This window comes from Protobothrops mucrosquamatus, unplaced genomic scaffold (assembly GCF_001527695.2).
Source record: "Protobothrops mucrosquamatus isolate PMUCROS unplaced genomic scaffold, P.Mucros_1.0 scaffold1540, whole genome shotgun sequence".
Lineage (NCBI taxonomy): Eukaryota > Metazoa > Chordata > Lepidosauria > Squamata > Viperidae > Protobothrops > Protobothrops mucrosquamatus.
The window spans coordinates 60575-171461 of NW_015387710.1; the positions used below are offsets into that span (position 1 = coordinate 60575).

General features: G+C 46.8%; 4 protein-coding genes across 6 annotated transcripts; all 4 read left to right on the forward strand.

Annotated features, from left to right (window-relative positions):
* The first annotated feature begins 6437 nt into the window (after positions 1–6437).
* On the forward strand, positions 6438–15053 carry MEN1 (menin 1). Of its 2 annotated transcripts, none has more exons than XM_029285343.1 (9): positions 6438–6886; positions 7092–7302; positions 8350–8478; positions 8758–8798; positions 10189–10276; positions 11041–11177; positions 11861–11999; positions 12502–12672; positions 14622–15053. In XM_029285343.1, the coding sequence occupies exons 1-9, from the start codon at positions 6438–6440 to the stop codon at positions 15051–15053; spliced, it is 1797 nt and encodes a 598-aa protein (XP_029141176.1). The 2 variants fall into 2 exon arrangements, with proteins under 2 accessions (XP_029141176.1, XP_015677856.1); XM_015822370.1 differs by having other exon boundaries at positions 6438–6873; positions 7094–7302.
* A 6755-nt stretch (positions 15054–21808) lies between these two features.
* On the forward strand, positions 21809–61457 carry MAP4K2 (mitogen-activated protein kinase kinase kinase kinase 2). The gene is made up of 32 exons (XM_015822371.1): positions 21809–21904; positions 28441–28498; positions 29161–29251; positions 30916–30980; positions 34881–34936; positions 36136–36183; positions 36322–36364; positions 36993–37065; positions 37863–37994; positions 38749–38811; positions 38903–38984; positions 39782–39889; positions 41127–41205; positions 43638–43696; positions 44448–44491; positions 45514–45552; positions 46515–46551; positions 46648–46813; positions 47051–47163; positions 48476–48517; positions 49518–49602; positions 50098–50177; positions 51398–51458; positions 53234–53357; positions 54091–54149; positions 54954–55057; positions 55177–55348; positions 56674–56742; positions 57678–57764; positions 59048–59118; positions 59641–59696; positions 61370–61457. Exons 1-32 carry the CDS (start codon positions 21809–21811, stop codon positions 61455–61457), a joined length of 2550 nt encoding a protein of 849 aa, XP_015677857.1.
* Positions 61458–67372: 5915 nt separating this feature from the next.
* On the forward strand, positions 67373–82148 carry SF1 (splicing factor 1). Of its 2 annotated transcripts, none has more exons than XM_015822373.1 (13): positions 67373–67401; positions 68141–68271; positions 72724–72799; positions 75300–75452; positions 76122–76211; positions 76805–76988; positions 78089–78204; positions 78311–78418; positions 80115–80295; positions 80529–80790; positions 80992–81048; positions 81169–81336; positions 81777–82148. In XM_015822373.1, the coding sequence occupies exons 1-13, from the start codon at positions 67373–67375 to the stop codon at positions 82118–82120; spliced, it is 1899 nt and encodes a 632-aa protein (XP_015677859.1). In that variant the 3' UTR covers positions 82121–82148. The 2 variants fall into 2 exon arrangements, with proteins under 2 accessions (XP_015677859.1, XP_029141177.1); XM_029285344.1 differs by having other exon boundaries at positions 80997–81048; positions 81777–82032.
* A 5996-nt stretch (positions 82149–88144) lies between these two features.
* On the forward strand, positions 88145–110039 carry PYGM (glycogen phosphorylase, muscle associated; the record flags this gene model as incomplete). The annotated part of the gene is made up of 15 exons (XM_015822372.1): positions 88145–88418; positions 91983–92084; positions 93480–93558; positions 94963–95198; positions 98071–98182; positions 99046–99128; positions 100511–100654; positions 101210–101302; positions 102081–102227; positions 103126–103289; positions 104381–104495; positions 106253–106354; positions 107187–107334; positions 108434–108492; positions 109898–110039. Coding segments are annotated over exons 1-15 (1969 nt in total), but the record flags the coding sequence as incomplete, so codon positions are not given.
* Positions 110040–110887: the final 848 nt, after the last annotated feature.

Here is a 110887-nt window from a genome sequence, read left to right on the forward strand (position 1 = left end):
AGTGAGTTTTGCTCCATTTTACATTTTGCCACAGTTATTAAGCAAATCACCAAGTTGCTAAGTGAATTGTGCAGTTGTTAAAGGAATCTGGCTTCCCCCATTGACTTTGCTTGTCGGAGACCACTGGGAAGGTTACAGATGGAGATCACATGACCCCGGAACATTGCAACCGTCATAAGTACATGCCAGTTGCCAAGTGTCCGAATTTTGATCACGTGACCGTGGGGATGCTGCAATGATCGTTAAGTGTGAAAAACGGTCATAAAATGACATGTTTTGAATACTGTTGTAACTTCAAGTAGTCACTAAACAAATGGTTGTAAGTTGAAGGCGATCTGTCACTGGGTCATGACATAACCACATCTGATTTTACAATCTTTTTTACAAAAGTGGATGTGGTGATTGTAAAGTTAACACAGCGGTCGTTAAATGAACAAGGCAATCATTAAGCAGATCCTCTATTTGCAATGGGTTTGGGTTTTTTTGCTGGAAACCAGAAGTAAAAGCAGCCCTTGACTTATAAACACTCATTTAGTGACGGTTCGAAGTTACAACAGTGTCGGGAAAAGTGCTTTACAAATGTCCTCGAACTTACAACTGTGACAGGATTCTCACAGTCCGACGGTCAAAATTCAGGCACTTAGCAAAGCTAACAAATGCAGGGAATGAAATTCTGGGAGTTGAAGTCCAAATGTCTTAACGGTTGTCAAGATTGAGAAACAAATGCTGTAATGTAAGTATCACTGGAAGTTTTCAAAAAATAGTCTGGACAACCCTTTGATTGGAATGGTACAAGACTTTTGCCTGGAGCAGGGGGTTGGACTAGAAGACCTCTGAGGTCCCTTCCAAGTCTAGGATTCTATGTCTGTTGTCTATCTCTGGTTTAAGTGCAACATCCACATTCGTTTATAACCCTAGCATTGCTACCAGCGTAGCAGACTAGTAGTAATACTACGGTAGTAAATCAGTAAAGGTAATCCTCATTTAGCAACCACAGTTAGGACCAGACACTTGATTATTAAGCAAAACAGCCAGTAAGTGAAACATAACAAATTGATTTCAGCTTTCTTTTGCCTGACAGACTTACAAAGCTACTTTTTCATCACCGTCATAACTGCAAAAGGTCGCTAAATGAGGATTTCCTGGGCGAATATAAATTACTTGACCAGATGATTTTATTATTTATTCAGATTAGATTCACTTCTGTGAAATGGGATAGGTTCTCCTGCTTGAGCAGGGGGCTGGACTAGAACACCTCCAAGATCCCTTCCAGCTCTCTTCTATTCTAGATTGATAATAATAATAAAATTGGAAGGGACCTTGGAGGTCATCTAGTCTAACCCCCTACTCAGGCAGGAAGCCCTATACCATTTCAGACAAATGGCTGTCCAGCCTCTTCTTAAAAACTTCCAGTGTTGGCGCATTCACCGCTTCTGGAGGCAAGTAGTTCCACTGGTTAATTGTTCTAACTGTCAGGAAGTTTCTCCTTAGTTCTAGGTTGCTTCTCGATTAGTTTCCACCTTGGTTGAGGTCAGCAACCCATGCCAGTCTGGGCATCCCCAGCCTAGTGTCCTTGCAGCAGGCTTCAGGTTCTATAAATCTTGTTTACTTAACCAACCACAATCGGTTGAGTTGCCCAACATGGAACGGTGATGGTTGCTGCACCCCAATTCATGGCTACATTCCACAGCATGCCCTGCTTGGCATCATCATGGGTCCAGCTGATTGCATAAACCAGAGAAATGAATTATTAGAAGTACAAGCATGCAAGGGATGTGATTGTTAGAAGGCGGAGCCCTTTCAGTCTGATATTTTGCTTAAAAATCCTGAAGTCAAAGAGAAGGGTTTCTTTTGGGAAACCTGCACAAGATAGCCAAGATTCCCCCTCTCTCTCCTATCTCAGTTGCATCCTCCTCTGAAGAACTTGAATTAAATTTAGGATTAGAATTAGGGAAATGTATGCTTCTGGGGGAAAAAAATCTGAATTTATTTTGAAAAGCCTGGCACTAAACCTGGAAGTGAAAGAGGCGAAATGCAGAAAATAAATTTCTTCCAGCCAGCCTTTGGAATCGGATTCCAAAGCGATTCTATTCCTGTAAACTACAAGTCCCAGAGTTCCTAGCGTGACTTTAAAAAAAAAAAAGAAGTGTACTAGTTCCCAAGATTCAGTGGGATTTCCTGACTATGGCCTCTGATGAGAACCTAGAGATAAAAATGGGAGAGGAGCTCTAATGCCTGGAGATGACACTTCCGGGCTCATTTTTTAAAAAAATCCCCTGGGAATCAAAACAGATGCATTCGAATTTTTGCCTTTTAATAAAAATTTATAAAAGAATTTTTGCCTTTTTACTACAATTTTACTTTATTGGCCGCTGCAGTAAAGTTAGGATTAGCATATGATTAGCCCAGTGGAGATGTTTGCTTGGATTTTTGCAGGCAGACCGGTGCAAAAGCCTGATCAAAATATATTAACAAAATTACATGTTGCATTCCCAGGCTACTACGGGCTGCAAAGCCCTTAAAGCAAGGGTGTCTAAGCTTTTAAGACTAGTGGACTTCAACTCCCAGAATTCCCCAGCCAGGCAGCACAACACAGCTGGCTTGGGAATTCTGGGAGTTGAAGTCCACTAGTCTTGACTCCACCCACCCTACCCCCACTGGAGACTCTCCCCCCCCCCCCCAANAGTGAGTTTTGCTCCATTTTACATTTTGCCACAGTTATTAAGCAAATCACCAAGTTGCTAAGTGAATTGTGCAGTTGTTAAAGGAATCTGGCTTCCCCCATTGACTTTGCTTGTCGGAGACCACTGGGAAGGTTACAGATGGAGATCACATGACCCCGGAACATTGCAACCGTCATAAGTACATGCCAGTTGCCAAGTGCCCGAATTTTAATCACGTGACCGTGGGGATGCTGCAATGATTGTAAGTGTGAAAAACGGTCATAAAATGACATGTTTTGAATACTGTTGTAACTTCAAGTAGTCACTAAACAAATGGTTGTAAGTTGAAGGCGATCTGTCACTGGGTCATGACATAACCACATCTGATTTTACAATCTTTTTTACAAAAGTGGATGGGGTGATTGTAAAGTTAACACAGCAGTCGTTAAATGAACAAGGCAATCATTAAGCAGATCCTCTATTTGCAATGGTTTTTTGGTTTTTTTTGCTGGAAACCAGAAGTAAAAGCAGCCCTTGACTTATAAACACTGATTTAGTGACGGTTCGAAGTTACAACAGTGTCGGGGAAAAGTTCTTTACAAATGTCCTCGAACTTACAACTGTGACAGGATCCTCACAGTCCGACAGTCAAAATTCAGGCACTTAGCAAAGCTAACAAATGCAGGAATGAAATTCTGGGAGTTGAAGTCCAAATGTCTTACGGTTGTCAAGATTGAGAAACAAATGCTGTAATGTAAGTATCACTGGAAGTTTTCAAAAAATAGTCTGGACAACCCTTTGACTGGAATGGTACAAGACTTTTGCCTGGAGCAGGGGGTTGGACTAGAAGACCTCTGAGGTCCCTTCCAAGTCTAGGATTCTATGTCTGTTGTCTATCTCTGGTTTAAGTGCAACATCCACATTCGTTGATAACCCTAGCAGACGAGTAGTAATATTACGGTAGTAAATCCGTAAAGGTAATCCTCATTTAGCAACCACAGTTAGGACCAGACACTTGATTATTAAGCAAAACAGCCAGTAAGTGAAACATAACAAATTGATTTCTTTTGCCTGACAGACTTACAAAGCTACTTTTTCATCACCGTCATAACTGCAAAAGGTCGCTAAATGAGGATTTCCTGGGTGAATGTAAATTACTTGACCAGATGATTTTATTATTCAGATTAGATTCACTTCTGTGAAATGGGATAGGTTCTCCTGCTTGAACAGGGGGCTGGACTAGAACACCTCCAAGGTCCCTTCCAGCTCTCTTCTATTCTAGATTGATAATAATAATAAAGTTGGAAGGGACCTTGGAGGTCATCTAGTCCAACCCCCTGCTCAGGCAGGAAACCCTATACCATTTCAGACAAATGGCTGTCCAGCCTCTTCTTAAAAACTTCCAGTGTTGGCGCATTCACCGCTTCTGGAGGCAAGTAGTTCCACTGGTTAATTGTTCTAACTGTCAGGAAGTTTCTCCTTAGTTCTAGGTTGCTTCTCTCCTTGATTAGTTTCTACTTTGGTTGAGGTCAGCAACCCATCCCCAGTCTAGTGTCCTTGCAGCTGAGTTGGCTTCAGGTTCTATAAATCTTGTTTACTTAACCAACCACAATCGGTTGAGTTGCCCAACATGGAACGGTGATGGTTGCTGCACCCCAATTCATGGCTACATTCCACAGCATGCCCTGCTTGGCATCATCATGGGTCCAGCTGATTGCATAAACCAGAGAAATGAATTATTAGAAGTACAATAATCATGCAAGGGATGTGATTGTTAGAAGGCGGAGCCCTTTCAGTCTGATATTTTGCTTAAAAATCCTGAAGTCAAAGAGAAGGGTTTCTTTTGGGAAACCTGCACAAGATAGCCAAGATTCCCCCTCTCTCTCCTATCTCAGTTGCATCCTCCTCTGAAGAACTTGAATTAAATTTAGGATTAGAATTAGGGAAATGTATGCTTCTGGGGAAAAAAAATCTGAATTTACTTTGAAAAGCCTGGCACTAAACCTGGAAGTGAAAGAGGCGAAATGCAGAAAAAAAAAATTCTTCCAGCCAGCCTTTGGAATGGATTCCAAAGCGATTCTATTCCTGTAAACTACAAGTCCCAGAGTTCCTAGCGTGACTTTAAAAAAAAAAAAGAAGTGTACTAGTTCCCAAGATTCAGTGGGATTTCCTGACTATGGCCTCTGATGAGAACCTAGAGATAAAAAGAGGAGAGGAGCTCTAATGCCTGGAGATGACACTTCCGGGCTCATTTAAAAAAAAATCCCCTGGGAATCAAAACAAATGCATTCGAATTTTTGCCTTTTAATAAAAATTTATAAAAGAATTTTTGCCTTTTTACTACAAAATGCTGGCCGCTGCAGTAAAGTTAGGATTAGCATATGATTAGCCCAGTGGAGATGTTGGCTTGGATTTTTGCAGACAGACCGGTGCAAAAGCCTGATCAAAATACATTAACAAAATTACATGTTGCATTTCCAGGCTACTACGGGCTGCAAAGCCCTTAAAGCAAGGGTGTCTAAGCTTTTAAGACTAGTGGACTTCAACTCCCAGAATTCCCCAGCCAGCTGTGTTGGGCTGGCGGGCTGGCTGGCTGGGGAATTCTGGGAGTTGAAGTCCACTAGTCTTGACTCCACCCACCCCACCCCCACTGGAGACTCTCCCCCCCCCGCAAGCCCCTCCAAAGGTTCCAAGCCATTCCTCCCAGCCTGCTTTGCAAAAGCGGGACTTCAGCCCCCATGCTCCTTTGCGCGGCGGGGCGGGGCGGGGCGGGGCGGGAGGCGCAGGCAGGATGGCTTTGCAGCCGCGCGTTTGAATTGCCGAGCAGGAGAGGTGAGAGGCGCGCGAGGGGGGCGTTGCGAGGGGGCGCGGACCCCCCCCCCGTCCCCGTTTGCAGCAAGGGGGGAGACCCTCGGCGAAGCGGCCGGGCTGGGGACGGGGCTGCAAGGAGCGTTGCCTTCCCAGCGCCCTCCAGCCGCTTGCAAAGCCGGTGGGGAGGGTCCTTTTGTCCCTAACGGGATTTGGGGGGGGGGGGGTCCTCCGGATCCCCTGCAGCGCTGGAGAGGAGTCGCAGTTCCCGGGAGAGGATTTTGCCTCGCATGGGGCCAGCTCCGGGGACAAGCTGGGCTGGCTGGTCCTAAAGCAGGATGTTCCGACGTTGCAATTGGACTCCCATGTCCCAGAATTCCCCAGCCAGCCGTGCTTTAAGAGGGGTGGACTTCAACTCCCAGAATTCCCCAGCCAGCCGTGCTTTAAGATGGGTGGACTTCATATCTTACCTAGAATTTCTTGGTCAGCATGTTTTTGAAGATTCATGAGCTTCGGCTCCCAGAATCCCCCAGCCAGGATGCTTGAAGAGGGGTGGACTTCAACTCCCAGAATTCCCCAGCCAGCATGCTTTAAGAGAGGTGGACTTCATATCCCAGAATTCCCCAGTCAGCATCCTTTACGATTGATGAACTTCATATCCCAGAATTCCATGGCCAGCAGTCCCTCCAGCTCCCAGAATTCCCTAGCCAGCATGCTTTGAGATGGGTGGACTTGGACTCCAGCATTCCTCAGCAATCTGGGGAGAGTTGAAGTCCACCCCTCTGAAAGCATGCGAGCTGGGGAATTCTGGGGGTTGAAGTCCTCCCCTCTTAAAGTTGCCTAGAGAGCAACACTGAGCTTTCCAAGGGAGCCCATGTGTCCCTGCTGTGGACGATGGGGCCTTCTCTTGCCCTCCCTGCCTTCAGAGCCTATCTTCTCTTCTCGCCTTGCAGCCCTGCGCTGGCCATGGGTCTGAAAAGTGCCCAGAAGGCCTTGTTCCCCTTGCGCTCCGTCTCCGACGTGGTGCGCCTCTTTGCGCTGGAGCTTCACCGGGAGCATCCGGACCTGGTGCTCCTCTCGTTGGTGCTGGGCTTCGTGGAGCACTTCCTGGCCGTCAACCGGGTCCTCCCCACCAACGTGCCGGGCATCAGCTTCGAGCCGGCCCAGGGTCCCGAAAGCCTGACCTACTTCCCCGTGGCGGACTTGAGCATCGTGGGCGCCCTGCACGCCCGCTTCACCGCCCAGATCCGAGGCGCCGTAGATCTCTCGCTGTACCCCCGGCCGGAGGGTTACTCCTCCCGGGAACTGGTCAAGAAAGTCTCGGACGTCATCTGGAACAGCCTGAGCCGTTCTTACTTCAAGGACCGAGCCCACATCCAGTCGCTCTTCAGCTTCATCACAGGTGGGGGCTCCGTACTGGCACGGCGGGGGGGGGTACGGGGCAGGGGGAGACCTAAGGAGAAGGAGAAGACCTTCCACAGGTCGTCCCCGCTTTATGACTGGGAGTTGAAGTTGCCACGTTTGAAGACCCCTGGTTTATGCAGAGAGCAGTGGGGTATAAATCGAAGAAAAGGTTTGCTCGAATGTCTGTCTAATGTTGGTTTAATTTTCCTCCGGCTCAGGGACCAAGTTAGACAGCTCTGGGGTGGCCTTTGCGGTGGTCGGAGCGTGCCAGGCGCTGGGGCTCTATGACGTGCACCTGGCCCTCTCGGAGGACCACGCGTGGGTCGTGTTCGGCAAGGACGGGGAGCAGACGGCCGAGGTCACGTGGCACGGGAAAGGCAACGAGGACCGGCGTGGGCAGACGGTCAACTCGGGCGTAGCGGAACGGGTAACGAAAAAAGGGCTGCTCTTTTGGGTTGGAGCATTGCTTGCATTGCTCACTGAAAAGTCCATGCCAGGATTTCTTTCTGTCCTTATTATATTGTATATATTGGAGGTGGTTACCCTTTGAGAGCTGTATGCAGCGGAATCTCATTTTAGTGTATTAATGTACATTTAAAGTGACAGTTATTCTATTCTATTATCTGTTATTCTATTCTGTTCTCTTTCTGTTTTCTATTCTATTCTATTCCCATTATCTCCTATTCTATTCTATTCTTATTCATTTTATTCTATTCTATTATTCTATTTTATTCTATTCCCATTATCTCCTATTCTATTCCATTCCATATTTTCTATTCTATTCTTATTCATTCTATTCTATTCTAATTCTAATTCTAATTCTATTCTCCAGAATTGTATTGAAGGCATTTTAGAGACTAAGATTACTTGGCTACCTTAGTTTATTAGTTTTTTTAATCCCACCTTCATTATTTTATAAACCATTCAAGGCAGCAAGCATACCTACTAGTCCGGCCTCCTCCTAATTTCTCCACTACAACCCTGTGAGATGGGTTGGGCTGAGAGTAAGTGACTGGCTCAGAGTAACCCAGCTAGTGCTAAGGTGGGACTAGAACTCACCGTCTCCTGGTGATTGGCCCAAAGTCATCTAGCCAGCTTTCATGTCTAGGGTAGGACTAGAACTCACCATCTCCTGGTGATTGTCCCAAAGTCGCCCAGCCGGCTTTCATGCCTAAGGCAGGACTAGAACTCACCGTCTCCTGGTGATGGGCCCAAAGTCACCCAGCTGTCTTTCAGGTCTCTGGTGGAACTAGAATTCACCGTCTCCTGGTGATTGTCCCAATGTCACCCAGCAGGCTTTCATGCCTAAGGCAGGACTAGAACTCACGGTCTCCTGGTTTCTAGTCTGATGCCTTCACCACCAGACTTTGATTTGGGGAGAAAATCGGCATAGGAGACTTGGATGTGTCAATCATTCTTCTGCAAGTCAACCAAGCGCTGATTCCTGCTTCAAATCTTCCTCTTCTCTTTGCAGAGTTGGCTCTACCTGAAGGGTTCCTACCTGCGTTGCACCCGGCCGATGGAGGTTGCTTTCATGGTTTGTGCCATCAACCCCTCCATCGACCTGCACTCCGACAGCCTGGAGCTGTTGCAGCTCCAGCAGGTGAGCAAAGCACAGGTCTAGCTTGTAAAAAAAGGTGACCGACGAGTGCGCTGTCCTGTTTGCAGGAGTCTGCTGAGGTAAAAATAGAACTACTTTTTTTTTTTTAAATAAGTACTTCTACTTCTTAAAAATAGAATTAATTCGGAGTTTCCCAACGTTTCTAGGTTGGTGGCCCGGAGAGAGGAAGGGGGGGGGGAAAGAGGGGATGGTTTTGTGGGAGGGGCAAAATCCCAAGCGCCCCCCCCCGACCCTCACCTCTCATCTCTCTGTCCTTTGCAGAAACTATTATGGGTCCTCTACGACATGCAGCATTTGGAGAGGTAAGTAGTTCTCCCTTCGTGTAGGGGCCTGCCCTGATTTTGCCTGGGTGAGCGACCAAAACGGGGTTGGACTAGAAGACCTCCAGGGTCCCTTCCAACATCGTTATTCTGTTAACTAGCGTGAGACTTGATGGAAGAGAAACATTTATAGCTGGGCTCCTTGATGCTCTCTGAGCTTGGTGGTTTTCTGGCAGACGTTTTATGACCCAACTAGGTAACGTCATCAGTGCTAGAAGGGAGGGGAGTTTGAGGAGGAGGAGGAGGAGGAGGAGAAATAACTATGCGGTCCTTGGGGCTCTCTGAGCTTGGTGGTTTTCCTGCAGACGTTTCGTGACCCAGCTAGGTAACATCATCAGTGCTGGAAGGGAGGGGAGTTTGCTCTCTGTTTATATACAATAGTTTGCCTGGAGTGGTGGTTGAGGGGTTCTGCTTGATTGGGGTAAAGTTTTCTGCTTGATTGTTTGCCTGATACTAAGAGAAGAGAATTTCTGCAGCTAAGGGTGAAACTGTGGGATCCTTTGTGCTACTGTATGCCAATTAGCGTACATTTAAAGTGACAAAAAGTTATTCTATTCTATTCTATTCTTATTGTACTTCTATTCTATTCCTACTCTTACTAATTCTTATTCTATTCTAATTCTTATTCTATTCTATTCTAATTGTATTCTTATTGTAATTCTATTCTATTCTATTCTATTCCTTTGTAATTCTATTCCGTTCCATTCCTATTCTATTTCTATTCTTATTCTTATTCTATTCTATTCTATTCTATTCTATTCTATTCTATTCTATTCTTATTGTACTTCTATTCTATTCTTATTGTACTTCTATTCTATTCCTACTCTTACTAATTCTTATTCTATTCTTATTCTATTCTATTCGTATTCTTATTGTAATTCTATTCTATTCTATTCCTTTGTAATTCTATTCCGTTCCATTCCTATTCTATTTCTATTCTTATTCTTATTCTATTCTATTCTATTCCTCTCTGAACTTGGTTGTTTTCTTGCAGACATTTCATGATCCAACTAGGGTACATCATCAGTGCTAGAAGGGAAACAAACTCCACTCCATTCTGGCACTGATGATCTTATCTACTTCAGTAATTAAAGCCTGCAGGAAAACCACCAAGCTCCATGAGCACCAAGGTCCCCATAGCTTGATTCTGATAGAACACGTCACATCCCTGCAGTTGGGGTGCCTTCATCTCTGCTGGTTGGACAGGTGAACTTGATCCCCCCTCTTGTATCTCCTGGCGGTTGATTTGAGATCTGCTTGCGATGAGGGTGCCATCTTTAAAAACCAGACGGTCAGGGACGAGGCTGGCCAGGGATGGCTGAAATTGCTTTGAGGTTCGCATCTGCTCTAGGGATTCTCCTTCTCCTTGTAGGTATCCCATGGCTTTGGGGAACCTGGCTGACCTGGAGGAGCTGGAACCCACTCTGGGCCGTCCTGACCCCCTTTTCATTTACCACCAGGTAAATAACAAAAAAGCAACAAAGATGATTAGGGGACTGGAGGCTAAAACATATACGGAACGGTTGCTGGAATTGGGTAGGTCTAGTTTAACAAAGAGAAGGACGAGGGGGGACATGATAGCAGTCTTCCAGTATCTCAGGGGCTGCCCCAAAGAAGAGGGAGTCAAGCTATTCTCCAAAGCCCCTTAAGGCAGGACAAGAAGCAACGGATGGAAACTAATCAAGGAGAGAAGCAACCTAGAACTAAGGAGAAACTTCCTGACAGTGAGGACAATTAACCAGTGGAACAACCTGCCTCCAGAAGCTGTAAATGCTCCAACACTGGAAGTTTTTAAGAAGTGACTGGACAGCCACTTGTCTGAAATGGCATTGGGTTTCCTACCTGAACAGGGTTGGACTAGATGACTTCCAAGGTCCCCTCCAATTATTATTATTATTATTATTATTATTGATGATTATCGCACAGTCAGCCAGATGTTCAGACTGGATTTGGCATTTTTGTCTACCTGTCGAGTCCTTACCCAGGACCTGGGATAGGCAGATGTGGATGTTTGATGGTATTACAGATCTCGTCGCAGGATGGAAGTGGTTCCTAGTAAGGCTGCCTTTTGAAACTGACTAATGGCGAATTTTTTTTTTAATTATTATTATTATTGTTATTGTTATTGTTATTGTTATCATCATCATCATCTTTTATCAAAACAGTCGATTTAGCCACCTCTGATTTTGCCCCCCTTTTAATCCCCCCCCTTGTCTCCTGCTAGGGGATCAGCTCAGCCAAGCAGTATTATCACAACGAGCACATTTATCCCTACATCTACTTGGCCAGCTATCACTGCCGCAACAAAAATGTCAAGGACGCGCTAGAGGCGTGGGCTGACTCGGCCACTGTGATCCAGGAGTAAGTTCCTTTTAAAGTCCTTTTTTCCCACCGAGAGAAGGGAATGAAGGAAATTAATTGAGAAAATTAAGAGAAAAAAAAAAACAGCTTTACTTTTTCCAATAAAGGCAAACTCAGAACAGGCATAGCCAGAAAGAGTTCTGTTGTGGGAGGTCTATCCAAATGGGAATCATCGCAGGTCGTCCTTGACTTAACGACCACAATTGAGCCCAAAATTTATGTCGCTAAGTGAGACATTTGTTAAGTGGGCTTGGCCCCGTTTTACCATCTTTCTTGCCGCATTTGTTAAGCGAATGGTTGGCAGTTGTTAAATTAGTTAAGACGGTCGTTAAGTGAAACGGGCATTCCCCCGTTGACTTTGCTTGTCAGAAGGTCGTAAAAGGGAATCACGTGATCCAGGGGCATTGCAACCGTCATATTATTTCAAAAGATACATTCTTACTCTAGTTCACATATATATTCTACTAATCATGCTGGCTGGGGAATTCTGGGAGTTGAAGTCCACAAGTCTTAAAAGTGGCCCAAGTTTTGATCTTCTTCCAAGACATCTTCCCTGTCTTGGAAGATCAACCAGCCTCTCCTATAGTTTGGGCTAGTCCTCCTTTGTTTTTAAGGAAGACTTAACAGGACTTTTAATAGTGTTTTCTCTGTGTGTTTTTTTCCCCCCCTCTTCCTCTCTGCAGTTACAACTACTGCCGAGAAGACGAAGAGATTTATAAGGAATTCTTTGACGTGGCCAACGACATTATTCCCAATTTGCTCAAAGAGGTGGCCAGCCTGGCGGATTCCGCCGAAGAGAAGGGAGCCGGGGAGAAAGGAGAGGTCAGTGACGCAATCACAATAACGCTACATAATCAACAATTGCCATAAAGGCAGGTAGTCCTCGACCCCTGCGGAGCCCAACCTTTCCGTTGCTAAGCGAGACAGTTGACACGGGAGTTTGGCCCCTTCTTAGGACCTTCTGGCCACGGTTGTTAAGGGAATCAGTGCGGTGGTTAAGTTGGTGACATGGTTTCTTAAGTTAATCCGGCTTCCCGAGGACTTTGTCAGAGACCCCGCTGGGAAGATTGCAAATTGTGATCACGCCAGGACACTGCAACTGTCATCAATGCAGACCGGTGGCCAAGTGTCCAGATTGCAATCCTTGACCCTGGGACTGGGGCAGGGACGTACGTCGCTGTTTTCAGTGCTGTCATAACTTTGAACCATCGTTTAAACGAGGTGTCAACGCTGCTAACCTCGGATATTTTTGCTTTGACAGCAGTCTTTGCCAGTATAATCCCACCACCGAAGAGTCTGACTTCCTTTCCTGCCTTTTCTTTAGGCTTCGCCGTCTCAAACGGGCGGATCGGCGTTGCAGGACCCCGAGTGCTTTGCCCACCTTCTGCGCTTCTACGACGGCATCTGCAAATGGGAAGAGGGCAGCCCCACGCCGGTCCTCCACGTGGGGTGGGCCACCTTCCTGGTCCAGTCCTTGAGCCGCTTTGATGGGACGGTGAGATGTCGGCCTTGGCACAGAGAGGGCTGGGGATACAGAGTTGGCAGAGGTGGAAGTTTTTGGGGCGGAGGGAAATGTGGTCTAGAAAAAAGTCGTTTTAAGAAACGAGTTGTAGGTGCAAGAGGGCTTTGTGGTGGTCTCGGGGGGGGGGCACTGGGATTGGAACTGTTGTATTCTCCCAGGGTAGGATGGTTGTCCTGCATTTAGCTGAGGAAAACTGTAGAGTAGTGTTTCCACCCTTGGGAACTTTTAAGATGGGTGGACTTCAACTCCCAGAATTCCCCAGCCTCCATGCTTTAAGATGTCTGAACTACAATTCCCAGAATTCCCCAGCCAGCATGCTTTAAGGTGACTGGACTTCAACTCCCAGAATTCCCCCGCCAGCATGCTTTAAGATGTCTGAACTACAATTCCCAGAATTCCCCAGCCAGCATGCTTTAAGGTGACTGGACTTCAACTCCCAGAATTCCCCCGCCAGCATGCTTTAAGATGTCTGAACTACAATTCCCAGAATTCCCCAGCCAGCATGCTTTAAGGTGACTGGACTTCAACTCCCAGAATTCCCCAGCCAGCATGCTTTAAGACAGTGGTTCTCAACCTTTTTAATGCCGCGACCCCAACCGGTCGTAAGTCGAGGACTAAACCGGTCGTAAGTCAAGGACTAAACCGGTCGTAAGTCGAGGACTACCCAACCGGTCTTAAGTCGAGGACTTTCCCTGCCCGGGAGCGCTGCGCATGCGTGGTTCCGCCCCCTGCGCCGGCCGAGGCGTATCTGGCAAGCGGCAGAGACGAAGCAGGCCGACCACCAGCTGGCCCAGCCCAAGGGAGGTAAGGCACCCGACGGAAAAGGGGGGAAAATGGCGGACAAAAAAAATGGCGGACAAAAAAATGGCGGACAGCCTTGCTTGGCGACCCCCATGAAATGGTCGATCGACCCCAAACGGGGTCCCGACCCACAGGTTGAGAACCACTGCTTTAAGATGTCTGAACTACAACTCCCAGAATTCCCCAGCCAGCAGTGCCGTTGTAACTTTGAATGGTCACTATAAGAATGCTTGTAAGTTGAAGACTACCTGTAGTAGTTTCTCTCCGTTTCTCCGCCTCTTTCTCTCTCTATTCCCACAACTGCAGTCAGCATCCCTGGAGATTTTGAACCCCGGGGAGATGGGGTAATACTAACTATCCCAACGTCTTCCAAGCAATTGCACAACGTAAAATACAACTTGCAGAGGGTTACGCACGAGCTGAAATAACAAGGCTGATTTTGCATTTGAAAAACAGGATGCACTTACCAATGAATAAATTAATCTAGGAATTTGAAGAATGCATGGCGTGGGAGATGTTTTTGCATGGGCTGGATCAGCGTTTTGCAACCCTGGCAGCTTTAAGAGAGGTGGACTTCAGTTCCCAGAATTCCACAAGCAGCATGCTGACTGAGGAATTCTGGGAGTCCAACTCCCGGCCTCTTAAAGCAGCGGTCCCCAACCTTTCCAGCTTGGCGGCCCGGCCTGGCACAGGGAGGGAGTGAGTGGCAGGCACGCACGCACGCACGCACCGTTCCATTTGTGTAAGCGGTGGGCACGCGTGCCATCCACTCTCACGAATGGAGCCTTGCACGTGAGCAGAGGGTGCTTGCACTTTTGCGCAAAGATCCACTCGTGCAAGTGGCAGGCGCAAAGCTCGCACAAGCCGAGGCGCTCACGTGCGACACTTCCCACGCAAATGTGAGCTTCACTCGCACAAGTGGAGCTTCACGTGTGCGCGCTTGCCTATCTCCCACGGGCCAGATTCAAACAGGCTGTGGCACCATAGAGATCCACGCCCTGAGGGTCTTAAAGCATGCTGGTTGGGGAATTCTGGGAGTTGAAGTCCACACCTCTTAAAAGTGCCAACGTTGACACACACAGCTCCCCAGACCGTTGCCAGGACCTCTCTTGTTCTTCCAGGTGCGGCAGAAGGTGACCCTGGTCAGCCGGGACCTGGATGCGAACGACGACGACGACCAAGGCAGCGAGGATCCCCGGGAAGGCCGGCGTCGGGGTCCCCGGCGAGAATCCAAGCCGGAAGAGCCACCCCTGGCCAAGAAGGCCACAGAACGTCGACGCCCGAGCGCCACCCAGCGATCCGACCGGCCGCTTCCGGAGAAGGAGGAGGGTCTCAGCAGCGGCTCCAGCCCCCGCCCCGAAGGCCCCGTCCTCACCTTTCAAAGCGAGAAAATGAAAGGGATGAAGGAACTCCTGGTGGCCGCCAAGATCAACTCGAGCGCCATCAAGCTGCAGCTCACGGCCCAGTCACAGGTCCAGCTGAAAAAGCAGAAGATTTCTGCGCCCCGAACATACGCCCTGTCCTTTCTCAAACGGCCCCGGAAGTCTCTTTGATTCCGGACGAGAAACTTTCCGATTTCTTGGCAAATGTTTGCTCCGTTTCTTCTCTTCTTCCAATTTTCCCCTCGGCCAACGTTTTGAGAAGGCCCGAGGGCTGAGTCTCAAACCTTGCTTGGAAATTGAGCTTTTCAAGGTGGATTTAGCTCCTGCTAGGGAGAGCTTAATTTTAAGGGAGCCAGAGATAAAACATAACACTCTGAAGGTGGTGGAGAAGGGACAAAAAAAACCCCGAAGACTTTAAATGACATCACACGGTGTGCAAAGAGACTTCTTGGGCATTTTTTACCCGTCTTTCTCTTTTCGTCTCATATTTGCAAGCGGGAGGTGGGATAATTTCGTGTTTGCAATGACCTTTTTTTTTAACGGAACGATTGAAGATCCTAACACAGCTGAATATCAGAAAATAGCATTTTTTTAAATTTAAAAACAAACGTGTGGCATTAATGTCGTAACAGGCTAGGCTATTGGTGTAAGATCAGCTGCAGAAAAGGGATAAACAAAACGGAACTAACGGCAAGCACACAACAGCGAAAAAAATCTTTCCGAGTGATGGCTAACTATTTTAAAAAAAAAAACCCCAATCCTGGGGTGATCACCCCACAAAGGTTATCTTTTATAAATGATAAAAGAAAGATCATGTCCAAAAGATCTGAGCCGGTCTGCACTAGTATAGGGGATAAGAAATTTTTGTAGAAGTTTGCGGAGACAGAATTAATAAATTTTTAAGGTTCTCTTTTGTTATACAGAGGAAAATGTCTCTTGTGGTCCTTGATCTTCTGAATCTCTGCTGGCTTTTCTTTTTACAGTGGATCAAAGCCAGCAGAAAAACAGACCTGGATTCTGGGTCAGAAATAGGGATCCAAAGTACAGGCAGTCCTCGATTTACAACAGTTCATTTAGTGGACCGTTCAAAGTTACAACAGCACTGAAAAATGTGGCTTGTGATCGTTTTTTCACATTTATGATCCCATGACGAAAATTCAGACTGACTCATATTTACGACAGTTGCAATGTCCTGGGGTCACGTGGTCCCCTTTTATGACCTTCTGATCAGCAGTCACTGGGGAAGCCGGATTCACTTAACAGCTGTGGCAAGAAAGGCTGTAAAATGGAGCAAAACCCACTTAACAACTGTCTTGCTCAGCAAAGGAAAAAAATTGGCTCAGCTGTGGTCGTAACTCAAGGACTGCTATAACCTTGGTTCCTTTGAAGGGAGATTCAAGTTCCTACTTGTGGCTTGTCAGCAATGAAACATGTCAAAAATCCCAGGATTTCTCTTCCTGCCCCAGGCAGCCCTTGGCCCCCATTTCTTGAGTAAAGGAGTTTCTTTTTATTTCTGTCTCGGAAAATTAAATCTCTTAGCTTTGCCGTGTCCTTTTATGAAGACAAGATGTGGCAGTCTGGAGCCCCCCCAGTTACTGTGCCACCAAATTATATCCCCCCCCTCTTCCATTTCAAAAGGGGGAGCTGAACCTGAAAAACCATTTAAACATTCAAAGCTTCCCTTCTCCCACTTAAAAAGATAAACCTAATTAAAATAAGACATACAGTACGCGAGTTATACAACCTTATTCCCGTGGCTTTGTCGATGCAAAGGCCATTAAATGCATCTCTGGACGATTGAAAGATCGCTGACGCTGTCACAAACCTTTATGAAACCTCTGAAAATAGCCGAGTCCAGCACCATTTAAAATATTCATCCGTTAACTCTACGGCATTACTCCTTTTAAGAAGCAAACTAACTAGGTTTGGTTTTGAAAACGATTCCCCGTTTGACATCCAGCCTCGCGGCCTCTCCCTGTTCAGATTTTTGGGGCTGATGTCAGCAGACAGTTCTGGGGGAGGGAACAGGGGTGAGTGGACAACGTTTTTATTCCCCGTTGCACAAATCAACATCATAGTCTGGGTAGGATGAAAATAGAAATCGGGTCATTTTCCAGCCTTCGTAGCAATATTTGCAAAACCGGCTTCATTTCTGCAAAAAAATTTAAAGGAAGAATTCAGTACAGACAAGACAGAGAAAAAAAAAACATTTTAAGGTGCAAATCAATGAACAAGGGGCCTAAATTTATCATGGAGGTTACAGCCACCCGACGGGTCAATTATGAAATTATAATATGTAAATTTTCCTCACTGTTTTACTTTTCTACATGGGGGAGATTTGGGTATGCAGTACTAAATTAACCTTCAGTTTCTTTGTATTCTGTTAAGCACCGGGATAACAACAACAACAACAACAATAATAAAGTTGGAAGGGACCTTGGAGGTCATTTAGTCCAACCCTCTGCTCAGGCAGGAAATCCTGTACCATTTCGGACAAATGGCTGTCCAGTCTCTTCTTAAAACCTTCCAGGGTTGGAGCATTCACTGCTTCTGGAGGCAGGTTGTTCCACTGGTTAATTGTTCTAACGGTCAGGAAGTTTCTCCTTAGTTCTAGGTTGCTTCTCTCTTGGTTAGTTTTACATCCGTTGCTTCTTGTCCTGCCTTCAGGCGCTTTGGAGAATAGCTTGACTCCCTCTGCTTTGGGGCAGCCCCTGAGATACTGGAACACGGCTATCCTGTCCCCCCTCGTCCTTCTCTTCATTAAACTAGACATACCCAATTCCAGCAACCGTTCCTTATATGCTTTAGCCTCCAGTCCCCTGATCATCTTTGTTGCTCTTCTCTGTACTCTTTCTAGAGTCTCAGCATCTTTTTTACATCGTGACCAAAACTGGATGCAGTATTCCGAGTGTGGCCTTACCAAGGCCTTGTAAAGTGCTATTTAACACTTCAGGTGATCTTGATTCAATCCCTCTGTTAATGCAGCGTTTGAATTAGTTTACAACCATTCGTTTAGTGTCCGTCCAAAGTTACGACACTGAAAAAAAGTGACTTATGACTCTTTTCACACTTACCATGGTTTCAGCATCCCAGGATCACGTGATCAAAATTGAGACGCTTGGCAACTGATTCATATTTATGACGGTTGCAGTGTCCTACGATCGCACGATCCCCTTTTGGAAACGTCTGACAAGCAAAGTCACTGGGGAAGGCAGATTGACTTAGCAACCGTGTTCCTAACTTAACAACTGCAATGATTCCCTTAACAACTGTGGCAAGAAACTGGGACAAAATTCGCTTAGCGCCTGTCTTGCTTAGCGATTAGGAATTTTGAGTTGTAAATTGAGGATTACCTGTATTGCTATTTTTTCCCCCCACAGCCCTGTTTGTTTGAAATTATTTGTTAAACATATTTCTGTGCTAGTGCAATTAAAACAAATAGAGAAACATATGACAGGAAAGTATAATGTAAAACACGCAAGGTACCAAGAGAAAAATACTTAAGGTGAGGCAATGCAGTCATTCATTTCAACCATCATTTGAAGTTACGATGGGGCTGAAAAAGTGGTCCTCGCATTATGGCCATCCCAGCATCCATCCCTGCTGAGATCACGTGATCAAAATTCAGGCGCTTGGCAACTGACGTGTATTTATAATGATATGGTTGTTAAATTGAAGAATAGCTGTCTGCTTAATCTCAAGCTAGATTAAAGTGATAAAATAGTCTTATGATAGCCAAGGAAAGAACCAGACTGAGCATGATGTGCGGCTTCATGTAGCATGGTTAGATTAGGGATCCATTAATAGGCCAAACCCCACCCAATTATACTCTAAAGCAGGGGTCTTCAAACTTGGCCCTTTTATGACTTGTGGACTTCAACTCCCAGAATTCTTCAGCCAGCATGGGGGAACTATGGCCCCTTGACTTGTGGACCAACTCCCAGAATTCCTCAGCCAGCGTGCCTGGCTGAGGAATTGTGGGAGTTGCAATCCACAAGTCATAAAAGGGCCAAGTTTGAAGACCCCTGCTCTAAAGCAATGGTTCTCAGTCTTTTCTTAACCACGGACCCCCTTTAAATACCTCTTGTGGCCACAGACCCCCAAGACTTATTTCAAGATTTAAATCAACATTTCTTCGATCCTTCGCAGCCCTCCCCCCTCGTGACAACATCATGGCCCCTGGACCACAGATTTGAGAATCATTGCTCTAAAAATTTGCATGCGGTCAGGATCTGTGAACCCAGCAGGGGCTTAGGCCTGAATCATTTTGAGAGTGGATTTTGAGGTGTTCTGAATCCCAAACGGCTTCTGAGAGTTCAAATCCTGCTGGACCAAAAACCAGGAGTCCGCCGCATCTGGTGAAAATCACTGCAGCTCACAAAAGCCTTAAGTAAATATATATTTGTCCAAAAAACAACAACACAAAAAAAGGCTCTGGATTTTTGGCTGACATAAACTTAGCACCATTCTCCTCCTCCAGGGCTTGCTGGGAGTTGATGCTAATTTAATGGTAATAAAATAAATGGCTAGAGCCACTGCTTCTGTAATGGGGGGGGCTGCTCCTAACTAGGATCCTTGTTTTTGTTTTGGTTTTTTTTGTATTAGTCATCCTCTTTATTTCATCCTATCTGGATGGCAGGCTGAGATGCAGCAGAAAATGCTTGCAAAACAAACAGCAGCGGTGATAAATTAGCCAGCCATGCAATTCATGCATAGGCGAAAGTGAAATATTTCTGTTCCGGTTAATGCTGTTCTAAAATCTGCTCTGCAGAACAAGTTCTATTTTGATTTGCAAAACTGGGAAGTCCTTAACATGAAGCCGGCCAGATTTTTTTTTAAAAAAAATCCAGATTGACAACTAGCTTAGCAGCCTCTGCACGTGTCCAAATACAGGGTTGACGCGAAGAACAAACAGGATGTGCACGCAACAGAAACAGTTTCGGTATGAAATACGATTTTGTCACCTCAGCAGTGAACTGAATGGATTGGGGTGGTGATATTAGAGAGAAAATTCAACAAAGTCTCTCCGTTTAAGAGATGTCTCAGATCTTATCAATGCCCCCATATCCCAGTACAGGTAGCCCTTGAGTTACGACCACAATTTTCCCTATTAAGCAAAGCAGTTGTTAACGGAGTTGTGTATGGTTTTACGACCGTTAGTGCTACGGTTGTTAACCAAATCACTGCGGTTAAGTGAATTACAGCATCGTTAAGCAAATCCAGGTTTCCCCATTGATTTTGGAAGGTTGTGTTGAAAGAAACATCTTCATCAGGGTCCAGTCCAAGCTGGGAATAAACAAAATGGAGACGGCTTTAGAAAGACGGTTCTTGTTTATTGAAGAGCAGAACCACAACATGTGGCTCTCGGGCAGCCGACCACACGGAGCTGGGAGTGGTGGGTTTTTAAACCTCCTTGGGCTTTTGTGGTTGGAGTTGTTCCTGTTCCTGTGGCATGAACTTTGACCTGAGCTTTTGAGCATGTCCTTTTGGTATTCTGATGGTGGTGGGTTAATCCTATTATGTCCTAAAGGTCATATCCTGTTTCTCTGGGGCTGGGGCTGATGGCTATGTCCTGTGTTGGATTTTGCTGGTTCTAATCCTATCATTCTGCTGTTGTTAGCTAACAAATCTTGCTTCAAGGGATTTTGGAAGATCCTGTCTTGAACCAGCTTCTGCAGGGAGTATTTGCTCATGAATGGGGCCTCAGTCTTCCTGAATGGGGTTATCAAATCTGCATTTCTACAGGTAATCCTGCTGAGTTTCTGGCTGGGGAAAAAGAGAGAAGTTTTTTCCTTTTAAGCTTTTCTCCATTATTCCTTTGGGGAAATATAATATTCTGCCTTTTTAATATTCCCCAAAATATTTCTTTCTCGTGTGTGTGTGTGTGTGTGTGTGTGTGTGTGTGTGTGCTGCGTTCCTACAGTCGCAAATGGTGATCATCACGTGACCGGGACATTGTAAGTTGTGAGTATTGGTTGTAAATCACTTTTTTCACTGCCATTGCAACTTTGAAGTCGCTAAACGAATGATTGTCAATCGAGGAACGCCTGTAATTTTTATTCTCGATTGTTTTGCTGTTCCTCGGAGTCAACAACGCAGGAAACCGGAGGGGGCAGGGAAGTTCCAAATAGTCCTCAATTTATAAGAGGTTTTTTTTTTTTAGTGATTATTCAAAGCTAGACTGAAAAATGCGACTTTTGTCCGTTATAACTGTTGCAGCGTCCCTGCGGTCACATGATCAAAATTCAGACGCTTGCCAACTGGCATGTACTTATGGCGGTTGCAGTGTCCCAGGATCACACGATTCCCCTTCTGATAAGCAAAGTCAAGCCGGATTCCCTAAACAACCGGGTTACTCATTTAACAATTGCAGTGATTCTCTTAACAACTGTGGCAAGGCCATTAAAAGGTCATTAAGTGAAGCCAGATTCCCTTAACCGAGTTACTAATTTAACCATAGCGATTTGCTTAACAACTGGGGCAAGAAAGGCCGTTCAAAGGTCATGAAGCGAAGCCAGATTCACTTAACGACCAGGTGACTAACTGCAGCGATTTCACTTAACCACTGCGGCACGTCAGGTCGCAAAACGAGGCAGAATTCACTTAAACTCCTCGTTTAGCGACGGAAATGTTGGGCCCCGTTGAGGTCGTAAGTCGGGGGCTACCCTGTGTAAAGGCGTTGTGTAGCGGAGCGCTCTGCACGCGCCCAGAGGGACTCTCCGTCGCGCTGCTCGCTGTCCTTTGCCGAGGCGGAGGAAGAGCCCCGGGCGGGCTGCAGGCGGGGCTTGCGCGGCTCGGCTCCTCCCGGCTTCCTTCCTGCCGCTGCGGCTCCTCTCCGCCCCGGAGGCGGCGCCTTCCCCGCCTCGGCCGCCGCTGCTGGCCCCGGCTGCGCCGTCCGGCCCTGGCTCGGTGGCTGGGCGAGGACCATGAGCGCCTTGCGGGACGTCTCGCTGCAGGACCCGCGGCTGCGCTACGAGCTCATCCAGCGCATCGGCTCCGGCACCTACGGCGACGTTTACAAGGTGCGCAACGGCGCGCCCCGGGCGCACGGCCGGCTTGGAGAGGGTCCCCGGGCGCGCTTGGGGAGGCCATCCTGGGTGGGGTGGGGGGGGCAGGAGGGAGGGGGGTGAGCGAGAGCGGGGAGGGGGGTCTCCTAAATGGGGGTCCCGCTGACTCGCGACTCTCCTTCTCTTTCCCCTTGTTGGGCAACTTCTCCAAACCGCGATTTTGGAGACGCGCAACGGGGAGCGAGGAGCCCAAGAGGGGATCGCTGCGCTATGGTGGTGGGGATCTCCCGCGTGGGGTGTGTGGATCGGACTGGGGAAGGGGTGCGCGGGTGGGGGGGGGGCGGAGAAGCAGGAAATTGTGGCCGGGCTCCAGGGCTGCTCTCCCCGGGGCGTGTCCTGGTCGCTTGTGGCCAGTTTTTCCACGGGGAGCTTTCCAAAGGGCTGCCCGAGGCGGAGGGCGCCTTTTGGAGAAGGCGAGGCGAGTGTTGGCTGGGCTGGGCTGGCTGGCTGGCTGGTTCCCCGGCCAAGGTCGGCTCTGTGGGGCAGGCTGGCTTTGCTACAAGTGTAGGCAGGGCGGGCAGGATCCCTCCCTCTCTCTCGCTCGGCTTTTCTGGAGTGACCGAATGACCACAATGCGCTTTTTTGTCCCTGTTGCCAGAGAGTTTGGCATGCGCGGATCTTGCGGTGCTGAGGGCTGCAGAAAGAAAGAAAGAAAGAAAGAAAGAAAGAAAGAAAGAAAGAAAGAAAGAAAGAAAGAAAGAAAGAAAGAAAGAAAAGGAGGGGAGGGAGGGAGGGAGGAGAGAAAAAGTGAGAGGGAGAAAGAAAGATGGGAGAGAGGGAGGAAGGAAGGAAGGAGAGAAAGGAAAGAAAGAAAGAAAGAAAGAAAGAAAGAAAGAAAGAAAGAAAGAAAGAAAGAGAAGAGGAGAAGGAAGGATAGGAGGGAAGGAAAGACGGAAGGAAGAGATAGATAGATAGATAGATAGATAGATAGATAGATAGATAGATAGATAGATAGATAGATAGATAGATAGATAGATAGATAGATAGAGAAAGAAAGAGAAGGAGGGGAGGGAGGGAGGAAAGAAGGAAGGAGAGAAAGGAAAGAAAGAAAGGAAAAGGAAGGGTGGGAGGGAAGGAAAGAAGAAAGGAAGAGAGAGAGAGAGGGCGGCTGTTCAAGAAAGAGCCTTACAAATTAATTTTTTTGTCCTTGCCAGGGGCTTTGGAAAGGGTAGGTGAGCAGGATCCCGCAGGGAGGAAGGAATATGGGGGCTGTTTTAAGAAGAAAGAGCTTAAGAGAGGAGATTGGCTTTTGGGGATCCTAGCAATGTTTTTGGACCAATCCATCAGTTTCTTGCCCCTGTTTGGGATCCTCCTGAAGCTTTGGAGTCCTGAGAGGATCCTACCATATAAAACAGCGTTTTCCAGTCTTGCAAGCACCTATGAGACACGTGGACTTCAACTCCCAGAATTCTCCACTTATCATGGCTGGCTGAGGACTTCTGGGAGTTGAAGTCCACACATCTTAAAGGTTGAGAAAACTGCTATAAAGCAATCCTGTCCAACTGGCATCTTGCAGTTATGCCCAAAATTTGCAACCAGCATGCTCTTTATGCCGGTAGAAGAGCCTCAACTGGGAGACTGGAAAAAGGAGGCAATTTTGCCCCACGGAGCAACTCAAAATGCGTCTTTGACTGACTCATTCAAGTTTCTAGTCCTCAGTACTTTTTTTTTTCATGTTCTTGCCTCTCTGAGTGAATCTAAGTTAGGTTCAGCCTGTTGGAGCCAGAGGGAAGGAGGACAAAATATTATAAAATATTATAAAGCATGGGTGTTTTGGAACAGATTCTGTACCACTGAAGGCAGTTGAATGAACAGCTGTTGTGAAGCTGCCGTATGTTGTTTTCTTTTAATTAACTGTGCATGTGGTTGTGTTCATCCTTAGAAGCCTGTGTGGTGCCCTTAGTTAGCATCATTACTGCCAGCAGTTATAATAATATTAGATAATCCTATTTTATGATGCTTCTGCATTTCTTTTTAGTTCAGCCCTGTTGTTTTGCTGGTAAAACTGTGGGTTTTTTATTTTTCAGGCTGTGTTTTATTGTACACTGTTGACTTACAACAGAGCATTTAGTGACTGTCTGAAGTTACGACGGCGCAGAAAAAAATGACTGATGACCATTTTTCGTACAATGGTTGCAGAACTGTACCCAAAATCAAAATTCAGACGTTTGGCAACTGACTCGTATTTATGACGGTTGCAGTGTCCCGGGGCTGTGTGATTCCCATTTGCGACCTTATGACACACAACGTCAAAGGGGGAAGCCGTATTCCTTTAATCAACCTTGCTACTAATTTAACAAGTGTTTGGTGATTCACTTTACAACTGTGGCAAGAAAGGTGGGGCAAAACTCACTTAAGAAATGTCTTGTTTAGCAAGAGAAATTTTGGGCTGAGTTGTGGTCGTAAGCCGAGGATTCCCTGGGTTTTCTGTGGCTTTGATTTTGCACCTGCAGCCTTTGACCTGTGTTTGTAAAACATATTGCCAGTGGCCTTCCGGGTGCGCTTTAAGGTGTTAGTTACCACCTTTAAAGCGCTCCATGGCATAGGACCTGGCTACCTCCGAGACCGCCTTCTGCCACAGATTCCCTCCCATAGACCGGTACGCTCCCACAGAGTGGGTCTCCTCAGGGTGCCGTCGGCCAAGCAATGTCGGCTGGCGACCCCCAGGGGGAGGGCCTNGCGGGCCTGGCCTAGGGAGGATTTTTAAACTGGGTTTTTTAGAAATTTTAATTATCACAACACAAAAATTTTGGTTTTAATTTGGTTTTATTCGGTGGGGTGTGTGGGTCTTTCTTTGTTTTAATAATGTTGTGAGCCGCCCTGAGTCCTTCGGGAGAAGGGCGGGATATAAATTGAAATAATAAAATAAATAAATAAAATAAATATGTCAGTCCTCATGCTCAGCGGGATTTGCACCCTTCCAGCTTAATGAAAATCTGCCCCAGTTAGGCTTCGGTCTTACAGTATAATCTGGTGCTGATTTAATTGGAATTAAGACTATTGAGTTCAATGGGACCAGCTGCTAGGTTGGGGGGGGATGCTTGTCAGTCTCTTCAGATTGTTGATTGGCATCTCCTATTTATTGCTGGAAGAGGATGATGGGCTCTAAAATCCAGTAGGGCAGAGGTCTCCCGATCTTTTGGGCACCAGGGACCGGTTCTGTGGAGAGAGGGTTTTTTCCCGTGGACTGGAGGGTGCGTGGTTTTGTGTGCTGTCTGCATCCTGAGGATGGGGCTTTGCTTGTTTGTGTGGACCGGTTGCTGGCATGCCGTGGCCCGGTAACGGTCCACAGACCGGGGGTTGGGGACCCCTGCAGTAGGGTCTACATTTCCCTTATAGCACTGATGATAAATAAATAAATAAATAAAAATAAATAAATGATGTTGCCTGGTTGGGTCATGAAACATCTGCACGAAAACAATCTAGCTCAGAGGAATCAAGAACACCACAGTTCTCCTCCTTCTCCTCCTCCTCCTCCTCCTCTCCACAAACCCCACTCCCTTGTAGCACTGATGATGTTACCTAGTTGGGTCATGATACGTCTGCACGAAAAAAACCCAACTCAGAGAGCACCCAAAAACCCCTCATTTCAACCCTGAGCTACAGATATTTTCCTTTATTCGCACTTTAACAACTGCAGTGATTTGCTTAACAACCATGCCAAAAAAAGATGTCTGAGATGGTATAGATTCTCCTGCTAGAGCGGGGGGGCTGGACTAGAAGACCTCCAATGTCCCTTCCAGCTCTATTCTATTCTATTCTATTCTATTCTATTCTATTCTATTCTATTCTATTCTATTCTATTCTATTCTATTCTATTCTATTCTATTCTTATTTTTCTATTCTATTCTAAACATTGCCACAATTCACTTAACCACCTCCTAGCTTAGCAACAGGAATTCTGGAGGAATACCTGTATTTGGGACTCTAACCAGGATAAAACAGGATGCCAAGGGTTTCCCCATGCCCCCAAGCCATCATGCAGTTGACTTGGCTGTGTCATCAAAAGGTGTTTGAATCCAGCTGAGATGCTGTGAGAAGCAGTGTTGTGGTGGGATGGGCTGAGGTCGCAACTGAGGTCGCTCTTCTGCCTAGCTAACCTGGGAAGCCTCTTCTGGATCCAGGATAGCAATTGTTGAGCCTGGATGTGAAAGAGCCACGTTTTTTCTTTCACACCTCGTGGTCTCTGATCATGGCTTCTTTTTGATACTAATAGGGAGGGACAGATCCGGCCTTTTTTATATAAAAAGAGAATAAAACAGCCGTTTCCTGGACATTTTCCCTCTCTTTCCCCCCCCCTCTCCCCCTGGACAACAAACTGGATTAGGAGTGGCCTTGCCTCTGTTTGGATCCTGGCTAATGCCCGCTGCGCAAACATTGTTCAGAAACCAGCGTGGCATTTCCTGAAATTCTTAATTCAGGAATAGCTTAGGGCTGGTCAGCTGGCAGCCAGGACGGCTATTTTCAGCTCAGAAATGGATCGACTGGGTTGGGTCCGAGAGACAGGTCTTTCTCCCGTGGCAGGAGGAATAACACTGGATAAGAGGGAAGGGCAGGTAGTTCTCGACTTTCAACCGTTCATATAGCGACCGTTTGAAGTTGCAACAGCGCTGAAAAAGTGACATGACTCTATTTTTCACCTTTGTAACCGGTCACATGATCACTGGACGTTTTTAAGAAGAGACAGGACAGTCACCTGTCTGGAATGGTACTATAGGATCTCCTGCTTGAGCAGGGGGCTGGACTAGAAGACCCCCAAGGTCCCTTTCAGCTCTGTCCTGATTCAGACATTCAGACGGATTTCTCCTTAGTTCCAGCTTGGTTCTCTCTTTGATTGGTTTCCACCCATTGCTTCTTGTCCTGCCTTCAGGTGCTTTGGAGAATAGGTGGACCCCCCCTCTTCTACGTGGCAACCCCTCAAATATTGGAACATTGCTATTATGTCACCCCTGTTCCTTTTCTTTGTTAGTCTAGGGCAACGGGTAGGCAACCTTGGCTCTTTTATGACTTGTGGACTTCAACTCCCAGAATTCCTGAGCCAGCCATGCTGAGGGGAAAGGGAGAGGTTTCCAAGCTGAGCCATGCTGGCTCAGGAATTCTGGGAGTTGAAGTCCACGAGTCATAAAAGAGCCAAGGTTGCCTACCCCTGGTCTAGGGCAACGGGTAGGCAACCTTGGCTCTTTTATGACTCGTGGACTTCAACTCCCAGAATTCCTGAGCCAGCTTGGCTGAGGGGAAAGGGAGGTTTCCAAGCTGAGCCATGCTGACTCAGGAATTCTGGGAGTTGAAGTCCACGAGTCATAAAAGGGCCCAGTTTGAAAACCCCTGCCCTAGACCATTCCGGACAAATGGCTGTCCGGTCTTGTCTTAAAAGCCTCTGGCGATGGAGCACCCACACCTTCTGAAGGGAAGCCATTCCACTGGCTTTGGTCTCCTTCCTCTTCGGTTGCATCACACAGATGCTTTGTGGCCTTGCGCCTCACACCCTTTGTGGTGGTTGAGCTGGCTCAGCCAGGAAGTTGCCTGATTGCTAAACAGAATGGGATCCATACGAACAGGAGTGTGTTTGTGTGTTGTGGTGGCTGGCTGGATGTGAGCAAAGGAAGCCTCTGTGCTTCCCTATTTTAGTGCGGTCTTAAATTAACCGGGCCTGGAAACCTAGAGTGTCTGCAACCGTTCAAAGGTACAAACGGTGCTGAAAAAAAGTGACTTGTGACCATTTTTCACGCTTACGACCGTTGCAGATTCCCCATGCTTGGCGTTTGACTCATATTATGACGGTCACAGTGTCCCGGGATAAAGAAGGGAGGAAAGGAGGAAGGAAGGAAGGAAGGAGAGAAATAAGGGAGGGAGGGATGGAGGAAGGAAGGAGAGAAATAAAGAAGGGAGGAAAGGAGGAAGGAAGGAAGGAGAGAAAGAGGGAAGGAAGGAAGGAAGGAGAGAAAGAGGGAGGGAAGGAAGGAAGGAGAGAAATAAGGGAGGGAGGGATGGAGGAAGGAAGGAGAGAAATAAAGAAGGGAGGAAAGGAGGAAGGAAGGAAGGAGAGAAAGAGGGAAGGAAGGAAAGGAAGGAAGGAAGGAAGGAAGGAAGGAAGGAAGGAAGGAAGGAAGGAAGGAAGGAAGGAAGGAAGGACCGATCTGCCAAGAGGTTCACAGTCTGGCCTCATCCTTCACAGGAAGCAAATTCTTTGGGAATGAGTCTCCTTGTTACCCAGGGTGGAACCGTGACAGCAGAGCATATGGTAAGGTAAAGTAAAGCTGTCCATGCTGGTTTTAACCCCACTACTTGTGACCGACATTAGGGTGCACCTCCGTTTCTGAAGCCTCAGAGCGTATGGCAGGAGCGTGAAAAAGTTGGAGCAGGAAAGGTGAGGGGCAAGCGAGGAACCCCCGCCAAGAATCCCACTAAATCTCTTTTCCCAAAGGACAGCAATGCGGAAACCTTTTCCTGGAGGACCCATTTCTCTCATTATCATCTGGTTCTCTCCGCAGGGCCGAGATACAGAAACTGGAGAGCTGGCAGCCATTAAAATTGTGAAAATCGACCCAGGTAAGGGGCGATCCTGATTTCGTTGTTCCCCAAAGTCGGTGACTTCTTAGTACCACTCCCATTTTAGCCGTTCAAGATAGGCCAGATCAGGAAATAAACTCCCATGAGGATCTCAGGGTTTCTACTCTATGGTAGAATCAGAATAAAGCTGGAAGGGACCTTGGAGGTCATCTAGTCCAACCCCCTGCTCAAGCAGGAAACCCTATGCCATTTCAGACAAATTGCTGTCCAGTCTTTTCTTAAAAACCTTCAGTAATGGAGCGCCCACAACTTCTAGAGCAGTGGTCTTCAAACTTGGCCCTTTTATGACTTGTGGACTTCAACTCCCAGAATTCCTCAGCCAGGCACAGAGCAATCTATCAGTGAGATGAGTTGTCTCCAGAAGTTGTGGGTGCTCCATCCCTGGAGGTTTTTAAGAAGAGATTGTGCAGGCATTTGTCTGAAATAGTATAAGGTCTCCTGCTTGAGCAGGGGGTTGGACTAGAAGACCTCCAAGGTCCCTACTATACTATGTTCTAACTGGGGTATGTCTGGCCTAGTGAAGAGAAGGACTGGGGGTGACACAATAGCAGTCTTCCAATATTTGAGGGGCTGTCACACGACCATTGTTGAAAGAAGACCCCCTGAGAGACTGACATATTTACTCCATTGGGTCTTCTTAGGAGATGACATCGGATCCATTCAGCAAGAAATCACCACCCTCAGGGATTGTCGGCATCACAACGTTGTGACGTATTTTGGAAGCTACCTCAGGTAGAAAACTCCTCCTTCTGGAATAACACAACGGGAGCTTGGAAACTTAACTTGAGCATCCGTTCTCAGCTTTGTCAAAACTAGCGGGTAGCAAGTTGGGCACAGTAATCGTCGCCTAATTTCTACAGTAAAAGTTAGGAAGGCCATAATCCAACTCTTCATTTTCTAACCCAAAAAAGGCCTCTTGTTCCCTTCCCGAATCTTCGATGCGGTGAAATGTAGCTCCTTTCCCCACATGCTCAGAGGCACCCTTTCTTCTCGGGACCGTCCTGTTTCCAAATCTCTGGAACAGCCAATGGGTCATAGAAAGTGCGACACAATCCGTGCAGTGGGTGCGCCCATGCCAAGCTTTGCCCTGCCAAAGTGCAAGGGGTAGGGATGGGGGATGTTGTGGGCGCTTTCCCAAAATGGATGCCACTTGCAAAGCCTCCATTCACCGGGGCTAATGGATGAGGTTGAGCTGAGGTCACCTCTTAGTGACCCACTCTCTGATTCCGTCTTTTTAATACCGTGTTTCCCCGAAAACAAGAACCAACCGGAAAATAAGCCCTAACTTGAATTTTTTCAGGATGCTCGTCATATAAGCCTCACTTGAAAAATAAGCCCCCGTTAAGATCGTCAGCCAGACGGACGCATTTAGTACCCTATTTCCCTGAAAATAAGACCTAATTGGAAAATAAGCCCTAATGCGTCTTTTGGAGCAAAAATTAATAATAAGACCCGGTCTTATTTTGGGGGAAAGAGGGGTATTTGCTTCTGATCCCGTTGCTACAGAAGTCCACACCCTCATTTTATTTTCTGACGACAGCTGCAAGGTTTGTGAAGATCTTTATTGGAAATAAAATGGACACCAGAAATTGGTGCTTTCCATCAAAGTCAGACATTATCCCACTAGGCATTTTTGTTTTGAGTTAAAACATTTTGGACCGGGAGCAAGGAAAATTAAACGGGCATGGCTGCTTTAAAAGACCACCAATTATTGTGGCATGCAGAAAATATGGCTTATGGCTTCCCGCAATCTGTAAATCTGTAAATCTGGGGCACTGTTTGTCAGTCTCAGCAAGCTTAAGAGTTCTGTTGAAAACTTCAGTTCCCAGAATTCCCCAGCTGGCATGCTTTAAGATGGGTGGACTTCAACTCCCAGAATTCCCCAGCCAGCATGCTTTGGGTGGCTTTCAACTCCCAGAATTCCCCCGTCAACTTGCTTTAAGATGAGTGCACTCCATGGGGTTTGTGTGCATTCAGGCATGTGTGTGTGGGAAGCTGGGAGAAGCTGAACCGATTGGTTTAGAACAGCGGTCTCCTAATTTGGCAACTTTTAGACTTGTCAACTTCAGCTCCCAGAATTCCCCAGCCAGCATGCTTTGAGAGGGGTGGCCTTCAACTCCCAGAATTCCTCCGTCAACATGCTTTAAGATGAGTGGACTCCAACCCCCAGAATTCCTCTGCCCGCATGCTTTAAGATTAGTTGACTTCCAGAATACCCCCGTCAGCATGGGAATTCTGGGAGTTGAAGTCCACACATCTTCAATGCTGCTGAGATTGAGAAGCACTGATTTGGGGATTGCATCTCACTCAACCCGCAAAGCTATTGCTTTGCCCAAATTATGATGTGTATACATCCTGTGCTCCATTACATATTTCCTGTTGTTTCTGGATTTTAGGAATGATCGGCTGTGGATCTGCATGGAATACTGTGGAGGGGGGTCCCTGCAGGAGATCTACCACAGTGAGTTTCTGCCTGTTGGAGGAGGGAAGGGAAGGGTGCTACTTAGTGTTCTTTTGGGATCCACTCCTCAATGGATTATAATTTAAAAAATGTAATAGAAATGGTGGAGAAGCCGTTAGTAGCTTACATTTCTGGAATCGGCCTAGATTCCAGCATAATCTGCAGAAGGGAACCTGTTACGTTAATGCCAAGGTGGCTGGCTTTTTCTGAAATTGTAACACAGGTAGTCCTCGACTTACGACCACAATTGACCCCAACATTCCTGTCGCTAAGTGAAATATTTGTTAAGTGAATTTTGCCCCATTTTTTTTGACCTTTCTTTGCCACAGTTGTTAAGGAAATCACTCCAGTTGTTTGTTTAGCAACACGGATGTTAAGTGAATCCGGGTTCCCCCATTGACTTTGCTTGTCAGAAGATTGCCAAAGGGGATCACGTGACCTCGGGACACGGCGACCGTCATAAATAGGAGTCAGTTGCTGAGCGGCTGAATTTTGATTTGAAAAACAGTCCTAGGTCGCTTTTTTCAATGCCGTGGTAACTTTGAACAGCCACTAAATGAACTGCTACAAGTTGAGCTACCTGCATTAAGTTTACGCTCAGCCCGTCTCCCCGCTGGTATCCAGAAAAGCTGGAGGCTGTGGATGATGGGTAGCCCCACCTCTTCAGAGAACAGCTGGTTAAGGAAAGGAATAGAGTGACATGAAGCCCAAACGGTTCCCCGGTCAACAAATGCTTGCCCTAAATTACAGAACATCAGTGACACTAAGCAAGATTCTAGTCCTCGTGGCTCTGAATCTGTTGTATGAGGGACGCCGAGGTGCTTTCAGCTGCTTTGACAGTCGATCCGTGTCTGGGTTCAAGAATGATTTTCCCCCTTGGAGTCAAATCTAGAGACTTTTTTTTTATCACAAAATAGATATATTCAGATACTATTCCAGGATGGTTTTGCTGTAAAAGCAGAGGACACCTCTCCTCGTCTCCAGTTTGAAATCTTACTTTTTAATTATTATTTTTTTAGGAGAAGAATTCTAGCTTGTGGGTAGAGCAGCGTTTGCATACAGGTGTTCCTAAGTTTATTCCGGGTAAATCCCCAGCTTGCCTTGGGCGAGATCATTTTTCCTTAGCCAGCTGTTCTCCGGAAAGGCAGGACTGAGGCTCCCATCATCCACAGCCTCCAGGCGGGCTGGAGCTCAACATGTCTGAAGTTCAGTGTGGTAGGGAGGATCGTGCCAATAACGAAGTTGCATCCAGAACTCCCCTTTAATGGAAGGCCAAGAATTCATTGCGGGAAAACTGTGTGTTTATTTTAGCGTATGAAGAGAACATGACGAAGAGTAGTAAACATATACACACACAACCCACGTAATTATATACAAAGTTCTGCAGAGGTAGGGCAAGAGCCTCACAACTGGATGCCCAGTTCAGCTACTCAGGGGACGGCCTCTTGGGCTGGATGGTGCAGAATTTTTAAAAACTAGAGCGATGGCAATTAAAAGTTGAACAAGAGATAGATGCTTGTAAGTCATGGAGATTCTCAGTCTCATCTTTGTTTTCCCCTGAAGATGTGTCACTTCTCATCCAAGAAACTTCTTCAGCTCCGACTGGATGGTGGGGAATGGAAAGGATTTATACTCCTTGCAGACAGCTGGTCATTTGCATTCTTTTAGAGAGTCGTTGAGGCCACTTGGAGGTTTACCTGTATCTTCAGGGTCATTTGAGTGGTGCAAAAATGGGAGTGGAACACAGTTCTTTCAGCAATTCCAAGAAGGCTCCCCATCCATTTGCACCACTCAGGTGATCCTGAGGACACAGATAAACCTCCAAGTGGCCTCAACGGCTCTCTAAAAGAAGGCAAATGACCAGTTGTTTGTTTTTCTTTGAAGATGTTTCGCTTCTCCTCCAAGAAGCTTCTTCAGCTCTGACTGGATGGTGGGGAATGGAAGGATTTATACTCCTTGCAGACAGCTGGTCATTTGCATCCTTTTAGAGAGTCGTTGAGGCCACTTGGAGGCTTATCTGTATCCTCAGGGTCATTTGAGTGGTGCAAATGTGTGTGGGACCTTTTTGCAAGTGCTGAAAGGACCGTGTTGTAAACACAATGAACACACCGAAACTCCTTTCAGCAGTTCCAAGAAGGCTCCACACCCATTTGCACTATTCAGGTGACCCTGAGGGCACAGATAAACCTCCAAGTGGCCTCAATGACTCTCAGAGGGAGTACTAACGACTGGATGATTGCAAGGAAGATAAATCCTTCCATCCTTCACCGGTCAGTCGGAACTGAAGAAGCTTCTGGGATGAAAAGCAAAATGTCTTCAAGGAAAACCATAGTCCACTTGCCTTTTGAAAAAACACCTTTGGGACCCTGGGAAGGAAAGCCAGCTGAGTGCCTTTGGGCCAGTCACTCTCTCTCAGCCCCAGGAAGGAGGCAATGGCAACCCACTTCTGAAAAAAGCTTGCCAAGAAACTTTAGGGAGAATTGGACCCAACTGGAAGAAAAGAAAAATGCAGCTGGGAGATTAAAGCATTTGGCTTTGCCATCTATTTCCCTTCCCCCTCAGCTCACAGAAACAAACTTTTCAAGGATCTAGCCTTGCCTAGATGTCTTTTGGAAAATATTACTTCCCTTTTTTTGCTCTCGGTGCCTTGTGTGCCCGGAGGGGGTGCAAATTTGCAATGGTGGAAAAGTTACAAAAGGAAGTGATGGTTGCATGACGGAGAGAAGAAAAAATAAAATAAAAAATAGTGCGTCTTTGCCCCGTGCAGAATTTAAACAAAAGTGGAAATGTGGTTGCTCTGAATGAAAGGGATTAAAGTGGATTACAGTTTATTAACACGAGGCCTCCCTCCGTGAATTAATGGCCCCTTTGTTTCTAGGGGGGCAAGTCTGGGGAAGCGCTCCAGAAAAGCGCAGGATTCTGTCATGTGAAATTTAATCCCAAAATAATGGAAAGGCGCAAGTTTGCTTTTGGTGGCTTCCACTTGGCAGGATTTGGGGTGGTGAGTAGCCAGGAGACACCGAAGCACAAGATTAATAGTTATTAGCAGAGGGATAGAATCAAGATCACGTGACGTTCTAGTGCCGCTTTACAAAGCCTTAGTAAGACCACACTTGGAATAACTGCATCATTTTGATCACCACAATCTAAAAAAGTTGTTGAGACTCTAGAAAGAGTACAGAGAAGAGCAACGGGCCTGGAGGCTAAAACATATGAAGAACGGTTGCAGGAATTGAGTGTGTCTAGTTTAATGAAAAGAAGGACCAGGGGTGGCATGATAGCAGAGTTCCAATATCTCAGGGGCTGCCCCAAAGAAGAGGGAGTCAAGCTATTCTCCAAAGCGCCTGAAGGCAGGACAAGAAGCGATAGATGGAAACTAACCAAGGAATAGAAGCAGCCTAGAACTAAGGCAAAATTTCCTAAGGGTGAGGGCAATTAAATAGAATAACTTGCCTCCAGAAGTTCTTGATCACTGGATGCTTTCAAACAGAGACTGGACAGCCGTTTGTCTGAAATGGAACAGGCTCTCCTGCTTGAGCAGGGGGTTGGACTAGAAGATCTCCAAGGTCCCTTCCAACTCTGTTATTCTATATTTTCCAAGACGCCTGGAGGCAGGACAAGAAGCAACGGGTGGAAACAAAGCAAGGAGAGAAGCAACCTAGAACTAAGGAGAAACTTCCTGACAGTTAGAACAATTAACAACCTGCCTCCAGAAGTGGTGAATGTTCCAACACTGGAGGCTTTTAAGAAGAAACTGGACAGCCATTTGTCCAAAATGGTATAGGGTTTCCTGCCTGAGCAGGGGGTTGGACTAGATGACCTCCAAGGTCCCTTCCAACTTTACTACTACTATTATTATTATTATTATATCCTAGGATAATTCAGTTTTCTCTTTTTCAGGTACTGGGCCTTTGTCCGAAAAACAGATTGCCTACGTCTGCAGGGAAACCCTCCAGGTGAGTGTATAGATGTGGTCATTCTCACTGCCGGGAAAAGCAAACAACATGGAATTCCAGGACTGATAAACAGTACTGATAGTCCTTGATTTACGGCCATTTGTTTAGTGATTGAAGTTAGAACGGCACTGTAAAAAAATAACTTGTGATTGTTTTTCACACTGACGACTGTTGCAGCCTCCCCATGGACACGTGATCAAGCTGATTCATATTTATGTCCCGGAGTCACGTGATCCCCTTTTGCGACCTTCTGACAAGCACAGCCATTGAGGAAGCCGTATCTGATTAGCGACCGTGTTACTAATTTAACAAGCGCAGTGATTCACTTAACAACTGTGGCAAGGCAGGTCGTAAAGCGGGCAAGGCTCACTTAGCCATTGTCTTGCTTAGCAATGTTCTGCTCCATTGTGGTTATAAGGCGAGGATTATCTGTAATTATAACTCGCTTGGCCACCGTTGGGAAATGTTTTTCCACACCTTCTTCCCAGGGTGTTTTCCTGGTCTGACAGTTGAGGCTGCAATTTCCTGGTGGTCTCCCATCCTCTTTCTACCCAGTCCAACTTTGGTCGGCTTCTTGAGGTCAGATGTGTTAAGTTGAGTTTTAATAGGAGATTTTCACGGCTCGACTCAAAGGAGCGACAGACGTTGAGCTTCTATACTAGCAATTGGATCTCAGCGGTACACACCTTTGAGAGGAAACGGTGTTGTTCAATTGTGCATCCTGTTCCCTTCCTGCCTTCCTGTAGCAGAGATAGCTACAAGGCCAGGGCTAGAGTGTGGGTTGTTGGCTGTGTGGGGTTTGTGTGCATCCAGGCATGTGTGTGTGTGGGAAGCTGGGAGAAGCTGAACTGATTGGTTTAGAACAGCGGTCTCCTAATTTGGCAACTTTTAGACTTGTCAACTTCAGCTCCCAGAATTCCCCAACCAGCATGCTTTGAGAGGGGTGGACTTCAACTCCCAGAATTCCCAGCCAGCATGCTTTAAGATGAGTTGACTTCAAGTCCCATGCTGGCTGGGGAATTCTGGGAATTGAAGTCCACCCCCTCTTAAAGTGGGAAAGGTTGAGAAACAGTGCCCTTAACCAATCAGGGTTTCTTCAACAAACCACGGGTTAATCCATCATGCAAACCTGGTTGAGTCTCAGTGCCTCTCTGACAAGCTGTCCCAATTGTCGACTTTTATCCCTGTTTCCCTTTTAGGGACTTCACCACTTGCACACCACAGGGAAAATGCACCGAGACATTAAGGTGAGACAGATTCGGTTTTGTCACTTTTACATCGCTTTTTAAAGCTGTTTGGGGGCTCCGAGCGGGAGAAGGCCAGAGCGTCCCCCCCAAAACGGCCGTCCCACCTTCGGCCTCTGAACCCTTTTCTCTCTCTTTCAGGGGGCCAACATCCTGCTGACGACCAACGGCGAGGTCAAATTGGGTCAGTTCATTTCCGGGTTTCCCTTCCTGTTCAGCCTCTCGGTTCAACCTGTTGGTTTTTTTCTGCAGGGCAGGTCAAAAAAGTCAAGATGGTGGCTGTGGTCAGGCAGCTGAAGCCCCACCTTCTTTGAATAGACAAGGCATGCTAAAAGGGGGCGTGGCTTCAGCTGCAGGACCACAGCCGCCATCTTGAATTTTTCCACACTTAACCCTCTCCCCCCCCCAATGTAGACTTCTGAGTTTGAGGTATTCTGGCTGGGATTGTCCTCTACTTACAAGTTTGTTTAGTGACCGTTCAAAGTTATAATGACTGGACAGCCATTTGTCCGAAATGGTATAGGGTTACCTGCCTGAGCAGGGGGTTGGACTAGATGACCTCCAAGGTCCCTTCCAACATTATTATTATTATTGTTGTTGTTTTGTTGTTGTTGTTGTTGTTGTTGTTGTTGTTGTTATTATTATTATTATTATTATTATTATTATTATTATTATTATTATTATTATTACAACGCATGTGCTTTTCCAAACAAGCATGGAATATCACACTTGGTTTTGTAGTCGTTTTTGGAAACCCGGGATTTGTTTCTCCAGGTCTTCTGAAATTATTCCTCCTTCTCTCTCCTCCACAGCGGATTTTGGTGTCTCGGCAGAACTGACAGCTTCGGTGGCCAAGCGAAAATCGTTCATCGGAACGCCCTATTGGTAAAACACCTGTGTTGCTCTGCTACAGGAATTGGGAATGGCCAGTCTAGAGAAAAGAAGGACGGGGGGGGCATGATAGCAACTGTTCCAGTATTTGAGGGGCTGCCCCAAAGAAGAGGGGGGTCAATTTATTTACCACTGCAGGTAGGACAAGAAACAATGGATGTAAACTAATCCAGAAGAGAATCAACCTAGAATTAAAATTGGCTACCGGTTCTGCCGAAGTGGTGCGAACCGGCTGAATCCCACCACTGCTAGTAACCCAATCAAAGAGACGGGGGCTGAAAGATTGCAGCCCTTTTCCACTCACCCCCCTTCTCTCAAAGGGTCCTTATCCTCTCTTCTGACTTCCAATCAACCTTCCCAGATAGTCCAGTCAGGAAACGCAATCCCGTGAGCTAATTCTAGTTTATTTTAAAGTTACATTAACAGAATCTTGCAGGTCTGGACGTACAAATCTCCCACTCTCCTCTTTTACAGTCTGATTAAGTTAAGGAGACTCTTCTCTGTGTTTCTTTCCCCCACCCTTTAGGCAGCTGAGGGCCATCCCCGCTCTTATCTAAATGTACCACCTTGTCTGAGATGGTATAGGTTCTCCTACTTGAGCAGTGGGCTGGACTAGAAGACCTCCAAGGTCCCTTCCAGTCCTATTCTATTCTATTCTATTCTATTCTATTCTATTCTATTCTATTCTATTCTATTCTATTCTATTCTATTTTCTATTCTATTCTAAAGAGGAACGTGAGTGTGGTTGTGAGTGTGGCCTTCCTCATCTTGCACTCTGTCTGATTCTCCAGGATGGCACCCGAGGTGGCCGCGGTGGAGAAGAAAGGCGGCTACAACCAGCTGTGCGACATCTGGGCCCTGGGCATCACTGCCATTGAACTGGCCGAGCTGCAGCCCCCACTTTTTGACCTCCACCCCATGAGGTAAGGGAGAGGCTGGCAGAGAGCGAGAGAGTCAATGGGGAGACCAGATTCCTTTAACAACCGTGTTACTAACTTAACAACTGCCGTGATTCTCTTAACAACTGTGGCAAGAAAGGTCGTAAAACAGGGCAAAACCTGAGGGTCTCACTTAAGTGGAGGACTAAATGCAATAGAAGGTTTGAACAAGACAAAATAAAACAAAGCAACTGAGCATTTGTGTGAATTGTCCTTTCATTTTGGTGGAATCTTTGAGCATTCCGTGATATCACCACAAATCACCCAATGCGAGAGAAGAAATGTTGTAGACAAGGGATCAGGGTTCCCTTTTCTTTAAAACAGGGGTCTCCAAACTTGGCAACTGGTTTAAGACTTGTGGATTTCAACTCCCAGAATTCCTCAGCCAGTCAAACTTGGAACTTTAAGACTTATGGACTTCAACTCCCAGAATTCCTCAGCCAGTCAAACTTGAAACTTTTAAGAGTTGTGGATTTCAACTCTCAGAATTCCTCAGCCAGCCAAACTTGGCAACTTTAAGACTTATGGACTTCAACTCCCAGAATTCCTCAGCCAGCCAAACTTGGGACTTTAAGACTTGTGGATTTCAACTCTCAGTATTCCTCAGCCAGCCATGCTGGCTGAGGAATTCTGGGAGTTGAAGTCCAGAAGTCTTAAAGTTGCCAAGTTCGGAGACCCCTGCTTTAAAAGAAAGGAGAAAAAGAAAATGGTCCTAACTCTGTTTTGTCTTCTCACTCAGGGCTCTGATGTTGATGGCGAAGAGCAACTTCCAGCCTCCAAAGCTAAAAGACAAGGCGTGTTGGTGAGTATGTGCCTGTGTAAGAGACACAATTCTTCTCCCGTGGTACTAGGAATTTTTCTGTTCATCTGCACTTCCTGTTTTCTCCCGCCAGGTCTCCCGATTTTCACCAGTTCCTCAAACTCTCTTTGACCAAAAATCCTAGGAAACGGCCGGTGGCAGAAAAACTCCTGCAGGTAATGCCAGGCTGGGAGATGGGTAAAAATTAACCCACCAAAACCCCCCATTCCAAAATCAAAATTGTCTAGGAAACAACTCAGGAACGGAGAAGAACACCCCACCGTCTCCACTGGGACGGTGGAGCGATCCGTCAGCTGTCATTTTATTTTCCCAGAATACAGGTAGTCCTTGACTTACGACCACAATTAAGCCCAAAATTTCTGTCACTGTGCGAGATGTTTATTAAGTGAGTTTTGCCACATTTTACGACCTTTCTGGACATGGTGGTTAAGGGAATCACTGGAGTTGTTAAATTAGTGACACGGTTGTGAAGTGAATCCGGCTTCCCCATTGACTTTGCTTGTCAGGAGGTCACAAAAGGGGATCACATGACCCCAGGACACTGCGACCGTCATAAATAGGAACTGGTTGCCAAGGGTTTGAATTCCGGTCCCATGACCATGAGATGTACTGCAGTGGCCATAAGTGTAAATCACTTTTTTTCAGTGCCATTGTAACTTGGAACGGTCACTAAATGAATTGTCGTAAGTTAAGGACTATCTGTATTCTGAGGTAGTGTCACTTCAGGGGATTATGGGATATTTAACTGGACTTCCTGTTTCCCCATTCAATGGGGCCGTCCGTCTTGGCTAGGTTCATGCCTAAGGCAACTTCAAGGTATTATGGGAGGTTTTGGGACTGGGGTGCTCGCAGGTGGAGCAAATCTTAGAGTTCCCTTTGGGGAAACGAGCTCCCGATGAAAGTCGGGAGCGTTTTTGATCCCGTCGGCTGATGGGTGTCTCTTCTCTCCCAGCACCCTTTCGTCTGCCAGCCCTTAGCCCGCGTTTTAGTCATTGAATTACTGGATAAAGCCACAAACCCTGAACTGACCGCTTCCGCCTTGGACGACGGGGATTTTGAGGTACAGTTGTCCAGTTGTGTTGGGTGCTTTGGGACGGAGGGGGGGGGGCAAGGATGGGGATTAATCGCTTTCACTTCAAACCTGGGAAAGTCCATTCCTTGCTACAGAAAAGATGTTGAGACTCTGGAAAGAGTGCAGAGAAGAGCGACAAAGATGATCAGGGGACTGGAGGCTAAGACATACAGGGAACGGTTGCTGGAATTGGGGATGTCTAGTTTAATGAAGAAAAGGACGAGGGGGGACATGATAGCAGCCTTCCAATATCTTAGGGGCTGCCCCAAAGAAGAGGGAGTCAAGTTGTTCTCCAAAGCGCCTGAAGGCAGGACAAGAACCAACAGATGGAAACTAATCAAGGAGAGAAGCAGCCTAGAACTAAGGAGAAACTTCCTGACAGTTAGAACAATTAACAACCTGCCTCCAGAAGCGGTGAATGCTCTAACACTGGAAGTTTTTAAGAAGAGACTGGACAGCCATTTGTCCGAAATGGTATAGTGTTTCCTGCCTTAGCAGGGGGTTGGACTAGATGACCTCCAAGGTCCCTTCCAGTTTTATTATTATTATTGTTATTACTTTGGAAAGAGTGTAGAGAAGAGCAACAAAGATGATTAGGGCCCTGGAATCTAAAACACACGAAGAGCGGTTTCAGGAATCGGGTATGTCTAATTCAGGGGTCTCCAACCTTGGCAACTTTAAGACTTCTGGACTTCAACTCCCAGAATTCCACAATGGTTGGGAACTGATCAAGGAGAGAAGCAACCTGGAATTAAGGAGAAACTTCCTAACAGTGAGGACAATCAACCAGTGGAACAGCTTGCCATCAGAAATCGTGGGTGCTCCATCACTGGAGATTTTTAAGACGAGACTAGACAATCACCTGTCTGAGACGGTATAGGTTCTCCTGCTTGAGCAGGGGGCTGGACTAGAAGACCTCCAAGATCCCTTCCTATTCTATTCTGTTCTATTTTCTATTTTCTGTTCTATTCTATTCTATTCTATTCTATTCTATTCTATTCTATTCTATTCTATTCTATTCTGTAGTTAAGGTTGAGAAGCAACTATTCTATGCTATTCTATGTCAATATTGCCTCTGATGATTGAATGAATGTAAGTTGGGGTGTTTTTATTTAGGGGCAAAACAGACTGCCCCCTCGAAGGACGCCGTTCTGCTTTGAACAGGATATTTTTGTTATATTGGAAACAAAACAAACAAAAAAAATGTCTTTCCCTCCCAATTCAGGCTTATGACGTTTTTCCCGATAAAATCTGCTCCAGTAAGCCACGTGGGCCGGCAGAAGGCACCCTGTCGGAAATCCAGCGTAAGTCATTCAGTTTAACCCATATGTCAGAATTCCCTTCCGGTGCATATAGCACGTTTGCATGCAAGGCCTGGCTGTGCTGACCCATTTTTCTAAGACGTGGGAGGCCTGCTAGAGAGAGAAGATTATGTGGGGAAGAAATGACACCCTGGAGAAGGATGGAATTAAGGTCCTGCACTTGGTCACATGTGGTGGACTTGTAAGGTTATTAAAGCCTTCTGGATAAAATTATGGTGGAATTTACAACAAGTTTTTAAAAGAAGAATTTTTTTTTTGCCTCAGTTGTTTCTCCTAGGTATTACACATAATTTGGATGTAAAAGAAACGAATTTGATGTTGTATTGTTTAACTGCTGCCCGTTTGCTGATAGCTCAAAATTGGNGAGAGTGAAGGTTTCGCATCTTGCTGAAATGGCAAAGATTTCGGCTTATTTGAAGGATCATTCAAATGAACAATTTTTATCAATATGGAGAAGATGGATTGTTTATATTCAAAATAAGCATAGAATGGTGGAATATAGGTTAGGTTTTTAGATAAAAAAATTTTCTTCTTTTTATATATATACATATATTTCACCTACTCATGTAGAATTATATTTTGTGGAGCTAGGGATATTAGTATAAGGTTACTTTTAGATGAATAGTATCCTGGGATTAGGTTTGGGAAGTCCGGGTGGGGGGTGGGGGGGGGTTTTCAATTGTGATGTACTTGTGATTGCTCTTTTTCCTATATTGAAAATAATAAAAAAAAATGTGAAAAAAAAAAAAAAAAAAGGTCCTGCACTTGGGCAAGGAAAACCAGATGGACAGGTACAGGCGAGGCGGTACCTGGCTCAACAGCAGTGGCCGTGGGAGGGATCTAGGTGGTCCTAGTGGACAACGTCTTTTGTTTTTTCTACTTGGAAATGTCTTCTGGTTTCAGAATTTTTATTTAGTTTATCAAGATACGAAACGCAGAAATACAACGAAAAGTGGCAATAAGGGTAAAAGAAGGGAGGAGAAAGGGAAGAGTCAAAAGTGTAGGGGAGAGGGGAGAAAAGGGGGGGGGAAGCATTGACTTACGATAACATGAAACCGCAACGTTTTAGTTTTATATAATAACACGTACTAGCCATTTCTATAACCACAAACCTAAGTCATCGGCAAAACCCAAAATTAAGAGTTTGGGGTTTTTTGGGGACACCTCAAGCACAAAGCCCAGAAACGGTTTCCAAATGGAAACCAAGTTAATTGTGTTCTTTTCTTTAATCAAAGCAGTTGATCTAGTAAACCGTCACTTCTGTATGAGCCAGCCATGTGCTGCAGCTGCTAAAAAGGCCAACGCAGTCCTAGGCTGCATCAACAGAGGGATAGAATCAAGATCAGGTGAAGTGTTAATACCACTTTATAATGCCGTGGTAAGACCACACTTGGAATACTGCATCCAGTTCTGGTCGCCCCGATATAAAAAAAGATGTTGAGACTCTGGAAAGAGTGCAGAGAAGAGCAACAAAGATGATTAGGGGGCTGGAGGCTAAAACATATAAAGAACGGTTGCTGGAATTGGGTATGTCTAGTAGTTTAATGAAGAGAAGGACGAGGGGGGACAGGATAGCAGGGTTCCAATATCTCAGGGGCTGCCCCAAAGAAGAGGGAGTCAAGCTCTTCTCCAAAGCGCCTAAAAGCAAGATAAGAAGCAACGGATGAAAACTAATCAAGGAGAAAAGCAACCTAGAACTAAGGAGAAACTTCCTGACAGTGAGAACAATTAACCAATGGAACAACCTGCCTCCAGAAGCAGTGAATGCTCCAACACTGGAAGTTTTAAAGAAGAGACTGGACATCCATTTGTCTGAAATGGTATAGGGTTTCCTGACTGAGCAGGGGGTTGGACTAGATGACCTCCAAGGTGTCTTCCAACTTTATTATTATTATTATTATTAATAGGCAGGAAAAGAAACAACAGGTAGAAGATCATTAGACAAGCAACCTAGAATTAAGAAGAAATTTCCTGACAGTGAGAACAATTAACCGGTGGAACGGCTTCCCTCCAGAAGTTGTGGGTGCTGCTATACTGGAGCTTTTTAAGAAGACATTGGACAGCCATTTGTCTAAAATGGGATAGGGGTCTCCTGCTTGAGCAGGGGGTTGGACTAGAAGACCTCCAAGGTCCCTCCCAGCGCTATAGTTCTATAATGTAGGACAAGAAATGTAAAACAATTTTTTTTTCTAAAGAACTCAGCTCCGTTGAGGGATCTCCGTGTAACCTGGCTTGTTGTTACTAATCTTCGCAGATTGTGATCCAAAGTCAGGGCAAAATGGCCCATTTTTCCCATTTCTTGTTGCATTCCTTGCAAAGAACCTTTAACATCTGGGGTTTGAGTTTTCTAAAGCTGTGAGTGGACTCTCATCTCTGCCTATCTGGCTGATCTTTAAATTATTCCTGTTTTTCAGTTAACCAGGTTAAATTCGGCCCCCCACTAAGGAAAGAAACAGAGCCGTGGAGCAACCCAGTAAGTGGCATTCACAAGTGTGTGTCTGTGTTGACCTATTGCACAAAGGCAAATTGTTTGGCTTGGCCACGGTCAATTTGTAAACCGTGGTTTGTAGCTGAGAGTATCAATCCTTTAACGGGTGACGAAACAAACTGGGGTTTAGAATTCTTCGTGCATAACGTAAGTTGGTGGTTTTCCTTTGGAGAAATGCTTTGGGAAGATAGTCAAAAACCTCTTCTTCCAGTTTGCCGGATATGGAATACAGGCTGTCCTCGACTTATAACAGTTCATTTAGTGACTGTTCAAAGTCACAACGGCTCTGGAAAAAGTGACTTATGACCGTTTTTCACGCTTACAACTGTTGCAGCATCCCCAGGGTCATATGATCAAAATTCAGATGGTTGACAACTGTTTCATACTTATGACGGTCGCAGTGTCTCATGGAGTCACATGATCCCTTTTTACGACCTTCCGACAAGCAAAGTCAATGGGGGAAAGCCAGATTCGTTTAACAACCATGTCACTAGCTTAACAACTGCAATGATTCACTTAACAACCGGGGCAAAAAAAGTTCGTAAAATGGGGCAAAACTCCCCTAACAACGGCCTTGCTTAGCAACAGGAATTTTGTGTTGCTAAATTGCGGCCGTAATTTGAGGATTACGCGTATGCTCCCATCAATCCTGCTTTTTTTGAAGGCCAGGGTGGGAAATGAAGCAGTCAGCCTTTATTTTGGCCTGTTTAATATGATTATTTTGTCTCTTTTGCAGACGGAAGAAGAGGAAGAGAATTGGATGGTGCTTGGAGACGGAGAGTAAGCAATTTAGGGGAGCAAAGGTGGGGTGGGGCTGCTTTTCCTCCCCCCCTCCCATCCCCGCCTCGCCTGGGCCATTGACTTGCCTCGTGACGGAGCGTGAAAACACGGGCAGCTAATTTCTGCCACTTTGAAACTCTTAAGCTGAATTCACTTGTCTAGTCTAAAACTGGGCTGGCTGCAGAATGCCAATCTGGATCAAGCTATATTGTCTTAAGCATGCTGTGCAAACAGAGACATGAAGTTTTGTTAACTCAGGGTTTGCACAAAGCCTGTGTTGTGTAGTGGGGTTTGATTTCACGCTGGTGGGTGGCCCAAACCCAGCCAATCGTGGTTTGGCCAATAAATCCTGATGGATGCCTATGGAGATTCTCCATCATCCATGTCATGGTTATCCCAAAAGTGTTGTTTTTTTTTCCAAAAGGCAACTGGACTTTGTTCTTGAAGATGTTTTGCTTGTCGCTCAAGAAGCTTCTTCAGTTCTGTCTGGAGGGTGGGGAATGGAAGGATTTATATTCCTTGCAGTCATCTGGTTGTTAGTATTCTCTCTGAGAGTCGTTGAGGCCACGTGGAGGTTTATCTGTGCCCTCAGGGTCACCTGAATAGTGCAAATGGGTGTGGAGCCTTCTTGGAAGTGCTGAAAGGAGTTTCAGTGTGTTTCAGTGTGTTTACAACACGGTCCTTTCAGCAATTCCAAGAAGGCTCCACACCCATTTGAACTATTCAGGTGTCCCTGAGGGCACAGATCAACCTCCAAGTGGCCTCAACGACTCTCAGAGAGAATACCAACAACCAGATGACTGCGAGGAATATGAATCCTTCCGTCCTCCACCGTTCAGTCAGAGCTGAAGAAGCTTCTTGGATGAGAAGTGAAACGTCTTCAAGGAAAAAACAAGGAAGTCCAGTTGTCTTTTGAAAAAGCAACTTTGGGTAAACCCTGATGGGGCACACTGTGGCTTGGCGTGATACACAGACCGAACGACTGATGGGTAACTTAGCACCATGTTTCCCCCATTCCTTAGGAGCCTGCTTCAGTCTGTCGAAGAGGCCCTGGAAGAGAGGTAAGAGGCGACGGAGAGGAATTTAGAAACTCTGGGGAACTAACAGAGTTCTTCCTTAGACAGGCCAACATTAAACCTGGTGGGTTGTTTTCTATCCCCAATAAAACTTTTAAACGATCGTCTTGCCCAGCTCAGCATCTTTTGGGGACCATCTTGATGGTGGCCTCAATATGACTGCCATCCAAACCAGGTGAGATTCGGGTTATGATCACAATTGAGAACAGAATTCTGTTGCTAATCAAGGCGGCCGTTAAGGGGGTTGTGCTGTTCTGTTCTATATTCTAATTGTATTCTATTTTTTATTCTGTTCTGTTCTGTTCTATTCTAATCTATTCCTATCACATTATTCTTCTCTTCTCTTCTCTTCTCTTCTCTTCTCTTCTCTTCTCTTCTCTTCTATTCTCTTCTCTTCTATTCTATTCTATTCTATTCTATTCTATTCTATTCTATTCTATTCTATTCTATTCTATTCTATTCTATTCCCATAATGGCGCAGTGGTTAGAATGCAGTATTGCAGGCTACACTCTGACCACTGCCAGTAGTTTGATCTTGACCAGCTCAAGGTTGACTCAGCCTTCCATCCTTCCCAGATTGGTAAAATGAGGACCCGGATTGTTGGGGGCAAGAGGCTGACTCTGTAAACCGCTTAGAGAGGGCTCTAAAGCAATGTGAAGCGGTATATAGGTCTAAGTGCTATTGCTACTTCCCGTGCAAAAACTTCAAAACTGGCTTTGCTTCTTCTGCGCCTATGTGGAATTATCAGTAAAGTTATACTCTTGGTAAAATAATGTCCCAAGAATTTCTTTGGCTGCATATGCCAACGGGACGTTGGCTGCATATGCCAACGGGACGTTGGCTGCATATGCCAACGGGACGGTTGACATCTTTCAACTTTTCTCCATTCTTTTATTCTGCTTCTATTTTATTTTATTTTTTTAAAAAAATGCCTTTTCTTCCATAGGAGTCTAACGATCCGCCCGGCACGTCCTACGGATCAGGTATGGTTCCGGGTTCTCCAAACGGCACCAGTTCCTTGAAACAGCCACTTCCTTTTCATTCTGCAAACATTTCTGTGGTTTTTTTTCCCCCTGCAGACTCAGGAAGAACAGCAGACCGACGGACTTGGGGAAGATGTTTCCAGCACTATCAAAAGAGGCCCCTTCTGGGATTTCCTCAACCTGGAGCTCTCCTATAAGGCTCCTTGGGAACAGGATGGGGAGCGCTCGGATCTGGAGGGACCGAGGGGCCACACCGTCCCAGGTAAAGAGGAACGACGAGATTCAGCATCTTTCTCTTTGTATTCCGAGACTAAGTGATCATCAGATGCTCTCACGCTGCTGATACACACGACCGAACGTTTATTTGATAAAGAGGCGTATTTACGTCTAGTGCAGAGGTGTCCAAAACTTGGCCCCTTTAAGACTTGTGGACTTCAACTCCCAGAATCCCTCAGGCAGCATGTTGAAGTTGCTTTTGTTATTTATCTTTTGACAATAGGCAATGGGGCCTTCGGTGGGATGCCAGACCCTCCGGGGGTGGATTCTTCCAAACCTGCAGACTGCCTGCTCTCCACTGAGTGGGCCACGATGAAGAAGAAGGAGGAAGCCACCGTAAGTGTGATTAATAATAATAACAATAATAACAATAAAGTTGGAAGGGACCTTGGAGGTCATCGAGTCCAACCCCCCCCTCAGGCAGGAAACCCCATACTATTTCAGACAAATGGCTGTCCAGTCTCTTCTTAAAAACTTCCAGTGTTGGAGCATTCACCACTTCTGGAGGCAGGTTGTTCCACTGGCTAATTGTTCTCACTGTCAGGAAGTTTCTCCTTAGTTCTAAGTTGCTTCTCTCCTTGATTAGTTTCCATCCGTTGCTTCTTGTCCTGCCTTCAGGCGCCTTGGAGAATAGCTTGACTCCCTCTTTTTTGTGGCAGCCCCTGAGATATTGGAAGGCTGCTATCATGTTCCCCCTCGTCCTTCTCTTCATTAAACTAGACATACCCAATTCCAGCAACCATTCCTGATATGTTTTAGCCTCAGGATTTTTCAAACTGAGTTCAGCAGGACAGTCAGATTCCTCCAAGAATGGGTGGCTTTTATTTTACGTATTTATCGAATTTCAATACGCCCTGGGCCATTTACTAATAAAGCACAGTATAGTGGTGCAAAAGCTACAAATAAGAGCAAGTTAAAAGCCAGACGAAAACCAAGTTAAAAGGGGCAATTACGAAAGACTGAGGAAAAAAAATATCCGTGCAGATAAACAGCCAGCTTTTTATCCGTACAGCACAGGGGGCCAACCTCGGCAACTTTAAGACCTGTGGACTTCAACTCCCAGAATTCCCCAGCTAGGCTAGGCACGCTGGCTGAGGAATTCTGGGAGTTGAAGTCCACAAGTCATAATAGGGCCAAGTTTGAAGACCGCTATTGTAAGCCGAGGACCATCTGTACAGAAGAGAACGTGGGCTTCTCTTGGGTGGCTCCGGAGGGCGGGGCCAGAATTATCAGGATAAAATTGCAAGCAAGGAGATTCAAGTTAGACTTTGAAAGGAAGTCGCTGAATTGTAGGAGCTGTCAGCCCGCGGAACAACCTGCCACAAGTAGTTGTGAGCTCTCCTTGGTAGGAGTTTTCCAACAGAGGCTGTATCTGTCTGGAATGCTGTAGAGAATCCTGAACTGAGCGGGCGGTTGGACTAGAGGACCTCTTAAGTTCCCATCCGACCCTGGGATTTTTTGATTTTGTGAAATGAGTCCGGTCAAATTCCTGGTCTTCTCCCACCAAAGCAGGAAGATTAAGTCTGCGGTTGTGCGAGGAATGGGATTAGAGACAGCCTTGTTTCTTATTATTATTAAAAAAAAAATAAGGGGAACTTTTAAAAAAATGTTCCTTTAATGCTTCTCTCTCTGTCCATCACCTTTTTAGAGGTTGCTGTGCCACGGATTGCCTCCTACACCCAAAGTTCATGTAAGTTGAGTTTGCTTCTTCCCTACCAACAGGAATCTCTGGATTGATTTATCTGTTTAGCGCAGGGGTCTTCAGACAGGATGCCTGGCTGAGGAATTCTGGGAGTTGAAGTCCACAAGTCATAAAAGGGCCAAGTTTGAAGACCCCTGATTTAGCATATATGGCATATCATACAGGGACTAGCAATCCCTATTAACCATTCACGTGGATTAGTAAAACGTAACAAAATACAAATATTTAAAAAGGTCTGCGTTCAGATGCTCCTCTATCTTCGAATAAAACGTTCAAATACATGCTCAGAATTGTTTTTTTCTTTTCTTTTATTTGTTGTCTGTTTTTGTTTTATGTATTTATTTTGTTTGAACCCATGTTTGAATAAAGCCCAGGAATCCCTGGAACTTAACATTTTAACATAAGCCAGTTTTGGTTGTTACTTTCCAACTGAACTGAATTGGAAAGCAACCAGCTTTTTTTCCCACCCACGGAATCTGGCAAGGAAAAAGCCAGGACCCCAAATCAGTGTGTTGATAAGGGAGAAATGGATATCATTTTTTAAAAAAAGAAAAATATGGTTTCAGGGAACAGCTAGGGTGTGTGTTATTTAAGGCCAGTGGTGTATATTTCGGTGGCTGTGAGTTTGTGTGGTGCGTGACGAATACTGTAAAATGTGAAAATAAGCTGAAATGAACTTCTGCCTGGAGACAACGCAAGTGGGCGGCTTTGCAAAATGCTTGGGTGCAAACTGTGAAAATCTGGCAGTTTTGCTCACTTAGAGGGGTTAGAAAAGTCTAAAATCTGATTATGACTAAAATGGGGGCGTGGGGGGGGGGAAACGATGGCCTTTTTACGATCTGTGGACTTCAACTCCCAGAATTCCTGAGCCAGATTGGATCTAAAGTCTAAACATGAGATAAAAAGCAGTAAATCTCAGTCATTTCCTGCACACACACACACACAAACACAACCCAGTATCCAAATATTCCATTTCCTCCTTTCCCAGATGGGAGCCTGTTTTTCCAAAGTTTTCAACGGCTGCCCGCTGAAGATCAACTCAGCTACAACGTGGATCCACCCAGAAACACGAGGTAGAGGTTTTATTTCTTGTTCATTTCTGCAATTGACGTTCCATCAAAAGATGGTATACATAACGGTGTTTCTCAACCTTGATACATTAAAAGGTGTGGACTTCAACTCCCAGAATTCCCTATCCAGCATGCCTTAAGATGAGTGGACTTCAGCTCCCAGAATTCCCCAGCCAGAATAATTTAAAACGGGTGGACTTCAACTCCCAGAATTCCCCAGCCAGCATTCTTTATGAGGTGTGGACTTCAATTCCCAGAAATACCCTGCCAACATGCTGGCTAAGGACTTCTGGGAGTTGAAGTCCACACATCTTAAAAGATGGCAAGGTTGAGAAACACAGATGCAATTTTTCCCCACAATATCAGCCCTGCAGGGTAGGTTGGACCTGGTGGGAATTTATAGTCAAGAGAAACCTCTTCATTCCTAATCCACTATATTGTATTCTCTTTCAACGTTGCCAATCATGGTTTATAACACTTTCCTTGTCTGGTTTGCAGATCTGTATCTGGTCGTGGGAGCGGAGGAAGGCATTTACACCTTGAATCTTCACGAGCTCCACGAAGACACGATGGAGAAGGTGAGTCCCCTGCAGAGAAACACGAGGAAAGAAGCGGTGGGAGGGGTCCTTTGCTGCAAACCATGATTAAGCCACCCTGTGGCCGCGCAGTCCCTCTGCTCTCTGCTTAAGCTGCAATGGATGGGTTTGGATTTCTGGCTCTCTATAATTTAACAAGAACTTCGCTGCTTGACATTTTTCTTACTTTGTTTAATTTATAACGCACTGGTATGATTTTTATAAATAATTCAAGCTGGCAAGCGTACCTAATACTACATTCTCCTCCTATTTTCCCCATAACGACAACCCTGTGAGGTGGATTGGACTGAGAGAGAGGGACCAGCCCAAAGTCACCCAGCTGGCTTTCATGCCTAAGGCGGGACTAGAACTCACCGTCTCCTGGTGATTGACCCAAAGTCACCCAGCCACCTCTTATGCCTAAGGGAAGACTAGAACTCACGGTCTCCTGGTGATTGGTCCAAAGTCACCGTTACCTTTAGTGCCTGAGGCAAGACTAGAACTCACCGTCTCCTGGTGATTGGTCCAAAGTCACTCAACCACCTTGCATGGCTAAGGCAAGATTAGAACTCACCGTATCCTGGTGATTGGTCCATAGTCACCCAGCCACGTTTAGTGCCTGAGGCAAGACTAGAACTCACCGTCTCCTGGTGATTGGTCCCAAGTCACCCAGTGGGCTTTCATGTCTTAAGGAGGAACAAAAATTCACCGTTCAGCATCCTCACCTTGTTGAGGACCCAGATTGTTGGGGACAACATGCTGACTCGGTAAACCGCTTAGACAGCCCAGCGAGGCGATATATAAGTCCAAGCGCTATTGCTATTGCTATCTCCTGGTGATTGGTCCAAAGTCAGCCAGCCAACTGAGACAGAACTAGAACTCATCAGCGCCTAGATTCTATCCTGATGCCTTAACCACTAGACCAGCGGTAGGCAACCTTGGCTCTTTTATGACTGGTGGACTTCAACTCCCAGAATTCCTGAGCCAGCATGGCTCAGCTTGGAAACCTCTCCCTTTCCCCTCAGCGTGGCTGGCTCAGGAATTCTGGGAGTTGAAGTCCACCAGTCATAAAAGGGCCAAGGTTGCCTACCCCTGGACTAGACCAATCTGCCTGTCGTGTTTCGTGCCTTGCGGCAGGGCCCTGACTGTGCTTTTCCCTAATCTGAAATAACCCAGACTGACGGACTTTTTCTTCTCTTCCCCTCCCTCCTTTCTCCCACCAGCTCCTTCCCCACCGGTGCTCCTGGCTCTACTGCATCAACAACACGCTCCTGACTTTGGCAGGCGAGTCTCCAAAGGGCTGGGAAATAACTTTTGTTTTCTCCGTTTGGGAACAACTTTCCATCCCGGATGATCCGCTTTGGGACGGACAGAAGGTTTGGCATCCGCGGGCTTCCTCCCTTAGGCCACCGGAAGGTTGCAGTGACGGCCATGGGTGGATGTTGGAGCCAGCTAAATTGGGGGTGGGGGCTCCTTGTTTAAAAGACTTGCAAAGGCAAGTACAGTCCTGGGGTGCCGTTTCTGCTTTTTTTTGTGCAAAGGGGCTTCTGGAGGTTTCTGGAGTGACCCCCCCAAAACCAAGCAAATTTGTTAAGACAAATTTGCATCTTTCTGGCCGTGCTGGAAAACCTTTGACGAGGGAGATGAGAGTTTAGTCCCAGATCAGTTGTCAGTCCCAAAAACCGGGCGTAGTTCGTAAACGGTTGGATCCAATTACAGATTGCCCTTGAATTAACAACTATTCATTTAGTGACTGTTTGCAGTTACGACGGCACTGACAAAAGTGATTTATGACCATTTTTCATACTTACAACCGTTGCGGCATCCCTGTGGTCATGTGATCAAAATTCGGCTGCTTGGCAACTGATTCGTATTTATATAATAATAATAATAATAATAATAATAATAATAATAATAATAATAATAATAATAATAATAATAATAATAATAATAATAATAATAATAATAATAATAATAATAATAATAATAATAATAATAATAATAAAGTTGGAAGGGACCTTGGAGGTCATCTAGTCCAACCTCCTGCTCAGGCAGGAAACCCTATATTACCATTCCAGACAAATGGCTGTCCAGTCTCTTCTTAAAACCTTCCAGGGTTGGAGCATTCACCGCTTCTGGAGGCAGGTAGTTCCACTGATTAATTGTTCTAACTGTCAGGAAGTTTCTCCTTAGTTCTAGGTTGCTTCTCTCCTTGATGAGTTTCCATCCGTTGCTTCTTGTCCTGCCTTCTTCAGGTGCTTTGGAGAATAGCTTGACTCCCTCTTCTTTGGGGCAGCCCCTGAGATATTGGAAGACTGCTATCCTGTCCCCCCTCGTCCTTCTCTCCGTTAAACTAGACATCCCCAATTCCAGCAACCGTTCTTTATATGTTTTAGCCTCCAGCCCTCTAATCATCTTTGTTGCTCTTCTCTGCACTCTTTCTAGAGTCTCAACATCTTTTTTACATCGCGGTGACCAAAACTGGATGCAGTATTCCAAGTGTGGCCTTACCAAGGCCTTGTAAAGTGGTATTAACACTTCACGTGATCTTGATTCTATCCCTCTGTTAATGCAGCCTAGCACTGCATTGGCTTTTCTGGCAGCTGCAGCACACGGCTGGCTCATAGTTAAGGGATTGTCCATATTTAAGTGATTTATGACGGTTGCCGTGTCCCGGGGTCAGCGGATTCCCCTTTTGCGGCCTTCGGAGAAGTCTATGGGGAAGCCAGATAAATTTAACAGATGTGTTACCAACTTAACAACCGCCGTGATTCACTTAGCAATGGCGACAAGAAAGGTTGTAAAATGGGGCAAAGCTCGGTTAAACAGACGTATCGCTCAGCAACTGAAACTTTGGGCTCAGTTACGGTCGTAAGTCAACACCTGTGACATTTTCCGAAGTTGGAGGCAAGCCAAGTTTGGAAAAGTGTTTTTTTTTTTAAAAAAAAAAGGAAGTGAGTTTAGGAGGTAGTTTCCACAGACATCTAGCTAGGAGAAAGACTAAGAAGCAGAGTGATTCAGCCTTTCCCACCTAGACTCATCCCTTCTGCTCGTTCCAGGAAAGTCCCCCCAGGTCTCTTCACACAACCTCTTGGGTCTCTTCGAGCAACGTCGTCAGCTTCAAAAGCGTCCGGTTCCTCTTTCCATCGCCACCAACCGACTGACGGAGAGGATCATCCCCAGGTGGGCAGAGGTGAGGGGGAGGAGGGGCCAGAGGTCCCCAAGGAAGTCTAATGGAAGGTGGGAATGGCCTTGGGAGAGGAGGGGGGAAGCGGTGCTGCCTAGGGTAAATTGGAATGGAGTGGAGTGGAATAGAATATAGAATAGAATAGAATTAGAATTAGAATTAGAATTAGAATTAGAATTAGAATAGAATAGAACAGAATAGAATATAGAATAGAATAGAATAGAATAGAATAGAATAGAATAGAATAGAATAGAATAGAATAGAATAGAATATAAAAAATAGAATAGAATAGAATGGAATAGAATAGAATAGAATAGAATAGAATAGAAAATGGGAATAGAAAATGGGAATAGAAAATGGGAATAGAAAATGGGAATGGAATGGAATGGAATGGAATAGAATAGAATAGAATAGAAAATGGGAATAGAAAATGGGAATGGAATGGAATGGAATGGAATAGAATAGAATAGAATAGAATAGAATAGAATAGAATAGAATAGAATAGAATAGAATAGAATAGAATAGAAAATGGGAATAGAAAATGGGAATGGAATGGAATGGAATGGAATAGAATGGAATAGAATAGAAATAAAAAATGGGAATAGAAAATGGAATGGGAATAGAATAGAATAGAATAGATAATGAAATGGGATACAATACAATATACACACACAAACGTACGTACACACACACCTATCACTCCTGTTTTAAACCCTATTCCTTTTGCAGGAAGTTTGCCCTCTCGGCCAAGATAGCAGACACCAAAGGCTGCCTTAAGTGTCAAATCGGTGAGTGGCGACTTCTCAGTTGATTTGTCACCTCTCTTGAATTTGCCTCTGGACTCTGACTGTGCCTTTCCCCAACTTTCAGAGCTGGGCTGTGCAACTCCCAGAATCCCCCAGCCAGCAGGGCCCTTGCTGAGAATTCTGGGATGGTGATCTTTTAGAAGTATGAATTACAACTCCCAGAATTCCCCAGCCAGCATGGCCCCTGGGAGGGAGGGAGGAGAGATTGGAGGGAAGGCTGGAGGGGAAAAAAAAGACGGAGGGAGGAAGAGAGGGAGGGAGGAAAGGAAGGAAGGGAGGAAGGGAGGAAAGAGATCAGAGGGAAGGCAGGAGGGTAAAAGAAAGAGGGAGGGAGAGAGGAAGAGGGAGGGAGGAAGAGAGGGAGGGAGGAAGGGAGGGAAGAGAGATAGGAGGGAAGGCAGGAGGGAAAAAGAAAGGGAGGGAGGAAAGGAAGGAAGGAAGATAGGAAGGAAGGAAGGGAGGGAGGGAGGGGAGATCGGAGGGAAGGCAGGAGGAAAAAAAGACAGGGAGGAAGGAAGATAGGAAGAAGGAAGGGAAGGAGGAAGGGAGGGAGGGAGGGAGGGAAAGAGGGAGGGAAAAAGGAGCCCCACAAAGGAATAACGAGTGTTCAGTTTGGGACTCCTAACCTCTGCATTAGGTTCCCCTTGAAAAAGGCTTCTGGAACTGGGCCGATGCCAACCAGGGTTTGTTTTTTGGAAGCTCCTGCTGGCTGTAGCAGCAACAGGCGAGACCAGCAGTCGGTGGCTAATCCCATCCTCTGTTTGTTTGCTTGTTTGTTTGCTTCAGTCCGAAATCCTTACTCAGGAAACACCTTTCTGTGTGCCGCCCTGCCCTCCAGCCTGGCCCTCCTCCAGTGGTACGAACCTTTGCAGAAATTTATGCTACTGAAGGTACGTGGCTGGCTGCAAGCCATCGGGAGCCCCTGGGTTTTTTTCCCCCAGGGCCACCCAGGTTCTGCTTGGCTGCTCACCGGTATCTTCTCTGTTTTATTTTTTTATTCCTTGGCCAGCATGTCCCTGTGCTGCTCCCCAATCCCCTCTCCCTGTTCGAGCTGCTGGTCGTGGAGACGGAGGAGTATCCGCAAGTGTGCTTTGGCGTCACCGGCAGCGACCAGCCGGGGGCCGAGCTGCATTTCAGCGTCCTCTCGCTCAGCACTGGCCACACCAGCTCCAGCCCTTCCAGTAAGAAAGGATATTTGGCGGGGTGGAAGGAAAGGAAAGGAAAGGAAATAGAATGGGAAGAAGGAAGGAAGGACTAAGAGAGAGGAAAGGAAAGGAAAGGAAAGGAAAGGAAGAAGGAAGGACTAAGGGGGGAAGGCAGAAGGAAGAACTAAGAGAGGAAAGGAAAGGGAAGGTAGAATGGGAAGGAAGAAGGAAGGACTAAGAGAAAGGAAAGGAAAGATAGAAAGGGAGGGAGGGAGGAAGGACTAACAGGAAAGGAAAGAAGGAAAGGAGGAAAGAAGGACTAAGAGAGGAAAGGGAAGGAAAGGAAAGGAAAGATAGAATGGGAGGGAGGAATGAAGGACTAACAGAGAGAATAGGAAAGGAAAGGAAAGGAAAGGAAAGGAAAGGAAAGAGGGAGGGAAAGAGGGAGGGAAAGAAGGTGGGTGGGAGAACCAGATTGTAGAATCTCTTAAAGATGGACTGCTGGATCTTGTCCTGATGGCTTTGTTCTCCTCTAAGTTGTGTCATGCATTTATGGAGGGGTTGTTTTGTTTCCCCAATGTACAAAAGTATCTCCATAGACCAGGGATAGGCAACCTTGGCTCTTTTAGGACTCGTGGACTTCAACTCCCAGAATTCCTGAGCCAGCATGAGGGAAACTTTGGCCCCCTTATGACTTGTGGACTTCAACTCCCAGAATTCCTGAGCCAGCATGAGGGAAACTTTGGCTCCCTCATGACTTGTGGACTTCAACTCCCAGAATTCCTGAGCCAGCATGAGGGAAACTTTGGCCCCCTCATGACTCGTGGACTTCAACTCCCAGAATTCCTGAGCCAGCATGGCTCAGCTTGGAAACCTCTCCCTTTCCCCTCAGCACGGCTGGCTCAGGAATTCTGGGAGTTGAAGTCCACCAGTCCTAAAAGAGCCAAGGTTGCCTACCCCTGCCATAGACATTGACCTTCTTAAGGGGCTTCCGACAAGCAAAGTCAACGAGGGAAGGCAGATTCGCTTAACGACTGCCCGATTCGCTTAACAAACCCAGCAAAAAAAGTCATCATGTCGGACGTGATTCACTTAACCACCGCATCGCTTAGTGACGGACGTTCCGGTCCCAATTGGAGCTGTAATTCAAGGACTACTTATACAGTGTGCCCTAAGCTGGACCGTTTCCAGATACGTAGCCTTAATTCACAACGTTCCGAATTTTGAGGCTTGATGATCCCCCCAATATGTGGACTTCAACTCCCAGAATTCCCCTTTTAATTCATCCGGAAAGCAATTTAAACACCAGTTTTTTGCTTACCAAGCTTTGTTGCGCGGCATTTGCTTCTCTCCTCTTGTAGGGCGTCCTCTCGTTCTGGCCAGCCACGTCACTCAGATGGACCGAGACACTGTCCTCGTTTGTTTTGAACGTAAGTTCTTCTAGAACATAGACTCCTTCGGCTGGAGGGGACCTCGGAGGTCTTCTAGTCCAATCCCCTGCTCAAGGCAGGAGACTATATATACCATCCTAGTCAAACGGTTGTCCAGTCTATTTTTGAAAACCTCCAGTGATGGAGCACCCACAACCTCTGGTGGCAAACCATTCCATGGGTTAATTGTTCTCACCGGCAGGAAATTCCTCCTTAATTCTAGGTTGGACCTCTCTTTAATTATCTTCCATCCATTTTTGTCCTGCCCTTGGTACTTGGCGGCAGACTCCCCGACCTTTTGGGCACCGGGGACCGATTCTATGGAAAGAGGTTTTTCCGTGGACTGGAATTCCTCAGCCGGCCATTTTGATGAAACTGCGGGCTTGGATTCAGACCAGGGGTCTTCCAACTTGGCCCTTTTATGACTGGTGGACTTCAACTTCCAGAATTCCTCAGTCGGCCATTTTGATGAAACTGCGGGCTTGGATTCAGACCAGGGGTCTTCCAACTTGGCCCTTTTATGACTGGTGGACTCCCACTCCCAGAATTCCTCAGTCGGCCATTTTGATGAAACTGCGGGCTTGGATCCAGACCAGGGGTCTTCAAACTTGGCCCTTTTATGACTGGTGGACTTCAACTTCCAGAATTCCTCAGTCGGCCATTTTGATGAAAGTGTGGGCTTGGATCCAGACCAGGGGTCTTCAAACTTGGCCCTTTTATGACTGGTGCTTGGCTGAGGAATTCTGGGAGTTGAAGTCCACAGTCATAAAAGGACCAAGTTTGAAGACCCCTGGACTAGACATACCTAGGTCCACTCAATCGTTGGTCATATGAATGGTTTTCTTGGGGAGTTTTTCTTTTTTTGGCCTCCGTTTTTTCTCTTCCCATTCTTGCGATGCCTCTTCGTCCTTCCAAGCCCTTCTCTTCTCCTCCAGGCTGCGTCCGGGTCGTGAATCTTCGGGGGACGCCACAGGGGGTGTTTGCACCGGAGCTTGTTTTCAATTTCCCCATTGAAACCATTGGTACGTAAAGATATTTGTAACTCAGGGTTGAAATATAGGGGTCCTTGGTGCTCTCTGAGCTTGGTGGTTTTCTTGCAGACGTTTCATGACCCAACTAGGGAACATCATCAGTGCTAGTAAGGAGTGGGGTTTGTGGAGAGGAGGAGGAGGAGGAGGACTGTAGGGTCCTTGGTGCTCTCTGAGTTGGTTGTTTTCTTGCAGACATTTCATGACCCAACTAGGGAACATTATCAGTGCTAGAAGGGAGGAGGAGGAGGAGGTGGAAAAGGACTGGGATTCTTGATGCTCTCGGAGTTGGTTGTTTTCTTGCAGATATTTCATGTTATCTATTTGATAACATCAGTGCTAGAAGGGAAGCACAGATAACCTACCTATGGTAGTTGGATATGAAATGTCTGCAAGAGGACCAAAAAACAAATTTGATTCATTTAATTTTTTTAAAAAATGAAATGCAACAAACAAAATGCAGAAAAATCCCCACAGTGGGATCAGAGTCAACATGTGTTCCTAAGGTCTTAGAATAGAATAGAGCTGGAAGGGACCTTGGAGGTCTTCTAGTCCAGCCCCCCCCGCTCAGGCAGGAGAACCTATACCATCTCAGACAAGTGACTGTCCAGTCTCTTCTTAAAAACCTCCAGGGATGGAGTGCCCACGATTTCTGGTGGCAAGCTGTTCCACTGGTTGATTGTCCTCACTGTTAGGAAGTTTCTCCTTAATTCCAGGTTGCAATTGTCTCGCTCAAGTCATCTTTTTTTTCCTTTCGATTCCTTGATGACTTGGTTTCTTCTTGGCAATGACATGGCAGAAGTTCCCTCCTGCCTTTCTCTGGGGACAGGTTTTGACTTTCCAACTATGTGATTTCCTAGTGGTATCCTTTCCTAGCACTCACCAAATACTATCCTGCTTGGGATTTTTTCTAAGTCAACTTTCTCTGCCAACAGCTGAAAAGAACAGAAACAAATTCTCAAGTGAGAACAATCCCTGGTAGCTTCAGAGCAGTGTTTCTCAACCTTAGCAAGTTGAAGATGGGTGGATTTCCAGAATCTGGAAATCAGCTGGCTGGGGAATTCTGGGAGTTGAAATCCACCCATCTTTAAGTTGCTAGGGTTGAGAAACGCTGTCTATTAAATTTTCTTGGCAATTCTGTAGTATAGAAGCAGTTCTCCATTGAGATCATTTAAACTTTCCAGCTTAGTCTATACCTGGTGGTCTCCCATCCGAAGACTGCTTAGCTTCCTGGCACAAACAAGATGGCTTCTAATAACCTCTCTGCTTCCCCGCAGTGTGCCTTCAAGACAGTGTCTTGGCTTTCTGGAAACACGGCATGCAAGGCCGAAGCCTGGAATCCAGTGAGGTGAGTATAACAAGCCACACACAAAGGGTGTCTTTTGCCATAAAATAACAGCACAATAAAAAAAAAATGCCATGTCCATTTGAAACAACCTAAACGTGTTGTAGCTTCAAGCTCATAACCGGATTGTTACAAGGGTGTGTGAGTTCCCACAACAGACTGACTGACCCACAAACCATTCAGAATCAAGCCTCCTGTGTGATTAAGACCCCCCAGGGCACTGAAGGATCAAGAAGGACTATATAATTTAAACGTTCACCGAAGATCCCAACTCCATCCCTTTGTATGTTGGTCTTTAACATGTGTCCTACTTGAGGGTTGGACTAGAAGACCTCCAAGGTCCCTTCCAACTCTGCTATTCCGGTATTCTCTTTATTTTAATGTTTAACATGAATCACAATATTTTTAATTCATGATATCTGTACCGTACGTTGCTTTTATGATGTGAGGAGCGTCCCAGCGTCATTGGAAAATGAAATGGGCAGCGTATAAATTTAATAAATAAATGGGTTTGCACCTCAACAGGTGACGCAGGAGGTCACAGACGAATCCAGGATGTTCCGAGTCTTGGGTGCTCACAGGTGAGTCACCAATAAAGAGATCAGTAGTTTGCAAATCTTTGCCCCCCCACCACGCACCCCCATTTCCACGACAGATCCCAGTTTGCAGGTTTCAAGGAAGGAAACCCATTTCTTCTTTGAGTTAGAAATAGGCCAGCCATTGCAGGAAGACTCTGTTGTACTTCTGGCTCTTCCGGAAGCATTCCAAGATCAAACAAAGGGATATAGAATCAAGATCACGTGAAGTGTTAATACCACTTTACAAGGCCTTGGTAAGGCCACACTTGGAATACTGTGTCCGGTTTTGGTCACCATGATGTAAAAAAGATGTTGAGACTCTAGAAAGAGTACAGAGAAGAGCAACAAAGAGGATTAGGGGACTGGAGGCTAAAACATACGATGAACGGTTGCTGGAATTGGGGATGTCTAGTTTAATGAAGAGAAGGACGAGGGGGGACAGGATAGCAGCGTTCCAATATCTCAGGGGCTGCCCCAAAGAAGAGGGAGTCAAGCTCTTCTCCAAAGCCCCTGAAGGCAGGACAAGAAGCAACCGATGGAAACTAATCAAGGAGAGAAGCAACCTAGAACTAAGGAGAAACTTCCTGACACTGAGAACAATTAGCCAGTGGAACAACCTGCCTCCAGAAGCGGTGAATGCTTCAACTCTGGAAGTTTTTAAGAAGAGACTGGACAGCCATTTGTCCGAAATGGTATAGGGTTTCCTGCCTGAGCAGGGGGTTGGATTAGATGACCACCAAGATCCCTTCCAACTTTATTATTGTTATTGTTATAAAATCCTTGTTCCCACTTGAGACGGGCACTAGAGAATTCAGAATGCTTCTGGTATGGGGAGGGACAATACATCTGAAGTGGAATACTGCCATCTGAATGTCCCACTTTCTAAACATTTTGCACACTATGCATAATTCTCTGATGGCCGGGAACTCTGCTTGTTGACCCATTCGGAGTCATGAGTTAAGTGTCGGCCTTTTTGCTAATTCCCTGATGGCCTTTTGCAACCTCAGGATGACAGAGTAGATCGATGGATGGCTCCTGGACCGGTGTTTCTCTAACTCAGCAACTTTAAGATACGTGGCCTTCAACTCCCAGAATTCCCCAGCAATATGCTTTTAAGGTATCTGGACTTCGACTCTTAGAATTTCCCAACCAACATGCTTTAGTGTGTGGGCTTCAACTCCCAGAATTATTGGCTGGGGAATGCTGGGAATTGAAGCTCACCCATCTTCAAGCATGCTAGCTGGGGGATTCTGGGAATTGAAGCCCACCTATCTTCAAGCATGCTAGCTGGGGGATTCTGGGAATTGAAGCCCACCTATCTTCAAGCATGCTAGCTGAGGAATTCTGGGAATTGAAGTCCACCCGCCTTCAAGCATGCTAGCTGGGGGATTCTGGGAGTTGTAGTTCAGACAGCTTACAACAGGCTGGCTAGGGAATTCTGGGAGTTGACGCCCAGCCATTTTAAAGCTGACAAGCTTGAGAAGATTTGAAGGTCACACATTTTAAAGCATGCTGGCCAGGAAATTCTGGGAGTTAAAAGTCCACCTATATTCAAGCATTCTGCCCAGGGAATTGCGGGATTCAGACATCTTAAAGCATGCTGGCTGGGGGATTCTGGGAGTTGAAGTCCACACTTCTTAAAATTGCGTCCCTCCCACTTCTTCCCTTCCCTACAGGGACATCATCCTGGAGAGCACCCCTACCAACAATCCCATGGCGCACAGCAACCTCTACATCCTGACCGGTCACGAAAGCAGCTACTAGCTTCCTCCTGGCTGCCACTCGGAGGCCCTGTGCGTGGAGCAGATCCTCCCTGGAGCTAGTGGCCGATGGCGGCCACTACGCTGGCATAGGAGATGCTCTGTGAGGACGTTGACAGAGGAGATTGTGGTCCTCCTGTTCCTGGACCAAAACGCTGGTTGGGCTCCAGAGATTGTCTTGGTGCCTGGTTCGAGTCTTCCTGAGATTTGCTTGGGGCCCAGTGGGGAAGAACGGCTCCCCCTAATCGGGGCCAGCGTCTCCTGAGATGATTCTGCAATAATTCAACCTGCCTGGCCGTCGGGAGAACTCGCACCCAGTCCCGGCTGACACCTTGTGCCTGCTTGAATGCTTGTTCGATTTTTTCCCCCTAGCTCCTCTTCCTCCTCCTCCTCCTCCTCCTCCTCCTCTTCCTCCTCCTCCTCCTCCTCTTTTAAAATGCTTAGAAGTCGCCCACGGTGGCGGCATGTGGGCGCCGCGTCTTGGCATGGCTGACCGAGTGAAGACAATCGTTTGCCACGGGTATCAGAAGGGGCATCTCCCTTCCTAAGCTTCGGCTTTTTTTCAGGGCACTTTGCAGCTGTGGCCTGTTATTCTGGAATAAGGGATGGGAGAGAAATGTTTATTTGAGAGCCAGTCGGCTGGAGAAATTAAGGTCATGCCCAGGAGGGGCAAAACTGGTTGACTGTTACTGGAACGATTACGACGTAGTTTGGTTCTGCGTGTATGTTTGTGTGTGGGAAGGGAAGGACAGCTGTGGTTTTCTGGGGTTTTTTTCCTCTTTTGAATGGCTAAAGGAGATGCTAGCTCAGGGATAGGCAACCTCGGCTCTTTTATGACTTGTGGACTTCAACTCCCAGAATTCCTGAGCCAGCACGGCTCAGCTTGGAAACCTATCCGTTTCCCCTCAGCATGGCTGGCTGGGGGATTCTGGGAGTTGAAGTCCAGAAGTCTTAAAGCTGCCGAGTTTGCTGGGCTAGGGAATTCTGGGAGTTGAAGTCCACAAGATTGAAAAGTGGCCAGGTGAGGAGACCTCTGTATCTAAGGAAAACGAGGGAGGGTCCCTTCTGAGATGCTTCCCACGCCCCCTTTCCTTCTGTGGGCTGAGATACCTTTTATCCTTTACATAGTAAAAAGGTATCTTGGCCCACAAAAGGAAAAGGAAGCAGGCAGGATGTTCCATTCCTTGGATCTCCTTCCGGTCTCCCTAGTCCGGGGGGTAGGCAACCTTGGCTCTTTTATGACTCGTGGACTTCAACTCCCAGAATTCCTGACCCAGCATGGGCTCACTTTGGAAACCTCTCCGTTTCCCCCTCAGCATGGCTGGCTCAGGAATTCTGGGAGTTGAAGTCCACGAGTCATAAAAGAGCCAAGGTGGCCTACCCCTGTGCTAGGTGAGCGGTTCAAATCTGTAAACCAGATCTGTGTTTCTACGGATGCCAGCTCCCAGAATTCCCAGGGAATGATAGGCCATTGCTAAAAAGGAATTGATCCACATACCTCGAGTTACGGATGGCTGCTGTGGAACAATTCAATTTTAAGAACCCAGATATAGGGTGGGTGCGCCATTCCCAGAGAGGTGGACTTTGATTCCCAGAATTCCCTAGCCCTCATGGCTGTTGCTGAGAATTCTGGGAGGTGACGGTCACTATTCAGGCATTGGGATTTCAACCCCCAGAATTCCCCAGCCGCTATATTCAGAATTCTGGAGGGGGAACTCCAGACACCTGGACCATTGGATGTATGCTGAGTTACTTCCCCTCGTGTTCTTGATAGACAGGTGCCTTTTAGTCCCACCCATCTGCAGAATCTCAGGAGAGAAAGCTGATTATTATGGGGGGGGGTGTCTAAGTACAGAATTAACACGTAATTGAAAAGGTGGCCTTCTGGGTACAGTAGTCCTTGACTTACAACTATAATTGAGACCGGAATTACAGTCACAAGTCATTGCGATTGTAAGTCAAGACACCCACATGACCAGAAGTAATTTTCTGGTCTGTTTCGCTGCAAATATTAAGCAAACTCAGTCATTTGAAGAGATATTTTTTGACCGAAATTAGCCAAAAATGCCAGAAACTGGCAAAAAAAAAAAAAAACCACTTGCAAATCATGGTCACATAACCATGAAACACTGTGATAAAGCTGACATGCAGTCACATGACTAGGTAAGAACACCATGACCCTTTCCAATGGCTGGGGATGTTTTATGTAAAATTGACTTTTCCGTGACCGTTATAACTTCATTTACGTGGCTGTCTAACTTCAAATGGTTCTATGAGTCGTTCTGTGGCTGTTGTAACTTCAAATGGTTATAAAATGACCGGTTGTTACCTGTATTGGAAAACTAAAAATTCCAGCATTCTACCCTGTCCCCATTTGGCTAGGTTGCTGGACCTTGTAGTTTAGAATTACTTAGTTGAGAGGTTTTCCATTCCTGCGTTAGGAAACTTCAAACCGAGTTACGACCAACTCTTCCACAAGACTGTGGTTCCCGAAGCTCTAGAGCAGGGGTCTTCAAACTTAGCCCTTTTATGACTTGTGGACTTCAACTCCCAGAATTCCTCAGCCAGGCATGCGTGCCTGGCTGAGGAATTCTGGGAGTTGAAGTCCACAAGTCATAAAAGGGCCACGTTTGAAGACCCCTGCTCTAGAGAATTGAATGCAACTATCAACAATGCAGTTGTTCCGATCTGGGACCAAAGCACTAAATGCATGCATCTGCTAAGTGATGCTTGGTTTGTAAAGAGAGAAACAAAACCCCCAAAATATTAGATACAGCCCACACTGAATGTGTACATCCCACCTCTTTAAAAATAGCAATAGTGGGAAGGATCCCTTGGGGGGGGGGAATGTGGCACATGGGGAAAATATTTTTTTCCTGGAAAACCTTTTCCATTGGTGCCAAGTACTACATAAATCATTTGCCCACTGCTTTCCGAAACCGTTTCTTCCAGGACACGGGTGTCAAACTCGCCACGTCACGTGGGTACGGCTTTTGGTATGATGAAACCGGCGGGCCGGCAGTTTGACACCCCTGTCCCAGGAGAACCAGGCGGCGGTGGAGAAGATGGTATTCAGGGTAAATTAGGAGAAGAAACAAGTCCTTCCTCCCCCTTAAGATATTGGTGATGCCTCCCACTCCTCGTCCTCCAACTACTATGTTTAAAGGCGAAAAGCAGCATTTAAATTTGATTACCCCCAAGAAGCAGCTAGAAATGCAGATGTTGGGCCTGTCTTGCAGATAGATGTGCAAGTTGCAAAGCATTAAAGGGGTCTTGCTGTTTGAATAACCACGGGGCCTCGTGAGCAGGTGAGGCTGGTCCAGGGAAAGACAAGATTTCAAGGCCCCTGGGGAGCAATTTGGAGATGAGGGTGCGGAGAAATTAATTGCCCAGATTAAGAGAGAGGTACTTTTAGGCAGCCCCTATGGAGATCAAAAGGGCTACTTCAAAAGGTTGACATTTCTATGACAAAACATCTTTCAATGTTTCTCAACTTTGGTGGCTTTAAGATGTGTGGACTTCTGGCCAGGGAATTCTGGGAGTTGAAGTCCACACATCTTAACAGCTGCTAAGGTTGAGCAACAGGGATCAAAACTGAGGTCACTCGGAAGTGGCAGTTATTCTTTGCAAACTCCAAAGCCCAGAACAAACTCTTTGAATGTCAGAATCTCAATCTTGGCTTGTTAGACAGTAACCACAATCCTCTTGAACTCCGATGCTATGGCTTTTCCTTCCCAGGGAACGCTGCTCTTTCCCCCTTTCCCCCTTTCTCCCTGTGTTTTTTTTTTTAACTGCTAAAGTTGGAATGTTGTTGTCCTGAGAAAATACAAACTTGAAAAGAAAAAAAAGAGAGAGAGAAGAAAATATAGCTATTTAACATAGAGAAGGATATAAAAATTGTGATATTTTACTCCCCGGTGGAATGGCTTTGATTTTTGTTAAAAAAATTAAAAATAAAAGTAGAGGATTCTTGCAGATGGAGATTTTGGGGTAATTACTTGTTGAAATGCAAGGTTCTGTTTTGATTATAATTTCCTCAAATTATGACGACAGTTGAGCCCAAACTTTCTGTTGCTAAGCGAGACAGTTACTAAGTGCATTTTGCCTCATTTTATGACCTTTCTTGCCACAGTTGCTAAGCGAATCTGACTTTGCTCTTGAAGCCCTCCTTTTTACAAGATGGGCATTGACGTCTTTGCACAGTGGGGCTAAAGCACAACAGAATCCAAATCATTTTTGTATACAACATCAGCAACTTTATCCAATGGATGCAAAGATGTAACATAAAATTTTCTAATATATGATTTAGATACAATTTTTATATTTCACCTCTTCCAAATAGCTGCAGTTACACCCCCATTTATCTTTTATATGTTATAGTTTTGGTCACCACAATCTAAAAAAAGATGTTGAGACTCTAGAAAGAGTGCAGAGAAGAGCAACAAAGGTGATTAGGGGACTGGAGGCTAAAACATACAAAGAACGGTTGCTGGAATTGGGTCTGTCTAGTTTAACGAAGAGAAGGGTGAGGGGGGGGGACAGGATAACAGTGTTCCAATATCTCATGGGCTGCCCCAAAAAAGAGGGAGTCAATCTATTCTCCAAAGCGCCTGAAGTCAGGACAAGAAGCAACGGATGGAAACTGACCAAAGAGAGAAGCAACCTAGAACTAAGGAGAAACTTCCTGACAGTTAGAACAATCAACCAGTGGAACCACCTGCCTCCAGAAGCGTTGAATGCTCCAACACTGGAAGTTTTTAAGAAGAGACTGGACAGCCATTTGTCTGAAATGGTATAGGTTTTCCTGCCTGAGCAGGGGATTGGACTAGATGACCTGCAAAGACCCTTCCATCATCATCATCATCATTATTATTTGCTGAGTGCTGTTGGGGAATTATTTCTAATTCCTAAACATTCCTAATTCTGATTTTTAAAAAATGTTTTAAACCAGTCTTTCTCAGCAGGACTAACTGGTTAAAAAGGGAAATAAAAAAAAAATCTTGGAAAAAGGCAAAAACAATCTACTTGCCAGGAAAAATATACAGAGAGCTGCAGGGGTTTATTTGGAGCAAAATTCTACTTGAAAGAGAATGTATGTACATATTACATTATATGCAGAACTCAAGTTGAAAAGCTTGAGAAACATTGTTCTTTATTAATTTAATAGCTTCACTGGTAGAATAAAGTGGTATTCAAAGAAGAGATTGGGCTATAAACTAGCCAGCCAATGTTTAATTTGATATCTGCTTTCACACCCAGTGGGTTAGTTCACTTTTTAAATAAGACAAAAGCTGCTCGGGACATTTGACATCATCTCCCAGAATCCTTTGTTGCTCAGACTGGCCTCCCTACCGTAAGTCCCATCACCCTCATCCGAGCCAATCAAAGGTCTTCTTGCACTTGCCACACCCCGCTCTCCTTTCTAATCCTCCGGCCAATAGGAGTAAACCTAATTACGTCATATTTCTCGCAGGCCGTGTGCAGCAAGCGTCCTCCAGGAGTAAGCAAAGGTCCTCGAGGGCGCAGGCTCTGGCGTTTGACAAATCAGATTCCCTTGTTCAGGTCCTGGAGCCCGCCCACCTCCTTGCCTCCCTCATCCCGCCCTCCGAGATCCGGAGCCAATGTGCGACGGCGAAGCCGCGCTTTCCTTCTAGGTGACAAAGATTCCATCCAATGAGCTTCCACCCCGCCTCTATCTCTCCTCCGCGCCAATCTCTCCCCGGCGCTCGAATCTCCTCCAATCGACGTACGACGCCGAGGGCGCGACGTGACTTCCACCCAACGGGACGCCGAGCAGGGGCGTGAGGGATTAGCGGGGCGACCAATCGGCGCCGGCCGCCTTTGTGAGGGAAAGCGGTGGCGTGGAAGGTTCGCGAAGCCGCCGACGCCATCGCGCCCCTCCGTCTCGGCTCTCCGCCTATGGCGACCGGGGCCAACGCGACGCCGCTGGGGAAACTTCATCCGCCCCCACCGCCGGGCAAGGCCGGCTATCCGCTTCCTCCTCCCGGATTAGTGATGCAAGGCCCGCCGCCTCCGCCACCACCGCCGGGCCCTGCGCAGGCCCAGCCGCAGCCGGCCATCCCGAGCCTCATGGCCGCCGGATTTCCCTTCGCCGCGCTGCCGCCGCCGCCTCCCCCGCCGCCGCCTCCCCCGCCGCCCCAGCAGCCTCCGCCGCCCCCGCAGCAGCCTCAGCCGCCGCCGCCGCCGCCCCCGCAGGCCCAGCAGCCTCAGCCGGCCCAGTACGGCCAGTACCGCTTCCCTTCGCCCCCGCCGCCCCAGCAGCAGCCGCCCATGGGCCTCGAGCAGCAGGCGCAGCACCTCCACCTGCTCCAGCAGGACGAGGGCGGCCAGGCCGGGGCCGGCAACTCAGGCAAGTGGGCGAGGAGGGGGGGGTCCCGGGGAGGAGGGGGGGTCCCGGGGGGGGCGCTGATCGCATCCCTGTATTTTATTTTAAGTGGTTCTGCAATGCCGCCTTCCGGGCATTTCCCCCTTTCTCATTCTAGTCTAGGACGGTCGGGTGGCCTAGTGGTCTCCCATGCATTGATCCACACTGGCATATATACCTATTTGGGGCAAGAAATGTCAAATATGAAAAGTGTATGTAAGCAGAGCCAAAGTTAGCTATGTTTCCGGACCGCAGCGCACTGCCCTGGGATACCTGGTCCTATAAATAACATTTTTGTTTGCAGATTACCCTAATAAAAAGAGGAAGAGGAGCCGATGGAATCAAGACACCATGGAGCAGAAGACTATCATCCCTGGCATGCCCACCGTCATCCCTCCGGGGCTCACCCGTGAGCAAGAAAGAGCTTATATAGGTAAATGCTTGTTCTAGTTTTTGTTCTTCATATCAGTACCGATCCAGGAGCGATTTCCAGTTTACTGTGTTTGTCTGAGGCGTTTTCAAATGTGTGTTTTTGAGAACTCGGGTTATGGCAGCCTTGTCTTCCTTATTTAAGGAAATAAACATGTCTCCGCTTAGAGTGACTTGTGCTCCATCCCAGCTCCCTGTCCTGTTTAATTGAACCAGTGTCCTCCACAGGCATGGTAGAAGTGGCACAGTCGGTCCAGACGATGGGAATTAAAACTTGCTGACTTTCACTTGGTTGGCAAAACTGAATGGCAGGGTCTCTTGTTATCTTCACAGACTCCTTGCTAGCGGAGAACACTTTTTAAAAAGTCCCTTTTCAAGCTGTTTTGTTTGAAAGCAAGTACCTCTTTCGCAGTGAAATATAGCCAACTAACCTTGATTCCCTTTCATTTTCTCTTGTGTGGTGACGATAATTTTTCAAATCTAAAATTGAGTATCCAGAGTGGTGAAGACCAAATGAGAGGAAAGTCTTCTAACTTCTGTTGTTTTTTTTTTGACATCCTCAAATACTTGAGAGCGGGCTCTATTAGGTTAGCTTGGAGCTCTGAAGTCAAATGTACACAGTTGCTGGGAAAGGGATACTGCTTGGTTCAATGAAAATTATGATGTTGGATCTGTTAATTGTGGAACTGGGAGTGGTAACTGTCATTGTATTGTACAAAGGAGTGAAAATTATTTTGTGTTAGGAAACGTGATATGTTTATATGTCAGTGTTGATCAATGCCGGGACTGAAATCAATCAGGGTTTTCTAATGTTGGTTATACTATATGCAATCCTTGACTTTATATAAAACAGGTTTTTCATAACTTACAGCTGTTTAAACTCTCTTCATTGCATTTGGGTTGCACAGCAATTTTAAACTCCTTTCTTTTGCATAACTTACTGAGAATTTTGAAATAAAATAACCAGCTATCCATAGCACTACTGAAGGCTGCTCAGAAATCTGTTATCAGACTGTCATCACGATCACCGGGACTCTGCATCGAGAAAATTAAAAATGTGTCCTTTATTGCTGGTTTGAAAAATTACTATTTCTGCACTGCAAGGGGCCTTTTTCTTTACATTTCTGAAGTTGACTTTTGGTTTATTTCAATGGGCTCAACACTCTTCAGTTTAATGAAGATGCACCGTGTAAACCACTTCTCCTGCAGAAAATAAATGAAACTTGATTCAGTAGACTTACTTTATCCAAATGAATAGTCAAGCATTCTCTGGTGTTTTGAGTCATTGGATTTAGAAATGTAAAATTTTTGTAAAATTCAGCTCAGTGTGTGAATGGATAGAACTGGATCAGAATTCTCAGTCTGTGCGGAGATAGGAGTGCTTACCCTTCTTTGTTTACTGGAGTGTTCAAGATGGGCCTTGCAGTCCACAGTTCACTCAGTAAAGATTATTAATGGGAGGGTGGGGGTGTGGCTGTCACTAGCCCTACCAAGCAAAGGTCCATGCACAGCCACAAGAATTCAGGGCCATATCTGTAAGAGGCTCCTGATACACGAAACCGCGTACAACTGGATAATTTATCATTTGGCACTATTAATAGCAGATATGAAATATCACCTCAATTTAATAGTGCAAATTCCTCGAAAGAGAGAACAGTTTTGAAAAATCCGAGACTCTTCTGAAGGAAAGAGTTTAAAATGTTTGAGATTAAACATTTGGAAATAGTACACAATACAAACTTTTTGGAGTTGTCTGTGTCCTTGAAATATAATGGATTAAAGGAAACAAAACCACCTGTATCTTGGAACAGTATCTGAAACAGAGCCAGGTTCTGAAACAGGAGAGTTTGGCCTCTGAATTGTAGGCTCTAATTCGATTCTTGGAAATTAATTCTGTTTTCACTTCAGCGCATTCTGAGCTTCTTCACCTGGAGACAAATTGCCTATAATATCTTTTCCGCCTGCCAATAAATTAAATGTTTGATCTTACCCCTTCTCTCTGTAATATAGCTGCACTTATTCTTACATTTAACAATAAACGAAAGGGGTTTTTTTTGACTTGATAAAATGTGCACCTGCCTAAAAAATTAACACGTAATTCTAGATCCACGTCCTTTACTGCCAGTATTTCTATTTGAGCACGAAAATAAAAGTTGATTTGGAATGACAGGATCAGTTCCAAATTATTTGCTGTGTGATTTTTATAGACACTTAACTTTCTGATTAGTAAAAAAAAAAAGATACCTTTTGTATAGGTTTTGTTTTATGAAAATCAGAAACTAATGAATTTTCTTGGTATTGCATCTTTCTGTTTTGAAAGGTACTCTGCTAGCTTTGAAAATACGTGAAAGATAATGAAAGGCAAACAAAATTAACCAGTAAAGGAAAAGAATGAAAAATGTTGATAGACCATGGTTGCTTTTGTTAATATATTCCTAAAAGGTTACAAGTTGTTCTACTCTTGTATTCCTGGATCTCTAGCCTAGGTTTGGAAATGGATCCCTTGATGCCTACTAGGCTTTCTCTCCTGCCTGATTTAACTTAAAAAAAATTAAAAAGTGTGTGCAGGAAAGATTTACATACTGCAGAACACTTGCCTCAAGCATGATTTTTTTTTACTTGGCACAATGTCCTTGGGTCCCACATAGCCCGGTTCTTCATTTAAGTGTGCTCATCTGCCCAGAAAGAAGCAAAGGGAGTTTAAAACGGCAGTCCCCAACCTTTCCAGCTCCATTGGGGGGGGGGGGGGATGGCTTCACATGTGTGTCCACTGCTTATGCAAATGTATCTTTGCATATTAGCCCATTGCTTTTGCGGCCTGATTCAGCCCAGACCCTTGTTTTAAAGTATCCTGGGATACTGGAAGAATAGTGGGACTTACCTTGCTAGCTTCCTGCCTGGTAAATGGGTACTTTCTGATTGGCTGTATCCCCCATGGCACCCATTTTATGAAAACATAAAACCCATTTCAAATGTGCCCACCAGCCCAGTGACATACTGAAGAACTCTTTGGCCTTCTAAGAGCCAGTGATGTTTTCCCAGTTTTTATCCCTCTAGAAAAAAAAGATCTTAGTATGAGTGAGCATGAAATGGAAAATGTTTTCTTTTGAACTTAAAACCATCCATCCTTTGCCACAAACTATTGGTAGTCCTTGACTTACAACTCTAATGGAGCCTGCCCATTACAGTCGTAAGTTGTGACTGTCGTAAAACAGGTCACCATGTGACCCGATCCATTTTTATGACCTTTCTTGCAGCAGCTGTAAAGTGACTGCCACAGCCGTAAAGCAAACTGATGATTTACCGTGGGCCATTTTTGCCAAAAGCGGATTTGAGTGGATTTTTCAAGACACGGTTATCTCCCTCTTCCATATTCTTCCGCATGTGTGACAATGGGTGTACCTTTGCTTTGTGGTGCTTTAGCTTGTGGCCTCCAAATTAAATCCATGGGTAAATGCCAGTGGGGCTGACCAAAAGCCACTTTACACCAAGGAATTTAAGGGCTGTGGCTCTGTCTTGATGCCCTTCATTAGCTGAGGTCATCTTAGTTGCCTTGCACTCTGATCAAAATGTTATATTACCGATCTAAAAAAACAGTAACTAAATATCTGACATTTTATTAGTCCTGCCTTTAGGTATTCGATGTCTCTGTGCAGAATTGGATAACCAGCAAATGAAAGCATGTTAAGATTTGGCATAACCGTGTATTTCAGTGTTTAGTTGATAACAGGCATAAGATTAACCAATCATAAGCTCTCAGTGTTTAGCATTTATGAGTTAGGACAGGGGTCCCCAATCCCTGGTCCGTGGACTGGCCCTGGGGGCATGCCAGCAACTGGGCTGTGCAAAGAAACGAAGCCCCATCTGTGGGATGCAGGCAGCATTCAAAACCACGCCCCCTCTGATCCACGGAAAAACCTTTCTCCATGGAACCGGTCCCTGGTGCCCAAAGGTTTGGGGGCCACTCAGTTAGGAGAAACAAGACCTGTAATCCATAACCCCCAAAATATGACTCTGGTATGAATTGTAACTGTAATACGCATAAGACACTGAGGCTGATCTGATAGTAAAAAAAGTAAGAATTAATGATATTCTAATTCCTATGGAAATCTGTCAGCAATTAACAGCAAGTTAAGATGGTTATTTTTCAGTGGCTTAGATGTCAGACTCAATCAAAAACTTCCTTTTTTTAATCTTGAGTGAATGTCTTGCTTTCTGATGAATAATTGTTTTTTTAAGACATGCTTAGAAAAAAAAAAGGGCCGTTTCTGGATTCCTGATAAAACTTATTTGGCTGACATAACATTGTAAGGTCTCCTCATTCTTATGTGATGTTATCAGTCATCCCTTGCAAAATCTCCAGTTCTTCATGCTTTGATGTTGAGATTTCAGATGTTTTTTGGTAACATTGTCTTTTTTTCCATCCTTTTTTCTTTCCTAACCTGGTTTCTTCCAGTGCAACTGCAGATAGAAGACCTGACTCGTAAACTGCGCACAGGAGACCTGGGCATCCCCCCTAACCCTGAGGACAGGTTGGGAAACAGTTTTAACCAGCTGACAGTAACGCTTTTTACCTTTTTCAATAAATTTTTGGTGGCATCATAATGTCAATTCAATGAAATTTCTTCCTAATGAAATGCCTTCAGTGATCTGACTTGACAGATGGTAGCCAAGATCTGACTGATAGGGACTGTGTGAAACCAGATCAGAAAGAGATCGGGTTTCCTCTTTGATGCGGGGGTTTATAAATGCTTAACCTGGCCTGAGGGGGAGAAACGCATGGTGGCCAACTCATTTTATAACATGTGCGGGGCTGGTCCTGGTCTTTCTCACAGGTTCACGCTGAGGAATTCTCAGCCCAGTTGCTGACTGAGAGCAGTCTGGGAACTTTCTGACCGCTGATTTTGCAGTATTTTGCAGTGGTGGCTGAAGGGTGTGTGCACTAACCAGTTTCTTTGGTAACAGCTACTACATAGCAGTGGCCAGTATCTTGCGACCTGGGGCCCAAGCACTATGTACCTACAAGTGCACAGAATTGGACACCTGTGGTCTTGTTGGGATCAAGGGTCATCCCTAAGTAAATAAATAACACGCACATGGTTTGAAATTGGCTTATAAAAATTAATTTATCGGAAGGTGTAAGCTGGGAGTTATAATTTAGCACATTACACAACTTGCAAGCCAGTTCTTGCTGTTAAAAATGGGGATATGGAAGAAAGCCTTTCCTTAAATTTAGCCCATCTGAAATGGCAATTTGGAGGTATAAATAAAAGTGAGGCTGCTAAAAGTTTTGGACGCCTTGCACGAGAGTTTTAAATGCTAGCTCTTGAGATACTATATTGCCTGTTACAAAGAGCTGAGGAATGCCTTTTTGGCTTGGTTTTTAAATCACAAAATGGGATTTAGATTAAACATAATAGATAAACTTCATGGTGGGGATAGATTGATGTTCTTTTAATGTTTATAAGAATGAAATGGGGTGGTTGGTTTTAATTTAACAGGTGAATGGGAAAGTTAATACAAAACAAGGGGTTATTGTTACTCTTTTACGTATATATAAGTTTCTTGTCGAATAATATTTCTTTGGATGAGACCCTGCTGGTTAAAACACTTGATACCTTTTTCATTTATTAAAAATGATTTTTTATGTACTTGCAAAAGGGCAGCTGTTATTATTGGAAATGTGAAAATATTAGGTATATAATAAGCTTGAAACTCATAAGGTTTAATCAATTTATTCATGTCTGCATGTGTCTTTTAAAATTATCTATTAAATTAGCGAATGGGTTTTTTTTTAAACGGGCTAGCAACTGCGGATGAGGGAAAATGTTCGCCTTTTGGTTTGGTTAGGCCAATTTGGGTCCTAATAATGGAGGTGTAATTTAGACATGATCACTCCTTACCAAATCTGACATTTTTATTTCATATTCTTGTGTTGATGATTCACTTCAGGCTGAGAAGACATGGGGATCAACTGGCTGTAATCAATCATTTAACCAGCTAGAAAGAGAGATTGTCTTAACTAAAATCACAGGGTTTAGATTCTCATTATTTGAAGGATGTATTTTTTTTTTAACATAACATGACCAACATCTCTTCCCTTCTTGCAGCTGATTCTAAATTTTTATTGCAATATGTTTTGGGGGGGGAGGGGGAAAGATCCACAATCTTAACCCGAATTCTAGAGGTGTGGTTTTAAAAATATAAACCATAAGCCCAACTGTGGCAAAACTTAAGTTAATTTGATTTTTAACTGCAACTTTTTCCTTTGTTAAAATCTCTGCTCTCTGGGTACTTGAACCCTATGGAGAAAGCAGGTCTGTCTCTAGTGGTTTTAAAGGCCCAGAATATGGCATGAGAAGGGTACAATTTCCTCAATTTGTACCTTAACCAGTTTCTGACTCTTAAACACAATAAACAGCTTCATTTGGTCTTGACGCAGCAGCAGAGTGAAGGTAAAGCCAAGACAGAAACCTTAACCCTTTCACATGGTGCCAGTTGAATAGGCTTAATCTATATTGCCAGCAAGAATTCGATAGAAGCCTAACCTGTCTTGTTACTTCCTGATGTTTAAAAAAAAAAAAGTCCAAAGTTAACCTGAATAATTCTTCGTTGATTTATCTCCTGCGGCAGGGTCTTTTCTAATGTATGGCTCCGTGGAATAATGAAGTTGGAAAGTTTGTTCTCTGTGTGAATCAACTTTCTCCATCTTCCCTGCCCCCTCCCCTTTTTTAATAGGCACGCTCATGGCAGAGCTGTTGTCATGGCTATGTCTGACCCTGTTTTCCTTCCTTCTCCCCAGTAAACTCCCCACCCCACCCAGATTTTTTTCCCTCCCGGCAGTGGTTTGCCACAACTGCCTTGTCCATGTCACCTTCATGGATTTGAAAATTTACACCTTCCTTTCCTTGTGGTCTCTTAATTTTATTTTTTTTTCTGAGTTGCACTAGAGTTGAGGTGAGCCAGTACTTAATAAGTGGCCTTGGATATTTTAAGTCCCGTGAGAAATGACTGGGTATTGTTCCCCTGCAGGTCTCCTTCCCCTGAACCAATTTACAATAGTGAGGGGAAGCGCTTGAACACACGCGAGTTCCGGACGCGCAAGAAGCTTGAAGAAGAGAGGCACAATCTGATAACGGAGATGGTGGCTCTCAATCCAGATTTCAAGCCACCGGCTGATTACAAGTATGTCAGAGGACGGACTCCTTGATTCGCAGGGGGGCAGTCAGATAGAGTCTAAAGGGCTGTTTGGGTGGGCACAATTGAGCTCAAAATTTGTGTTGCTAAGTGAGACAATTAAGTGAGTTTGCTCCCATGTTACGACTTCTTGTCACATTTGTCAAGCGAATAGCTGCAGTTGTTAAATTAGTTGTTAAGTGAATCTGGCTTCCCCATTGACTTTGCTTGTCAGAAGGTTGCGAAGAGGGGTCACATGACCCCGGGGCATTGCAACTGGCATAAGTACATGCCAGTGGCTAAGCATCCTAATTTTATTCAAGTGACTGTGGGGATGCTGCAACAGTCGCAAGTGTGAATGTTGGTCATAAGTTTCTTTTTTCAGTGCTGTTGTAACTGAACGGCCACTAAACTAACTTGTAAGTCGAGGACTGCCTGTATTGTTTTTATTATTTTTGAGGAGGATATGGTCAAAACTTTAAAAGTTCACTATTTCTAGATCTCAGCCGTTTCCTGAAAAGTTGTAGCTGGCAACCTAGTTGGCTAATTTTGCCCAGTGTTTGTTAAGTCAAGTTCTCTCAGCTTGTCTGTCACAAGAGACTCTTGAAGTCAGTGCAGTCTCATTTTATGGGGGAGGCCAACAGTGTTGTAAAAATGCTTGTTCTCCTTTCTTTCCAGACCTCCAGCAACTCGAGTGAGTGATAAGGTGATGATTCCACAGGATGAATATCCTGAGATTAACTTTGTTGGGCTTCTGATTGGACCGAGGTATGGAAATGCTTCAGTGATGATTGGGGCGATGGCAAAGGCAGAATAGGCAGATGCATCAGAATGGTGGTGGCAGTGCTTTACCTGTGTAATGGGACAGACGTGCTCTTTGATTCTAGATGAAATACGGAAACTATATTTTCCTGATAGAGCATGTGTGTTCTTTAATCTAAGGAGAGGCTCATCTAGAACCCATTGCATCATTCCGTGCTGGAGCAGTGGTTAGAATGCAGTATTGCAGGCTAATTCTGCTTGCTGCCGACTGCCAGCATTTCGGCAGTTCAGTTCTCCCCGGTTCAAGATTGACTCAGCCTTCTGTCCTTCCGAGATCGGTCACATAAGGACCCAGATTGTTGGGGGAAATAGACTGACTCTGTAAACTACTTAGAGAGGGCTGTAAAGCACCGTGAAGCGGTATATAAGTCTTGTTGCCATTCCTTTGTATAGTGAAGTCCTTCAGGTTTACAATTCTTGTGACAGCCTCTACCTCATTTCCCAGATTTGAGGCTGTTGCAGATGGAAACACTTTCTCTGTGAAGCAGATTGTCCAGCATTGGCCGCCTGATGTAATCTCTCAATCCCTTCATCTTCAGGGGCAACACACTGAAAAACATTGAGAAAGAGTGTAACGCCAAGATCATGATCCGGGGGAAAGGATCCGTGAAAGAAGGAAAGGTCGGACGGAAAGATGGCCAGATGTTGCCCGGGGAAGACGAGCCACTGCATGCTTTGGTCACCGCCAACACGATGGAGAATGTGAAGAAAGCTGTGGAGCAGGTAGGCTGTGTGGGCTCCTGGCCTTGGGCTGAAAAGATACGTAGCCCTACATTTGGGAGCAAGGCAAAACTATCACCATGTGGCGTCCAAACTACCAAAACAAAATATTGTAAGCAGAAGATAAATTGCAGCTTTGGTGGTGCGTTATTTAAAGAATGAATTGGGCCATGTACCAAATGAGGGAAAGCATACATGGAAGAACTGGGAGAAAGGATTGTTTACCAAGTCCCAACATTTTTTTCATGTGAGGGCGGCGGCGCTGAAGTGGCTGTAACTCCAGGCAGCGGTCCTAAATCCCTTCATTCAGCACCATCGTAATTTTGCACAGTTGCTGAACGAACCGTCGTTAAGTCGAGGACTACCGTGTTTATTTCTAAAATGATGTTGTTACCTTGTGGCTAGAAATTTTAAGTAACGGCTTGGCATTGTGGAACTGAAGATCTCCCTGCAGTTGTATGGGATTGTACACTTCTCAGGAGTTGCAGGCCCAAAGCCTGAGGCACACTAGATTGGGAGAGAGTCCTTCAGCTAAGTACCAGGAAGTCTTGTTCATCCTGCAAGATAGTTATACAGTTAGACTGTAGGCTTTCCGTGCCAGGATGCTGATGTTCCCAGGCAAAGTCCATCAAAAGGAAGAATCCAAGGTTTGCCCCACTCCCAATGAAACGTGGTTTTCTTCCTAAGCCTGATCCAATGTCGGTCCCTCCTATGAACTTCCAGAAGGGAAAGTTGTTCTGCGGGGGGTCTCTGGTTCGGCAGGAAAGGGGCAAAAATTCGGGCTTTGCCTGGAATGCCCCTCAAATTATTTGGCTGCTTTGCTGAACAGAGGCAAGAAACAATTGGCTTCTTCTTAAGATGGGTTCTTGAGCCGTCCCCTTTCAAGTTGAGAGGGGAGCAGCAAGAGGTTGGGTGGCATAACTCCTGGGATGAGCAAAGTCCCTGGCTGGGAATGCACGGCTAGCCACATGACTCCAAAGGAAGACTCTTGATGGCTGCTGGGTCCTCTTCCGGAAACGTTTCCCAGCCCTGCCTGTCCCTGAGGCTGTGGAGCGGACCGGGGAGGCAGCTGGTGCTCAGGGAAGGCCTCTTGTCTCTTCCAGATCCGGAATATTCTGAAGCAGGGCATCGAGACCCCCGAGGATCAGAACGACCTGCGCAAGATGCAGCTCCGGGAGCTGGCCCGTCTGAACGGGACCTTGCGTGAAGATGACAACCGGTAGGGATTGGGACGGCCTGAGCGGGATTCCGCAGGGAAGAGCCTTTTCTCCTTCATCCCTGAGCTCTGATTTCTCTCTTCTCTCCCCTCTCCCCTCTCCCCAAAGGATTCTACGCCCATGGCAGAACACGGAGACTCGCAGCATCACAAACAACACAGTGTGCACCAAATGCGGAGGAGCCGGCCACATAGCATCCGACTGCAAATTTGCTCGGTAAGCCTCCGAAGTACCTTCGCTGAAGTTCTCTTGGCTTCTGCTTGTGCCGAATTGCAGTGCTCATTCTCCCTCGTCATGGCCGCTAGCAATGATAGAAGGGTCTGCCCACCGTCCCCTGGGGGCTGCTCTCTTGGAGGAATCCATTCAAGACCTCTGAGATTTGGGTGTGCGGATTATATCCCCTCCTAGTGTCATGGTTCCAACAGATGGAACTCTTCAAAGAACTTTGAGGCATTGTTTACCTTAAATAATTTTTATTCGAATAGCATAGCATCTGCACGTACATTTCTTCTTCTTGTGCCATATCCGTAATCGAACGTTGGCAATCACGTTGGTGATCCTGTTTTTATCAGCAGCCGCACGAAAAAGTGCTGCTGAGTTTTGTCCAAACCAGTCCCTTAGATTTTGAAGCCACGATGTTCTTCTGCCTGGACCTCGTTTGCCTTCCATCTTTCCCTGGAGGATTAAATGGAGTATGCCGTATTTTTCTGGGTGTTGCATCACGTGTCCGAAATATTCTAATTTTTGTTTTTTTAATTGTTTTGATTATTTTCCTTGGCTTTCCCAGGCGGCTTATCACCTCCTCATTTCTGATCTTATCAACTCAGCTTCTATGTAACAGCCGTCTGTCAATCCACATTTCAAATGCTTCTAGTCTCTTCAGGTGGCCTTCTGTCAGAGACCAGCTCTCTACTCCGCAGAGCAGGATGGAAAAAATATGTACATAGGCAAAGCCAAAATCTGAATTCCCCTCCCCTGAGCACACAGTATCAAAGCACAATTCCCTCCTCCAATGAACAGTCATAAATCACCTCCAATTAGTTTGAAATGCAGGCTTCCCCTCCAGTTCTTCAACCCGCCATTCCTTATCATCTCTTATTTCAAAAAAACCTTGGTTCTCACCCTAGTTACAATATTGTTAGTCTAACTAAACTCCCATGCACATTCCTCCCCCCCCCCAGTATCATCTAATTCTAACTCTGAATTCTAAGAGCGAAACATAAGAAGGAAAATGGCTGCATCTCCATACGTTGTCAAAGCACGAACATCCGATGTTAGCAGTGTTGACATCTAGGGTGTTGGGGGTCTGTCAGCCTTCCGAGGCAAACCACACAGGAAAGAAGCCTAGATGAGCACTTTATTGTAAGGCTGGAGTGCCCGTTGCTATTTTTAACTGCCTGATCCATTAGGGACCGTCCCGTCAACCGTCCCATTGGCTAAACCAGTAAAATCCTTTTACCAAGAGTGTAACTTTACTTCCACATGGGTACAGAAGTAGAAAAGCCCATTTTCTAACCGTTTTGCGTGCAAACTGGCAAAGGAAAGCTTTTTGCCTTTTTCCCCTGCTTACCCTCGCTTTGTTTTGGGAATGGTCTCTCCGCCTTGGACTTTCCCAGCCAATGACCTTGGGGGGCTGGCTTTGTCTCTCTGCACTTCCCATACCTCCCCCTGCATTCCAGTGCCTTCCCTTCCCCCCTCCCGTTGTGAGCGGGGTTTTGGTAGCAAGCCAACCATGCCAGGTCCTTGCTGAGTTTCTTCCTCTGACTCTTAAGCCACTCTTCTCTCGTTGTAGGCAGCCTCTCTTTCCCCGGGGTCATCCCCACACTTTAGTACCGTGTATGTGATGTAGTAAAGCGTCCTTTTCTCTGAACAGGCCCGGGGATCGTAGTAAAGCGTCCTTTTCTCTGGACAGGCCCGGGGATCCCCAGTCGGCCCAAGACAAAGCCCGCATGGACAAGGAGTATTTGTCTCTGATGGCTGAACTGGGAGAAGCTCCGGTACCAGCTTCTGTGGGAGCCTCTTCCGTACCGTCGAACCCTCCCCTGTCCAGCGGCCCAAGACCGTCGGGGCCAGGAAACAGCCAGCCGCCTCCGGTGAGTATCTGGAATCTTCCATCGTTGGAAAAATGGTGCACGTTTCCGGGGGCGGTGTGTCGGGGCTTTTCCATAGTGTGTGTCCCTAAAGATGGCGCCTCTTCCCACGATGGGAGAAATTTCACCTTTGTACGGCTGCGGCCGCTGCTTGGGCAGGACGTCCAGTTGCGTGATGGTCTCCTCGCTCTCCGACGGTCGGTCTGAGCCGTTGGTCTGCCCCTTTCCCCTCTTAGAACCGTCTGCCATGGATGAATTCCGGCCCTTCCGAAAGCAGGCCCTTCCATAACATGCACGGGGGGAGCGGCGGCAGCGGTGGTGGACCCACGGGCCCCAGCGGCCCCCACAATTTCCCTCACCCCATGTCGAGCATGGGAGGACACGGGGGCCACCCGATGCAGCACAACCCCGGTGGCCCTCCGCCTTGGATGCAGCCTCACAACCCCCCCATGAACCAGGGACCACATCCCCACGGCCCCCACGGCCCCCACCACATGGGTGAGTACAAGCCTGAAATGCCCGAGGGAGGGGGGACTGGCCTCCTCGGCCTTCTGAGCAGGGCAGGGCCATTTTCTTGGTTTCTTTGAGGGGGGGGTCCCTCGGTTCAAAGCGCCCGATGTTGGTTGGTCTCTGGGTCTGGGAGGCGGGGGGTGCTTCCTTCCCGCTGTGGCTAAGGCTGCGGTCTTTCCTTCCCTTAAGATCAGTACCTGGGCAATGCGCCAGTGGGCTCTGGGGCCTATCGCCTCCAAGGAAAAGGTGAGTTGCGGCTGGGCGGGGTGGGGCAAGGGAAGGGTCCTGCAAGGGGGGGTGCCGCTGAGGTGAGCATGGGGGGGAGGGTTTCCCGGATTCTGCTCAACGGGCTTTCTGGCCCTGCAGGTATGATGCTGCCTCCGATGGGTATGATGCCCCCTCCGCCCCCTCCGCCCAGTGGTCAGCCTCCCCCGCCTCCCTCTGGTCCTCTCCCCCCATGGCAGCAGCAGCAGCAACCGCAGCAGCCGCCACCCCCGCCTCCCAGCAGCAGTACTCCCTTGCCATGGCAGCAAAGTGAGTAAGAGCACTTCTTTTAATTTTGCTCCTCCTCGGTCTCCCTCTGTGGGGCGAGATGACGGCAAGCTGGCATCCCGGCCTGCCGGGAGGGGGGAGGAGGGGAGCCCTTCTTGGGAGGACCCTCCTTGCCCCACCCCCTTAATAGGATCTCCGGGGTGCCCTTCCCAGAGCCAAGTAGCCTCTCCCCTCAGGCAGGGCGAGTCTGGCACCCAGGCTATGCGCCCGGGGGTGGGTGGGTGGGATTAGGCACCCTGTCATATCTGGCTCTCAAAGCTCCACAGTCCTTGGGAGGGTTGGGAAAAACCTTTCCAGACTTGGTCCGTCGAAAGGCCTCTCCTTCCGCTGCAGGAAGGGGTCAGCCATTTCTCCCCCTAGCGGGACGTGGGACCCCCCTGGACCCGAGCTCCGGGCTGACCTCGGGCTGTTTTCGATTCTAGATACGACGACCACCACCACCACGAGCGCTGGCACCGGGGGCATCCCTCCATGGCAGCAGCAGCAGCAGGGGGCGGGGGCAGCAACTTCTACGGGGGGCCCTCCGATGCAAGGCAGCCCCTCCATGGTGCCTTTGCCTCCCGGGGTCCAGCCTCCGCTGCCCCCCGGGGCCCCGCCTCCTCCCCCGCCCCCCCCGCCTGGCTCCGCGGGCATGATGTACGCGCCTCCCCCTCCTCCGCCTCCCATGGACCCTTCTAATTTTGTCACCATGATGGGGGTGGGGGTACCGGCCTTGCCGCCCTTCGGCATGCCCCCCGCACCCCCACCACCCCCTCCCCAGAACTGAAGAATCATTTTTCTATTGCCGTTATTTTCTCTCTCTCTCTCTCTCTCTCTCTCTCTCTCTCTCTCTCTCTCTGTCTCTCTCTTCTCAACCATACGGAGCCAGGAATTGGACTTTTTTGGGGGGGCGGCAGGGATCTGGCGTGAAACTCAAACCAGGAAAGCTGTACTCTTGTAACCTTGTTTTGGGAGAGGTGTGTGACTCCGATCTCCCCGTTGGCTCTTTCAGTAGCCCGCTTTTCTGAACCGGACACTCCTGCTCTCCTCCTTTCCCCTCCAGGGAGACCAAGAAACTCGGAGAAAAACTCCTGGCTGAATGGGTCAGGCCCCCCAGGCAGGGAGGCAGCAAGGGCTGGAAGGCGGTGGCTTGCCAAATAGATTGATTATTATTATTATTTTTTAGCCACCTCTTTGAAGTTCTCTGCAATCATTTCATCCACCGCTTTTAAACCCCCTCCTCTGCCGAGAAGTTGAAGCAGTCCACGGATCTCTGGGGAGGCCACAGGCACCAAATTGAGCTGGGCTGCCCAGGGGTGCTTCTCCCCACGCTGCGTCTGCCTCCCCCAGGGGAGCCTTTCAAGGCCTCCCCCTCCCTCCAGGCCGATTGAAGAGCCAGGCCTCTCCCAGAGTCCCATCAGCCTGGAAACTTTTGCTTTCCTCCTTTTTTTTTTTTCCTTTTTTTTTTTTTACACAGCAGGGTTTTGTGGCTGGGCTGACCCCCCCTCCCTCGATTGAATGGCTTCTGTTGACGTGTGTATGTGGACGTTCCTGTCTCCTGTAACCATTTTCTTAAATTGCTTTTTTTTTTTTCTCCCTCCCCTCCCCCCTTTGGTGTAAGAATGAAAACCGACGTAGAAAAGAGGAGGTTCCAATTAAATGCCGCTTTTAAAATAGCCCCGTTGCCTTCTCCCTTTCATTTAGAAGGGGAACGGCTTTAGCTGCTGCCGGTCCCCTGACGCCCGCTGGCAGATGGAGGCCGTGGTCCTCGGCGCCCAGCCACATGGGTCCGCGAGGTGGGGCAGGGGAAGAGGGTTTTTCTCCCGTTGCTCGGGCGATTTGGAAGCAATGTGTCAGTCACGGGGAGGACAGTTCTGGTGCAAAGTCACAGGAATTGCCCCGCTATAACACCAGTCTCTCCAACTTGTTTTTTTTTCCTGGCAGCTGCCATGAGGTTTTAAGCCAGTTTCCTTTTAAAAATTAAATTGATCTTCTCCGGTGTTAGGGCCGTTTAAGAATAGGGTTTCCTCAGCTCTGAAACAATCCCCTTGAAGCTTTCTCCTTGGCGAGACGCTTGCCAGGAACCGGAGCGGATCAATCTATGCTGTGAGAGAGCCGGCAATAAGGGCCGAGTCTCCATCCAGGTCAGAAAAAGTTAAGAGCATCGGTCAGCAGGAACGGTTGCAGTGGTTGGCTTGGCGTGCCATAAGCCGTAGTTTATAAGCCCCCGTCCGCTCATTCGATAACAGTTAAGCGAACCTTGGCCATGACGGGCTTTAGTGTGCCGTGCAAACAGCCATCGCCCCCCTGCGGCTGCTGTTTTAGAGAGAGCAGAGCACGGCTTCCACGATGGAATAAATCCACTTCTGTGTTCTGGTAACCTTTTCAGGAAAGCCCCTTTGTGGGTGACTTTATCCGCCACCTGAATACAAAAACGCCCTTGGCGAAGAACAGGCTGTTCTTGAGCCTCGGGGAGTTTGCGGTTGTCTCTGCCCAGAAGTGGCATTCAAAGCCCAATAGGTTTATTTGGGGGGGGGGGACTCTAATTCAAAGTGGCTGAAGTCTTAAGTGTTCTGCGCCTGGGTTTCAGGTCCACGGATGGGAGACGATGGGCTCTTACTGCCTCCTATCCCAGGCACTTGGCGGTCCCTTCTCCACCCCTGCCAAAAACATGGAGCGTGAAGCGAGATTTGAGACTTTCAACCGGGCAGCAAAAGGAAGGAAAGTTTTGGGGTGTTTCTCCCATAACAAACCAGCCTGGGGGATGTTTGAACAGCCTCCAGAGATAAGCAGTAGCAACCAACCAACCAAGAGACGGGTTTAAAATAATGGGCTTTGGGGGGGGGGGAATAGGGGTCCTTCCTCCAGTGCCGTCTTCAAGGGGCCTCAGTTATTTTTGAGCTCTGCTTCCATCAAGCAAAAGATGATGGAGTTGTACTTCAGAATCCCTCTTTGGTCCGTGCCAACTTTGTCTCAGCCTCTCTGGCTTTAAAACGCGAGGACTTCAATTCCCAGAATTCCCCAAGCCAGCATTCAATTCTGGGAACTGAAGTCCACACATTTAAAAAAAAAAAAAAAAAAGTTGCCAGGCTTGAGAAACGCTAGGTAGAGAGGGAAATAACCATAACAGAACTTGCTGGCTGTGTTCTATTTTGCACCAGAACGCAATGAATTTTAATTAGGGAACAAGTCACAATAGGCGGGTTGACCTTGAACACATTTAGTGAAATGGATGGAGCCCCATTTTTAAAAAAAATCTTTATTGAAAGGAACTTAAAAGGAGCATCTCCAAAACAGTTGCCTGCCAGGAGAAAATAAACCGGTGAATTCATCTTCCGTTTGCAGGCAGAACGAGCCCAAGTTCGTTCCAAGCCAGCTAACCGTAGAAACGTTCATTCTGTGCTTGTACTTTAAAACAGTTTGCTGAAATTTTGGTCCCACCCTCCAGCCCAGCAGGAGTGGCTCTGCCATCCTTGGAGAATCCTGCATAGCTTTCCAGCCGATCGGATTTCAACTCCAGTTTCATATTTGACCTTTCGCTAGCAGGCTGGAGAAGGTGCCTTGTCTCGTTCTTAACAGCTTTGGGTGTCTGAAAAAGGGTTCAAGTTCCCATCTGCCATTCCCGGGCAGGGTGGGCGTCTGAGCCGCCCCAAGAAATCCACCCTGCATCTTCTCCGCCACCAGATCCTTCATCTCAAGTTCCAATAGGTGGTCTATTTATCATTTGGGAACCTCAGGCTATTGAAATTCATGGCTACTCAAGCCTGGTGACTTTTCAGGCCTATGGACTGCAACTCCCAGAATTCCCCAGCCAGGTGCTCAGAGGAGAAACAGCTATGACATCAAAGCAATCGGCTTGATTCTGGATATCAAAGCAGCCTTTCTAACAGGCTGTTTTAAGTTGACCATCTGTTCGAAACCATGAGGACCGGAAGCTTTTACGAGAAAGTCTTTTAAGTCGAGGACTGAAACCTGGTGAACTTGACAGGTTGTAAAAAAGACAAGATGCCCACATATCAAAAGCTAACCATGGGTGTCCTTGACTTGATACCTTCCAGGTCCCACGATTCCTACTCAAAACAGTAGCCAGGCCAGCTAGTAGGAATAGTAGCCTAACTACCTGGTGGGGGGGAGGACATGGTTCCAACCATCATAAATACATGCCAGTTTTCAAGCACCCACATGTTTATTATATGACTACAGGGATGCTGTGATGGCTATAAGTTTGTAACTTTTGAGTGATTGTAAGTCAAGGACTATGCAGCGTGAAATATTTGGGGGATAAGTTAAAATCTGGTGACTCTGGATATGTCCACCTCAGATACCTTTACGTGGATATGAAGAACAACATTCAACTGTAAAGAAAATGTCCGAGGAATGGAAACTTTTATCACAAAAGATCGTAGCTATCCAAAAGTTGCCAAGTTCTGTCAATTGTTTTCCATTATTGGTGCAAAAAGGAACAGAATTTAGCTTGTAAAGACATTGGGCTCTTTGTCCTTCTCACTTGGAAATTTTCCTCGGTTGCCTTGGGATCGGAGCTGGATTGAGCCTAAATTGTTTTGCACTCGGTCCCTTCAAAGCCATCGGCCAACTTGGTTGGAAGCTCAGCCTTTTCCCTGTGGACGTTCAGCGGCGGGTGTGGAAGTTTTAAAGCAGGGATTTGATCTGCCAAGAATTGCTCTTACCTTCAGAGCTAGGGGGGCGGGCGGGCGGGGCATTTGCCAAATGAAAAATGCATTCTCCAGAAAACTTTTGTGCAACACACCCCACAAGAATGGAAAACCCAGGGGTGCACACCTTTGGAAGAGAAGGTGATGGTCTACAATGAGGACTGTCATGCCTTCCAGTGGAAAGGAGTTGCAAAGCTGGCTTGGTCATTGCCTCCACTTGCATGTTCCGTTGCATGTTCACAGATATCTCTGCTTCGGACATGTGATATCCTGAACACTCGAAACCCCCTTGCAGTCACATTCCTGGCCGGGAAACTCTCAGAGGTTTTGTTTTATGTTATATTTTATTTTATTATTTTTTATTATTTTATATTTATTATATTTATCATATTTTATTTATTTGTATCTCGCCTTTAGTATTTTCGCAAACAGCTCAAGGCTGCAAAAATATCCAAGACCTCTTCCTTTTATTTTCCCAACAACAACCCTGTGGGGTGGGTTGGACCAAGAGAGAGGGACTGGCTCAAAGTCACCCAGCCAGCTTTCCTAGCAGAATCTGAACTCATGGCCTCTTGCTTTCTAGCTTGCTGCCTTAACCACTAGATCAAACTGGCGCTTCTTCAAGAGGTCTTTGGGCAGCTCAACATCTGTTGCTCAGTTGGAAGCCTGTTTGGGGGGGGGGGCTCCTTGACCTAAAGGCCAGGTATGTGAGGACTACATCTCCCACCCTGCCTTGGGGCAGCTTTAACCGATAACTGGGCTAAATGGTCCAGGCTGCAGCCAACTGAGCCCTGTGACCTTTCTCTGAAAGTCACTATATTTATAGGAGTGCCGGTGAGTGACAGGCACAGTGTGTGTGTTGTGTGTCTGTGTGTGTCCTGGTTCTATTGCCAGGAGTTTAGGCTGGAGGAATCCTGGCAGCTGCCCCTTTCCAAGATGACCCAATGCCAAAAAGCCACTTCTCCATCACCAAGGAGCTCCAGGCCGCTGCCTTTCGATGCCCCTCCCCACCCATAACAAGATGTACAGTTGCCAGCAGAGGCCTCCACCTGAAAGGGCTTTTACAGTAGATGGGATGACCAAGGCACGATCATGCCGACGGGGGTGATGGGAGTTGTAGTTCTGCAGCATCCAGAAGAGCTGCAAATTGCCCCACTTTGACTAAAAGGAGATATGCAGAAAAGGAGATAAAGCCACGGATTGCGTCCCCATTTGATGCCGCGCCTTTACTCGGAGCCATGAGGACTGGATGCATGTTCTCTTTGAGGGCTAGAAGCTGTGTGCCCCTTGGTGGCAGCCCTTCAAACATAGCAGGGTTCCAGTATTTGAGGGGCTGCCCCAAAGAAGAGGGGGTCCACCTATTCTCCAAAGCACCCAAAGGCAGCACAAGAAGCAACGGATGCAAGCTAACCAAGGAGAGAAGCAACCTGGAACTAAGGAGGAACTTCCTAACAGTGAGGACAATTAACCAGTGGAACAGCTTGCCACCAGAAGTTGTGGGTGCTCCATCCCTGGAGGCTTTTAAGAAGAGACTAGACAACCATTTGTCTGAAATGGTATAGAGTTTCCTGCTTGAGCAGGGGGTGGACTAGAAGACCTCGAAAGGCCCCTTCCAATCCTTTGATTCTGTGTTCTAAGCACTGTTTCTCCACTTTGTAGGTGCTCCATCATGGAAGCTTTGAAGAAGAGACCGGACAGCCATTTGTCCGGAATGGTGTGGGGTCTCCTGCTTGAGCAGGGGGTTGGACTAGATGACCTCCAAGGTCCCTTCCAACTCGGTGATTCTGTTCCGTTTCTCCCGGGGGGCGGCGGCGATAGAGGACTCTTATGGGCGGATAGAAAGAAACTTGCTCGCCGGACGGCTTTCTAACGGTCCTTTTTTTTTTTTCTTTTTCCCCCAAGCCCAACGGGGGCCACCCCGAATCAGCCCCGCCGCTTTTGAATGCGCTGGACCCCTTAGAGCCCGGGCGGGCGGGCGGGCGGGCGGGGCTTTCGGGACCCGGCCCCGCCCCTTCATGAATAATGCATCGCCCGGGGGGGGTTAAAAGGCCGGAGGGGCGGGGCTTGGGGCGCATTTGCCGGCGCCCAGGCGAAGCGCGCTGCTCCTCCGTCCGTCCGTCCCGTCCCGTCCCGTCCAGCCCGGCCCCGCCGCCCTCCGGCCCCGCCGCGATGTCGCTGCCCCTGTCGGACTACGAGAAGAGGAAGCAGATCAGCGTGCGCGGCTTGGCCGGCGTGGAGAACGTGACCGACCTGAAGAAGAGCTTCAACCGGCACCTCCACTTCACGCTGGTCAAGGATCGCAACGTGTCCACGCCGCGCGACTACTACTTCGCCCTCGCCCACACCGTCCGCGACCACCTGGTCGGACGCTGGATCCGCACCCAGCAGCACTACTACGAGAAGGACCCCAAGGTCGGCCTCCCCCTCCCCTCTCCCCTCTTCCCCCTCCGCCGGCCCTCCTGCCTACCTCGCGGGGCGGTTGTGCGCGCCGGCTGTGCCACTGCGGGGATCGCTCGCTCGGGGACTCGGACTACAGCGCCTGTGGTGCCCAGCCGGCTCGGGAAAGGGAAAGGGGCGTGAGGATACGAGCTTGCTTGCTTGCTTGCTTGCCCGCCTGGTGTCCCGCTTCCCCAGGACCATCATCCCCTTCTGGTGCAGACTGAGCTAGGACTTAGGACCCTCCTTGAGTTGGGGTTCAACCCCCCCCCCGCCCTTCCTTGCTGGCTTCCTAAAACAGCCCTTCTGCACCCCACGGCTTGAACCCCCAGCTCCTATCATCCCTAGGCGTCCAGTTGAGATGATGGGCTCTGTAGTCCTTCACATCCAGAGGAGAACAGCAAGGACCCTCAGTCTGCATCTGATTCCCCCCCCCTCCCCAGCCAGTTATGGGCAGGCAGGACTCCAAGGGGCTGAGGGGGGGGGGAGGCAGGCAATGTGTGTGTGGGGGGGAGAGATCAAAGCTGCAGAGGGGCCTATTAATAGCTCTATAGCATCGCACAGGATGATGGGAAACCACAGCCCCCGTTTGGGATGGGGGACTGACAGGGGGAGAGCCACCCATGTCTCTGCCCCCTCCCTCCCTCCCACCAGCAAAGAACTCTGTGCACACTCGGTGTGCAAAGCAGGACCACCTCGGGCAAAGCACGGCCACCTTGCACGCAAAGCAAAAAGCCGCCTCCCGAAGCTGGCTGGAGCCCTTCCTGCTTTTCTCTCCCCCGTCCTGCCACCCCAAAAAGGTCCTCGCAAGAGGGGCGCTCGCCCTGCGAGGGAGGTCCTTCCCCCCCCCGTGCAACAGCGCCTTGACTCTTTAAATTTAGCCGGCCTGACATTTGGCGTGAACTTTTGCTATTTGGATCCAGCAATGCTTGTGTCAGCAGGAGCCTTGCAAGAGATATTGGATACCGCTTGCAAACTTACGGAGGGCTGAGTTAGCTCAGCCGGCCGGGAAAAGGTCAGGAAAGGAGCTGCAGGCTGGGGGGGGGGCTCCCCTGGCACAGCTTGGGTGGGGGTGTGTGTCTTGCAGCAGACAAATCTCTCTTTCTGGGGGGGTGGGCATTATGGCTGTATTTGCCCAGTTCCTAGGGTCGAGTGTGTATTGCACGGTGCATTCAGTCCTCAACACAAATGGGTTGCCTTCACACAACCTATAAACTCAGGTTCTGCAGATGCAACCACTGAACTTTTGCACGACTGAGTTAAATACAGGTAGCCCTCGACTTGCCACAGTTTGTTTAGTGACCGTTCAAAATGACAACGGCATTGAAAAAAGGACTGTTTTTCACACGATCATTGAAGCATCGCCAATTGATCAAAATTCGGACGCTTGGCAACTGACTCATATTTATGACGGTCGCAGGGTCTGAGGGGGGGGGGACTCACGTGATCCCTTTTTGCGACCATCTGACAAGCAAAGTCAACGGGGAAGCCAGGTTCGCTTAGTAACTTAACTGCAGTGATTCACTTTAACAACTCTGGCAAGAAAAATCATAAAATGGGGCAAAAACATACTTAGCAACAGAAATGTTGGGCTCAATTGTGGTCGTAAGTCAAGGACTACCTGTATGCTGGGTGAACAGGGCCAAGTAACTTGTTCTTTGCAAAAATACCCAAAGCTACACGTCCAATACATTCATCTGAAACCTGGATACACGTAGTCCTCGCCTTGCAACCAGAACTGGAACCAGAACTTCCGTTGCTAAGCGAGGCAGTCATTGAGTGGCACACAATTTTACCTTTTTTTTCCACAGGCGTTAAGCAAATCACTATGGTTGTTAAGTCAATCCATTCCTGCAGCCGGTGAAATAAAAACCAGTGGGATGGCTGGGGAATTCTGGGAGCTGAACTCCACAAGTCTTAAAAGTTGCCAAGTTCGAAGAGTCCTGGAATAAACCATCATCACAATGAGTGAGACTGTAATAAAATCTTGCGGTACAGAAATCTCTTAGGATTTTCTATCCTGCTAAATTACTGAGGGAGTTAGCTCTGTTCTCCTTCGTTGTTTTCTGGGACTTTCTCTCCAGATGAGGGTTTTTTTTTCCTTCTCCAAAAGTTTTTTTTAGGCTTTTGCAAAATTCAGAGTTTTCTCATCCAGGTCAATGCATTCCCCCTTGATATAAACCACGATAGTGTGAGTCCACGGATTGCGTGCAAAGAGAGGTGCAGTTTACTTAACCGGCGTGATGGAAAATGTAGCATCCGTTGGCCTTGTGAAATGAGGCCTTTTGGAGACCTTGGAAGCTGGAGGGCAGGCTGGATGGACGGACGGACGGGCCTTCTGCTAAAATTTTAAGCCAGACGGTGCCAAGTTTTCAGCTCTGGACAACTTCTCAGGCTTTGCCACTTGGTGGTGAGAACAGCGCTGGAAATGCAGCCCTTTAAGAATGGCCCACTTGGCGTGCAAAGATCAGCTTCAGATAAAAGGACTGAGGACTCAAACTCAGTTCTGAGTGGCTGGGTTTGCAGTTTCACATTAGTCCAGACGTAAATGGGATCATGTGTGTTCATATGTGTTTGGAAAATACAGCTTGCTTTCTTAGTATGTCTGTGGAGAGTCTCAATTATCCAGTCACGCTTGTCCGAAAGGTGCTTTTTTCCCAAAAGGCAACTGGACTTCCATGGGTTTCTTTCTTTGAAAACGTTTCATTCCTCATCTAAGAAGCTTCTTCAGCTCTAACTGGTGGAAGATTTTATCCTCCCATTTCCCACCAGTCAGTTAGAACTGGAGAAGCTTCTTGGGTGAGAAGCGAAACATTTTCAAAGAAAAAACACCCAGTTGCTTTTTGGAAAGAAGCACCTGGGTGATTTTCTTAATAGGTTGTGAGAATTTTTCTACTGTGTTGAAGCCAAATAGGGCTTCTGATTTGGGCACCATTTGATGTAGGAATGCACCAGTGCGTCCTCTTGTAACTCCCCTAACCCACAAAAGCTGCATGCACATAATATAGGTACTGTCCTTGACTTATGGCCATCCGTTTAATGCCGGTCCTTGCCCTTATGACTGTTGCAGAGTCCCTACCGTCAAAATTTGGGCAGTTGGCAACCAGCATGTATTTACAACTGCCATATTCATTTGTTGTCTTCCCAGACACTTCCGACAAGCAAAGTCAAAAAGGGGGAGGAAGCCAGATCCACTTAATGACCATGTTGGTTCATTTAACAACCAGGGCGATTTGCTTAACACCCGCAGAAAAAAAAAGATAAAATTAATGGCCGCCTTGCTTAGCAACGGAAGTTTTGGTTCCAATTACGGCTGTAAGGCGAGGACTACACGTACCCAGGTTTCAGACGAATGTGTTGGATGTGTAGTTTGGGGTATTTTTTTTCAAATTGCAAACTTCCACTTCTTCTTTTTTTTAAAAAAATAAATCTCAAATTTGCAAACTCATCTCCAGTGAAATTCAAACGGCTTTCTTCTTCGGGGAGAGGGGGGAAGAAGGCTTTTTACTGACCCCCCTTTCCCCCCCCCCTTTCTTCTAGCGCATCTATTATCTTTCCTTGGAGTTTTACATGGGACGGACACTGCAAAACACCATGGTCAACCTGGGCTTGCAAAATGCCTGCGACGAAGCCATTTACCAGGTTTGGCAGCTGCTCTTGAACGGATTGGAGGGGGGGGGAGGAAACTGGGGAGGGGGCAGCTTTAGGGAAAGAAGGGATCGCAGAGGAGGGCGAAAAGGTTTGCACCGTTGGCTTCTCCCCCCCCCCCCCCCATATTTTGCATGAAGGGGAATGGTATGGTTTGGTCTAGTGCACAGGTCGGCAACCCGCGGCTCCGGAGCTGCATGTGGCTCTTTGAGCCTTCCCCTGTGGCTCCCAGCCTCCTCTGCCATTTGCAGAGAGAGGCAGAGACAGAGAGAGGCACTTGCCTTCCCTTCTCTCTGTGTGTGTGTGTGTGTATTTGTGTGTAAAGAGTGGACTCACGGTGTTCTCCCACGAGCTGAGAGAGAGAGAGAGAGAGAGAGACCCTTTTGACATCTAAAATGAAGATAATACTGCATATATCCTTTTTTACCTTTATGATATAGTGGTTAAAGCACCAGGATAGAAAGTGGGAGAGGGTGAGTTCTAGTCCAGCCTTAAGCATGAAAGCCAGCTGGGTGACTTTAGACCAATCACCAGGAGATGGTGAGTTCTAGTCCAGCCTTAGCCATGAAAGCTAACTGGGTGACTTTAGGCCAATCACCAGGAGACTGTGAGTTCTCGTCCCGCCTGAGGCATGAAAGCCGTCTGGGTGACTCTGGGCCAATCACCAGGAGATGGTGAGTTCTAGTCCCACCTTAGCCGTGAAAGTCTGCTGGGTGACCTTGGGCCAATCACCAGGAGAGGGTGAGTTCTAGTCCTGCCTTAGCCATGAAAGCTAACTGGGTGACTTTAGGCCAATCACCAGGAGACTGTGAGTTCTCGTCCCGCCTGAGGCATGAAAGCCGTCTGGGTGACTCTGGGCCAATCACCAGGAGATGGTGAGTTCTAGTCCCATCTTAGCCGTGAAAGTCTGCTGGGTGATTTTGGGCCAATCACCAGGAGACTGTGAGTTCTAGTCCCGCCTGAGGCATGAAAGCCGTCTGGGTGACTCTGGGCCAATCACCAGGAGACGGTGAGTTCTAGTCCCACCTTAGCCGTGAAAGTCTGCTGGGTGACCTTGGGCCAATCACCAGGAGAGGGTGAGTTCTAGTCCTGCCTTAGGCATGAACGCCAGTTGGGTGACTCTGGGCCAATCACCAGGAGAGGGTGAGTTCTAGTTCCACTTTACCTACGAAAGCCAGCTGGATAACTTTGAACCAATCACTCTCAGCCCTGGCCACCTCGCAAGGTTGTTATGGTGGGAAAAATAGGAGGAAAGAGTATTATTTATGTTGACCATTTTGAGTTATTTGTAAAAATAATAAAGGAGGAATACAAACAAAGTATCCAAAACAACCACCAAATAAATAAATATTTTTGGGTCCCCAAACTGAAATTATTCTCCCTCTGCAGCTGGGCTTGGATATGGAGGAGCTGCAGGAGATTGAAGAGGACGCCGGCCTGGGCAACGGAGGGCTCGGGCGACTGGCAGGTTGGCATCAGCGACGGGCAGATCGCGACCCAACAGCGCTCTCACTTGGCAGGCCAAAGTTCCTGCTGCAAAGATCTTGTATGATTTTGCCTTTGGCAGCAAAGAACTTTGCTAGCCCTGTTTGCAACTAGACCGTTTTATTCAGGGGCGACGTTTTCATTAGCTGATCAAGCGACGAGTTGCTGAAAACTTCGGCCTTTGAATAAAATTGAGTTATTTGTAAAAATGATAACGGCGGGATACAAATAAATAAAAACAGTTGGTTCATTGGAAAAAGATGTTCCCAGTTTCCCCTAATTTTAAAATCCTTCCTGTCGGGAGGGATTTTACAGACAAGGGCACCTCAGCTTGAAAAAAACCTTACAATAATTAGAGTGGGACCGCCAAAGGTCATCTAATCCACCCCCTGAATTGCATAGAGGTGACCATCTAGAGTGGCTGTTTCCCACATCCCACTTAGCCCACTTAGGGAGATTGACCTATAATGTATTCATCGTCCTGAGCTTTGTCAGGTTGTTTTTGTACACTAGACTATTGTGCAAATTCAGCCTGGGTGTGTTGCACAAACCCATCCTGACGAGAACTAACAAGAGAGAGTTCTTAAAAATAAAATGCCATCTCATTTGGGTTGAGTGCAGCGCCTGAGATGGTCTCACAGACCCTCCATGGTGTTTGCTTGCCATGAATATGGAAGAGATTAACCCTGTCTGCCTTCGAAGATTTCCTGTTGGTCTCCTTTCCAAGTTTAATCCAGCTCCGTATTTTAAGGCCATTTCAGAATAACCACTAGCTCATACAGATTGGGGGGGGACCCTCGTGTCTCCAATGTGCCACCCCAAAGGATCACTTAGCCAGCGATCTCTACAACTCCTTCGTTTCACGAGACAGACTGGGCCTGGTTCGCACAATCAGCGAAACCCCAACGTGGCTTGTTTCTTTCTATCGTTTGTGCTATTGAACAAACCATAGTTTTAGATGTTGAAACCAAACCACCATGTCTTACTTCAAACTCACTTTAAAGCAGGGGTGTCCAGTCTTGGCAACGTGTGGGCTTCAAATTCCAGAATTCCCCAGCCAGCCATGCTTTAAGCCAGGGGTCTTCAAACTTGGCCCTTTTATGACTTGTGGACTTCAACTTCAGCATGGCTGGCTGAGGAATTGTGGAACTTTGAAGTCCACAAGTCATAAAAAGGCCAAGTTTGAAGACTCCTGCTTTAAGCCAAGGATATCTAGCCTTGGCACCTTTAAGACTGGTGGACTTCAACTCCCAGCAAAGCTGGCTGCGGAATTCTGGGAGTTGAAGTCCACCGGTCTTAAACTTGTCAAAGTTTAAAATGTACCTTAGCTTGGATCCTGGTCTTCTTTCAATTCTGGTCTTGTGGTTTTCACCATCGCCCCCCCCAGCTTGCTTCCTGGACTCCATGGCGACTCTCGGCTTGGCGGCTTACGGCTACGGCATCCGCTACGAGTTCGGCATCTTCAACCAGAAGGTCTTGGGGGGCTGGCAGGTGGAAGAAGCCGACGACTGGCTGCGTTACGGGAATCCCTGGGAGAAGGCCCGTCCGGAGTACATGATCCCCGTCCACTTCTACGGACACGTGCAACACGGGGAGGGAGAAGTGAAGTGGGTCGACACGCAGGTAAGCGGCTTTTGGTCAAGGTGCGGGTGAGTGTCCGTGCACGTCCTTGCGTTTTCTCCACAAAAGCCACCGCTTCCCAGGGATACAACCCATCGTTTCTCTTATCCAGCATTCTGACTGCATTCACACAACACCTTTCACTTAATCTCCCATTGCTCCTGTTCTGAGCTCCTACGGGACAGGAGGTCCTTGACTTACAACAGCTCATTTAGTGACCGTGCAAAGTTAAAATGGCACCGAAAAAAAGTTACTTATGTTTTTCATGCTTAATGACTGTGGCAGCATCCCCAGGGTCCCGTGATCAAAATTCAGACGCTTGGCAACTGACTCATAGTTATGACGGTCGCAGAGTCCCCTTTTGCGACCTTCTGACAAGCAAAGTCAATGGGGGAAGCCAGATTCACTTAACCACCATGTGACTTACTTAACAACTGCAGTGATTGTCATAAAATGGGACAAAACTCACTTACCGACTGTCTTGCTGAGCCACAGAAATTTTGGGCTCCATTGTGGTCGTAAGTCAAGGACCCCAGTTGGGATGAGAATCTCCATTGCTGAGCCAGGCGGTTGTTAAAGGAGGAGTGGCTGACGTTACGTCTTTTTTCGTGGCAGTTGTTAAGCCAGCCTATTGTTTGCTAAGCAGCAGTTTAAACTGGAAACCAGAAATAAGGGATGGTTTCCTGTGGAAAAAAGTGCAAAATTGTGGTCACATGTGCTACTGTAAATGGCCATAAATGAAGGCTTATTGCCAAGTCCCCAAATGCATTCATGTGATTGTCGGAGGGGGGCTGTCACAACATAAAAACTGAATTATAAGTAGCTTTTGGGGGGGTGTCTGTTGTAACCTCAAACGGTCCCTAAGCGTCTGGTCGTCGGTTGAGACCGCCGACATTAATATTGTATTACTATTATGACTTGTATTAATATTGTTAATATTAAACTCCGTAAAATTGTCAAAGGCACCTTGGATTGATTTTTCCAGAGGGAATCACCTGTCTGGTTCGGATCAGTTCAAAGGTGCTGCTTCAGACGAGGCGGAATAATCCTCAGGTTCTTTTTCCCCCATCGTTTTAGTGAACTGAATTGATATTCCTGACAGACCAAACAAATTAAATTGGGGCCGACCGGCTTAAGCTGAGCTAATATTCCTAGACCTAAAATTGGGTTTTTGGTCACAATGAATATCTCAGAGCCTTGACTTTATTTCTTTGGCAATTATTCCTGCTCAGGCTTTTAATTCCAAAATTACTTCACCGGTGATGGAGGGAGGGGGAGGGGAGAAAAAGGTGGCTGCAAATTAATCGGAAAGGAAACGAGAGAACCCGGAGGAAAAGGCGGAAGCAGCTGGGTGGCTTCCTGTTACTGTCAGCCTCTGTCCTGTGGCCTTCAGAGCAGGGCCAGATGTTGCATTGAAGGCTTAGCAGACTTTTTTTGAATCTATCTATCATCTGTCTGTCTGTCTGTCTCTGTCTGTCTGTCTATTTGTCTGTCTGTCTATCTAATATATATCTATATCAACCATCTATCATTCTATCTATCGCTCTATATCTATCATCTATCATTCCATTTATTATTCTCATTCTATTTATCTATGTCTGCCTGTCTGTCTGTCTGTTATCTATCTATCTATCTATCTATCTATCTATCTATCTATCTATCTATCTATCTATCTATCTATCTATCTATCTATCTATCTATCTTAGTGTTCTATCATTCTATTTATATCATCTATTTATCTCATTATCTCATTCTATTTATCTATCTATATCTATCATCTCTGTTGTTCTATCTATCTATCTATCTATCTATCTATCTATCTATCTATCTATCTATCTATCTATCTATCTATCTATCATAGCTATTTATCATGTATCTACCATCTCTATTTCTCTCTCTCTCTTCTATCGTTCTATCATCAACCTGTCTATTGTTCTATTACTCTGGATCTCATTATCGTTCCATTTATTATTCTCTCATTCTATTTATATCTATCTATCTGTTGTTCTATCTATCTATCTATCTATCTATCTATCTATCTATCTATCTATCTATCTATCTATCTATCATTCTATCATTCTGTTGTTCTATCATTCTATTTATATCATCTATTTATCTCATTCTCTCTCTCTCTCTCTCTCTCTCTCTCTCTCTCTCTCTATCTATCTATCTATCTATCTCTCTATCTATCTATCTATCTATCTATCTATCTATCTATCTATCTATCTAATTAATATTGATAGACATAATATTAAACATGATTAGAAACAAAATCATGAGAGGGTGAAAGCCAGGATGTTATATGTGCTGCAGCCAACCACAGGATCTTTCGGATCAATGCAAACACCAGGTTTTGAGAGCTTTCTAGCAGGATTGAGGCCAACCTCACTTCACAATAAAACTCCGGAGGGCAGGGGCCACGGCAGAGAAGGCTCTTCTCCTGGGTCCTGTAGGATGAGGCCCTCCACACACACCTCTCCTCCCAGATCTGATGCAGCTGGTGGTCATCATCTGGTGACCATCTGGGTAGATGTGATCAGGGGGAGGGAGCTGGTCCCTCGCAGATCCTGGTTCCATGGGCCTGAAAGGTCAAAACCAGCACCTTGAATTGACTCAGAAGCAAACCAGCAACCAGTGCAGCTCACAGATCCAAGATGTAAGGTGTGCCATCCCAGTTTGTGCCAGTTGAAGCTTCTGGATACTTTTCAAGGGCAGCCCCAGGTAGAGCACGTTGCAGTAGTCCGTTCAAGAGGGGACCAGGACCTTCCAACGTTAGGATTTTAGATTCATTCTGCAATAGCTCAGGGAGCAGAGAGTCCCTCCTAGCGACTGATCGTGGTTACTTATTCCCCTCCCCCTCCCTCTTTCCATGCAGGTGGTGCTCGCCTTGCCCTACGACACACCCGTGCCTGGGTATCGCAACAACACAGTCAACACCATGCGGTTGTGGTCTGCCAGGGCCCCCAACGAGTTCAACCTGAAAGATTGTAAGTAGCACCGCCCCGAGATTCGAACTGATCTTGGGTGACCCACAAATCCCAGGAACCCTGGGGAGGTGGACCGGGTTCTTCATGGAATGAAGTTCCCTTCTACAGGTAGTCTTCGACTTACCACCACAATTGAACCCCAAAGTTCCGTTGCTAAGCGAAACACTTGTTAAGTGAATTTTGCCCCATTTTACGACTGTTCTTGCTCTTAAGTGAATCACTGCACTTGTTAGTAACACAGTTGTTAAGTGAATCTGGCTTTCCCATTGATTTTGCTTAGAAGTTGATCACATGACCTTAGGATACTGCAACCGTCATAAATGAGTCAGTTGCCAAGTGTCCAGGTTTTGATCACGTGACCACGGAGATGCTGAAATGGTCGTAAAACACGAAAAATGGTGATAAGTCTCTTTTTCCAGTGCCGTTGTAACTTTGACGGGTCACTAAATGAACTGTTGTAAGTTGAGGACCGCCTCTACGGGGTTGATGCTTGTTCCAGGTTTTATCCCACAAAGACCCAAGAGAACCAAAGTGTTTTAAATCGAGGTTTCCCAACCGTGACAAGTTTAAAATATGTGGACTTCAACTCCCAGAATTCTTTACTCGCTGGGGAATTCTGGGAGTTGAAGTCCATACATCTTAAAGTTGCCGAGGTTAGGAAACCCTGATTTAAATAGACGTGATAAACTCAGAAACACGATGCCTAAGCAGATTTTCTTCAGTTGAGGCACCAGCACCAAGAAGGCCCTGTTTCTAGTCCTAATGATCTTTTTGTTTTAATTTTGAAGTATCCTCTGGTTAATTAAATTATATTAACTTATCTTTTTCTCCCCATTTAAAAAAAAAAATCTTCCCTTCTTCAGTCAATGTGGGTGGCTACATTCAAGCGGTGCTGGACCGGAATTTGGCTGAGAACATTTCCCGTGTTCTGTATCCCAATGATAACGTAAGTATCTTTTTCTGGGCTTTTTTCCCCCAATGTGCCACTTTTAAATCAGTGTTTTTCAATGTCAGCAACTGTAAGACACGTGGACTTCAGCCCCCAGAATTCCCCAGCCAGTATTTGCTAAATTCTAACTCCCATGGTGCTAAGCCAAAAGGTGGGGAATGATGGGATATAAAGTCCAACACAAAGGAGGTCATCAGTTGTAGGAGGCTGACAAGGAAAGAGAATATTTGTTTCTTTAAAGGCAGTTTGAAGTTTGTATAGCTTCAGGAAAAGGGACTTGCAATCCGTCCTCGAAGTTACGACCACACGGGATCCTAATTCAGGCACTTAGCAACCCATTTATGCATTTATGATAGTTGAAGTCTCTTGCGGTCATGTGATCGGTTTGCCACCTTCCCAATCAGGAAGCCAGATTCACTTAACAAGGGTGTTATTCGCTTAACGACCATGTGATTTACTTAATGACTGTGGTAAAACGGTCGTAAAATCAGGTCCTCGGTCCCTTCTTCTCTGTGACAACTGCTCAAACATTGGAAGATCGCTGTCGTGTCACCCCAATCCTTCCCTTCCTTAGGCTAAACACCCCTAGTTCCCTTAACCATTCATGGTATGGTTTACCCTCCAGTCCCCTAACTGAATCACAGAGTTCGAAGGGACCTTGGAGGTCTTCTAGTCCAACCCTATACCATTCTAGACAAGTGCCTGTCCAGTCTCTTTGGAAAAACCTCCAGTGATGAAGTGCCCACAACTTCTAGTTGCAAGCTGTTCCACTGGTTAATTGTACTCATTGTTAGGACGTTTCTCCTTAGTTCCAGGTTGCTTCTCTCCTTGATCAGTTTCCATCCGTTGCTCCTTGTCCTGCCTTCTGGTGCTTTGAAGAATAGCTTGACCCCTTCCTCTTCTTTGTGGCAGCCCCTCCAAATATTGGAAGTCTGCTATCATGTCTCCCCTGGTCCTTCTCTTCCCTATGTCCCACAGAACATAGAATAATAGTGTTGGAAGGGACCTTGGAGGTCATCTAGTCCAACCCCCTGCTCAAGCAGGAGACACTATACCATTTCAGACAGGTGGCTGTCCAGTCTCTTCTTAAAAAGCTCCCATGATGAAGCACCCACAACCTCTGGTGGCAAGCTGTTCCACTAGTTAATTGTTCTCACTGTTAGGAAATTTCTCCTTCATTCCAGGTTGCTTCTCTCCTTGATTAGCCTCCATCCGTTGTTTCTTGTCCTGCCTTCAGGCACTTTGGAGAATAAGTTGACCCCCTCTTCTTTATGGCAGCCCCTGAAATACTGGAAGGCTGCTGTCATGTCTCCCCCAGTCCTTCTTTGCACGAGACTAGACTTTGGAAAACAAGGTGACTTCTCTTTCTCTCTCTGCAGTTCTTCGAAGGCAAAGAGCTGCGTCTCAAGCAGGAGTATTTCGCGGTGGCCGCAACGCTTCAAGACATCATCCGCCGGTTCAAATCCTCCAAGTTCGGCAGCCGGGATCCTGTCCGCACCTCCTTCGATGCCTTCCCAGACAAGGTACCGGCAAGAGCACCTCAGCTGAGCGGCAGCATTGGCCAATCTGCATCCCAGGAAGTTGGGTGGGTGGGAAGGCTCACCGGATGAACCTCGGGGGTTAGGGTCCCAAGGGACCAGCAGAGACCCCAGCTCAGCTTGGGGGGCGGCGGCTCTTGATTCAGCCCCCTTTCCTCTCCTGCCTTCTCTGTGAGCAAGAAGAATAATTTCCTTGCTTCCTCCGTTATATCTCCATCTTTGGTCTCTGGCCAGCCGTGGGGCTTGGACCTAGAGGGTGCAAGGGGGGGGTCATACCCAACTGGATGGAGAATTGGGGCTTTTTTTTGAGTTGCTTTGTTAAGGGAGAGGCTGGTGGAGAAGAAGCTGGAGGAATTATGTTAGATCTATTGGGGATCAGTCTTCTCAGCTGTAAAATGGGCCCAAGGACACACGCAGTGAGAATGCCGGTGGGTGCAAGCTGAGCTCAGAGTAGAACACAGAACGACAAAGTCATAAGGGGCCTTGGAGGTCTTCTAGTCCAACCGTTCCCTCCGTTGGGCTGTGTTTTGACAACTGCAGGTCGCCATTCAGCTCAATGACACACACCCTTCGCTGGCCATCCCGGAGCTGATGAGGGTTTTGATGGATATTGAGAAGCTGGACTGGGATAAGGTAAGAGTCCTTCATTGTGCAAAAAAAAACAACCCCAAAAGACTGTATGGCTCTTTGGCGTAGGAATTACAAGCCAAGCTGAGGAAGAATTAGAGTAGTTAAATGAAATGAGCATAAGAAATGACTGAGGAATAGCCAAGAGAGTATGAAGCAGTGCAAAAAAAAAAAAAAAAGAGGAAACAAAACAAATTGTCTCTTTCCTACTGCACCACAATTGCCACATTTGAGTTGTGTTTTTGGGGGGGTTTTGCTCAATTTCTTTTTAAAAATTTTAAATTTTTCCCCACAACAACGATCTGGTGAGGTAGGTTGGGCTGAGAGAGAGACTGGCCCAAAGTCATCAAGACACTTTTCATGCCTAAGGCGGGACTAGAACTCACCGTCTCCTGGTGATTGGCCCAAAGTCACCAAGCCGGCTTTCATGCCTAAGGCAAAACTAGAACTCATAGTCTCCTGGTGATTGGCCCAAAGTCACCCAGTTGGCTTTAATGCCTAAGGCGGGACTAGAACTCACCGTCTCCTGGTGATTGGCCCAAAGTCACCCAGTTGGCTTTAATGCCTAAGGCGGGACTAGAACTCACCGTCTCCTGGTGATTGGCCCAAAGTCACCCAGCTGCCTTTCATGCGTAAGGCAAAACTAGAACTCACCGTCTCCTGGCGATTGGCCCAAAGTCATCCAGCCGGCTTTCGTGCTGAAGGAGATTGGTTGAAAGTTCGCACCTGTATTGTGCGAACGATTTGTCCCTCAAGCAGACTTTGCTCTCTCCCCGCATTGCAGGCCTGGGACGTCACCGTGCGCACTTGTGCCTACACCAACCACACCGTGCTGCCAGAGGCGCTGGAGCGCTGGCCTGTCCACCTCTTTGAGACCCTCCTGCCGCGCCACTTGGAGATCATCTACGAAATCAACCAACGTTTCCTCGACGTGAGTGCAACCCCAGCGAAAAGCCAAACAACTCATAGTTTGGGCAGTAAGGTAGATCAATATAGACTGCTCCTGGACAGGGAGAGCATCAAGATCACGTGAAGTGTTAGTTCCACTTTACAACGCCTTGGTAAGGCCACACTTGGAATGCTGCATCTGGTTCTGGTCATCATGACGTAAAAAAGATGCGGAGACTCTAGAAAGAGTGCAGAGAAGAGCAACAAAGATGAGTAAGGGACTGGAGGCTAAAACATATACGGAACGGTTGCTGGAATTGGATATGTCTAGTTTAATGAAGAGAAGGACGAGGGGGGACATGATAGCAGTCTTTCAGTATCTCAGGGGCTGCCCCAAAGAAGAGGGAGTCAAGCTATTTTCCAAAGCCCCAGAAGGCAGGACAAGAAGCAACGGATGGAAACTCATCAAGGAGAGAAGCAACCTGGAACTAAGGAGAAATGTCTAATCAACCAACAGCTTGCCTCAAGAAGTTGTTGGTGCTCCATCACTGGAGGTTTTTAAGAAGAGATTGGATAGCAACATTTGTCTGAAATGTTAGAGGGTCTCCTGCTTGAACAGGGAGTTGAACTAGAAGACCTCCAAGGTCCCTTCCAACTCTATTATTCTATATTTTAAGGGCCCAGCCAGCCAATCAAACCCATTTCCCAGCTACTCCATTCCAGCTGGTTCTCTCGTCTCTTCCTCCTTCTGCATCTCGGTTGCTACTTGGGTCCCTCAGAGAGATCTGGTTGTTCTCCAACTGTTTCCAGGGATTACGGTGGCATTCCCACATCAGCCCCACCGCCGGGGAAAGCCTCACCAGGGCTGTGTGTGAATCCAGTCCTTTGTCATGAGTCCCTTAACAGCATCTTTGGGGGGGGGCGTTCCCTGTCTTCTGCAGAAAGTCTACGCCACCTTCCCGGGAGACCTGGACCGGATGCGCCGCATGTCCATGGTGGAAGAAGGAAGCGTCAAACGGATCAACATGGCGCATCTCTGCATCGTGGGTTCCCACGCTGTCAATGGAGTCGCCCGTATCCACTCCGATATCCTGAAGGCCACCGTGTAGGTATCTGGGGTCTCAGAGCTTGGGGTGGGGGTGGGGGGGGGTTTCCTCACACAGAGACAAAGAAGAGGAGAGCAGATCGGAGCCTTGTCAAAACCAGGAACAACAGACTCCCTTGTGCAAAAGAGGGGTTGTGTGCAGCCCACGAAAATACAACCGGAAGGAGGTGCGAAAGGGTTGAGCTGCTAGCTCTATTAGGGAGCCCTTCTCTCGAAACTGAGCAGGCACTGGAACACAGAAAGTCCTCAGATTATGACCACAGTTGAGCCCAAGCGTCCCATTGTTAAGCCAAACGTTTGTTGAGTGAGTTTTGCCCCATTTTACGACCTTTCTCAACACAGTTGTGAAGTGACTCACTGCAGTTGTTAAGTTAGTAACGTGGTCGTTAAGTGAATTTGGCTTCCCCGTTGACTTTGCTTGTCGGGAGGTCGCAAAAGGGGATCACCGCAACCGTCATAAATGCAGGGGGTCCTCGACTTACGACCACAGTTGAGCCTCAGATGTATGTTGCTAAGCGAGACGTTTGTTAAGTGAGTTTTGCCCCATTTTACGACCTTTCTTGCCGCAGTTATTATGTGAATCACTACAGTTGTTAAGTTAGTCACACAGATGAGGCTTCGGGTTAAGACTATAATGAAGCTGGCTAACACTGTAGTTGAAGACAAAAATTCCAATTAAGATTTTAGTTAAGACTAAGATCAGGATCTTGGCTAACTCTAAAATTGAAGACAAAAATTCCAATTAAGATTTTAGTTAAGACTAAGATCAGGATCTTGGCTAACTCTATAATTGAAGACAAAAATTCCAATTAAGATTTTAGTTAAGACTAAAATGAGGATCCTAGCTAACACTATAGTTAAGATGAAGATTCTGATTAAGACTTTATTTAAGAGTAGGGTGAGGATCCTGGACTGCAGATGAGACTAAAATTAAGTCAAGTTAGGGAAAAGTTGAATCCAAATGCAGCCCCACTCATGGATAATTCTTTGCCTTCTTCGGAAAGAAAATTTTGTTTTTTCTTCTTTTTCCATCTTTGCTCACCCCGTTGCCCTGCATTGTACGCTCTAATTATTGCCACTCTCTTCCCCAGGTTTAAAGATTTCTACGAATTTGAACCGCACAAGTTCCAGAACAAAACCAACGGAATCACACCCCGCCGGTGGCTGGTTTTATGCAACCCCGGGCTGGCCGAGGTCATCGCTGAGGTGAGCCTGTAATGAAACACCATCTCTCTGCTGCAATCCATTCTTAGCTCATCCCCAAAATATTCTTTGTTGCCAAATTTATGGAGGTTTTTTAGCCTGGAGGTTTTTAGCTGGATGGACCGGTCAATAGAAATTTGTTTACGACCTGTCTTAATAGCCATTTGCTGCTCTGGTTTTTAATAGATTTCCTTTTGGAAAAAAAACAATCCATGAAAACACCCATTTCCCTTTTGCCATTGGCAGTTTTCCCTAATATCGATCTGTTTATATATAGCCTACTTTTTCTTGAAGATGGTGAAATCCAGGAAGCTGGACTAAGAGAAAATGATTAGCCCAAAATTTACCCAGCACGTCCTGGGATCAAGCAAGGAGTGAGACATGAATATCTTAAATCAGTCCACTATTTACCTGCAAAAGATTTTGTCTGTACTTTCCCCCAAATATCTGTTTTGGTCATTAATTTCCCATCCTACTTTTTTTTACTTTTCTCTAAACGGCAGGCAGTTAACAACAATCAACTAAATTAGATTAATTTGATTTGGTTGAAATCAAAACGAACGACTAATTAAATGATCTGGTTGAAATCAAAACGAATTACATTAAATTTGCAAACTCTTGTTTAAGATGCTAAGCCGAGTTAGTGGCATTTTGAGTTAAGGTCTATTGGTCATGGTTTACAGTTTAGCCAGCCCACCGTGGTTTATTCGGTGAACGTTGGTTATAAAAGCATGGCTTGACAGACTGTCTGAAGTGGGGTTTTTTGTCCCTTCTGTTGAGTTTTGGGTGTTGAAATTTGCTTAGCGATTCCCAAATTTTGTAACAGAAGGGTAGTTAACAGAGTAACAGGGTTGGAAGGGACCTTGGAGGTCCTCTAGTCCAACCCCCTGCTCGAGCAGGAGACCCTATACCATTCCAGACAAGTTGGTGTCCAGTCCATTCATAAAAGCCTCCAGTGTTGGAGTACCCACAATGTCTGGAGGCAAGTTGTTCCACTGGTGGATTGTTCTCATTGAGTCTATGCAGGGGGACTCCTCTTTCCTTTAACCCCCCCCCCACACAGAAAAGGTCAGTCCTAGTCTTGTGTGGTGGGGGAAAAAACACTCTGCCCATGCTTAAAGACATTTTCAGTTGTTGGGTTTGATTTTTGACTGTGCTAGGTATCAAATAGTGTCTGCAGTGAAATGGACCTTATTCAGAGGCTGAAATACTTAGACGACCAAAACTGAGCCCCAAAATGGACGTTTGTTAAGTGAGTTTTGCCCTATTTCAGGACCGCTCTTGCCACATTTGTTAAATAAATCACCGCCGTTGTTAAGTTAGTCACAGGGTTGTTAAGTGAATCTGGCTCCCCCATTGACTGTGCTTGTCAGAAGGTCACAAAACGGGATCCCGGGATCCCTGCAGGACACTGCGACCGTCATAAGTATGAAGCAGTTGCCAAGCGTCTGAATTTTGATCATGTGACCCTGGGGATGCTGCCAAGGCCGTAAGTGTGAAAAACGGTCACAAGTCACCATTGTAACTTCGAACGGTCACTAAAGGAGCTACTGTAAGTCAAGGACTGCCTTTATTCCTGCAGGAGAGATGAGGGTTTTTTTCCCTGTTTGTTTAACTACTCATTTAAAAATAGATTTTTATTTTTTTTTAGGGAGAACGTGTCTAAAAACGGGGGGAATATGGATACGGGATCATGGAAAGACCTGGCTAAAATTCCTCGTCCGCAGCTCTGACTTTACTTCCTGTAATTTCCTCTCTAGCGCATCGGGGAAGATTATATTTCTGATCTGGATCAGCTGAGGAAGCTTCTGAATTTTGTGGATGACGAAGGTTTCATCCGGGATGTGGCCAAAGTCAAACAGGTGAGGAGGAAGAAGAGGAGGGGGGCTTTTGGCCAGGCTGACCCCAAACACAGCTAGCCCTAGACTTGCCGCCACGATTGAGGCCAACCTTTATATTGCTAAGTGAAAAATTTGTTAAGTGTGTTTTGCCCCACTTTACGACCTTTCTTGCCACTGCAGCTGTTAAGTTAGTCATGCGGTTGTTAAGTGAATCCGGCTTCCCCATGGGCTGTGCTTGTCCGAAGGTCGCAAAAGGGGATCACGTGACCCCAGGACGCTGCAGCCGTCGTAGATACGAGTCAGTTGCCAAGCGTCTGAATTTTGATCGCGTGACCCTGGGGAGGCTGCAATGGTCACAAGCGTGAAAAACGGTCCTAAGTCACTTTCTTCCATGCCGTTGTAACTTCGAACGGTCACTAAACAAACTGTTGCAAGTCCAGGACTACCTGTATACTGTTGGGGCTGTTTCCCTCCCCTGTCCTGGCTTCTTCTTGGCAAAGCAGGAATTTCAGTTCTGTTCGGGCAGCGGGGTCCAGCATGGGATGAATATAAAAAAAGGGGATCAGCCCCAACCAGAGCAGAGAATTGCACAGCAAATTTAAAACTCAGAAACTTGCAGGTCTAATTGTACTGTGCCCCCCCTTATACTCCAGTGAATTAGGGAGGTGTAGCTTCCAAATGTTATCGTCCTTCCCTGGACCTGGAAAATATTTCAGCCCCTCTTCCTTTCTTCAGAGCTTTGGGGGGGGGAGGGGTTGCTGCTTTGTCTGGGCTCCGCTCAATCCCCTTCCTTGTCTTGTCTCCCCCCCCCCCCCCCCCCCCCCCCCCCCCCCCCCCCCCCCCCCGCTTTTAGGAGAACAAGTTGAAGTTTTCTGCCTACCTGGAGAAGGAATACAAGGTCAAGATCAATCCCAACTCCCTCTTTGACCTGCAAGTAAAGCGGATCCATGAGTACAAGAGACAGCTGCTCAACTGCCTGCACGTCATCACCCTTTACAACCGTGAGTGCCGGTCTCCAGCTGCGGCTATGGGGAGAATCATGGGGAGAATCAGCCCCCTTTTCTTTCAGGATTCTCCCTCCCCCATCTTTGCTTTGACAGTGGTCGAGTTTGGCATTCTCCAGGTGAAATTCAGATACTTCCTTTTGTTTTTTTGCCTTCCTTCCTTCTCTTTCTCTCTCCTTCCTTCTTTCCTTCCTTCCTTCCTTCCTTCCTTCCTTCTCCTTCCTTCCTTCCTCATTTCCATCTCCTTCCTTCATTTCCATCTCCTTCCTTCCTTCCTTCCTTCCTTATTCCCATCTCCTTCCTTCACTTCTCTCTCTTTGTTTCTCTTTCAATTTTCTTTCTTTCCTTTCTCTCTCCTTCTTTCTCTCACCCTTCCATCCTTCCTTCCTTCCTTCCTTCCTTTTCCTTCCTTCCTTCCTTCCTTCCTTCCTTCCTTCCTTCCTTCCTTCCTTCCTTCCTTCCAATTCCTTAATTCCTTCCATCCACCCCCAAATAACCAAGGGCACATTTGAAGCTCAGCTCCTTCCAATCTTTCAAATTATTCTGTGGCTTAATATATTGGGCCAGCCCAGCCTAGCCTGGTTGATAAATTATTTCATGATTGTCAGATTTACATTCCCCCCCCCCTTGATTTTACTTTGTCCACTTTGAGCCCACCCCACTACCATCCCGCTCATTTTTTTCCCACCACAACGCTGTGATGAGAGAGACTGGCTTTCACGCCCGTGGGAAGACTAGAACTCACCCTCACCCAGTTTCTAGTCAGCACCTTCCCGCCTGCCTCAAACTGCTACTTCTCAGAAAGAGCAAAGGAATGAGTTTGCGGCGCTGTGTGTTGCGCGAAACCTGGATGTGGGTGAATGCAGGGCTTCTGGCTGAGTTGGTTGTGCGAATCCTGCCTTTGAAAGGACTTGCAGGGAGAGACTGGAAACGGAAAGAGGATCAAATTGGGGAAGGCTGAGCGTCCAGGAAGGGGCTGGTGAAAGAACCAGAGGGGAGAATTGAGGGGACCAAACTTTGCAGGGCATCGCTTGGGGACCGGCCTTTGTCTCTCATCTGACTGTGGACTGTTCTTCTCTCCCCCCCCACCCCCCAGGAATCAAGAGAGAACCTAACAAGCACTTTGTGCCCCGGACGGTCATGATTGGAGGCAAGGTGAGAATGGAAAGCAGAGTTGGGGAAGATGGGAGTTGAGATCTTCGAGGCAGGGGATACAGAGAGAACATCTGCCCGGTCTCTTGGCCTCTGTCAGTCTTCCCAGGCATGCCAAACAGAAAACACGACCAGTTGAACTAATTCTGCTTTGTTGTGAGGCTACGTTAATAGGGCTTGCAAGTCTGAAGGTACCATTTTTCCTCCGTCAATTTTAATCCAGTACAGCCGGTCCTTCCTACGTCTCTTCCACTGCCTGTTAGGCCACTGAGGGCTCCTGTCTCTTCTCTGATGACCTCTTAGCCAGCCTCTCCTCCCTTTGTCCCCCAAGGTTGTTCACACATGGCGCTATCACAGCATCTGCCCAAAGCTGAAAGGAGTTCCTTTTTCCTACCACAGTTCTCCAGATCTTTTTAGGAACGTCGATTAGGAAAAACACAAGATTAAATTACGGGTAATCCTCGACGTACAAGCGTAGTTGAGCTCCAGATTTCCATGGCTACTCAAAGACAGCTGCTTAGTGAGTTTTGCCCCATTTTACGACCTTTCTTGCCACAGTTGTTAAGTGAATCCCTGCAGTTGTTTAGTTAGCCACACGGTCGTTAAGTGAATCTGGCTTCCCCTTTTGACTTTGCTCGTCAGAAGTTTGCAAAATGAGCCCAGGACACTGCAACCGTCATAAATAGGAACCAGTTGCCAAGCATCAGAAATTTGATCACGTGACCATGGGGATGCTGCAAAGGTCATTAAGTGTGAAAAACAGTCGTAAGTCACTGTCTTTGGTACTGTTGTAACTGCGAACAGCCACTAAACCAGGGGTAGGCAACCTTGGCTCTTTTATGACTCATGGACTTCAACTCCCAGAATTACTGAGCCAGCATGGAAACCTCTCCCTTTCCCCTCAGCCACTGGCTCAGGAATTCTGGGAGTTGAAGTCCATGAGTCCTAAAAGAGCCAAGGTTGCCTATCCCTGCACTAAACAAATGGTTTTAAGTTGAGGACTAGCTGTATAAGAATTCCAGCCTCAAACTGGCGTTTCTCAACCTTGGCCCCTTTAAGATGCCTGGACTTCAGTTCCCAGAATGCCCCAGGCAGCATGCTTGAAGAGGGATGGGCTTCCACAATTGTCCATCCAGCATGTTTTAAGACGTCTGGACTTCATCTCCCAGAATTCCCCAGCCAGCATGGCCATTGGTAAGATTTCTGGGAGTTGAAGTCCACCCATCTTACACTTGCTGAGGTTGCCAAACGCTAAATTAACCCAACATTCTCTGCTCCAGAAGCAGAACAAAGAGATGTCCTGGCTTTTCCTTGTAAACTCTTAGTAGGCAGAAGAGGTGTTTCTCCTCCAAGTTGGATGGGGGGGGGGTCCCCAAAGGGAGGTTAAAGCCCCCTCTTATCCCCACAGGCGGCTCCCGGCTACCACATGGCCAAAATGGTCATCAAGCTTGTTACCTCCATCGGAGACATCGTGAACCACGATCCCATCATTGGTGACCGACTCAAGGTGATCTTCTTGGAAAACTACCGGGTCTCCCTGGCTGAAAAGGGTATGTCTTGCTTTCTGCTCCCGTCTTTGGCTGGGATCTCCTGGCGTGAATTGTCAAGGAATGCTTCTTTACACGGTAGAGTGTTAAAACCTTGGAACTCACTGCCACAAGATTAGATGAGTGGAATGTACAGACTCCGGTTTCCTTCCCTTGCACTGGGGATGGCTTCACAGACATGCAGAAGAAAATTCAAGGTGTCCTGGCTCGTTTTGAAGCCAGATCATCCCACCACCACCTCGAACTTCACACACAGGGTGTTGTAAAAGTCTTTAATTTAGGCGGCTTTGAAATGGAAACGGTGAGATTTGCAGTGCAATGAGATGAATTCTTGAAAAGTACACGAAGGTCTGATTCAAGTCAAGTTTGAGTCTTGGGGATTTCATTGACAACTTTTAGTTCTTGGCATTTCCTGGTGGTGTCCTTTCCTCCCATTCAAGTCCCGAGCAGTAAGCTGTGCAATCCTATAGCTTCGACGTGCAGCCATGGATGGCGGCTCATGAAAGCAGCTTCCTTGGTTGCTAGAGTTCTGCAACAGTTTTAATCATGGCTGGAATTTGATAGGGCGGCTTTCATGAGCTGTGGGCATGTGCACCGTCCGTTGCCAGCATGCGTGGTGAAGAATTGCAGAGTCTTAGAATCCAGCTGTAACTTTAGGCTAAGATTTCTGAGTTCGGCCAGCTTGGTTAAATGGTGCCTGTTTTCAGAGGTGGCACCTGTTCCTCTGAATCCTACCAAGGATGAGGGATGCCCAAAGAGGTCATCCACTCTTTCTATCCTGCCCACGCAGATTAAATGCTTCACTATCCACGTGAGACAAGCCGTAGTTACTCAAATGAACAGATCAAAGA

Bases quoted from the DNA above. Each gene is read 5' to 3' on its own strand.
- MEN1 (XM_029285343.1), top strand. From the start codon at position 6,438: ATGGGTCTGAAAAGTGCCCAGAAGGCCTTGTTCCCCTTGCGCTCCGTC. The intron at 10,277-11,040 runs GTAAATAACAAA...GTCTCCTGCTAG, and splicing joins CCCTTTTCATTTACCACCAG to GGGATCAGCTCAGCCAAGCA. The intron at 12,000-12,501 runs GTCAGTGACGCA...CCTTTTCTTTAG, and splicing joins GAGCCGGGGAGAAAGGAGAG to GCTTCGCCGTCTCAAACGGG.
- MAP4K2 (XM_015822371.1), top strand. From the start codon at position 21,809: ATGAGCGCCTTGCGGGACGTCTCGCTGCAGGACCCGCGGCTGCGCTAC. The intron at 21,905-28,440 runs GTGCGCAACGGC...TTCTCTCCGCAG, and splicing joins CCTACGGCGACGTTTACAAG to GGCCGAGATACAGAAACTGG. The intron at 57,765-59,047 runs GTACGTAAAGAT...GCTTCCCCGCAG, and splicing joins TTTCCCCATTGAAACCATTG to TGTGCCTTCAAGACAGTGTC.
- SF1 (XM_015822373.1), top strand. From the start codon at position 67,373: ATGGCGACCGGGGCCAACGCGACGCCGCT. The intron at 78,205-78,310 runs GTAGGGATTGGG...CTCTCCCCAAAG, and splicing joins TTGCGTGAAGATGACAACCG to GATTCTACGCCCATGGCAGA. The intron at 81,337-81,776 runs GTGAGTAAGAGC...TTTCGATTCTAG, and splicing joins TCCCTTGCCATGGCAGCAAA to ATACGACGACCACCACCACC.